The sequence below is a fragment of the Meles meles genome, chromosome 19, assembly GCF_922984935.1.
Source record: "Meles meles chromosome 19, mMelMel3.1 paternal haplotype, whole genome shotgun sequence".
Taxonomy (NCBI): domain Eukaryota; kingdom Metazoa; phylum Chordata; class Mammalia; order Carnivora; family Mustelidae; genus Meles; species Meles meles.
In genome coordinates this window covers 51,307,982-51,430,968 of record NC_060084.1, presented here as the reverse complement: position 1 = coordinate 51,430,968, position 122,987 = coordinate 51,307,982, and the positions used below count along the sequence as shown (strand labels likewise).

Here is a 122,987-nt window from a genome sequence, read left to right as displayed (position 1 = left end):
GAGGTTCAAAAAGTGGCGAGACTAATCTATGCCGAGGGACTGGAAGGGTATGAAAGGGGAAGGACCAAGGACCCCAAGTCAGGTACCTGGGGGGGCCTGAAATGAGCTTTATCTTGATCTAGGTGATGATTAATTGGGTAAACATGATGAAAAATTCATGGAGCTGTACATACGAAATGTGCACTTTACCACATGGAAATTTTATCTCCTTTGAGAAAGAAGAAAAAACCCAAGATTAGAAAATAGACTGGGGTCAGATAATGCAGTCAAATGCTCTACCCCTGAGCTATACCCCCTGGGGTCAGATAATGAACGGTGGAGCATATAAGAGAAGGTATCTAGGTCCTAAGGGTGGGTGGGAGCCATAGCAATAAGATCATAAGAATCCTAATACATCAGCCTACCACCACCACCCGAACACAGCCTGACAACGTCAAGTTTACTGACCCCTGTAATGATAGTGATCACATGAGAGAGAAACCATGGAGCATCTTGACAAAGGAAATGGTAGAGGTACTATAGGACTTGCCAGAAGGGTAGAACTTAGGTGACAAATGATGGGCTCAAGGCAGGGTCAACATCAGGCACAGACTGTGAAGTGGAACGAGGGTCTTCTACCCCCTCGAAACTACAAGGTCAATCCAGATGTGGAGTATTGGGTCCAGAAACCCTTTATGTGATGCTCTGCACCTAGACTGGAAATCTAGGCTGCTACTTTGTTTCAAATGACTACAGGGAGAAGTGGGACGTTTCATTTTTACTGATAAAAATTTCAATACTTTATGGTTTTAGGGAACAAAATCTCTCTGAAAGACAGCATATCCTTGGAGGAAATAGTGTTTTCTATTTGAAGCTAACATTTTATCTGCCTATTAATCCAGCCCAGTAAATTAGCCTTCCCTTTGCCTTAACTACAGAGGGCTTTTAAAGTAGCTACAGACATGAACCATAAGAAACTATGGACTCTGAAAAACAACCTGAGGGTTTTGAAGGGGCGGGGGTGGGAGGTTGGGGGAACCAGGTGGTGGGGAGGGCACGTATTGCATGGAGCACTGGGTGTTGTGCGAAAGCAATGAATACTGTTACGCTGAAAAAAATAAATTAAAAAAAATTAAAGTAGCTACAGACCACTAAACAGTACAGCCATTGAGTAGTGGGGAGAAAACTTCATTGTTTTTGACAACAAAGATGCCACACTGGAACTTTGAAGCCTACCTCCAAGATGGAGCTCGATGATTTTACTCCCTTCATGCCCCGTTTGGTCCCCTCCCACACTGAGTAGGGCTGAGGAACGTGATCAGTATGATATTGTGGAAAGAACAGTGTGACTTTCAAAGTTAGGTCATAAAAGTTACTGCAACTTCTGTTGTGCTCTCCCTCAGATCACTCAATTATTATTATTTTTTAAAGATTTTACCTGACAGAGAGGGAACACAAGCAGGGGGAATGTTAGTGTAAGAATCAGGCTTCCCGTGGAGCAGGGAGCCTGACAGGGGCTCAACCCCAGCACCCTGGGATCATGACCTGAGCTGTAAAAGCAGACGCTCAATGACTGAGCCACTTAGGCACCTTTGGATCACTGGCTTTGGAGGATGCTCAAGCAGTCATCTTCCAGAGAAACACACATGGTGAAGCACCAAGACCTTCAGCCATGTGAGTGGACCACTCTGTAAGCAAAACCTCCAGCTCCACTCAAGCCTTCAGATAACACCACCCCCTGATGTAGGAAAGATGTTAGGGTGGGGCAACAAAGAATTCTTGAAATGCAAAAAAAAAAAAAAGCAAAAAAAAAAAAAAAAGAGAGAGAGAGATTTTATTAAAGCACAGGAGAGTGTCTGGGTGTCTGGGTGGCTCAGTGGGTTAAGGCCTCTGCCATCAGCTCAGGTCATGATCCCAGGGTCCTGGGATTGAGCCCTGCATGGGGCTCTCTGCTCAGCCACGAGCCTGCTTCCCTTCCCGTCTCTCTGCGTACTTGTGATCTCTGTCAAATAAATAAACAAAATCTTTTTAAAAATAAAGCATAGGGACAGGACCCAGTGGACAGAATGAGCTGCACCAGAGTCAGGAGGAGTGGCCTACAAGTTGGGAGGGGAAGGTAGGGAAAAAGGGAAGTTTCAAAAGAACTTTCATATGCTAAAGAGGACCCACAAGATACCAGAGGCCTTTCCACTGTCAAGTTGAGGTTGTGTTTCCCTCTAGCAAGGTATTAACGTTAAAATAGTAGGGAGATTCCCGCATCTCTCGGCATCCGGGAAATACAAATCAAAATCACACTGAGATACCACCTCACAGCAGTCAGAATGGTTAAAATTAACCAGTCAGGAAACGACAAATGTTGGGAAGGATATGGAGAAAGGGGAACCCTCCTACACTGTTGGTGGGAATGCAAGCTGGTGCAGCCACTCTGGAAAACATCATGGAGTTTCCTCAAAAAGCTGAAAATAGAGCTACCCTATGACCCAGCAGTCACACTGCTCAGTATTTACCCTAAAGATACAAATGCAGTGATCCGAAGGGACACGTGAACCCGAATGTTCATAGCAGCAATGTCCACAATAGCCAAACTATGGAAAGAACCTAGATGTCCATCAACAGATGAATGGATAAAGAAGTTGTGGTATATATATACAATGGAATACTATGCAGCCATCAAAAGAAATGAAATCTTGCCATTTGCAACGATGTGGATGGAACTAGAGAGTATTGTGCTGAGCAAAATTAGTCAATCACAGAAAGACAACTATCATATAATCTCTCTGGTAGGAGGAATTTGAGAGGCAGGTGGGTGGCTCTGAGGGTGGGTAAGGAAGGAATAAATGAAACAAGATGGGATCAGGAGAAAGACAAACCATAAGACACTCTTAATCTCACACAAAAAACTGAGGGTTGCTGGGGGGGAGGGAGGGAGGTAGAGGGTGGAGGGGTTATGGACACTGGGGAGGGTATGTGCTATGGTGAGTACTGTGAAGTGTGTAAGCCTGACGATTCACAGACCTGTACCCCTGGGGCAAATAACACATTATATGTTAATTAAAAAAAAAAAAAGAAGAAGAAGAAAGATAGCTGGGAGATTCCTGGAAGAGTGTCACCAGGGGCAGGATGGGATCCCACGGTGCGAACTTCTGCTTTGTCTTTAGCCAGCCTTCTGTTCCCTCATCATTTCCCCCCTGAAAATTTTGATCCTTCAATCTTTAAGGCAGTTGAAGGTGGAAGGTCTCATCTTCTGTAATTTCTTCCTGCTGAATAGGGGCGTAGAGAAGTCCCTCCCGAAGGGTCAGTACTGGTCAGCTGGGGAATGTATGGGGAGCTGCGAAAGGCAGATGCAGCTGAGTCCAGGGGAAACTGCTCAAGGGATCTTCCCAAGTGGAAAGGCTCATCTGTTGAAGTTATGGCAGCAAAGCAGTCAACACCCAGTGGGAAGACATGGGAGAAAATGGCAAAACGTGGTTAGTGAAACAAAAAGAAAAAGATGCTCAAATAAGGGGCGCCTGGGTGGCTCAGTGGGTTAAAGCCTCTGCCTTTGGCTCAGGTCATGATCCCAGGGTCCTGGGATCGAGCCCCGCATTGGGCTCTCTGCTCAGCAGGGAGCCTGCTTCCTCCTCTCTCTCTGCCTGCCTCTCTGCCTACTTGTGATCTCTGCCTGTCAAATAAATAAATAAAATCTTTTAAAAAATTATTTAAAAAAATGTAAAAAGATGCTCAAATAAGAGTTCTTTGGTAGTTGACAAAAATCCTTTCCAGTCCGGGAATTTAAACAATCATTAAAGGAAAGACAGGGATTATTCAAAGTGCCAATTTAGTATTTACATCAGGGAGAAACCCGGAAGTATTTTGTGGTAATCTGGACTGAATACACAGCATTCTGGTTTTTTTTTTTTAAAGATTTTATTTATGTATTTGACAGGCAGAGATCACAAGTAGGCAGAGAGGCAGGCAGAGAGAGAGGAGGAAGCAGGCTCCCTGCTGAACAGAGAGTCCGATGCAGGGCTCGATCCCAGGACCCTGAGACCATGACCTGAGCTGAAGGCAGAGGCTTTAACCCACTGAACCACCCAGGTGCCCCCACAGCATTCTATTTTTATGCTAGCCCAAGTTTCACCTTGTGTAACAGTTGAAACATCTAATGCCATTCTATTTTGCAGAACCAGCTTTTTGTGTCATTTCAGCATTTGGTAGACAAACGCTATCTTGGGGATCATTCAGGGCCTTTCCTGTGTACTTAAGAGCTTCCATGAACCAAGCAACATCTTCAAGTCTCAAAGAGGGAACAAACATGGCTGCTTGGTGGTTACACTAAGGTAATACAAACCACTGTTTTCTATCTGCAAGGTTGGCTGGATTGGTGATGGTTTTAATAATGCGTCTGTGCATCCAGGCAAAACCCAGAGTACAGTGGACTGTCTAGCTTGGGGAAAGCTATGGACACAAATTAGGGTCGCAGAGCCACTGGATCCTGTTAGAAGACAGTCCTGTAGTTCTGGGTTCCTGTAACTACAGTCAAGGTATCTGGGACTGCTGAGTTTTGGAGAGCCATCTCTTGAATGCATAATAAAAGGCAGTCCGCTGTTACTTTGTACGGATGAAGGGAGTCCAAATATAGGACAGTTTTTCTTTGCAGAGTTTCTGTCACCTCTGACGCCTTTTTACCCACATCAGTGGCCTGGTGTAAAACCCTGTCTTCCTTTCCACTGGTTCCTAAGGTCATATCCTTTGATGTCCTTTGCAGTGAATTACAGCTATCTCCTTAGGTAGGTGTGCACAGCCTTAAGAAGAGTAATAATTTCCAGCCCCTATTTGACTGGGGAGTTACAGCTTGACAATAACCTCTCTTTCTTCCAAACTGCTCCACGGACATGCAGGACTGGGAAAGCACATTTGGAGTCAGTATCAAGATTAATTTTTAAGGCTTTGGCAATTGCAAAGCACAAATTGCGGAGCACCACACATACCCAGCTTTTCTTAGTCTCTTTCCCATAAAACTACTGCCATCAGTAAACCAATGGCCATCTGTCTTTTCAACGTGGGCATCTTTAAAATCTGGCTGACTAGCATCAGCAAGATCAATAACCTCTTAACAGTTATGCTCTACAGAAGGACAATGGTCAGGTCCAAGCATGGGTAGCTGGGTTTAAAGTCTGACAGGTCAAGTGTTATTTCAGGGGGATCTATGTAAAGCGTAAGTCTGCCTCCATCATCCGTTGGTGGCCTTTGGTTTCAAAGACACTCTGGGCCTGATGTGAAGTCATTACAGTCAGGGACTGTCCTATAGTGAGCTTTGAGGTTCTTTTTTACTAGGAGGGCTGTTGTATGTACTTGGCTAACGCCTTTGTTTGCAACTGTACATCAAGGGAGGTGGCTTCTAGGATAAATATGACTGTGAGAGATGAAACAATTAAGAAGACCTCTTTGGTGTAAAGGGTTAATATCCTAATTACAAGGAAGCACTGGCAGGTGGAGGAAGACTTACCAAGAGATAAGGGCACTCCCAAGCACATTATGCAATCTGATCATAAAGAAAGTGGGGTCATCCGTTATCTCTGGTAAGTCCACAGTTAACCCCATGGAGTGGGGCATGCTCTAGCTTTTAGGAAAGGGTTTTTGTCATCCCAGCCATGCGGAATTCGTCAAAGTCATAGCTGGGTTGTACAATTGTTGGGGAATCTATCCCATTTTCCAGTTGTTTAAGTAATCGTGTGCCCATGAGGGCCTGTTATTATCCCCACAGAAAAAAAGCAGGAAGATTGTCTAAACGAGCTATTGTGCTCTTTCTGAAGTTTCCCTCAAGCTGTCTAGCTTAGGTAAACAACAAACATTTGAAGACAGTCAAGGTCTAGAATTGAACATCCACAAAGGTGGGTTATTTAATGTAATTTCTTCTCTCTAAAATAACCCTCATTTCCAGAGATAGCCAAATAAGGACGGATCTGTTTGCAAAACAAGTCCAATTTTAACAAACTTGGCCTAATTACTTACATGCGTGCAGCAAGAACAGTGAGCGATCATATAGACCTTTTAGAATCTGCTTTGCTGGAACTTTTTATAAGGGAATCTCTAGACTGAACTTTTAGTAGCCTCTCCAGGCCAGAAGCCAAGCCAAGTGCTTACCACGAGACTTGTTGGCACTTATCTGTAGATTTGGATGAATTCCTCTTCACTAGGTCCCCAAGGTATCCTGAGGGTCCTGAACCTGCCAGAAAGTGACATTCAGGCTGCTGGGAACTCTGTAAGCAAGGTACCAGGCCACCATTTCCAAGAGGCTTTATGGTTCCATCTTTCACAAGGTCATTCTTAGTTCCTTTAAGCTGTCTGGTCCTATCGGAGTCTATGGATGTCCTCCTCAAATACGACATTCCAGTCAAAGTCTTGGTAAAATAACCAATGTTTCCAACAGTGTCCTCTTACAAGGAGAACAGATTCTTACCAAACTTATGCAAATGACTATGACTGTCATGGAAGAAAGAATACTTACTGAGACCTTTTGAGGGTACAGGTAGAGATCTGTTCACAAATGAATACTTTATCACGTTTTTATGAGTCACAGCTATCTTAAGAAAAAGAATTCTTAATCCGGAAGAGTGAACATTAGAAAACCAGCAATGTTTCAGACAAGAGCCACAGAATTATAATCATCTTTTAGTTCGAGTCCCATGTTACTGATTCTTGTTCAGTTTGAATGCAGCTTTTAGTTAGTTCTGGAAATTCTTACTCATTTCAGTTCTGATCTTAAAGATACTGAATGCCTGTATTGTCCTAAAAGTCTTTTATATGAACCTCCTTGAAGATGAAACTCATTTTGCAAGATAGTAAGAACAATTACAAATGACAGAAAAACAAAAACAAAATGAAACAAAACAAAACAAAACAAAAAAACCCAAAATGGACAGTGTTAATGATTCTGATATGAGAGTTCACTATGATACGACTTACAAGGAAACTCAAGTTATTCTGACACTTAACACTTCAGTAACCAGAACCAGAAGGTAACGTATCGCACAAGTAAGCCTCATCACTCAACAAGACTTTGTTCATGATTTAAATCTTGGGGAAGTTTGCTAAAACCTTAGAAACTTTGTGGGGCACCTGGGAGGCCTGGGATCGGGCCCCGCCCGGTGGAGAGCCTCTTTCTCTGCCCCTCTCCTTTGCCCTCGCTCTCTTTCTCTCCGCCTGAAATAAATAAAATCTTTAAACAAAAACCTCAGAAACTTTTACAGCACATGCCTAAACGGGATTCAGGATGTTAAAGATCTGATAAAGGCGAAACATAGAAACTGTGTTTTTCTGGGAGGGCAAAAAGGAAACAGCTATTTACATGTTCTTAATCAAGAGCGGACCAACAATTGGAGAAAAACTCTTTGAACCAAGAGAAAGCAGACTTTTCAGTGTTATGCCAGTGTATTTTTTTAAAAGATTTTATTTCTTTATTTGACAGAGATCACAAGTAGGCAGAGAGAGAGGCGGAGGCAGGCTCCCTGCTGAGCAGAGAGCCGGATGCAGGCAGGGCACGATCCCAGGATCCTGGGCTCATGACCTGAGCCGAAGGCAGAGGCTTAACCCACTGAGCCACCCAGGTGCTCCGAGACATGTCTATCTTAATGAAAACAACCAACTTAACTGAGTTTAAATGCTGCATTATCCTCCCCGTTGTCAGTTTTTAGCCGAGATGTGGGTGGGGAAATCTGGACTAGGCAGTGTGAAGTCCAGGAGGTGCTCTTCTCACTCCTGGACAGTGAAGGTAGGAGGAGGAGCCAACAGTTCTGGAAGCATCGAGGATGGTCGGGAAGTCGGGTTTACAGGCTGCACCCAAGGTGGTACAGAAACGGGGGGAGAAGAGGCAAAGTGCTGGCAGAAGGCAGAGAGAAAGTGTTCCCCATCCTAGAGCTCCTCAGCTCCAACAGAGAAGCAGACGCCATGTTTCCCTGCCAACAAGAGGGGAACAGCCAGTCCATGTCCGGCCGGAGAACACAGGGAATTTCCCAAAACGAAGGGAGTTTCAGCAGCTGCCTGGGAATATTCCTTGAAGTCCCCGTCCCGAGGGAAACTAAACACAGCTGGCTCCAGTTATCGCCATTAACCCGGGAAATGAATGAGGGAGAAGCCCCCACGTCTGTTAGGAGGAGAGTCAGGGTCCCCTTTGCTAGGGAGGGCCTGTGTTTCCCTCCAGCAACCTGGGGACGCCCTGGTGGCTCAGTTGTTAAGCATCTGCCTTCAGCTCGGGTCATGATTCCGGGGCCCTGGGATCGAGCCCCACATTGAGCCCCACATCGGGCTCCTTGCTCAGCGGGGAGCCTGCTCCTCCCTCCCCCACTCTCCCTCCAGCAGCCTGGGTTTATTTGGAGGAGGTTTATTTAGGTAATTATCACCTGGTATGTCAGGAGGGAGTTTACTAGCTGACCCGTTCTGCCCTGTTTCCTACAAAAGAGTCTGAGAGATCCCACTGAGGCTCTGCAGTGTTACAGGAGCTCCGTTCTTTCCTCAGTTTTGCAATCTGAATTGTTTCCAGTGGGTTAAAGACACCCCAAGGGAAGTCCTTGGAAACCAAAGACGCCTACAGAGACCGTGGTTCCAGAAAAGTAGAGACTGTCCATTATTACAGTCCCATCCTCCCCCGACTCCTAGATAGCGTCCCATGCAGGGTTATGTCAGAAGTTGCCGTGTGGGGCGCCTGGGTGGCTCAGTGGGTTAAAGCCTCTGCCTTCAGCTCAGGGTCATGATGTCAGGGTCCTGGGATCGAACCCCGCATCGGGCTCTCTGCTCAGCAGGGAGCCTGCTTCCTCCTCTCTCTCTGCCTGCTTTTCTGCCTACTTGTGATCTCTGTCAAATAAATAAATAAGTCTAAAAAAAAAAAGAAGTAGTTCCCGTGTGTCAAACGTGACCTGAGGGGTCCCTCAAACAAGACTTCACTATTAATCACAATCTGGCCTTCTCATGAAGGTATTCCACCCCTAGAAGGCCCTTGGGGGGATGCCAGTGTCCCAGGCTGCCGATGGGTGCCCGGTGAAGGGACCCAAACACCCGTGCTGTGCTATCGTACGTCCCTGGAGGCTGCGTACTGCCCTGACATTTTAACCCATGGAAAATAGTAGAAAAGTTTTACAAGGAGCAACGACCCAATTTAGTAGTTTTAAGTAGTTAGTAGAGAACGTTGACAGAAAACAGTAAAGATGGAAATCCACCATGGTCCAAGCGACATTTCAACATATGTTGTCCTTTCAGCCAACCTCCCTAGGAAATGGTCCCTGGTTGGGTTTTAATTCTATCCGGTACTGGTTTCAGCAGGATTCCAGTGGCCATTACTCGGCCAGAAGCTGCTGGACCAGGGACACGGAGGGGATCGCATGAGATCAGTCAGGAGGAAACCTCATGTGGGGGTCTTAACACTCGCAGCTGTCCTCATGACTCAGGTGGCTGTCCCGTGCCCAAGACAGACGACTTTGTATTAAGGACAGGAATGAAGAGAGGGCATCAAGTTTCTGGGTCTTATTACCATCCCAGCCAGGGTACTAATTTCCAGCCAAAAGGCACACTTTCTCCTTCCCCATACAGAAGCCACAGGCTAGAGGAGAGCGGCCTGAGCAACCCACAGGGAAACGTTCCGGTAAGACTGTACTCCTTGAGAGGCCCCTGAAATGAGATTGAAGGAAGAGGAGAGAAAGTACTCACCAAGTTTGCACTGAAGCTCAGACTCCAGATGAAAAAAAGGCCCAAAGCCCCTTCATGGTCGCCAGATGTTGTCAGAAAGACCTTAGGGTTAGGGTTCAAGGCCGGTGGCCCAGAAAGAGTTCTTGAGGCATCTTCAGTGCAAAACGGTCACCCAGCAAGGGGAGAAGACCCTGGGGAGAAAGTCCTCCACTAGAGTCAGGAGGAGTGGCCAGGTACAAGTTGGGAGGGGGAGGTAGGAAAAAAAGGAGTTTTCAAAAGAACTTTCATATGCTAAAGAGGACCTACGAGATACCTGAGGCCTTGCCATTGTTGAGTTCAGGTTGTTTTTCCCTCTAACAAGGCGTTAACATTAAGATGGTTGGGAGATTCCTGGAAGAGAGTCACAATTGTCTGGTGGAGGGGGTAGATGGTGCGGGGGTGGTTACAGGGTGTTGGCTTCTGCTTTGCCCTCAGCCAGTGTTCTGTTCCCTTCTCTCCCCTTGCGGGTGTCCTGATTGCGACCTCACTAGAGACTCTGAACCTCAAGCACCCAGTTAAGCCACGTGTGGATTTCCAACCTCCAGGAATTGTGTGAGATAATATTTATTGCTGTTTTAAGCCTGGACGTCTGGGAGCGATTCATTTCACAGCGATAGATGACTAAGTCATCTCGGACAATTAAGGTCTATTTACAGATGAGGAAACTGAGGCCCAGAGAAGGAACCGAACTTTCTAGACTTGCACAGGAGTTCTCGTGGATGCTCTCAGGTGTCCGGCTTGACAGCTGTGTCATTTGGACAAGAGCTTTCTTACTCAGCCCCATTCATAGGTCCCAGCCTCTTCCATGTCCTTCCGGCCTCCAGTCCCTCCCCCCTCGTCCATCCCCGACGCTGACTTAGAAAGGTCTTACTATATCCCAGAGCTGACCGTGGCCTTCCCCTGCTCACAGCCCTCCCATGGCTCCCTGGCAATGAAAAAATCTCTTACATGTTTTTAAAAATATTTCTTTATGTATTTCAGAGAGAGGGGGAGAGAGAAATAGCATGGGCAGAGGGAGGAAGAGGGAGAATCTTCTAGCAGATGCCCCCCTGAGCAGGTAATCCGACACAGGGCTCCATCCCAGAACCCTGATATCATGACCTGAGCTGAAACTGAGAGTTAGCTGCTTCAGGTGCCTCTCTCTTACACGTTATTACAAGACAATGAAGCTGGGGTGCCTGGGTGGTTCAGTTGTTTAAGCATCTGCCTTTGGCTTGGGGTCCTGGGGTCGAACCCTGGGTAGGGGCTCCCTGCTCAGCAGGGTGTCTGTTTCTCCCTCTCCTTCGGCCTCTCCCACCCCTGCTCTCTCTCAAATAAGTTAATAAAACAAAACAAAACAAAAAAGGACAATGAAGCTAATAGAATCTGCTACTTACAGTAGAGCCAAAGAGGAGAGAAACTGGTATTTTAAGACTCTTCTAACAAAGAAAAATACAATGTACAGATATTTTAAAGTTATAGACTTATATTACAAGACGTAAGTGATAGGTGGAATCTGGGTGTGGCTTCCCTGGGGTGCCTGCTTCACATTCTCTCCCAAGGCTATCAAAAGGGGGTCAGCTGGGGTTCTGGTCTCATCCAAAGTTTCAGCTGGGGAAGGATCCATTTCCAACCATGTTTTTTTTTTTTTTTTTTTTTTTTAAAGATTGTATGGACTTACTGGAGAGAGAGAGAGGGAACATGAGCAAGGGGAGTGGGAGAGGGAGAAGAAGAAGTAGACTCCCCTCTGAGCAGGGAGCCTAATGTGGGGCTTGATTCCAGAGTCTCAGGATCATGACCTGAGCCAAAGGCAGATGCCCAACCAATTAAGCCACCCAGGCACCCCCATTTCCAACCATGCTTCCATGGTTATTGGGAAGACTCAGTTCCTGGAGATAGGTTGGACTGAGGGCCTCCGTTCCTTGCTGACTGCTGGCCACAGGCTATCCTTACTTCCTTGTCATGGGACCTCTTCATAGGGAAGCTCACAACATGGCATCACAGTGAACAAACAGATGTGTAAGGAGGGCTGAAGTCCATCTACTATCACTTAGTCTCAGAAGGGACATCCCAACCCCCTGGCCTTTAGCAGATCACTAGATCCAGCACACCCACAGGAGAGGGGAGACACAAGAACATGAAGACCAGGAGGTAGAGGTCACTGAGAGCCAGCCACCATCGAAACCAGCACTGGGAGACAAGGAACCCTTTATGTTGTGCAAAGTTATTCAGGAGCAGTGGGCCCTGGTGGCTGACCTAGGAAGTTTTGCAGGGTAGGGAATACCAGGTAGGATTTGGGGGTTCTGTTTTGCTTCGATGTACTGAAAATGAATCCATCTCTCATGTTCTAAAAGCTGTGCTATCGGGTGTTCTGGTCAGCTACTGCTGCATAACAAATCATCCCAGAGCTTCGCAGCTTCAGACCACAGGAATCATCTTATTGTCTTGCATAGGCTCATGGGTGACAATCAGGAAAGGCTTAGCCGGGCAGTTCCAGCTTGGGGCCGCTCAGTGCTTTTAGTCAGGCAGCAGCTGAGTAGAGTCTGTGGCGGTGGGAACCCACTGGCTGAGCATCTCACTCCTCATGGTATCTCCAGGCTTTCTGCATGGTTTCCGTGTGGGTTAGTTCAGGCTTTGTTGTGGCTTGGTGGCTTCAGGATGGCTGGGCTTCGGGCATTATGGCTGAAGGTTTCAAGAGTATTTCAGCTCACAAGGAAGATGTTGCATGGCCTTTCCTGACAACAGCACAAGTCATGGGGGTTGACCTTCTGCCATGTTGCAGTAACTATGGCTGAGTCATTTGCACACTCAGTTTCAAGGGAAGAGGAATGAGAGGAACTCCAACGAGAGGGGAAGTGAGTGGGACAGGAGAGATCTCTGGCAAATGCAAGGCAGCCCACTAATTCAGCTTTAGGAAAGGCTAATGTGACAGGGACTTAAACATCAATGAAGCTTATTGACCTCTCATGGGAAGTCCAAGAAGATGCCATCCCATGTGACGTGAACATAGGGAGGGAAGTTCCAAGGTCAGGGAGTGTGTGCTTAACTTTCTATGTCAGCTTGGCTGGGCCACAGAGTACCCAGAGATCTGGCATTATATTTTCTGGGTGTTTCTGTGAGGGTATTTTGGGTGACATTAACATTTACATTGGTGACTTAGTAAAGCAAACTATGTTCCTTCCTGTGGGTGAGCCCATCCAATCAGGGGAAGGCCTGACCAGAACCAAAAGGCCGACCCTCCTCAGTGTAAGAAAGAATCCTTTCTGCCTGACTGCCTCTGAACCGGGACACCAGACTTCCTCCTGCCCTCCGGCTCACGCTGAAACATCAGCTCTTCTTGCATCTCAAGTTGCAGGCCTCTTGAGGTGAAATGGACCTGATACTCCAGCCTTTGGACTTGAGACTGGAACTAAACATCAGTTCCCCTGGGTCTCCCGCTCGCCAACTCCCGCTGCAGCCCTCAGGACCTGACCACTTCCATTGTCGTGTCTTTCTTCTAGCTTTCTAGCTTGTGGCTCCACCATCTGCAAACGTGGCTTCTGTCTCATGGTGTAAGACTGACACACCAATGCCCAACAACACACCTCTACTCCAGTATCAGGGAGGGGTTGAAAGGGACACCATCCTTTTTGCTTAAAAAAGGCTGTATGCGGGACGCCTGAGTGGCTCAGTTGGTTAAGCGGCTGCCTTCGGCTCAGGTCATGATCCCAGTGTCCTGGGATCAAGTCCCATATCGGGCTCCTTGCTCGGCAGGGAGCCTGCTTCTCCCTCTGCCTCTGCCTACCTTTCTGCCTACTTGTGATCTCTCTCTGTCTCTCTCTCTCTGACAAATAAATAAATAAAATTAAAAAAAAAAGGCTATATGCAATTCAGAGGCTTCATACATCCCATTGGCCAGCACCTACCCATGTGGCAAGACCTAGTTGCAAGGGATCCTGGGAAATGTAGTCTTTAGCTCCACAGCCATACGTCCAGCGAATACTTTCCCATCATTTAAGTGAATGATTACAGCGACATTACCCATGTTTGCCACACAAAAGATGGAAACCAAGCAAGCAGAGGGCTGAAACCAGTGTAGAGATAGCTGAACAATGTATAAGGGGACTTGGAATAGAAAATAATAGAAAACTCATTTGATTGATGTCTAATCTCTCTTATTTGCTCCAAGTTGGAATTGCTAGTGTAGATCCAATGTACCCATCTCCATCTTCTAGAGCCTGGTAGAGTTGGACTTCCTGGGCCCTCTCTGGCTCGGCAAGGTCGTGTGACTAGCTTTTGCCAACGAATGACCAGAGGTTATGTATGTTGTTTATGTGTTAGGGCATTTAAGGTTTGGTACCAAAGCCTCCAGAACATTCTTTCCTTGGCCACAGTGACTGGCGGGACTCCAGATGCTAGTGGCTCTGTTAGCCTAGATACCAGACGTATATAGACCAGAACCCTCAGCTAATACATAACACCAGTGAGACATACACCTGTTTGCTAAGTTGAGATCTGGGGGTTGTTACTGCAACATCACCGAACTCACACAAACTATTACAGAAAAATAGGAAAGTTAGACCTTGCTTAGAGCACAGAGTTGACCCTAATTGGCTGATCAGCCACCCACACATAGCCCCCCACCAACTGCTTGTAATTTTAGTGGGACAGACATCCTAAACCTGCTACACAGAGGGGCCTATGACCCAGGCTTTGCCAATAAGGCCACTGAAACTGAAGGCAAGGGGCGCCTGGGTGGCTCAGTCGGTTAAGCATCTGTCTTTGGCTCAGGTCATGATCCTGGGGTCCTGGGCTATCAACCCCCATGCTGAGTAGGGAGCCTGCCTCTCCCTCTCCTGCTTCCTCCCTGCTCGGGCTCTCTCGTGTTTTAAAAAAAATAAAAAGAAAGAAATGGAAGGTAGGGCACCTGGGTGGCTCAGTGGGTTAAGCCTCTGCCTTTGGCTCAGGTCATGATCTCAGGGTCCTGGGATCGAGTCCCGCATCGGCTCTCTGCTCACCCCACCCCACCGCACCCCCCGCCCCCCGCCTATTTGTGATCTCTCTCTGTCAAATAAACAAATAAAATCTTAAAAAAAAAAAAGAAATGGAAAGTAAATCCATTCTCTCCCATTAAAATTACTTTTTGTACCATAATGGAGGCCTGGAGCTTCTAGACACTGGTTTGGGAAAAGCCTGACCTCAAAGCGAAGGACCATCAGTTAACATTTGTTGAGAATCTACCCTGACCCTGCCTTCCTCCCCTTCCCCACATCCTTCTACCAATTTATTCTCTAGTGACCCCTCTGGCAACCCCTTTGCTCCAGCTCCCACCAAACCGCCATTGCCAGGATCTCTGTGGGAGCCATGTCTTTTTTATTGGGGGCACACGTCAGCGTTTGTCTTAGGGGAAGGTGAGTCCAATGGCCTTCCTCACTTCTTCAAGGATGTCAGCCAGGAGTTCACTTTCTGCCAGGGGCATCACAGGACTTTCCTTCAGACCTGGGGGAGAGTACAGTTAGGGACCCCTTCTGACTCACGCCTTTAAGATCAAAAGAACTACCATTCCCTGAATCCTGTGAGGCACATACATGGTGCTGGCAGACGGATGCCCCAGGGGATCCTGGGAATTGTAGTTCTAGACAGCTACTTAGAGAGGCCGAGGGTTGGGGAGCAGCCCGCTTTCCCTACCAGGTTTGCCCCTCCACCCTGCCACCCTCTCACCCATCCTTCACATCCTTACCCTTTCGCAAGCACTCCCGGACGTGGTTGGCCTCATACACCATGCCCGCTCCATTTGGAAAATTGAGCTCCTTGCCTGGGGTTGCGGGCAGCGGGAACTCCTTCTGCTCTCCCTTCACCACCAGCTCTGTTGGGCACCAGCAGGGCTCGAGGACCTGGTGGGGAGAGAAGAGGTGGCTACCGTAGGCTCCAGCCTAAGGATATTCGGGGGGCCTCCCTTGGCTTGTCCCCCTCTTCCCCAATGCTGGGGATTTGCTTCTCAGCCACAGAACTGTCACAATAGAAAACTGCCCGTTCATCTCCCCAGGGGCAAACCCCTCTCTAACTGGATGCTTAGGCCTGGAGGACGGCTTATCTCCACATGTGTGTGAATCTCCTTTGCAAGGAGGAGACTTAGACAATCCCTAGAGCCCTGGGAAGCCAACAATATTCCCATTACCAAGTCTAGGCCAAACTGGAGACAGAGATGTGCCCAGGCAAGGTCCAAATTCTTCTGCTAAGAACAGAATTTCTTTCTAGCAACAGAGCCCCAGGAAGCCCAATGAGGCCGATCTTTGGTAATGCCTGGACCCAATCCTGGAAGCAATTCCACAGGCCACATCGGCCCTCTAAGCATGGTTGATAAGAACTGGTTTCTCCTCAGGCTCAAGGATTTTTGACAGACCGGGAAATTCACATTGAGGAAGGAGCCTAGAGGTCCAAACCCATCCCATGGCCTGGTGGTTGGGGATGGATTCCTTAGCAGTGCTGGGGGAAAGGCTGATTCAGACCCTAGCCGAGTCCGGCAACCACAACTGGTCCACTCCTGTTGCGAGGGGCCCCGGTTCCCAGCTCGGCCAGCGGCGCCTCACCTGGGCCACGCCCTTGGTGCCGCTCACGGAGGCCGTATTGGAGAGCGGAGCACAGATACTGCAGGTAAAGCTGGCGTGGAGCCCTCCTGGGTACTGGAGGAGCACGGAGACCGTGTCGTCCACACCTGGGGAAGGCACAGGACAGGAGAAGGCCTGGTCTCAAATCCTGCCTATGGAACACTGGGGTACCTAGGTGGTTCAGTCATTGGGTGTCTGTCTTTTGGCTCAGGTCATGATCCCGGGGTCCTGGGATTGAGCCCCGCATCGGGCTCCCTGCTTGGCGGGAAGTCTGCTTCTCCCTCTCCCACTCCCCCTGCTTATGTTCTCTCTCTCTCGCTGTGTCTCTCTGTCAAATAAATAAAAATCTTTAAAAAAAAGGGGGGGGGGGGCGCCTGAGTGGTTCAGTGGGTTGGGCCGCTCCCTTCAGCTCGGGTTACAATCCCAGGATCCTGGGATCCAGTCCCACATCGGGCTCCTTGCTCGGCGGGGAGCCTGCTTCTCTCTCTGCCTCTCCCTGCCACTCTGCCTGCTTGTGCTCTCTCTCTCTCTCTGACAAATAAATAAATAAAATCTTAAAAAAAAAAAAAAAAGGAGACCTCGTCTCTAACACAGCAGTGAAAAAAGAATGAGGCACTAAAAACACACGTGCTGGGCACCTGGCTCAGCCGGTTGTGTGTCGGACTCTTGGTTTCCGCTCAGGTCGCGATCCCAGGGTCCTGAAATCGAGCCCGAAGTCAGGCTCCCTACTCAGCAGGGAATCGACTTCTCTCCCTCTTCCATTCCCTCTGCTCCTCCCCCCACAACACAGGCTCTCTCCCTCCCCCCCAAAATAAATAAATATTTAAAAATTTCTAAAAACTACAACCACCACAAAAAAAACACATATGCTAAGTGAAAGAAGCAGAACTGAAAGGCTGAGTATTGTCAAATGCCACTTGCGTGAAGTGTCTCGTGTCTGGCAAAGTCCCAGTGGCTGTGGAGGGCTCAGGGGTATGGGAGATGGGAGAATAATTCCAGGCCATGGAATTATACACTTTGAATAAATAAACCATACAGTATGTGAATTATATCTCAGTAAAGCTGTTACCAAAATCAATGTGCTGGAAAAAAAAGGGGGTGCACCTGGGTGGCTCAGTCGGTTAGGCATCTGCCTTCGGCCCAGGTCATGACCCCAGGGTCCTGATATCAGGTCCCTCACTGGGCTCCCTGCTCAGCGGGAAACCTGCTTCTCCCTCTCCCTCCTGCTCTGCTTGCTTGTGATTTCTCCCTTTGTCAAATGAATGAATAAAATCTTAAAAGAAAACAGCCTGCATACTGGGACCTGCTTTTTACTGGACTTGCAACTGAGCCCACCGTGTGAATGAGGCCACACTAGCCAGATGGAAAAAAAAAAAAAAAGAGAGAGACTGACTTCATTAACTTTGTGACAACCTCAGTTCCCCTTTCCTTCTTTGTCTCGCTTTACTCCCAACGTGGGGCTCGAACTTTCAACCCCAAGATCAAGAGCCCACATGCTCTACTGACTGAGCCAGCCCGGTTCCCTTCTGACCACGTTATTATTGACATTTTACCAGTAACGGCTTCAGAGATGTTAAGTGCCTTGGCTAAAACCACACAGCAAATCCCAGGACAAAGCCTGCCCACACTCTCCACTCTGATCCTCTTTGACTTCAGGTCGGAAGTTCCTACAGCTGTCGAACCTGATTCTTAGGGGCTAGGAGACTCATCCCTAGTTCAGTGCCCCCAGTGAGGGAGGATCACCCTTATCGTGCTCATACAGTCCAGGATAGACCGTACCTGTTTCATAGAGCCTGCCCATGGCTGAAATCTTCTTGGGCTTCTGCCTACCAAAGACCATGGAGATGAACTGGACACAGTAGATACCAAGGTCCAACAGGGCACCGCCAGCCTGGGCCTTGTCTATGATCCGGGGTATGCAGGTGAGGTCCTTCCCAATTTCTGCCCGAGCCACCCGGAGATCCCCCAGAGCTCCCTGAGACATGGCTGACCTCAGAGCTTCTATGGCAGGAAAGAAGCGTGTCCAGATGCCCTGCACACCACAGAGGGGAGAAAGCAGGACAATGGAAAAGGCAGGAAAGACGTCAGGACCCATGAGTTAACCAACCGGTTCCTCTCCCTTCTGGAGCCCCAGCGTAAGGGACTCCCTGCTGCTCCCCACTCTCCTCTCAAGAGCCCTCCCTCTCCCTTCCACAGCCCTCATCAGTCCCAGGTTGTGTCCTGTCCCTGAGTCTCTCTGCCTGTCTCCTCTCCTCTCCATTCCCAGGGCCCCGACTCTGGCCTTGTCCTTTCTTAGCTGGACCATTCCCCCAGTCTCCCAATAGTTATGGGCTTAATTGTGTCGCCACCAAATTCAGGGTGAGGTCCTAACCGGCTCCCCTCCGCCCAACCCCAGGACCTCCCAGTGTGGAGATGGAGTCTTTAAAGAGGTAATTAGGTTAAAATGAAGTCACTGTGGCAGGCCCTCGTCCGACAGAAGAGAGGAGGACACCGACACTGAGGAAGGACCACCTGAGACACAGGGAGAAGAGTGCGATCTCCAAGCCAAGGAGGGAGGCCTTAGGAGAAACCAGCACCTTGATCGCGGACTTCTAGCTTCCAGAAGTAGGAGAAAATAAGTCTCTGTTGTTGAAGTCCCCCAGTCTGTGGTGGTACTTTGTTATCGCAGCCCTGGCAACTGAATACACAGGGTCTCCCCACTCCAGACCACCCTCCACGTGGTGCCGGAGGCAGCTTTCCCGCTCCTAGAGTTGGCCCTGTCTCAAATTACTTGCCCCACCCAAGATCACCGAGCTAGGAACCGGTGAGATGGAATCTAGAGTCTCCTCTGACTCTAAAGCCCGTCCAAGGTCAAGTTCACACTAAAGACAGGAAATCTGCCCATTCTTATTTTCTGAACGTCTTAACTCTGCTTTCCCTCTCTGGCCCGTTTACCTGGGCACTGTACTTTTCCTTGATGGCTTGGGTCAGTCCCTACCGCGGGAAACTTCCTTGACTATCCCCCATGCTGGGCCGATGCCTCCGGGTTCTGTCAACTGCCTGGTACTGTACCTACAAAAGTCTGTGCAACTGTGCATCGTGACAGCCCATTTCTGTGACCATAGCAGACCTTGAGCTCATTAAAAACTGAGTCTGTGTCCTAACCCATTACGAATGCACAGTTCCTAGGGTTGGATCTGGAACACAACCGGAGCCAATAAAAACAAGGAAGCAATAAATTCAGCACTTTGGCCCTGCCAAGGCACAGTGAGAACCAGAAGCGCCAAGTAACCAGAGTAATCTGGACCATCTCCTCCTTGTGCATAGAGAACTTTGCTGACTGGGAGCAGTACTGGGCACAGGACAGCTAGCTAGGACATGGGGAAGTAAGAGGCAGCTGTTGCTACTACTGGCAGAACTTATGGCAAGGTAGCATTTAAGAACCAGGATATTCCTTAATGTGAAAATAGCTCCTAAAGGTCATTTGGTAGCCATCTTAACTGCTGGTGCTATCTAGTGCCATTGGGCAACCATTTTAATTACTGGCACTCTGCAAACTGTCAAAGGTCCCATAGAGGTAGCCATGTCTGATAAGGGCAAAAGCAAAGACAGGTTGACCTTGAGAGTTGGTAAGGTAGAGGTGCCCTGGTCCTTCTGATCAATACCCTTGGAAATCCACCCAAACTCAGCCTATTGCTGTTCTGTGCTACTTTTTCTCTAAAAAGCTGACAAAATACCGCTCAGGGGGCCGATGTTTGCTAAGCAAGGGCTCTCACTCCTGACAGATGTTGCTAGTAGAGTTCATGGCCCAGCTCAACTACATTCTGGAAAACACACCAACACCAGTTCCCTTTGCGGTCATCTTTGTTCTTGACAAACCCTTCCGTTGCGTTCCTCCAAAAAGGTCCACTGGTAGCTATGTTTAGTAATGGCAAGGAGCGCTCTGTTGGAGGTTGGAATGTCCCCTTCGCCCTCACCTCCATGAGAAAGACGCCTCGGGATCGGGCTTCGGCAACCATTTCGCGAACTTCCGCAGAGTTCGTGCCCATGGGCTTCTCGCACAGGACGGCCTTGCCCGCTGCCAGGCATAGCAACACTGCGGCCTTGTGCTGGACGTGCGTGGTGCCGATGTAGGCCACCTCTGGATTGAAAGGAAGGAGGGAGGGACATTAGGAGCCCCGCCCACCTCAGACGTCCTGGACCCGCCCCTAACGTCGAGGCCCCGCCCCCAGCAAGCTAGGAACTGGGGTCCCACCAACAAGGATGGTCAGTCCCACCGTAGGGGTCAAGCCTTGTGTCCCATTAGGAAGGGGCTAACCATTCTCTCCTCTAACTCATTTTCTTCAGATTATTTCCAGCCTTCCAAAATGATCATGAAGTCATTTGTCACGACACCACCAAGAGGCAGATACTGTTATTGCGCCTGTTTTACAAATGAGGAAACTGAAAAGGGCAAGCAGAAGAGGAAAATGCCAGTTCCGGCAGCCTAACTTCAGTCAGGTTGCTGTCCAGCTCTAACGTCCTGCCCCTCCTATCCAGGCCACTCCAGAACATAGGAGCCCAGGCCACACAGCTTACTTAAAGCCCGAACAGGGGTGCCTGGGTGGCTGAGTGGGTTAAAGCCTCTGCCTTCAGCTCAGGTCATGATCCCAGCGTCCTGGGATCTGAGCCCCGCATCGAGTTCTCTGCTCAGCGGGGAGTCTGCTTCCCACACCGCCCCCCCCCCCCTGCTTACTTGTAATATCTGTCTGTCAAAGAAATAAAATCTGGGGCGCCTGGGTGGCTCAGTGGGTCAAAGCCTCTGCCTTCTGCTCGGGTCATGATCCCAGGGACCTGGGATTGAGCCCGGCATCATGTTCTCTGCTCGGCGGGGATCCTGCTTCCACCCTCCCCCCTCCCCGTGCCTGCCTCTCTGCCTGCTTGTGATCTCTGTCAAATGAATGAATGAATGAATGAATAAATAAATAAATAAATAAATAAATAAAATCTTATCTTTAAAAAAAAAAATTCTTAAGAGGCTCACAAATTCAGGCCCCTTCCAAATCACGGACACCTTGTTAACAAACGCAATTTCTTGCTAGACTGCTAATCGCAGACCCAACCCGTTCCTACAGTTCTGTCCCCCCAGCCCCAGACCCTTCCAGAAGCACACAGGGTTTGGGCCATCCCACGGAGGCTTGTTTATCCTATGGGGCAGCCTAGAGCCAGCGCCCTGGCGGCTTCGGCTGCATGTGTCACTCACCCACATTCGGGTCTTTGGCCAGCTCCTCATAGGACCCGTAGGCCTTGGGGATGTCATGTTTCCTCGCAAACTCCTCCGCCCGGCTCAAGTCTCGGGCTGCTACCGCCACCACCTGGAAGGACGCTAGGGTCAGACTTGGGAGGCTGCAGCCGGTGGATGGGAGGGAGGTTGATGGAGAAGGGCCCGGGATAAGAAAAATTACGTCCCCCAGGACGCGAAGAGAAGGGGTCCCGGGGGAGGACGTGACGGGGCCTGGACACGGGTCCTGGAAAAGAGAGATCTGGCGCAAGCGATTATTAAATCCCCGAATGCCTAAATTTGTTTTCTTCGCAGTCGTTCAGAACAAACCCCTCCCGACCTTGACGAAAGTCGAGTTCACGGGACAGAAGGATGGAGAGAGGAGTAGGGTACCCTGGCTCCCTCCTCCCTCAGACCCCAGGAGTCCCGGCTCCCAGGCCTGCTCTTCCAGAGGATTCCAGAGAGAGGGTGGACCTGGTGCTCGGAGCGAGGCAGCGTTCGCAGCACGGTCGTGAAGTCGCTGGAGATAAAACCGACTGACACGATGCCCCAGCGCACCGCCATCGCCAAAACCTGGGGTCGCAATGTCTGGCCACCTGCGCCTAGAAATTAAAAACCTGGTGCCCCGCCCATCGAGGGGCGTGGTCATTTCTCCGCCTCTTGCAGCTACGCCACTTCTCACTGGCCACTAGGCCTGCGCACCCCTCCAGTCCGGACGCAAAGGAGAAAGTTATTTAAATCTAGCAGCGCACCATTGGCTCTGCTTTATGAGGGGGTGGGACCAGAAATTCTCCGTTAGTCGCCGCTGGCGACTTCTAACCACGTGACTTTTTTTTTTCCCTTTTGCATGTCTACGGGCAACATTGGGGTTGAAGTCCCCACCGACAACAAGAGTTGCACGCTCTACCCACACGCCAGTCAGGCCCTGCAGGAGTGGGTGGGGAGGCTTCCTCCCTTGTCACCTTCGGAGCTGGCGCCCTTCCTCCTTCCCCTCTTTTGCTCCAAAAGCCAGGCACCTCCAACGCCTGTCGTGGCCAGGTCCCCAGCTCCGTGCTTTACTTTCCTCCTTTCCAATGTCTCACCACAGATCTGAGAACTGGGTTCTGTCGCTCGCTGTTTACAGAGGGAGAAACAATCCCAGAAAGCCATGGTCGTTTTGGGGAGTCTCGCAGCCAGAATGTGAAGACGTGCAAATTGGCTGTTTCCAAAAACCAGTCTGTTCGCTTCTTAAGAGCCCAGGTGCCAGGTTGACTGGTCCCAACCCCTCCTTGCCACCGCCTGGCTGTACTGCTTTGCGCAAAGGGTTTCCCTGTCAGAGCTTCACCTTCCCGTTCGAAAACTGAAGGAAAAAAAAAAAAAAAAGAAAGAAAGAAAGAAAGAAAACTGAAGTCACAATGGCATCTACCTGTTGAAGAGTCTCCGGAAGAGACTCCGGAGTCTCTAATGTAATATACATCAAATGATTATTCTCTAAGTCAATTGGCAAAGGGCTGGCCAACTTCACCCACAGCAAATCTGTGCACTTCTCTTTCCTTGTAGACATTCAATTAAGGTCTGAGTTTCAGGGGCTCCTGTGTGGCTCAGTCGGTTAAGGGACTGCTTATGGCTCAGGTCGTGATCTGAGGGCCGGGCATCGGGCTCCCTGCTCAGCGAGGGAGTCTCCTTCTCCCTCTGCCCCTACCTGCCCCCTAGTTTGTGCTCTCTCTCCAATAAATAAAATCTTTAAAAAGAAAACAAACAAACAAACAGACCAGCTGATTAAATAATGTAGCAATGTCAGTTCCTGGCTTTGACAATGCACTATATTTACCTAAGATATCATCACAGGGTGGGTTGCAGGGTGGGGGAAGCTACCTGTAGGGTACAAGGGGGAGCTCTCTGTACTATTTTTGTAAGTTCTTAAACAGTTTCAGGATGAAGTGTTACGACTTAAAATTGTTGGCAGCGAGTCCGTGTACCCAGAGGGATCATTTTGCAATATCCGGTAAAGGAGAAAAGGAGGGTGCCTCGTGATCCAGCAATTTCCACTGTGGGCAGAAGACACATACCCTTGAGAAACTGTCCGATGTGTGCCTGGGAGGGCATATGTATTATTGCAACATTGGCCGTGATAGCTCAAAATTGGGAAGAGCCATCAGTAGAAAAACCCATGAGCAAACGGTGGCAACTTCTAACAACAGGGTACCACACAGCAAGAAAAATGGGTGAACTAACTCCACACTATGTATACACTGAATCTCAAAAACGTAAACTTTCAGGGGAGTACAGTACAAACACTGAACTGTGACGGCTGTGTTTAATTCGTAATCAAGTTAGGAAGATCACTGTCCTGGAACAAGAATCCTGTGAGTCGAAAGTCTGATAAGGAACTAGGGTTCCTAAGCAGATGATAGCCTCTCTGGGACCTGGAGTGAGAGCCAAGGGATTAACAAAGGGCATAAGACAATGTAGAATTTTGAGGTAGAACATCAGTGAATATATATTCTCTTGATGTCTGCTGGCAAGGGCTGCCTGGCTCTGGGCTCAAGTGGCCACACTGGGGGGTCTGTAACCTGAGAAACACACCCGCTTCCTACCTCTTACTCTCTTTGTGGAGACAAGCAAGACAATGGTGCTGGAAGCAAGGCAAAGCCAGTCTTACCTTGGGCACCAGCACTTCCCAGAACTTGCAGGAAACACTGTGGGCAGACCTTGGAGGATGTTGAAATCATGGCAAAAGGGGAAGACCCTGTGCTAGCCAGCTCCTAGCCAGGAATTCCAGAGAGAGCCTCTGGGGTCATTCCACAGATTGTCCTCCCAGACAGAACACAGATATTTACTGAGCATCTAATTTGTTCTAGGTCCTGAGGACACATCAGAAATGAGACAGATACTTTCTCTGCTCTCATATCTGCTCTCAGTGCTTCATTATGTTCTAAGAACCCAGAACAGGCCAGCATGGTTGGGTCAGTGGGATGGAAGATGGGGCTGGGGAGGGGTCAGCAACGGTTTGGAGAAGACGTGGAAGGGTTTTCAGCAGGAGGAGCAGGGATAACAAAGATCTAACCGGCATGACTCACATGTTCACTGAGCAAGCATTTTTACTTTTTTTTTAATAGTTTTTTTTTTTTTTAAGATTTTATTTATTTATTTGACAGAGATCACAAGTAGGCAGAGAGGCAGGCAGAGAGAGAGAAGAGGAAGCAGGCTCCCCGCCGAGCAGGGAGCCCGATGCGGGGCCCGATTCCAGGACCCTGGGATCATGACCTGAGCCGAAGGCAGAGGCTTTAACCCACTGAGCCACCCAGGTGCCCCAAACATTTTTACTTTTGACTTGGTCGTGGGCGGGGTGATGTCCAGGGGCAACCTCGCTCTGCCGCCCTCTAGTGGGACAAAGAGACCCAACCTGTGGCTGGCACAGTAATCACCCCCTCCCAAAGACGTCCCTGCTGTAATCACCAGAATCTGTGACCAAGCGACCTGACCTAATAAAAGGGACTTTGCAGATATCACTGTGAAGTCTCCTGAGATGGGGAGCTTTTCCCGGATTCTGTGGTGAACTCGTTGCAATTACAGAAGACCTTAGGAGAGGACGCAGGAAACTCAACTGGAGCAGAGGGAGCTCAAAACAGGGCAGGGGATTTGAAAATTCTATGCTGCTGGCTTTGAAGCTGGAGGAAGGGGTCATTAGGCCAGGAATGCAGATGCCAGCAGAAGCTGGAAAAGCAAGGAAACAGATTTTCTGCTTGAACTTCCAGGGTGTTGAGTTCGAGCTCCAAGTTCGGACACAGAGCTTACTTAAAAAAAGAAAAGAAGTCAGAGTCTGGAACCCAGGTTGGGAGTGGGGGGAGAATGTGAAAGATAAACCTAGTGGGATCAACTGGACCACCTGGGCAGGATCGAGGAGCTCCTGTGTGGGCGATAGAGTGTGAAGGTGAAGACAGCAGCGTTTTGATCAATAGAGTCATATCCAAGTGTTAGAAAAACCCTTAGGAAATTAAAGGCCACAACCACAGAATGGAGGAGTGGACAGCGAGCGTGCCAGGCAGGGAGCAGATCATGCATTCATTAGCTGGTTAAAAAAAAAATTTTTTTTTTTTGTTTCACATTAAGCGCTATGCTCTACTTGGGGCTTGGATTCGCGGCCCTGAGATCAAGCATCCCACGCTCTACTGATTCAGCCACCCAGGCGCCCCTGTTAACTCATTCACCAGAAATTTTTCAGCACAGATTCAGTGCCAAAAAGAACTTCGCATGAACTAGGTCCAGCAAGCCAGGGTTCCAATCCCAGCCTGGCCATTTACTAGCTGTGGGCTTTTTGGCAAGTGACTTGGCTTCTCTTATTCACCTCATCTGTAGAATGGGGTTGATGACGGTGATTGCCTTACAGTGTTTATGTGAAGATGAAATGGATTGTTACTGAGATCATATAATGTGCTTGGCAGGGCACTTGCCACGTTCCAAGTGCTACAGAAATGTTCTCTCCTGTGTATTAGTGTCTCGCTGCTGCTGTAAGAAATGACAACCACCAATAGCAGTAACCAAGACATCATTTTCCAAATATACATAAATAGTCAAAATAATCCTGTTGATTTAAGACTAGAACAAAAGGCCAGGCAGGGAGGCAGTGGTGGGGCGGAGGGGTCTTCGGGGCAGAGATGACCTTGTTCTTGACCATGTATGCTGGTCATAGATGCTGCTGTATGGGGCCACGAACTTGACAGACGTGAGCCTCCCTCTCCTGGCTCCTTTGGAACTTAGAGTCTACTGATGGAGAGAGAGTAAGGAAGCCTGACACAAAAGGGTCCTGGGCAGCTGGAATGGGGGACCTCCTTCAATATGGAAGTCACTGACAGGTGTCCGGGGACACTAATTGCATAAATGTGTCCATATGATAACAAATTACTGCTTGCTGATCTCAAATTTCAACCCAGGAGCCATGCTGTTCATGTGTATTATTATCGGATCCTTCAAAGAACTCTACTATTTAATGTCCATTTTCCAGATTGGCTCAGCGAGGCTCAGCTCCCAGTCTTCCAGAAGCCAAGTGGCTGTGGCTCCTGTTTGTGGTCATTGTTGGGGTTCAAGCCAGGGCGCACAGCAGGTCGTGTAACTTCCCACAACCCTCCCTTAGATATTTCAGGGTCTGGGAATTTGCGTTGTTAATGAGCCTCTCAGATAATTTTTTTAAAGTCCCATCAGTTCAGTAACAGTTAAAAAAAAAAAAAAGTCCCCACAATGGCAGTGAAAACCCTTACTTCTGGGGTGTGTTCGGGCTTCTGCAAGTCCGGGATCTTACCAGCAGGCCAGACAAAGGCCTCAGTGGGTTTGTAACCGTCACCCAGCAGCTCTTTGACCCATCTCTCCAGATCAGTCTCCAGCCCCTCAATTTCCTCTTTCTGGGAGGGAGCTGCTCTGGGTCCATGCCTCCCAGCTGTAGCTCCTTGCGCTCATACTTGACCGTGACCTTCTCTTGAGGCCTTACTCCGTGCTGCCAGAGGCCTTACCTGCAGCCCCAGGGGGGGGCCTCTGAAAGTAGAGAAGGGTCCCTGGGCCACAGGCTACCAATACCTGGCCCAGGGTCGTTGTCCATCCCAGCTGCCTGGTGGGGCGGGGAAGGGTGGAGAGTCTGTGCCTCCTCCAGGAGGCCCGCCAGCTGGCTCTAGGCCACTGGCTTGGGCTCTGCCAGAGCCACACAGGACGCCTCCCAACAGATTTGCCCTCCCTTGGTGCCGGGAAGCTTTGTGTCTCCTCAGATAACTTTTATCATCTGAGCCTCCTTTACACTTCTTCCTCTTTGTGGGTGCCAAACCGGACCTCCCTATGCCCAGTGGTGTGTTGGTAAACGGGCGCTGGCATGCAGGGGTAGGAGGAGGCTCTGATTTGTCACTTCTGCCAATTTCCTTCATCAGCTGTTGGTGCAGATGTGACATCTGGAGCAGCTGCAGCCATTCTGGGGCCACAGCAGAACTAGGTTATGGGAGGAAGTGGTTCCCTGGAATCACCCTACCCTGGGATGTCTTGTGTTGGGAGATAATGCTTCTTTTTCTATACTAATAGACCTTTCTATCCTTGTGACTGGGATCCTGCTGAAGCGTGTGTGTGTGTGTGTGTGTGCACGCACACACACACACACACACACACACACACACACACACACACAGTGGACTTATCAGAAGACAGAAAGTTGCCAGGATGAAGCCTCTCAGCTATTACGCTTGAACTGAATTTTACAAAATGAGGAGGACTCTAGCAGGGAAATTGGGGATGAGGTTTCAGAGGGACGGTATATCCAAAGACACAGAGGCATGGAAAGTGTTCCAGAAAGTGTATTTGGATGGAATTGGAGTACAGAGCAGAACTTGGAACCATGTGAGAAAAGGCCAGAAAGTGGGGCAGGGCCTCCCCCATGGGCTGAGGGGCTGGAACCTGATCCTGGGGCTGGGTTGGCCCCAGGACCCCTCTGGGGCTGTGTGGGGAAGGGGCGAGGAGCCAGGCAGCTGGAAGCCAGGGGTCAGGGAGAGTCTGGGTTCCTGGGGTCAGCACTAGTCAGCTATGCTGATGACTCTGCTGCCCCGGCAGCCAGCCATGGGGAAGACACCGTCCTTGAGGCATCAATGGTTCTCTCAAGAGAGACCCCCCCACACACAAAAAAAACCCTCATCAGCCGACAGAAGCCAGGCAGCAGGCAGAATTCCAGCAGCAGTGGGGACGGAGGCAGGATGCCAGGGTAGCCATGATCTGGGCAGCTGAGGCCAAACCATCTTGGAAGGCAGGCACAAGGCCAACCCTTCTCGGGAGGGAGAGGACTTCCCTAAGTTAGGGATGCAGTGAGGGTCCAACTAGACTTGGGGGTCTCGGAAAGAAGGGAGCACAGACTGGGAGGCTGTGGAAGCTGAGGGGCAGATGTAGGGCTCAGGAAGCAACATGTGAAGAGCCACGTGGCCCTCCCCTCCCCCAGGTGGCCACACAAGTCGCTGGCCCCCAGGGAGGTTGATGTCGACTCCACAGCCCCCTCCCACCAGCTGCCTCCGTAGGAACCCAGAGCGTGTGTGTGCGTGTGTTGGGGAGGGTGTCCCAGGAGGATCACAGGTGTTGGGTGTCCGACTGGGGCAGCTGTCGGGGCTGATCGGGAACCTTCTTGTCTGAGGGGTCTCCATCCTTCTGGTCACCCGCTGGAGCTGGGACAGGTGCATCGTCTGGAAAGGCAGGGAGGCAATGGTAGCAGCAGGCACCCCAGCTTCTTCCTCCCTCAGACCCGGAGTGGCCGCCAGCACCCTCCCCGCTCCCAGGGTGCCCAGGGGCCCAGAGCACCTGTGTCCGGGTGGAACTGGAGCTGTCCCTCAGGGCCAGGGGCTGGGCTGTTCTGGCCTTGCTGCTGCTGTTTTCTTTGTTCCATTTGCAGAACCGCCTGCAGCGAGCGAGCGGGGGAGATTATGCAGGCAAAAGGGGATGACACCAAGTCTCCACGGCAACTTGCTAAGTGGTCCTGAACCCATCCCTTCCCTATGGGCCTCGGCATTTTTCTCTCTCTCTGAGAGTTGGGCTTAACAGTAAGAAGACTCAGTTATCCCTCCCCTGTCATGGCTTGGGTCATACCTCGGGACCCGGAAGCCCTTCACTGAACCCTTGCTGAGTCTAGCCTCCCACTCTGTCTTTGGTTTTCCTCCTTCCTACTTTCTTGCTTAGAGCCCCACTGCCCTTATCCAACATGGCAGCCAGAGTGGTCAGGGATGGGGACATCCGCCCTTACTAAAGATGGCGGTCACACCCGAGAGTCTAGTAGTGATGAACACGGTGGCCACGGCCTTCCCACCTCTGAATATACAAGGACAAAGGCCATCGGGGACTTAGAGGATGGGGCCAGCCTCCCTGGCCAGTCACCTGCTGCAGCTCTCTCTTCTGGGCCTCCAGGCGGCCCTGAGAGCGCCCCAGGGCCTCCGTCTCCTGGCTGAGGCGCTGCGCCTTGGCGTTCAGCTCTGCCTCCCGGGCAGCCAGCTCCTCCTCAAAACGCCTTAGTTCGTCCTCCGTGTAGGCAGGGTGCATCTCCACTGTCTGCGAGGTGGGGACAGGGGTCTCAGCGGGGTGCCGTGAGCCTTAGCCCACCCGCGCCCGGGGGGGGGGGGGGGGCGCCACTAACAGAGGTGGCCTGGGTCACGTGTGAGGGCGGAAGAGCTCTGCGTGGAAGCTGAGGGTGATAAAGACCCAGAGAAAGGGGAGAAGAGAGACCCAGAGGGGGACGGAGACCAAACCCAGAGACAGAGGGAGGCAGAGAGCCAGGGTAGGGGGACAGAGACCCAGAGGGTAAAAGAAGTGTCCAGAGACTCTGAAAGAAGGCTTCGGGCTGGGAGGACAGAGGTACTCAGGACTCAGAATCCTCCATGGTCTTACCTCCCAGCCCTCCCCGGTGTCCCCAAACTCCTTCCTCTGGGTGGATGCGAGGAACTCCTCCAGGGTCACGAGGCGGTCCTGGTTGGTGTCCACCTGGGGATCCAGGGTAAGCGACAGAGCTGGGCCTCACTCCACCCTAGCCCCCACCCTCCCCACGACCCCTGTTCCCCATCTCACGTTCTTCATCACGTGCTCCCTCATGCGAAGCCGCTCTTCCTCCATCTCCCGCATGTCATCTTCTTCGTTCTTTGGGTCATACACCTTCTCCAGCTGCAGCAGGGTCAAGGGAGAGGAAGGACATACTGAGGGGTCCAGGGCAACCTCTCGCCTAGGCTACTCCATCTCTTTACACACACAGACCAGGCAACTTCAACTCCCAGAAGTCCTTGGGGGCACCCTGCCGCTCCTGGTAGCCTCTTTCTGTCCCAGAGGCTGTTGGGAGTTGTAGTTTCTCTTGAGTTCCCATCCAGGGGGACCCGAGGGGACATGTGGCCAATGCGGGCATCCTCTGCACTCGTGGTTTCTGAAATGCTCACTCACCTCCTTGGTGAAGAGGGCCTCCAGCTCCTGTTCATCCAGGACCCCATCACTGTTGATATCTGAGGGGGAGACAATAGGGTATCTTGGGGGGACTGAGTACAGGGTGGGTCAAGCCCCTGAGGGACCTGCTAGAGAAAGAATTGGGGGCTGATGTGGGCTCTGTTATGAGAGGACAGGTATCCTTGGGTCTCCAACAATACAATGATAGCCTTCAGGCTTCAGTACCCCATTGGCCTGTTGCTAGGACAGCCAGATCCCTACCAATCAGGGGCCCAAGAAGGGAATAAATGAAGGCGGGCTTTGCCAAGATCACTCTTGGGATGGTCGTCACGCAGGACTACTTGATCCCTAACCCCTGGTGATCTAGGCACAGGATCAAGCCCTTTGCCCAGGAGCCAGGGGTGTCAGAGGCCTCCGTCCCACAAAGACCACAGGAATCTGTCCACCTGCCACCCAGCTTGTATGGCTCCGAGGCTCCAGGTTTCTCAGCCACATGGGCCAGGCTCACTGTCCCTCCGCCCCAACACCTCGCTCGCTCAGATCAGCACCCACATTGGTCCTTCAGAGGAGCCTGGAAATCCTGACCTTGCAAATCCAATATTTAACTTCTTTTTATAAACATTTTCTTTTTAAGCAGCCTCTACAGTGAGTGTGGGCCTCAAACTTAGAACCCCGAGATCCAGAGTTACATGCTCCACTGACCAACCCACCCAGGCGTCCCGCCAATGGTTCATTTTTCACTGGCATTTTACTTGATTTTCTGCCCTTGGCTTCTAGAACATCATTTTCTCCTCCCAAATACCCCTCATTCTCCTTTGTTGGTGCCTTTGGCTCCATCCTCCTCCTGAATGCTACCTATCGGCGGGCCCCAGGGCTCAGGCCATCTAATCCTGGATTCCAACAAGGTAGCCGCCAGCCACACTGGCCATTTAAATTTAAATCCATTAAGATAAAAAATCCCAGGGCGGGCGCCTGGATGGCTCAGTGGGTTAAGCAACCGTTCAACTGTTCGGCTCAGGTCATGATCCTGCGAGGGATCGAGTCCCACATCAGGCCCCCTGCTCTGCAGGGAGTCTGCTTCTCCCTCTGCCCTTCACCCTGCTCCTGCTCTCTCTCTCAAAGAAGTAATAATAAAAAAAAAAAATCCCAGTGTCTCACCCCACTTGTTACCGGTCAAGCATTCAACAGCCACATGTAGCTGGTGGCTGCCATATTGGATGGCACGGAACATTTGGATCATTACAGAAAGACTGTGACTGGCCAGCACCCCTTCAGACGGGTCCCTCCAGCCCCTCATCTACCAGTGCCTCCACACCTGAATATCCAACTGTCAACTCTCCTGGCCAATAAGTGCCTCACAGACACCTGCAGTTTAACACGAACGGACCCAGTTCCCAATCTTCCCTGCCAAATACGGCTGCTCCTACCGAGTACCTCAGAGTCGCCCCTGATCCTTTTTGTTAGCTCATAATCCTCATCCAGTCCATCCACGAGTCCTACCAGCTTGCCCTTTGAGATAAAGCCACAATCCAACCGCTCTTCCCTACTTCCCATGGCAAAGCCACCAGCATGTCCGGCCTTCTCCAGGCTTTGGCCCTCCCGCCATATAGCCTATCCTCCACACAGCTGGATTCTGTCAGCCCTTAAGGCAGACGGAGTCAGTCCCAAACAAGACAAATTCTGTATGAGTCCACTTGTGTGAAATAGCTAGAATTCACAGAGACAGCACCCAGAAGAGAGGTGGCCAGGGGCGGGGCGGGGATGAGTAGCAGGCAGTTGTTGATTGACCAAAGAGTTTTCCTTTGGAAAGGACAAAGAATAATTCTGGACTTCAGCTGAACAACAACATGGGTGTCCTTAGCCTTCTTGAACTGTCCACTTCAAAAGGGCTGAAGATGGGACATTTCATGGTAAGTGTATTTCACCACAGTTACAAATTAAAAAAAAAAATTCATGTCTCAAGTCTAGAGAATTCAGTTCCTTGGTCTGTTTCAAGAGCTTAACAGCCACATGGGGGCTGGTGGGTACAATACACTTTCTGCCCCGAACCCTCCTGTCGTCTTTTCCACGTTACTCATCTCTTAGCACTCCTCGGGGCGCTATTATCGAATCCCCTTCCTTGACTGTCACCCCCCACTTCCACCCCCGAGATCAGGAGGCATCTTGGCATTGGTGGTGTGTTTAATGGGCGGCTTGTGTAAAAATTCTAGAACATCTTACACTCCCTGTTTTTTTTTTAGATTCACTGAAATACAGCGTTATCAGTCTGCGTGATCACTGGCTATGTGAGACGGGGGAGCTCTGTTCCCTTCACAGTGGGATCCATAGAATCTTCATGAAGCCTGGTCTCAGAGGGAGCTGGGGAAATGTCTGCTGAATCAATGAGCCAGGCCCAGCCAAGCTCCGCGGACTGCTGGCAGCTTCTGGGACAAGCACATCTGAGGGGGTCCTGGCAACCCTGGGTTAGGTTCCTTCAGAGGAGAAGAATGAAGGGAGACGTGTGTCTGAATCACCATGGAAAAGGTAGCTTCTCGGTCCCTGGAGGCCTGTTTATTTGGCAACAGGGCTCCTGGGCTGCTGTGGGAGGCGGGCCCAGCCTAGCCAAGCCTGGATGGCTCAGTTAGCAGATATCAGCCAGTCCTGAGAACCAAGGAGTCTGGTGTATCCCTGAAAAGAGGCCTAGCTCTTCACTGGAAGGTTCTAGTGATGCGGAAGGGTGGAGCCTTCTAGATCAACAGGAGGGACAGGCTCAGATCTCTTTGGTGAACGTGATAACCACTACACTACGGAAACAGATCTCTTTGGCCTGCCTAAGCCTCACTGCAATGGGGACACTTCTTAGAATTCAGACCCCAGAAAGGTCAGGGCCTCAGGGTTCAGCCTGGGTCTTGGGGCTCCTCCCCACCTTACCATGCAGTATGAAGAAGGTCTTGGGGTTAAACCTGTTGGGGTCCAATCCATCCAGCTCCTCCCACACCTCCTTCAACTGGGCTTGGCTGCCCTGTGGAGGGGAGAGCCAGGGGCTCATGAGCAAGAAGTCTGGGTCCCTCCCAGCCCTCGAATGTCATGCCCCTCAAGCAAGAAACACTACAACTCCCAGCAGCTCCTGGGGGTGGCTGAGCATATTTAAAGAGCCATCTGGCCTCAGGGTCTGCTGGGAATTGTAGTTCTTTGGCTACTTTCTCATCTTGCGGTGCCTGGAGAGTTGGACTTGGTGTGGGGTAGCCACAAATGGGGGTTCTTACAGGTACATTGACTTTGGGGTGCTCTCGGTGCCGGCGCTGTTGTTCTTCCAGCTTTCTCTCTGCCTCCTTTCGCTGCTCCTCTCCCAGTGACTCCAGATAACGGCGTCTCTCATGTTCCTTCAGCATCTCATAGCGTTTGAACTCTTCATGATGGGCTGCGTCGTACTGGGCGAGGTCCCGGGTGGCCTGGAGAGAGGCAGATGGTCACATCCAGGCCCTAATTTCCACCTCCAAATTCCAGCCCCTCAGCCTTAAACCTGGTCAAGGGCCACACCAATCTCCACCCAGTCCTGGGTTCCATGTCCCGAGCTCATTTTTTTTTTTTTTTTTTCAAAGAGTCCATTCATTTATTTGACAGAGAGAGATCACAAGCAGGCAGAGAGGCAGGCAGAGAGAGAGGAGGAAGCAGGCTCCCTGCCGAGCAGAGAGCCTGATGTGGGACTCGATCCCAGGACCCTGAGATCATGACCTGAGCTGAAGGCAGCGGCCTAACCCACTGAGCCACCCAGGTGCCCATACTTCTTTTTTTTTTAATTAAAGATTTTATTTATTTATTTGACAGAGAGAGACAGAGAGAGAGCACAAGCAGAGGGAGTGGCAGACAGAGGGAGAGGGAGAAGCAGGCTCCCCAGAGAGCAGGGGGAGCCTGATGTGGGGCTTGATTCCTGGACCCCGGAATCATGACCTGAGCCAAACACAGTTGCCTAACCAACTGAGCCACCCAGGCGCCCCGAGCTCACTTCTTGATCTCTATGACCCACTCTTGTCCCGTAATACAGCTTATCTGTTCAAAACATACAGCAACAACTTTTTTTTTTGAAGTTTATTTATTTAAGTAATAGCTACACCCAACATGGGGCTCGAACTCATGACCCTATGAGATCAAGGGCCCCAGGCTCTTCCGACTGAGCCAGCCAAGTGGCCCTACCCAGCAACAACATTAACCCACTTCTTGCAAGTCCTCCACAATCTCAAGATCTTGGAGGAATAGGGGCGCCTGGCTGACTCAGTGGGTGGACATGTGACTCTTGATCGCACAGTTTTGAGTTCAAGCCCTACATTGGGTACAGAGATGACTTAAAAATAAAATAAAATAAAGATCTCAGAGAAATAAGTGATAAGGAACACTTATCACTTATAAGTGATAGGTGATAAAGAACTCTGGGTCCCTAATTACTTTGCCCAGGGTTCTAATCCAGGCTCTGCTGTGTGAACAAATCCCACTAGGCTGTGTGATTTTGGGCAAGTTACTTAGCCTCTCTGTGCCTCAGTTTTCTCCTCTGTAAATTGGAATGAACAATACGACACTGGGTTGAAGAGTATCCCCTCCAAAATTACTGTTCACCCAGAATGCTGAAATGTGAACTTATTTGGAAATAGGATCTTCGTTAAATCCAGATGAATGGTGTCTTTATAAGAAGGCTACAGAGAGGGGCTCCAGAGTGGCTCAGTTGGTTAAGCGTCTGCTTTCAGCTCAGGTCACGATCCTGGGGTCCTGGGATCGAGCCCCGTGTTGGGCTCTCTGCTCAGCGGAGGGTCTGCTTCTCCCTCTGATCCTCCCCCTTCTCATGCTCTCTTTCGCTCTCAAATAAATAAATAAATACATAAATAAATTCTTAAACAAAAAAAGAAAAAGAAGGACAAGGAGAAGATACAGAGAGGCATGGGGAGAATGCCATGGAAGCTGAGGCCGGAATGATAGGTCTACAAGTTGCAGAATGCTGGCAGCCTCCAGGGGCTGGAAGAGGCAAGAAGTGGGTTTTCCCCTATAGCTGCTTCTTTTTTTTGTTTTAAAGATTTTATTTATCTATTTGAGAGAGAGAGAGAGACGAAGCGAGAGAGGGAACAGATGTAGGGAGAATGGGAAAGGGAAAAGCAGGCTTCCCGCTGAGCAGAGAGCCCGATGCGGGGCTCCATCCCAGGACCCTGGGCTCATGACCTGAGCTGCAGGCAGATGCTTTATGACTGAGCCACCGAGGTGCCCCTCCCCTATGGCTTCTAAAGAGAGTACAGCTCTGCCAAAGCTTTGGTTTGGGCTCAGGGATACTGATTTTTGACTTCTGGCCTCCAGAACTGTGAGAGAATACAATTCTGTTTTGTTTTTTTTTTTAATATTTTATTTATTTATTTGACAGAGATCACAAGTTGGCAGAGAAGCAGGCAGAGAGAGAGGAGGAAGCAGGCTCCCTGCTGAGCAGAGAGCCCGTCGTGGGGCTCAAGCCCAGGACCCTGGGATCACGACATTAGCCGAAGGCAGAGGCTTTAACCCACTGAGCCACCTAGGCGCCCCCGTTTTTATTTTTTTAATTCAAAAAAGAATTTTATTTTTTTTTATTTTTTTTTTTAAAGATTTTATTTTTTTATTTATGACAGAGAGAGATCACAAGTAGGCAGAGAGGCAGGCAGAGAGAGTGAGAGGGAAGCAGGCTCCCTGCCGAGCAGAGAGCCGGATGCGGGACTCGATCCCAGGACCCTGAGATCATGACCTGAGCCGAAGGCAGCGGCTTAAACCACTGAGCCACCCAGGCGCCCCAAGAATTTTATTTTTTAAGTAAACTCCACACCCAACATGGGGGTCGAACTCACCACCCTAAGATCAAGAGTCATGCGCTCTACTGACTGAACCTGCCAGGCGCCCCACATTTCTGTTGTGTTAAGCCACTGAGTCGGGGCGCCTGGGTGGCTCAGCGGGTTAAAGCCTCTGCCTTCAGCTCAGGTCATGATCCCAGGGTCCTGGGATCGAGCCCCGCATCGGGCTCTCTGCTTGGCTGGGAGCCTGCTTCCTCCTCTCTCTCTCTCTGCCTGCCTCTCTGCCTACTTGCCTACTTGTGGTCTCTATCTGTCAAATAAATAAATCTTTATAAAAAAAAAAAAAAAGCCACTGAGTCTGTGGTAAGTTGTTGCAGCAGCCACAGCAAACTAACACCCCCAGTGAGACCTTTCTTGGCTTCTGGTCTACACCATATGATAATTTCAAGGTGTCTTAAGCTACCAGGTTTGTGGTAATTTGTTATAGGGCAGCATAAGAAACAAACACAGCTGTTGTGCGGGGAACTGGTTCTCACAACGAGGATAGGTCTACAGGCATCGAGTGGGTAGAGAGCAGGGAAATGCGGCTAAACGTCCTACAATGCACAAACCTCCCCCACAACAAAGAATTATCCAACTCCAAACATCAAGAATGCTAAGTTGAAAAGTCCTCCTGCTGAGCTCGGAAGTCAGAAGCAGGGAGCCCACTGAAGGAGCAGCTATGAGAGATGGTGTGAGTTGAAGCTAGGAGGAGGACGGTGGGGCTGAAGAAAAGCGGACAGTTTCTGGAATGTTCTGGAAGCGACTGGCAAAAACATCCCTCAGGGACTGAGCCCAATGCCAGGAACACTCAATTGACGGCTATTATCTTCACGGCCACTAGATGGAGCTCCAGGAGGCCAGAAACTGGGCACTCCAGGTTTGTCGGGGAGGCGCTGGGGACCCGCAGAAGGAGTGCAAGCAGGGGAGAGGCAGGGTCAAGTCTAGGCACAGCCTTGCACTCCCCAGCCCCGCCGCCCTTGGCCTTCCCCATAAGGCTGGGCTGGAGATCCCACTTCTCAGATAAGGGCTCTATTAGCTCCTATGGCTGCTATAACCGGTTATCACGCACTTGGTGGCTTAAAACAACACACACTCTGGGCGCCTGGGTGGCTCAGTCTGTCAGGCACGTGACTCTTCAACTCAAGGTTGTGAGTTCAAGCCCCACATTGGGTGCGGAGCCTACTTAAAGAAAAAAAGGAAAGAGAGAGAAAAAACAACACCCATTGATCATCTCATAGTATGGAGGCCAGAGATGTGAAAATAGTTTCACAGAGCTCAAATTACAGGGGAGGCCGAGCTGTGCTCCTTCTACAGACTTCTCCTTTCTAGAACTGCCTTCCACGCTGGCGGCTCCTTCCCCTGTCTGCAAAGCCAGCAGCAGAGCACCTTCTGTTTCACACTGGTGCCTCCAAAGATAGTCACGGTAGTCACACCTCCCTCTGTGAGGACACGGAGGGCCCACCTGGATAACCCAGGGTAATCTCACCCGCTAGGGACCCTCCCCTTAATCCCCTTTTGCCAGGTGAGGTCACGCAGCCACAGGTTCTGCTGATTGGGATGTGAAGGGTGTGACATATCTGGGGGTCAGCCGCATGATTCTGCCTCCCACCAGGACGCAGAGGGGACAGCACCCCGCCCCCACCCGAGTCATAGGGGGAAGGACAAAGGATCTGAAATGGTTTGCATGGAGCCCAGCCCATTCTGCCTACACCTCGCTCTCCCAGAGAGAATCTGGGGAGGGCTCGGTGGACTGCCTGGCACTCTGCGGCCACTGACATTGGAGAACACCGGGGTGATGGGGCACACGTCCCAGGCTCCGTTCCCTTCTCCCCCTCCGAGAAGCATCCTTCAGTCCACTGCCCAGAGGCCACCCCCCCCACCACACACACACACACTACCGTCTGGATCAGCAGCTCCAGGTCCCGGGCCTCGAAGGTGTGCTGATTCTGAGGGTCCAGATGTTCAAACTGCTTCAGGAGGCTCAGGTGATCCACCTGTACATCTGGATGAGGGAGAAGTTACTTAAAAAAAAAAAAAAAGTGCACAGAATGTTCCTTCTTTCAAAACCCCTATCCTGGGCTAGATCTGCTCTGAAGGAGGTCACAGCAGGCACTGGGAAAGCCCAGAGGATGTCCTGAATGAAGCTGGGGCAATCAGGGAGGGCTTCCTGGAGGAGGTGACACCACAGCTGACTCTGATGCTTAAAACAATAACCATAATAATAATTAACATGTATTGAGTACTCACTATATGCCAGGCTCTGCTTTAAACACATTAAATATATTTAATGCATTTTTTAAAAGATTTTATTTATTTGACAGACAGAGATCACAAGTAGGCAGAGAAGCAGGCAGAGAGAAAGGGGGGAAGCAGGCTCCCCGCTTAGCAGAGAGCCCGATGTGGGGCTCGATCCCAGGACCCTGAGACCATGACCTGAGCCGAAGGCAGAGGCTTAACCCACTGAGCCACCCAGGCGCCCCTATTTAATGCATTTTTTAAAAAGATTTTATTTATTTATTTGACAGAGAGAGAGAGATCACAAACATCAGGCAGAGAGAGGAAGAAGCAGGCTCCCTGCTGAGTGGAGAGCCTGATGAGGGGCTCAATCCCAGGACCCTGGGATCATGAGCTGAGCTGGAGGCAGAGGCTTAACCCTCTGAGCCACCGAGGCACCCTATTTAATGCATTTTTTTAAAATTGTGTTTGTCAGAAAGAAAGAGAGTGTGCGTGCACGTGTGCACAAGCAGGAGGAACAGCAGGCGGAGGGAGCAGCAGACTCCCTGCTGAGCAAGGAGCCTGATGCAGGGCTCAGTCCTAGAACCCTGGAATCATGACCTGACCTGAAGGCAGAAGCTTTACCGACTGAGCCATCCAGACATCTCTAATGCATTTATTTCTCACAAAAATCTCAAGACAAAGGTTCTACGATAATCCCATTTTACAGATGTGAAAACTGAGGCCCAGCGAGGGTCAGGGACTTGTCTAGGTCACCATCATCTAGGAAGTGGCAGAGAGAATATTAGAACCCATCGCTGGGCTCCAGAGCAAAAGTCCTGTTACGGGCTGAATTATGTGCCCCAAAACCCATTTGTTGGGGTACTAACCCCCAGACCCTCCAAATGTGACCTTATTGGCAGAGAGGGTCTTCCCAGAGGTGACCAAGTTAAAACAAGGTCTTGGGGTGGAACCAAATTCAAGAAGACTTGTTTCCTTCTAAAAGGGAAAAAATTTTGGACGCTGCAGGGAAGACACGAGGCAGAAGCTGGCCATCTTCACGCCAAAGAGAGACCCAGAACTGATTCCCAGCAGAAGAAAGTGATCCTGCCAAAACCTGAGCTGGGACTTCCGGCCTCCCCGGCTGTGAGACAATAGATCTCTGGTGCTAAAGCCAGCCTGTGAGGGGCAGGGGGACATGTGAATCAGACCCAGGCCGACCATCCAGTGGCTACTGTTCTGGGGAGGGAGAGAGCTGTACACACGCGGGAAGGCCAGGACCCTGGGGTCTTGTGTTACCATGGGGCCAGCTCTGCCCAGGCTGAGCCCAGAGGAGGGACAGGCTCTCAGGACACAGACACAGATCAAATTTCATGGTGCATTATTTATGCCACCAACAGAGGCTGAGTCCCAACCCCTGGGCCAGACTCAGTGCCTGGCCCTGGGGCCGCCATGGGAACCAGACAGCAGCAGCGTGGGTTCCCCTTGCCCCCAGCACCCAGCAGGAGACAGAGGACCAACACACGTGACCCCAACGACAGCAACCAACAGAACCTCCCTTGGGCAGCCCCGTCAGGGTAGGAGCTGAGATAGAAGCTCGGCCAACAGTGCAAAGAGCTCTGAGAACATCCCAGGCAGAGAGAAGTGCCAGGGTCAAGGTTCAGAGGTGACAGCCACATGTTGCCTGGCAGCGTTATTAAAAATGCTGACAGGAGAGGGCACCTGTCAAGGGAGGGGTTGGGTAGGCAGAGCAGCCGTAAGGACCGTGGACTTGGACCTGCTGACCCCTGGGGAGCCGGGGTGGGTCCTAAGGAGAGGAGGGACACGATGTGGACCAGATGCTGCAGTGGTCTGCGTCACTGCCCCCAAGACGCCCATGCCCTAAACCCTGAACTATGACTAGGGGACCTCAGGTGGCAAAAGGGCGTTTGCAGGTGATTAAATTAAGAATCTGGAGATGGGGAGGTGATCTCGGATTACCCAGGAGATCCAATGCAACCATAAGGGTCCCTCTAAAAGGGAGGCAGGGGTGCCTGGGTAGCTCAGCAGGTTAAGCCTACGACTCTTGAAATTTCGGCTCAGGTCATGATCTCAGGGTCATGAGATCGAGCCTGGCATTGGGTTCCACGCTCAGCACAGTCTTATTCCTGTCTTGTGCCCCTCCCCACTGCTCACGCTCCCGAGCACGCACGTGCTCTCTCCAATAAATAAACCTTAAAAAAAAAAGAGGGAGGCAGAGGGGGAAGGCCACGTGAGCACTGAACACAAAGGCTACATACTAGCTTTGAGGACGGAGGAAGAGGACACCTGCCAAGGAATGCCACTCCAGCAGCCATAAAAGACAAGGCAACAGGCTGCCCCTAGGGCCACCGGAAGGAGTGCGACCGCGCTGATGCGCTGATTTTTGCTGGGTGAAACCGATTTCCGATTCTGATCTCCCAACTGTAAGGGAATCGGTGTGTGTTGTTTAACCCCTGAATTTGTGGTGATTTGCTGCAGTGGCCACAGGAAACAGCTAGAGGATCCCCCTGGCTGCTGATGCGGGTGGGGGCGGGGGTGGGGACTAGGACCCAAAGCAGGGGAGGCACCAGGGAGCCCAGGGAGGACACGACTGCAGTGATCCAAGCAGGACCCAGGGGACAGCAATGGATGACTGAAGTGGTCAACTCTGGAGCTGTAATAATTAAATCAGCAGACAGCCATGGGTGCCTACGCAGGCCGTCTGGTCACCGTGGAGCTCCAGCACCCGCCTGGTGCCCGGCACACGGCACAACTGGAGACATGGTTCGTCAATGGACCCGTGGAATCAGGTAGTCATGAAAACAGGGTGTCTGACTTTGGCTCAGGTCGTGGTCTCGGGGTCCTGGGATCGAGCCCCGCATTGGGCTCTGTGCTCGGAGCGGAGTCTCCTTCTCCTTCCCTCTGCCCCTCCCCTGCTCATGCTTTCTCTCTTTCAAACAAATAATCTTAAAAAAAAAAAAAAAGAAAAGAAATGAAAACAAAGCCCAGCTCTCCTACTGACCGTCAATGCCATCCACCACGGCTCAGCGCCCCCTTCCATAACATGGGAGCCTCACAGGATGTCCAGAGATAAAAGGAGAGCCATGGGTCCATCTCAAGAAAGGGGGCGTGTCCTTACATGTGGTCATGCCCCATATCAGACTATACCACAGACTCACAGTAAGTGTAACACCATGGAGGGCGCCCGGGTGGCTCAGCCGGTTAAAGCATCTGCCTTCAGCTCAGGTCATGACCTCCAGGTCCTGGGATCGAGCCCCGCATCGGGCTCCCTGCTCAGCGGGGAGTCTGCTTCTCTCCCCCTCTCCCTCTACCCCTCCCCACGGCTCGTTCTCTCTGCCTCTAATAAATAAAATCTTTAATTTTTTTTTTAGAAATTACAAAATATATATAACACCCCAGTCCATAGTAGCCAAAGGGTGCAGACAACCCAGATATCCATCAACCGATGAGTGGATAAACCCAATGGGGTCTATCTGTACACTGGAATAGTACTTGGCCCTAAAAAGGAAGTTGTTGACACATGTTACGTTTTGGATGAACCTGGAAAACATTAGGCAAGGTGAAAGGATTCAGACACAAAAGGTCACAGACGGTAGGGCTCCATTTATCTGGAGTGTCCAAGTTTTTAAAAATAAAAATTTAAAAAATGAAACGGAGAAGCGCCAAAAACAACCCACCAACCAGTCATGTTAGTGGTAGATTGTTCTAGAAAGAAAACTCGGTCAATCTTCTATGCACATCTTAGGTGGTGGACAAGGGTGGGGTGGGGGGGGTGAGTCCTTAGGAGGGCGGCCATCCCATCCCACCCACCCCTGCTTACTGGGCTCCTGCTCCGCGTCCATCTTGGCCTTGAGCAGCATCCGTAGCCGAGACACCTCCTGCCTCTTGAGCTCATCCAGTTTGGTGCGGACATGGTGGCTGACAAAGTCCAGCTCCCGACTCAGCTTTCCACTCTGCCCGGGGGGAGGGGACACTGGTCAGGCTGGGGCCTGGAAGGGGGCGCACAGGGCAGCCTCGTCCTTTCTCTGCCCTCCCTGGAAACTTCTACCAACTTTGTGAAGCCTGGAAAGCTTACAGACCCTTGGCCCACCCACTTCCCAAGCCTCCGAGACCAGGTCCAGCCCTGGTCCAGCTACAGGGCTGGACCTACAGGCGTCTGAGGCCCTGCCCCCCCTGGGAGCCCCGAGTCCCACCATCCATCAAATCACACTTGGTTCCAGCAGCACTAACTGGGCATCAGCCTCCACGCTCAAGGGTCTTTCCCCGCTCCTGGCCTTTACACATGCTGGTTGGTCCCTCTGCCTAGGATTCTCTCCTGCCACTCCCTTTATAAGCCTCAGCAGATCCTCACTGCCCTTAGACAATCAGAGCACACGACATCTCCCTCGGAAAGATCCTCTGGGCAACCCCCCGGCCCCCTCGTCGGGGTGCCTTCCCTGGGCTGCCCCTCCCATCACTTCAGATTCTGTTTGTTGCTCAGAGCTGACCCCACGCCTCTCCTGCTCACAGCCCCCATGGTTCCCCAGGGCCCCCAGGACAGAATCCCTGCGGTCGGTACAGGACCCTGCACACATCCACCTCTCCAGCCCCATCGCCCCTGTCTTTGTGGCAGTGATCAGGAGCCACAGGAGACAGATGACGGTACCAGAATGCTTTGTTTATACACACAGTTCCCGCTGTCTGAAATGCCACGCCTTCACCCCCCTACACACACACACACACCCCGCAACAACTTCTACACCACCGACATCCCCACTCAGACTTCAGATTTCACTTGGGCAAGGGGCACCCTTGCTCCAGAAGTTCTCTCTCACTTGTCATGCTGGACTGCACCCTCCTGAGGCTCCCCCACGGTCCTCTGCTACCTGTCATTGCTCAGGCTGCTTTTTCGGTCACTTGAGACTCATACCGGGGCTCCCCAGCCCACAGGGCCCATGGCCCTTGAGAGGCAACAGGATACGGTGACCATGGAGACAGCCCCATTCACCCCAACCAGTCATGCATCTACTCTGGGCCAAGCCCTGCACTGGACTCCCCGGGTCTGTCCTCTAATCCTGCCCACAGCCCCATTTTACAGATGGGTAAACTGAGGCCCAGCAGAAGCCACTGGATACCAGGTTGGTGTCGCGTCTCCCCACATTCTTTTCCTGCTCAAGCAGACATTACTGCCACCACCAAGGATGACAACTGACATCCACCGTGGCCTCACGATGTGCCAGAGCAAGCCCTGAGGCGGGGATCTTTGCCGACCCACACCTCTCATGTCCCAGAAAGTGTTCCATCAGACCCCCTGGTTTCTAAGAAAGACACCGGGGCCCAGAGTGGGCGGCTGCTCAGCCTGGAGCACATGAGGAGGGGCTGGGATTGTACACTGTACCTGGGCACTGTCGATCTCCACACCCTGCCTGCCTCACTGGCCCTTCTGTTTCCAAGGTCATTTCCCACTGATATGACCTTGAACCCTGGCAGGGTTTGGGGACGGCTGCCCTTGAGGTTATCCCAGGTGGGCAGTGGGAGGGGCTGAGCTCTAGGGTCTCTGGCTCTGCTGGTCCTTCACTGGTGGCCAAGTAGATGACATGAGACATGAGAGCCCCAGAAATGCCTGGAGGCTTTGGGGGAGCAGGGCCACCTGGGTCCTCTCTGGGACCAAGGCATTTAGAGACTCAAGGAGGCCCCTCTAGGTGGGGCACGCCCACACGCACCTGAACAGGGTGGGAGGTCTGTGTGCGGTGGGGCAGGGAGGAGGAAGGGGGGCCAGTCAGCCCCATCTCCTTGTGGAGGGGGAGGCCGCCATCAGCCAGCCCTGCGGGGACACAGAGCCTATACGGATGACAAACACTGCCACGAGGGCCTCCAAGACCCCTTCATAAAATGATGACAATCTCGGCCCCTCTGGAGGCCCAATGTGAGCTAGAGGGGAGGCGAGCCGCAACTGCATCTCCTGTGTCTTGAATTCTTCCTGAGCAGGACACACTAGCCTGGCCCTCAGGGGACCTGCACGTGCACGGCAGGTGCGAGGACCGCCGCCACCCTGTGCGTCTCCGTCCTTGACGCGTCTCACCTCCGGCGATCCTAAGCTGAACCCTGCAAAGCAGACTCGGCTAACGCGCCCGCTTTACAGATGGGGAAACTGAGGCACAGCGTGGGGCGGTCACACAGCATGGAAGGGTAGAGCAACAGGCCGGTCCTACGAGCACGCGCGCCTCGTTCCCCCCCACCTGGCCCGCGCCCAGCCGCACCTTGATGTCCTCGGCATTGGCAGCCTGCAGCTTCTCACGGAAATGCCCGTCCGTCTCCAGCACATTGATGACTTCCTGGAGGTACCGGTGGTAGTACAGGCCGGTGTCCTGAGGGAACAGGGACGAACATAGCGCCCAGCCCCCACCCCCGGTTCTCTCTGCGCCTAAGAGCCAGGGCCCACATCCCTGGGCGCCAGCTGAAGGACCCCGAGGCCCCGTGCCGGGAGCAAGAGGCAGGCCTGCCCTATGGGACAAAGCTTCTAGATCCAGGTGGCCCCGGCTCTGATCCCCAGCTGCTCCGTAAGACCAGGCTGATCCTCTGGGCCTCGGCACTTGTCTCCTCCCAGGCCCTAGGTGGAGACGAAGTAAACATCACACCGGGAGACAGACACCCAGCCCGACGCTGCACGCGGAGCAGGTGCTCAGGGTGGACACACCAGTATTTGCTGGTGAGCAGTGAAACATACCCTCATCCATCATTCATCAGGCAATCCCCGCGCTCCTACCGCGCACTAGGTGCTCTGCTAGGGGACTTGGCAAGTGACCAAGACAGACAAAATCCCTAGGCTCCTGGACCCAGATAGGCGTGTGCAGGTGGGTGGCACGCTCTTCTTCCTGGGCCTCCCTCTTCCCTATTATCAAAGAGGCAAGGGGCACCTGGGTGGCTCAGTGGGTTAAGCCTCTGCCTTTGGCTCAGGTCAAGATCTCAGTGTCCTGGGATCGAGCCCCACATTGGGCTCTCTGCTCAGCAGGGAGCCTGCTTCCTCCTCTCTCTCTGCCTGCCTCTCTGCCTGCTTGTGATCTCTCTCTCTGTCAAATAAAAAAAAACAAAAACAAAACAAAACAAAAAAAACAGGCAATAGGGACGCCTGGGTGGCTCAGCCGGTTAAGCATCTGCCTTCAGCTGGGGTCATGATCCTGGGGTCCTGGGATCGAATCCTGCATCAGGCTCCTTGTTCAGCGGGGAGTCTGCTTCTCCCTCTGCCTGCAGCTCCCCCTGCTAGTGCTCTCTCTCTCTCTTCCTGTGACAAATAAATAAAATCATAAAAAATAAAATAAGGGGCGCCTGGGTGGCTCAATGGGAAAGTCTCTGCCTTCGGCTCAGATCATGATCTCAGGGTCCTGGGATCGAGCCCCACATCGGGCTCTCTGCTCAGTGGGGAGCCTGCTTCCCCCTCTCTCTGCCTGCCTCTCTGCCTACTTGTGATCTCTCTCTTTCAAATAAATAAAATCTTTAGAAAAAAAAGGAAAACTCTATTTCCTTAAAAAAATAATAATAAATAAAATAGGCAATAAATTCCCTGCTTCTCAATGCCATGGTGAGAAGTACACGAGATGAAGGGCCTGGCACGATGCTGGACATAGAAGCTGCTCAATCTATTAATGCCATCATTTTGTAAGTAGCGAGCACACGGCAGGAGCTGGATAACCTGATGGCTCAGCCAGGCCCCTGTGGGTCTGACTTCCCACTGGCTGACAGCAACTCAAATGTATTCCCTTAGCATTCTGAAGGTCAGAATCCCAGAACAGGACAGGGCTGAGTTCATTCTGAAAGCCCTAAGGGAGAATCTGTTTCCTTGCCTTTTCCAGCTGCTAGAGGTTGCCTGTGTTCCTTGCCCCATGACCCTGCGTCACTGTGACCTCTGCTTACGTCATCCTATCACCTCTGACTTTGACCTTCCTGCTTCCCTCTTATAGAGAACACTTGTGTTTACGTTGGGCCCACCTGGATAACACAGGCTAACTTTTCCTTCCATCTCAAGAGCCTTGTCTCAATCACACCTGCAAACACTCTTTTGCCCTGTAAGGTAAGATAGTCACAGGATCTGGGAATTAAGGTGTTGACATTTTTTTAAGTTAATTTATCTGTTTTGTTCTGTTCTATTCTATTCTATTTTTAGTAATCTCTACACCACAGTGTGAGACTCGGATTCAGAACCCCGAGATCAAGAGTCATATGCCCTACAGACTAAGCCAGCCAGGTGCCCCAAGGTGTGGACTTTTTTGTTTAGCCAACAGGCTGGAATCCCAAATCTGCCAATTACTAGCTAGGTGACCTTGTTAGGACAGCTAGAATGCCTAGTTCAATTTAAATTTCAGGTAAACAACAAATGACTTATAAACACACTGCAAGAGTTTACCTACAGGCAAAATTATTCATGCTTGTCTGAAATTCAACTTTAACTGGGCGTCTTGTGTTTTTATTTGCTACACCTGGAAACCTCAGTCCTTGGGCAAGTTACTTAAACCCTCTTGTGCCTCAGCCTCACCTGTGAAGTAAGGTTGGGAGCCCCCACTGAGGCCCCACGTGACCTGTCCCCATCCCCATTCTGCTCCAGTCCCACTGGCCACCTCCATGTCTCTCTACTCACTCTGATCTCCACACCACACCATTTTGGCCCAGGCTGTTCCCCCTGCCTGGAATGCTCTTCCTTGCATTTTGCATTTCAGCTCACAATCCTTCCTCTCTGACCATCACCCTGGTGTCCATTCTCAAGAAATGTGTGGGATGAATGAAGGGAAAGGGGACTTAGAAGTGCCTTCTGCGCCTGTAAAGATGTCACCAAGCACAGGCCTAGCTCACAAGGTGGGACCGCCACACAACAGCATGGAACCATCCCTTCCAGAGACAGTGACGTGCCCGTTACTGATGAAGGCTGTAGGAGGAGTCAGGCCAGAAATCAGCGCCTGGGCCTTGGGGGCTCAAATTCCCTCAGACCAAAGGTTTCATGCATGATAAACACATGTCGGGACTACCTTCATAGCTTTAACAGCTCCCACGAGCTCCATGAAGCCAGGACACTCCAGTTAAGGAACTCCACCTGCCCTAGGTGCTACTGGGAAATGTAGTTCTTTTTTAGGATCCCTTCTTGGGGGCGGCGCTTAAAACATAGAGGGTAATGCAGATTTGTCACTTAAAATCTGACCTCATTTCCCCCACGCCTCAGAGCCAGGGACTTAGAAATATGCACATACACACGTATACTCGCCCCGAGTTTTTCACCACGCCAAAGCCCCGGGGCGGCAAAGAATGGCAGGCAAACTCCGAGCCGTCGCTGTGGGGGAAGGAAGTATCCACCCAGGGGATTGTAGTACCACTTGCAAACACCTGGCTGGAGAGCAGGGCAGGGCCACTCACGGGGCTCTCGGTCGCAGGGCTCTCCTGCTTGGGCGTCCCCCGCTCCAGGGGCAAGGCCGGAACAGCGCGCAGCAGCAGCAGCGGTGGCAACAGGAGAAAGAGGGCTGCGCGGGGCCCAGAGGAAGGCATGGCGGCGTGGCCTGTGAGGGGCAGAGAGGGGGATAATGTCTGTCCCAAGTCAGAGGACTCCCATGGACCCAGGAGTCTGGGCCTCCAGTGCCGCCCCCAACCCCCTGCTAAGAATCAAGACTCAAAGCGTCTCGTTTCCCGGGACACAGGATTCCGTACCTCCAGCTCTTCCTTCCTGAGATCCAGGAGTCCTGGCTCCCAGCACCCAGCCTCTTGGCTCAGACTCAGGAATCCAAGATCTCAACCCCTTTCCCCCAGAACCAAAGGTCCAGGCCCCCAGCCTCCCTCTTCGCCAGGATCTAGAAGTACTGGTGCCCAGTCCATCCCCCGCACCCCGGACCCAGTTTTCCAGCCCTCTGGTCCCCTTCTCCCGCTCCTCCCCAGGACCCAATCTAGGACCCCCTCAAGCCCTCACCTTTCCTCCCGCGCAGAGGGCGTTTTCCCGGGCTAAGACCTCCGGCGCGTTCTGGTGATTTCCCCCCGAGGCCCCGCCCACTTTCCCGCAGAGGACCCGCCCTCAGAGGTCTGATTGGTCCGCGTTGGCTCCAGGTCCCCAGGTCCCTGTCTAGCGGCCCGCCCCTTGCCGAAGTCGCTCGTGTGTTCTCGAAAGCCTCGCCTCCCTTCTCGGAAGCTCTAACTCTTGACGCCGCATTTCCTGCCTTTCAGGCGAAAGGAGAGCGGAGGCTTTCGAAGAGAACTACAATTCCCCGCAGGCAGGGGAAAAAATGAGGCCATTTCCGCGGGCCAGGAGGCGCCTGCCTCCGCCTCCTGGCAGTTGTAGTTTTCCGCATCTATTTTTCCACAAGAAGTGGTTGCAAGTTACAGATCGGTAGCAATTGGTACAGGTCATCTTGTAAATTTCTAACATATAATATATGAGATAGATAGAGATATATATCTAATAATAAGCCATGTACATCTAATATAAGCCACATATATGTATACCCCATATACACACATGTATATACATATACGTGTACATGTATATATGCGTATACATATACGTATGTACACATACGGGTGTGTAATATACACATGCACGTGTTGTATGCACGCACACACACACACGTGTGTGTGTGTGTGTGTGTGTGTATAGTAGAGTGACACAGAGATGCCGGCTCTCTTGGGTCCCTTTAAGGAACACCTTCCATGCCCTTCCATTTCAGAACCCCGGAGCAGGGTTGCCTAGCTGCAGTGGCGGTCAAGGGTCATTGCTTTGTTGGAAGTGGAGTGTGGGGGGCCAGGAGGGAGGGGAAAAGGGCAGGTCCCAGTGGGAATCCCCCCTCCCTCTGAGCCCTCTTTCTTGGCTTGCTTAATTCCCAGAGACCCACAGATTAGGTCCCCAGCTAAAGAGAGGGTTAGGTATATTTAGAAATTGGCCAGAGAGGCAAGGTACCAAAGTGTGAATGTGAAAAGCCTCCGCAGGCAGGAGGAGAGGAGCTGCTGGATCCCAAGCAGGTGGGTGCTGGCCACCTGGGGTTAACAGGGGTGGAGTGTTTGGGCTCCAGAGTCCTAAGTTCCCATGCCTGCATAAAGGAGAGTTAGCTATTTGGAGGGAGAGAGAACTGGATTCCTGGGCCCCTCAAAGTCATGAAAGCTGGAAACAGGCTGCTGGATCCCTGACAGAGGAGGTGCTAGAATTCCGGCTGCCTGTCTCCAGGAGAAAATTTTAAAGCTTAAGATCAGGTGTTGGAAGGTGGAGTCCACTGGGATCTTGGGTCTGTGCCCTGATTCTTCATTCTTGCTTCTCCAGAATGTCTCAGGAGAAAGACACATGGAAGAAAGAGTGAGTGGGGCAACAGGATGGGCGAGGATGGAAATGGGGGTGTGGGAGGGGCTTAAAAATTTGATTATGCCCGTGCTCACTTTATGGCTTTATGACCATGTTTGCAAGTTCAGCACCATCAGCCTCGCAGTATGGGGCTGGGGGCCTGGACTCCTGCATCCTGAATTCTAGACTGGCCAGTGCTGGGGAAAAAGAGTTTCAGAACTGGTGGGGCAGACTGAGGTTCTGCTCCTTCTGTGACCTCACGAGTGCTCAGAACCCGAAGTTGGGCAAGAAGAAAGGGAAGGAGGGACTTTGGGGCAGCCCTGCTTGTTGTCACCATGAGCCTGCACCTCTCTCAGGGTCCTGGGGGATGAGCTCATCGCCATGAGGCTGCAGAAGCTGGAACAGCAGGTACTATGCCAAGGGGTCCTGCCATCCCCCAGCCCCCCCATCCCGCACCCCCACCCTTCGGTCTCCCAAAGCTTCCAGGAGCACCACCCCAGGACTTGTTCTGGGACTCCGGGCCCTCCTTGGCTCTCTCCAAGCCTCAAGTCTGCAACTGGGAAATGAGAAAATAGGAATTGGGGGTCCTAAAGAAGCAGACCTTCGTGATGAGAATGCAAAGTTTCTAAGGAACGAGGGTTCTGGAGGGCAGGACTTCTAGGTCCTGGGGGACCTGACGGGGTGCCAGGACTCCTGGATCCAAGTAAGTAGAAGAGGGACTGAGAGCCTGGCCTCGAGGACTCCCCTCCAGGCATGCCTTCCCTTACGCCAGGCCCTCCTTGCCCAGTCTTCCCGTTCGGTTCCTGACCCCACACCCCCGTTTTCCACTCGGCAGAGGCGGCTCTTTGAGAAGAAGCAGCGGCGGAAGCGTCAAGAGCCCCTCATGGTTCAGGCCAATCCCGACGCTTCCCTGTGGCCCCGGCGACCATGGCGACGGGAGGAGCGCCTCGCGGGTGACAGCAGTGAGGAAAAGTTCTAGTGTCGGGCAGGAGCCTAGGCCCAGAGGGACGGGTCTGCGGGAGTTTGGGACCAGACCCCCAAGGGCCGAGAGGGGAGGGTCCAAGCGGAGCCCTGATGCGACCTGTACCAGGCCCTTGGGCACCGCGGAGCAGGACCCAGGAGAGCTCAAGGGCGGAGCAAGGAGAGCGCGGGGGCGGAGCCCGGTGCAACTAGAGGGTGGGGCGCGAGAGCCCCGGCTGTATCCGGGCGGGGCGTGGGGGGCAGCCCTGAAAAAGGCAGAAAGGCAGGGACTCAATTCCGGAGAGTGAAGGCTGGAATTAACAAAGCCGCGGGGGCGGGTGGGGGCCGAGGCCTGGATCATTTCGAGACAGGTCCTGGAGAGACCGAGAGCTGCGTGTGGGATTGTGCAGGCACGGAGTTAGCCGCAGAGATGTGCTTGCTTGAGCCTTAGGATGGACTTTGCATTCTGCATGGGTCTCCGGGGTTTGGGCGGTCACGCAGGGAGCCACTCAGGGCGGTCTGGGAGTCACTGAGGGAGCGGATCTTCGCAGAGGACTGGAATTTGTACATCGTGTTAATGGGCCTCGCTGCACCTTCTCCCAGGCCTTGGGAACCCTTTCCTCCTGGAAAACGTGCCAGAGGCACACCTGCGCTCTGGTGTCCACAGTGCCCTGGGCATCGTGAGCTGCGGTGGAGATGGCAGCGGTGAGCGTGGCCCACTGGCATCGCCGATAGAAGGAGGTAATCTCGAGTCCTTGGGCCGCCTATACCCTAGAACTACACTGCCACCAGAATCCAGGAGTCTGGAACCTCAATCCTTGCTCTCCAAAGAAGCCAGGAGTCCAGGCCCCCAGGATCCCTGTCATCCCTCACACCAAGGAATCCAGATCCTGAAACTACTCCTTCTCCAACACTCAGGAATCTCAATCTTCAGGCCCCTTTCCCACCTCCCCAACCTCCTGAAATCCTGATCTCTAGTCCCTTTTCTTCTCCTGGCTGCCAGACAGCTCCGATCCAGAGTTGGAGGAAGTTTCCGTGGAGGATGTCCCCGCTTCTCCACCTCCTTATAAAGAGCCTCCAGGGACTCGACGCAGGGGTTGGCCAGCCTGCCAACGACCTGGTAATTTCAGGGACACTGGGTGGAATCCGGTCCTCTGGTCTATGTGGCAAATCCTGCCCCTTTTCTTGTAACAGTTTTGTTTTTTAAAGATTTTATGTATTTGATACAGAGAGAGAGAGGCACACAGCGAGGGAGGGAACACAAGCAGAGGGAGAGGGAGAGGGAGAAGCAGGCTTCCCGCTGAGTAGGGAGCCCAATGCTGGGCTTGATCCTAGGACTCCACGACCATGACCTGAGCTGAAGGCAGCCGGTTAACGACTGAGCCATCCAGGTGCCCCTCTTGCAACAGTTTTATTGAAATATATTTCATATACCATACAATTTACTCATTTAAAGCTTACAATCCATGGTTTCTAGTATATTTACAGAAACGAGCAACCATCACCACAATCAACTTTAGAACATTATCATTATCCCAAAGGAAACCCTGTGCCTTTTAGCAGTGATGCCACCCCCCCCCCCCCACACACACACCCTGCCCTCCACACCTCATTTCTCCCAGCCCTATGCAACCACTCATGTACTGTCCCTTTAGATTTGCCTATTCTGGACACTTCATTTATTACTTTTTTTTAACTTAAGTTCAGGGCCACCTGGGTGGCTCAGTGGGTTAGAGCCTCTGCCTTAGGCTCAGGTCATGATCCCGGGGTCCTGGGATCTAGCCCTGCATCGGGCTCTCTGCTCAGCGGGGAGCCTGCTTACCGCCTCCTCTCTCTCTGCTTACCTCTCTGCATATTTGTGATCTCTGTCTGTCAAATAAATAAATAAATAAAATCTTTTAAAAAATTTAAGTTCAATTGGCCAATATATGGTACATTATTAGTTTCAGGTGTAGAGTTCAGTAATTCATCAGTTGTGTATAACGCCCAGTACTCATCACATCATGTGTCCTCCTTAATGCCCATCACCCAGTTACCCCATCCCCTGCTCAGTTTGGACATTTCTTTGAAATAGAATAACATAGTATATGATCTTTCATGATTGGCTTCTTTTGACTGGCATATTTTTAATGTCCCTCTATGTTGTAGCATCATCAGTACCTTGTTACCGTTGTTCCTTGTATGACAATTCCTTCTATTCTCATGACATGACCAGTGATTCAATAACAGGGCCCTTGATTACCACCCCAAACCCCGTTCCTCCCTCCCATTTTAGTTGCCAATCTCTCGGATGCGCTCTTTGGGACAAGGTAAAGGGAGGACTCTAACCCCACCCCTGTCCTTAGACCCAGGGGAGAGACTTCTCAGCCAGCGTAGACACTGCGCACATGGGGGAGCTGGAGGATCTGGCATGAGTAATATGGAGAGGCCAGGAACCCAGGATATCTGGCCTTTTCCAGCAGCACTGGTGACCTGGTCCTAAGCTCCTGGGACCCAGGTGCCCTGAACTAGTCTTTTTTTTCTGGCTTTTTCCACCCCTTAGGGGCGAGTGCGGAGGAAGAGAGTGAACCCCAGGATGACGGAGATGAATACGAGGCCCCCAGTCCACAACCATACCCGGGTATGGATGCTGACCTGGGACGCGGAGACTTGGCCTCCAACAAGGTAGGAAGTAGCACAGCCAACGTAAGTGGATGTAAGGATGTAAGTGGAGGGCCAGCCTCGGACTCGAGAGAGGGTGGGTCTAAAACTCTGCAGCCCAATCCGGCTTTGCTGGTGGGCGGAACCTGTTGTGATTGGGCTACCAGTGTCTCTGTGTGCACCGTTTATGAAGTCAATCTGGAGGATTTAAATTGATGTAAGTATACATTAAAATCCAGCCCACTGAAAGGCAGCGAGTTTTGGAGGGGGTGAATCAGTGATGGGGAGGGGCCCGTTGGCACTCACTCTGAATGAGTGGTTGATGAAAGTAAGACAGTTTCAGCTGCAGAGATCTGGGCCATCTAATGATGTTATCTAGACCGAAACAACACTGGTTTTAGCGGAACGGACAGTGCTTTCAAAGAGATTCTCCAATCAGTAGATGGGGCAGGCGTGGCTCCAGAGTCGCTCTTAGTGGTGACTAATGAACAGATGACGAAGGCTTGGCTGGGTGGGCCCCTTGAAGGTACTGGCCAATCAGCACGTGGCTAAGACGTTTGACCAATAGGCAGAAAACATGGTTGGGAGAGGGCGTAACCCTGTGCCGGCATGGCCAATCAGCAGTTGGTAAGGCTGCGGTGGAGGCGGGTCTCAACCATGCCTCAATTTTAATTTGGCGCGTGGACTAGGGCGAAGACCTGGGAGAGAAGAAAGAGGAGTTGGAGTCTCCAGTGAGGACTTCCCCACCTGCAGCCGAAGAGGTGTCCGAGACCCCGGAAGGCGAGGTCGGCGCGGGAAGCAGTGATGTGGGGAGCTCGCCCCGCTCGCCTCCCCGCGCGCCGGGCCCTCGGCTGGGAGAGGACATGGAAGCTTACGTGCTGCGGCCGGCGCTGCGCGGCCGCACAATGCAGTGTCGCATCAGCCGCGACAAGCGCGGAGTAGACAAGGGCATGTTCCCTTTCTACTATCTCTACCTGGAGGCGGCCGACGGCCGGAAGGTGCGGTCTGGCCTCCTCTCCAGCAAGCCCCACCTCCCAGGGGCAAGTCCCGCCCCTTTCTGAGGGAGGTCAAGACTTCCACGAATCTAGGTCTTGCTCAATGATGACACTGAGCAAGGACTTTTGAACTCCAACGCCAAACCCTGCCGTTCTCCGAACTAGGCTGCTTTCGCAGTAGCATAGGCCCTAACCAAGCCCGTAACTAAGCCTCGTCCACTCTTGAGATGGGCCCACCTTTCTCAAAGTCAGGCCACGCCGTCTGAGGGTCTAAAACCTTACCCTCTACACACCCTCTTGAAGTGTTGGCCCCATTGTGTTTGTCCAAATTCGGCCTCTCGCTGAACCTTAGCTTCTAATCTATCAGGCCCCTCCCCAATCCTGGGATAAGTCCCACCCCCTAGGAACCAAGCCCCTCCCCTCGCGGATTGGCTAGTCTAGAGCCAAACCACGCCCCTCTCAACTGGCCAGTTCCCCCCTCGGCAGCGGCTTGGCGGCCTCTCCTCCAGGCAGTCTTCCAAAGGGAGGGTTTCCCCCTACTCAGTAGTGCTAGACCTGCTTTTGCCTGATGAAATGCCTACCAAAGCCCGCTGGAGGTTCCTTCCTAGTCTCTAAGGCCACCCAGCCTGCCACAATTAGGCTCAACACTGCCAGAGCTCAGCCCTGACCCAGGACCCAGTGGCGGAAGCAATGAGGGGGATATTAAGATGTGAAGCTCCCCTTCAGGACCCAGCTGATGACTTCCTTCAGTGAGAACCACATCTCCCAGAGCAAGGCTCGGGATACTTTTTGCTCTATTACCCTCTCCTCTGCCCTGGGGACACGGTGTTTCTTCATCTTGGACCCCGAACCCTAGCCAGATACCAGAAACTGATTCTGATGGGCCATTCTTCCTACCCACAGCACTTCCTCCTGGCTGGGCGCAAGAGAAAAAGGAGCAAAACCTCGAATTACCTCATTTCGCTGGACCCCACAGACCTGTCTCGGGATGGGGACAACTTTGTGGGCAAAGTCAGGTGGGCAGAGCCCTGATATGTGTGAGAAACAGGTAGCAGGAGGGCTGGGGGTGGGTGCCGGGAGGGTTGGGGGAGGGGACAATCGGGCCACCGAGCACAAGTTCCACCTGTTCTAGGACCTTTCATCTTACGGATTGATGGGCTGTGTATATCTTAGGCGGTAGCCCCAGGATGGGTGGAAATAAGAAAACTAAGGGCTTTGGAGCAGAGGTTGACGTTTAAGACATTTGACTTGAGTGGCAAGAGGGTGGGACTCCTAATTCCCATAGGGCAGGGCTGTGATGTGTGTATTCTTGTATCTTAGGGGGAAGAAGGCGCCTAAAAGGCAGGGGACTAAAAATCATGGCTCATCAAAGCAACAGAAAGGGCTGGGACTGTAGATGCATGGAACTCGGAACCTAAGTGCCAATTAGAGGGTTAATGGGAAGAGCTGATGACATGACATGGAAAAGCACTTAATGTACAGCAAAACAGTAATTATTTTTACTCTGACCACTCCCCTCCTGGGGCAGATCTAATGTCTTGGGCACCAAGTTCACCATCTTTGACAATGGGGTGAATCCTGAAAGGAAGAATTTCATCCCGGAGACCGCTCGGATCAGAGAGGAGCTGGGGGCTGTGTGTTATGTGAGTGTCTGGGAGACAAGAGAGAATGAAGCAGGACGGTGGGGAGGGAGAAAGAGCCAGGCCAACCGGAGCACAATACCCTCAGGAAACCAACGTTTTGGGATTCCGAGGGCCCCGGAAAATGACTGTGATCATTCCAGAAATCGATGCCCAGAACCAGAGAATCAGTGTCCAACCTCAAAACGTGAGTTGGTTAAGGCTGGGAATTTCTGGGTCAGTCGGGGAGGAAGGCCTGAGAGATCTGCCCTAGGTCCTAAGGGAGAAGGGGGCCCATGGCTTGCAGGTGGTCATATGTGAAGCCAGAGGGAGTTTGTCAGATTTCCGTGTTTCTCAAGGAGGAGAGATTAGGGACGCAAAATCTGCGTCCCAAGGAAAAAAGTTCAGTGGTAGTAGGTTAACCACGCCCCCTACTTTATCTTCTAGGAACAGGAGTCGCTACTGAGTCGCCTCCAACGGGGGGCCAGTCAGGGGCTGGTCCTGCTGCAAAACAAAGCCCCGTCGTGGAGCGACGAGAGCGGCGCCTACGTACTCAATTTTCACGGCCGAGTCACTCGAGCCTCGGTCAAGAACTTCCAGATCGTGCATCCGGATGACTGTGAGCTCCTAGGAACCGGTTTACCTGGGCCAGGGCGGGAAGGGCAAGGGATGAGCGGACGAGAACTACTTCCCCCATCAGCCCTTGAGCGTTTTCCTAGGCAGGGCCGAGTCCGCATTATTGCAAAGCCTCTTGGGAAATGTAGTTTAAACGGCCCTCAGGGTTTCTGGGCTTAGTGGGAGCGTCGCACAGCCTCTGAGAAGTGGTAATCTCGAAGTTCAGAGACCCGCAGAAGGGAGTTGAGGAGTGGGGCTAGGTTTCCTTAGTTCCTGACTTCCTCCTCAGCCGACTACCTGGTGCTCCAGTTCGGCCGCGTGGCCCCAGACACGTTCACCATGGATTTCCGCTTCCCTCTTTGCCCGCTCCAAGCCTTTGCCATCTGCTTGTCCAGTTTCGATGGCAAGCTGGCATGTGAGTAATGCAATGAAATGCCATGCCTCACCAGCTTCTGTGCCTGCTCATTTGGAGGAAGGGCCCCCGCGTGCCTTCTTTTGCACCACCTTACTCATAACCAACACATCCAACTCTGCCTGCGTGTCTAGTCCTGTGCTCTGGGGAGTGGGCTTTTCGGCAGCACCTACTTTCACGGGACTCACAGTCATGGGAGATGGGCCTTAAACAACAACAAAAAATCAAAATGCTCCTTTGCCACAAAGGAGAAACGCGCGTGGAGGCATAAGTCACCTGGGTCACATCAAGGTATCTCTAAAAAAGTGATTTTCACACCACGTCTGAAAAAATCACGAGGAACTTGGGCCAGAGAGGTCAGGGGCAGAAACATCAGAGCGTAGGCACAGCTCATACAAAGGTCGTAAGGTGAAAAGGGGCGTGATCGGTTTGGGAAGATGAAAGGAGACTGGTGTGGCCAGAGCCTGGGGAACCACGGGAGAGGGGCAAGGTATTTGAGCCTTTCAGCTGCTGGACAGATCTCATGGGGTCAGAAAAGACTTCTGAGTTGGAGACGTGAACTTGGATGGGTCATTCAAGACCTGCACGGGTGAGAGAGAATGATTACAATATTAGCTATACTTATCTAACATTTATTATTTGGCGAACATTGTTTTCAATATGAACTTGGGATGCTTGGATGGCTCAGTTGTTGGACAGTGGGAATCTTGATCTCAGGGTTGTGAGTTCAAGCCTCATGCTGGGTGTGGGGATTACTTAAAAATAAAACCTATTAAAACTGCAAGTAGGGGCGCCTGGGCGGCTCAGTGGGTTAAAGCTTCTGCCTTTGGCTCAAGTCATGATCCCAGAGTCCTGGGATCGAGCCTGGCATCAGGCTCTCTGCTCGGCAGGGAGCCTTCCCTTCCCCTCTCTCTGCCTGCCTCTCTGCCTACTTGTGATCTCTGTCAAGTAAATAAATAAAATCTTTTAAAAAATGCAAATAAATAAATATGAACTCCTTTGGGGGTCTTACAGTCCTATAAGGCATATGCTATTGTTAGTCAAGTTGTATAGGTAAGAAGGGTATGGAACAGGGCTTTAAAAAGGTGAAATTGGACCGCTGAAATCCTCAAGCAGCCAGCACTTAAAGGCCAGCGGGAGGATGAGTATATTCAAGGGAGGCACAGAGAACTGGAATTGAACCCTTTTCTACAGAAGAGGGATTCCAGCCCCCAGCCCCCTTGGGGAGATAACTGTCACAAGTTTAATAAAATTTAGGCCGATACCAAAGAAAAAAAAGACCTGGGGCACCTGGGTGGCTCAGTTGGTTAAGCGACTGCCTTCAGCTCAGGTCATGATCCTAGAGTCCTGGGATCGAGTCCCACATCAGACTCCCAGCTCCACAGGGAGTCTGCTTCTCCCTCTGACCTCCCTTCTCATTCATTCTCTTTCTCTCTCTCCCAAATAAATAAATAAAGAACTAAAAAGAAAAAAAGACCCACCAGCCCTTAGTTCAAAAGAAGCTTCGGACAACAAGAGGCAAATTTGAGGGATGATGGGAAATAAGAGTTTGTCCTCTATTGAGGTACAAGCCTTTATCCCCGGGGTAGTGGATTATTGTCGGGTTAGTACACACAGTGACAGTGACATTGCTTGTTACAAATCAAGTTTTATTTCTTATTATAAAACGACACACAAAAATAAATAACTAATAGAAACACAGAACTCCATAATCTTAGCCACGCCTTCCACTGAGGTCCAGGCAAGGAGACAGGGACACAGGAGTTGGGGGAGATGCTCCAGCTTGGCTCAAGGGTGTGGCCTGGATGGAGGACAGTGGTGAGATCTGGGGGGCAGCAGGTGTGGCGGCCAGAAGAGAAGTAGGATTCCCGCAGCGGGCCCAGGCCCTGGCCCGGGCGGCAGGGGTGAGACAGGGGCCCAGCTGCTCCTGGGCCTGGGCAATCCGCCGGGCGAAGCGACTGCGATCCCGGGCGAGCTGCTCCCAGGGTCCCCGGCGGGCGGCCTGGGCCGGTCCTGCCCAGACAGCCAGGAGATGGACAGAGACCTTCTCAGAGAAGCGAACCTGGAGACGGAGCAGCACAGACGCGTGTCCGCAGGGGGCGTGCGGGAGGGGGAGAAAGAGAGAACCCAAACAAAAATGAGTGATGCAAAAATGCTTGCTGTCTGAGTCACTCGCTTGTCAGGGGCCCACGGGATTCTCCATGTGACTCACTGCAGGCGGAAGCTGTTTCCAGGAGCTGACCTGAGCCACAGCTTCTCCCCCTTCCCATGGGTCCCCAGCCTCTTGCAAAGGATTGCATTACAGTGAATGCAGCCCTCCCAACGGAGTTCACACGCAACCCTCTGCAACACACAGGGGACCCAGAAGTTGAGGCATCCAGCCCTCCTGCACCCCCCTTTCCAGGCCCAGGAGTTCCAGCTCCTCCCTAAGACTTGAGAAACTGAGCGCTCAGTACCCACCTTTCGTGACTGTAGGGGCATCTCAGGGTCTGAATGCTGGGTGGGAGTTTCTGTGGGCTTCAGTCGCCTCTGCAGTCGGAAGGGCAGTTGAGGACGAGCCCATGGAGGTGGCAGCTTCTCTCCAGGTAAATAGATGGCCACTCGGAAGGGGCAGGGCTCAGCTTCTCCCCGCTCCTCAGCAACTGCCCCTACCCCCGTGTCGTCCTCTCCAGACCGGTATGTCCAGCCCCTGTGGAGGGTGCTCTGAGCTTGAAGGGAGAGACTTGGCTCAGAGTGAGCTGCTTCTGAATCCTCTTCCTGCTCTGTGTCCTCTCCTGGTCTATATACCCAGGCCCTTGAGAAGGTATCTGTGGCCTCAGCTTCTTCATCCTCCTCAGCTGGTCCTGTATCACTGTCTTCATCTTCCTCCTCTGTGTCCTCTCCCGGTCGATACACCCAGGCCCTCACGAGGGCACTTGTGGATGGGATGGAAGAGGGATCCTCAGCTTTTTCCTCCTCCTCAGCTGGTCCCATATCACTGTCCTCATCTTCTTCCTCTGTGTCCTCTCCTGGTCGATACACCCAGGCCCTCACGAGGGCACTTGTGGATGGGATGGAAGAGGGACCCTCAGCTTCTCCCTCCTCCTCAGCTGGTCCCATATCACTGTCCTCATCTTCTTCCTCTGTGTCCTCTCCTGGTCGATACACCCAGGCCCTCACGAGGGCACTTGTGGATGGGATGGAAGAGGGACCCTCAGCTTCTCCCTCCTCCTCCGCTAGTCCTGTATTGCTGTCCTCATCTTCTTCCTCTGTGTCCTCTCCTGGTCGATACACCCAGGCCCTCACGAGGGCACTTGTGGATGGGATGGAAGAGGGACCCTCAGCTTCGCCCTCCTCCTCAGCTGATCCCGAATCACTGAATTCATCTTCCTCCTCCGTGTCCTCTCCTGAACACCACTCCCAGGCCCGGGAGTGAAAGCCTGAAGATGAGGGGGAAACACAGCTCTTTCTGACTTCTCTATTCTCTGTTCTTTCTTTCTCTGTGGCTTGAGCCCCTTCCTCTCCAGCACAGTACACCTGAGCTTTGGGCCTGGATCCTGGAGATAAAGGGGCAGTAGGTGTTCTGGCAGCTTCTTTGTGTACAGCTTCTCCTTCCTCCTCCCCTGGACCACACTCCCAGAGTGATGGAGGAAAAGAGAAGAATGTGATCATTTCATCTTCAGGAGCTCCTCCTTCCACAGGTGGCTCCCCTCCACGAGGTTCTTGCAGGGTTCTCAGAAGGCCGGGGGACAGGGGAGCAAGCTGGCCATTTACAAATTCACCTCCTTGCTCTTTAGAGACACTGGCTGCTTGGTCCCCACCATACTCTTCATCATCATCATCTTCTGAAAGTTCCCAGGCTTTAAGAGGAGAACGGTTGGCTTTTAGATCATGGCAGGCCTCCCAGAATGCTTCTCCATCCTCCTCAGCTGCTCCACTGTCTCCAGTCTCCCCCTGAAAGTGCCTGACCCAGGGGGCATGGCAGGTGGCCGGAAACGTCTTGGCTTCTCCCCCCAGGCCAGCTTCTCCCTGATCGGCTTCGGTTACTGCTTCCAACAGCCAGGGTTCTGGAGGTCCTGGGCCCCTCAGGTGGCTCCAGGCCCTGCTGAGAAGGCCCATCAGTGGGGACAGGAGGTAAAAGGGGTAAGTTTCCCTCCAGGAGGCAAAATGATGGGGTACTTGGCCTGGGGCCATCTGTCTGGGCTGGAAATAAACAAAAGGAAATAGAGTTTAGAAGCCATGTAGGGGAGAGCATCAAGGGATGACTGTGAGTCATAGCAACGGAAATAGTAACACAAATAGCAACAAGAGATTCCTGTCCCACATTCCTTGCTGATCCCTGCCACTCCCCTCTCCAGCAGAGGCCCAGTGGTACCCACCTCTCTTTTCTCCATACCCAGGAGTCTGAGCTAGCCCCCCAGCCTCTTCTCTCAGACCCTGAAGTCCCAGTCCCCAGAGCTGAGAATACAGGTCCTCTACTTGCTCCCCTTGGGGACAAGGTCCTAGTCCCTGACGCTCTCATCCTCCTGAGGATCGACAGATCAGGCCCTCATTACTCTCCTCCTTCTGAGACTCAAAAGTTGAGACCTCCGCAGGGTTCCATCCATTCCACCGGGGACTCATGAGTCTGTCTTCCAGAACCCTCCTCTCGCCAGGCTCAGACCACCAGGCTCAGGCCTCCAGGCTCCCAATGTCTTCTCCCTGTCCGAGCCCTGGAGTGCGTCCTGGTCCCACCTCGCCCCAGACACAGGAGTCTGGGCTCCCAGGCCCTCGTTCCTCAGGACCCCGGCGTCCCGGCCTCAAACCCTCCTGTCTCGGTACCCAGAAATGCAAACTCCCTCCTCACTGACTAGGAGCCTGATCCCCAGCCCCCAACTGCAGGGGGAGGGGGAGGTGGGCGGTACCAGGCGTTCGGACCCCTCACTCACCGACTCGGGGCTGCACCTCACCCTGGGGGCAGGAGGGCCGGCTCGGGTTGCCACCAACGATCGCAGATCTGGACGGCTCGGGAGACCAGCGCGTTCATCTCGCCCTCCAGTGCCGGGCTCGGGGACTCAGGTTATCACCTGCGGGGTCAAGCACTGTCGCAACGAAAGGATACGAAGCTTCAGTCGTAGGCGGGTGTGATACACAGCGAGGGTGGGAACTGACGCAGCCCGCACGGCTTTTATAGGCTAACGCGGCTGCACGTGATGACGTCACGAGGGGAGGCGGGGTTTCGAAACCAAGGCGTCAGGGCGGGGAGTGGGGCGGGGAAGGGAAAGTGAGGTCGGAATTCTCGCGGAGATTCCCGGGGGTTTTGTGTGACGACACCGCAGCGTTTCCGAACGCGGCCACGCCCCGAAATAAGCGAGCTTGTCAATCAAACGCGGGCACGGCCTCAGCCGCCTGGGCGCTCTCCCAGCTCCTTTCCGGGTGGGAAACCCGCTTCCCGCCCGGATTTAAAAAGCAGGCCGCAGGCTAGAGTCTCCCACCGTCACTACCGGTCCGCTCCCTTCCTGGTGGGGCAGAGCATTGTTTTTTCACATTCCATTTTCACGGATGAGAAACTGAGGCTCGGGAATGTCATGTGCGGGAAGAAGTGGCCACAACAGAGTCTAGATGGATTGCAAAGGAGAACAAGAATGTAAGCACCCTGAAGGCAAGCACTTGGCTTTACTCACTGCTTTTTTTCCCTCAGTGCACAGCACGTAGTAGGTGCTCAACAAATATTGGGTGAGTGCATTGGAAACCAAAAACTCAGACTCCCCTTCCTGGTCTCAAGCACAAGTTTCACGCACTTCAGACGCATACAAAAGCTCATACACAGGGGCGCTTGGGAGGCTCAGTTGGCTGAGCGTCTGCTTTGGCCCACGTCATGATCCCGGGGTCCTGGGATCGAGCCCTGTGTCAGGCTCCCTGCTCAGCAGAGAGCCTGCGTCTCCCTCTCCCTCTGTTGTTCCCCTGCTTGTGCGCGCTCTCTCGCTCTATGTCAAATAAATAAATAAATATCTTTTAAAAAAGAAAAAAATGCAAGCTCATACACAAATTGAAATCGTGGCTGGGCAGAATCCACTGAACCTTACCAGGTCCAGGGACACACTCCCAATTCCCTGGCCCGTCCCCTTTACCATGATTTTGCTCCTCAGATATGCCCAGGACCATGTCTCCCTCCCGACGGGGGCATCCTCAGTCTAGAACACAATTCTCACCTGGATCCCAGGTAGATGTTTGACCATGGCCTCCTGACTCTGCCCTAGCCATAATCCAGGAATCCAGGGTCACTCCCTCTTCCTTGGAAAACCTGGACCCATTGGCTCAAAACCACATTTCCAGATGCCTGGCTCCACTAACCACTCAGGAGTCCTGACTCCAGGCTCACAGCTTGTCAAGGACCCAGAAGTCTGAGCCCCCTTTAGTTCCAGGATCCCAGCTACCTCCCTCCAGGGTGCCAGTGACCCGGACCCCAGAGTTGTCGGGGCCCAGCTCCTCTTCAAACAGGAATCCCAGTCCAGCAGGGACCCAGGAGTCAGGGGGCCCCCGCCCCTCCCCTTGGCGGTGGGGGCAGCTGAACCAGGGGTCAGGCTTGGAAGTTGGGGGGGAGGCCAGGAGGGGCGGGGTCAGTCGGGATTGGAAGGGGAGACCGCAGCGTGGGCGGCTGGCTGGCAGACCAGCAGGGAGGAAAGAGAAACGGAGAGGGGAGGAAGACAGGGAATCTGAGGGAGAGGGGGAAACAGCGTCGGTGGGACAGAGAGAGAGAGAAAGAAGAAGAGCTTGAGGGTGAGGGAGAGAGAGGGAGAGAGAACGAGGTGGAAACCTGAGGAAGAGAGACTCTGAAAGTCCGAGGGAAAAAGATCTGGAACAGAAACAGAAAGACTGGAAGGGAAGGTCCTGGGTGGAGGAGGCGGGGGAGAGAATGAGTGAGAGAGAGACTGGAGGAGACCGATTAGAGACGGAGAGGAAAGGTGAGGCCGGAGACAGAAACGCTCTGAAAGAAGGAAGAGTGACCAGAAGAGAGGAGAGACAAAAAGCAAAAAACGTGTGAGTGAGCAGGTGAGAAGGGAGACAGGTCTGAGAGGTAGCCCCCGCCTCCGCCCCCCACCCAGAAAAGGAGGGACATCGCAGCTGGGGGCCCCAGCACTCACACGGCCTTCTTGCCCCGTCCTTGGGACCCCAGAGCTGGTAAGTTCCCTGGCTGGCCTGGGAGGGACTGCCTGGGTGTACATTCCTGGCAACCCGGAGCTTGGCAGGGAGGGCTGGCAGGGTGCGTGTGGGCGGGCAGGAGACAGGTAGCTGGGGGCCCCTGAGAAGAGGCAGAGAATGGGGGCTCCCTGAGCACAGAGAGGGTCAAATTCCTGGCTAGAGTGCAGGGGGCAAGAATAAAGGAGCCCCTATTCCCCGTCTTGGGCTGCAGACAGCTGCCCCCTCCCGCAGCTGCCAGCACCGCCCACCTCTCTTGGCATCGTGCTCGGTATGCAGTCCCCGGCCTGGGCCTCCCCCAGCCCCCCAGTCCCCAGACAACGGGCTCTTTCTCCTCAGCCTCCTCCGACCTGCGAGGCCCTGACCCCGTCTCTGTCCCCAGCCGGGTCAGCTGCAGAGACAGGCACACAGCCCCTTTCTTTCTCTCCCCAAGCCCTTGATGGAGGAGGGCAGACCTCGGAGCAGTCTCAGCCTGGCCAGCAGCGCTTCCACCATCTCCTCGCTGGGCAGCCTGAGCACCAAGGTTCGAGCTTCTTGGAGGGGCTGGGGAGGAGGGCGGGGCTCTGGGCTGCCCCATCCTCCTGTTTCCCAGCCCCGGGGGTTGGGGTTCCGTGCCAACCCAAGGGCTTCCTGGGGCTAAGGGTAAGGATCCTTAGCGATGGGCTTGGCCACACCCAGTAAGGTCCCAAACTGCCCATCAGCTCCAGCTAGGAATTCAGAGGCACTCCCAGCTGTCCCCACCCCTTGGATTTTCCCAATTCAACCAGAGTAACAGTCCCTGGGGCACTTCAGTTGCTAAGATAGGGCTACTCCCCAGCCACGAGGCTCCCTCCAGGAACTCAGGCTGTGGCTGCCCTTGACTGGGACTGAGAACTCACTCCCTGTCCCACCTCTAACCATCCTAACCACTTGTGAAATCTGATAAGGAAAGACCTTTCTCTGATGATAAGTCTCCAAGACGCCCGAGATACTGGCGTCACAAATTGTCACCCAAAGTTCAGTGACAACACTCATTTCCTTGTCCTCTGCCACCCTCTACTCATTTCCAGTTTCCCCAGTTCAGAATCTGGAGATTCGATCCCAGACTTGGTCAGCACCATCCCCTAGGAAGTCCTGTGGGACTCCGGCTGTGGACGCCTGAGATGCCTGCATGGACAGGACAGGGGCTCCATCTGTTGTGGGGGGTGAGGGGTTGGGAGTCATCTCTCTGCCTTGGACATGGTTGCTAGGGATGTCACTCCCTGGCACAGAGGCATCCTCCCTTCAGCCGACCCATCCATCACTCAGAACGTGGCATGGAAGTCTTTCCTGGTTAGGGGGGAACCTCCCAGTAGTTCCAATTCTTTTTTTTTTTTTTAAGATTTCATATATTTATTTATTTGACAGACAGAGATCACAAGTAGGCAGAGAGGCAGGCAAAGAGAGAGAGAGAGAGGGAAGCAGGCTCCCCGCCGAGCAGAGAGCCTGATGCGGGCTCCATCCCAGGACCCTGAGGTCATGGCCTGAGCGGAAGGCAGAGGCTTAACCCACTGAGCCACCCAGGCGCCCCAATATTTCCAATTCTGATCCCAAAGACTGCACTACACTTCCAGCTCTGGTGGCCAACGGCATCCTCTCCTTGGCAGTAGACCCTTGAATCCCGTCCCTCCCCCACCAGCCAGTAGCTTCTTCCTTTCCCCCAAACACCTCCATCCACCCATTCAGACTAACAGCTCCGTACCATGAATATCCAGTTCTGATCTCAAAACTCAGTTCCCTCCTTGGCTTGGTGTCTAAGGGCAGCAGAGCGAGGGTCTCGGGTTGCCTGCCCCCCCCCAGCACCGCCTCCCCAAGCCCATCCGAGGCCCCGTTCATTTCTGTCCTTCTTTTTTCCTCAGAAGCCTCCCCGGGCTGTCAGCAAGGTGCATGCCTTTGGGAAAAGAGGCAATGCTCTCCGAAGAGATCCCAACCTCCCAGTGCACATCCGAGGCTGGCTTCATAAGCAGGTGGAGTGAGCATGAGAACGGAAGGGACACCGAGTGACGCTAGAGGCCAGGCCCCTGGCTGTCCAGTCTTTCTCTCCTTCCCAGTCTCCAAATGACTTTCATTTTTTCTGATGTGGCTTCTCTCCTTTTTCTGTCCTTGTTCCGTGCACCCATTCATTCCGTGAGCACTTCCTGAATATCCATAATGTGCCAAGACCAGATAAGACAAACTAGTATCTATCTTACGTTCAAGAGGGGGTGGGGCAGGGATGAGTATGACAGTAACCTATTTCGAGTCTAGGAATTGTTGGAATTGCTCTGAAGAAATAACACAGGAGGATACGCACAAAAGTGGCAGAGGGATGAGGGTGCCCTTTGACTCTTGGTCGGGGAAGGTGTCTCCGAGATGATATTTGAGCTGAGAACGAACTAACAAGAAGGAGCCACCATGCGAAGAGCTGGAGGGTGGAGGGAATCTGAGAGTGAAAGGCTTAGCCTAAAGCTTGGTGTTTGGAGCCAGCCAAAGGTCAAGACAGGAGGAATGGCAGGGCAGTGGTTCGCAACGTGTCCCTGCTAGGAACTTGCTGGAAATGCTGACTGTCAGCTCCCACCCACCCTAGATCTCCGGACTCAGGAACTCTGGGGGTAGGACCCGGGAAACTGTATTTTAGCAAGCTCCCCTGGATTCAGCAAAATCCCCTGATTTTTGTGCAGATCCAGGTTTGACACTCCCTGCAAACCAGTAAAAGAGGGGAAGGAATTCGAAATTTATTCTGAGTGTGATGGGAGGCTCTGTTTTGAGCAGGGGACTCCCACCATCTGACATAATAGAAAAAGATCCTACTGACTACGGTGGGAATGGATTGGTGAGAAGAGGGGCACAAGGTTGGAGATGGAGTAGTTTTGGCAGAGGAGATGGGGAGACGCAGGATTCAGATTATGGGTCCCTGTGCCACCTTCCTGGCCTCTGTGTCTCAGACTCCAGAATAATCCAATCAAAAGTCTGAGTATTTAAAGTCCTGGCACACGGGCTGTACAGTTGCTCGTTCCAACCTTCTGGTAACTTCTCAATCCCCAATTGACAGATGAGAAAACACAAGTGTCCTAGCCAGGAAATGACTAGTCTAATGGCATAGTTTGAGGGGGTGGAGCTAGGAGCCCAACTCAGGTCTGTGTCCAGAATCCTTGTGAGCTCGACCAACCCCTGTACACTCTGGTTTCCAGCTCTCTGACTCATTCTGTTGCAGCAAACACGTGTCTGTTCCTCTTCTCTTTCTGGGTTTATCTGTCCCCGGGTGTCACTGTCTTCACTTCCACGTTTCCTCTCCCCACTGCCTCTCTACTCAGACCTCCCCTCCCGCTGTTTCCCCAGGACAGCTCCGGGCTCCGGCTCTGGAAACGCCGCTGGTTCGTCCTCTCCGGCCACTGCCTCTTCTATTACAAGGGTCAGTGTCCCGGCTGGCACAGGGTGGACGGGCCCCCTTCTTTTTCCCTTAGCCTTTTGTGTGTTTCCTGACCCCAGCCCCTCTTTTACAGACAGCCGCGAGGAGAGCGTCCTGGGCAGCGTCCTGCTCCCTAGTTACAGCATCAGGCCGGATGGGCCAGGAGCTCCCCGAGGGCGGCGATTCACCTTCACCGTGAGTCCGTCCATCCCCCGTGGGCACTAAGGCGCTAGGCCATGGGGGCAGCCATGGGAACATCCATTACTGGAGATAAAAAGCCTTGACCAGGGTCCATGGCATCCTCCTTTTTAGAGGGCCCGGGCGCCCAGATCCCCAGTTCTCTCTCTCCCCCCGCAGGCCGAGCACCCAGGCATGAGGACCTATGTTCTGGCCGCGGACACTCTGGAGGACCTGCGGGGCTGGCTGAGGGCGCTGGGCCGGGCCTCGAGAGCGGAGGGGGACGACTTGTGAGTATAGTTCCTGGCCACGCCCCTGACCTGCGCTGCTAATCCGAGTCCATCTAATTAGCCCCAGCCCCTCCCCTTTAGGTCCAGCCTCTTCAACGTCCAATCACACGTCTTCTAGCTAAGGAGCTCCCGCCCTTCAGGTCCCAACTGGAGGGAACTTCTGCAAAAAGTCTTTCTCTTCTAAGCTCCGCCCACCATTTTGACCAGCCCTTCCCTTCATCAATATTCCATACTCTCTGATTGGCTCCTTCAGAAGTCCCATGGGTGTAGTGCTCTTCCCAGTCTTCCCCTCCTACCGGCCCCCCCCCCCCCCCCCCCCCCCCCCCCCCCCCGGGCCTGGGTTGCTCAGTGGGTTAAGCCTCTGCTCAGGTCCTGATCCCAGGCTCCGCACTGCGCTCTCTGCTCAGCATGGAGCCTGCTTCCCCCCAACTCCCTCTGGCTGCTTCTCTGCCTACTTATGATCTCTTGCCCTCTGTCAAATAAATAAATAAAATCTTAAAAAAAAAAAAAGCCTCCACCCCCAATGCTGCTACTTAAGTAACTATCAAATATAAAAAGAAAGGCTTTTTTCAAACTCCATCCTCGCTTCTGAAGTTTCAGACGTTGGGCTCAGTGACAATGTCCCAGTGACTGGGACATTGGGCTCAGTGACCCCAGTGGACCCTGTAGCCCTGCACTAGTCATTTCCACACTTGGGGCCTCAGTTTTCCCATCTGCAAAGAGGGAACAATGATTTATAGTGTACCATTTACCCTTTATTCTCCGTGGGTTCCCGTGTGCTCACCCGCGAAATGGGAATATGGGCTGTTATGAGGTACAAAGGAGTGATGTCTTTTTCTGTGCACACTCGTTAGTGGGCTACCCAGGTCACCCCCACGTCCCCAGCCCGGAGAGGGCCCTGGCGGCCCTGGCGGTCCCCCAGAGGTGAGCAGAGGGGAAGAGAGACACGGCTTAGAGTCACCAGAGGTGGCTCGGCTCTCCAGACTTCGTGGACGACCTGGGCGGCTCACTCCCAGCCCCACAGCCGACCTCCAATCTGGACCTCGGATCCGGAGGACCAGGAGCCCAGAGTGAGTTGAGAGAGTCTGGGACAAGAAGGTTCCACAGGGGGCGCCTGGGTGGCTCAGTGGGTTAAAGCCTCTGCCTTCAGCTCAGGTCATGATCCCAGAGTCCTGGGATCGAGCCCCACATCGGGCTCTCTGCTCTGCAGGGAGACTGCTTCCTCCTCTCTCTCTGCCTGCCTCTCTGCCTAGTTGTGATTTCTCTCTGTCAAATAAATAAAAAAAAAATAAATAAAAAAAAAAAAAAAAAGAAGGTTCCACAGGCCAGAGCGTCAGGGGAAAAGCTCTGTCGGGGGCGTGGTCTAAGAAAAGGGCAGGGACTGTGGCTGATTGGGGTGTGGCTTAGTGCTCTCCCTTGAGTGGATGTGAGTTGCTGGAGTTTTTGTGGGTCAGAATCCATAGGGGGTAGTCGTAAGGAGGAGATGCCTCAAAGGGGGAAATTATTCAGGATCAGGCTAATAGAGAGGGATTCTACTCTAGAGGGACAGTGGGACACTGAAAGGGGATATGTACATGAAGCTGAATGGGTGGGTAGTGGACTGAGGAGGCTCTAGTTCACCCAGTTTCCCTATTCTCTCTGTCCAACAGCCTATTCACACCCCTCTCTCGCCCTCCCTCCCCTCTGAGCCTTCCCCGGCCCCGTTCTGCTCCTGTGCGCAGACCCCCTCCATCCTCTGGTGACATAGCACCTCTTGCCAGACCCCATACCCCTCTGAGTCGCATCGATGTCCGGCCTCCCCTGGATTGGGGCCCTCAGCGCCAGACACTCTCCAGGCCCCCAACTCCCCGGCGAGGACCCTCCTCTGAGACTGGGGGAGGAAGGCCCCCCAGGAGTCCTCAGCACTGGAGTCAGGAGGCCAGAACACAGGTGAGCAGATGGGCGTGGTCTGTCTGTCCAGGCTGGTTTGTTGGCCATGGACCCTTTGGCATCATGGGAATTGTGGTTCAACATAATCACAGCTGGCTTCAGATATGAGGGAAAGGGGACTTCATCTCCCATCAGTTCTCAGGGCGGTCTTTTCAAGCTAGCCTCCGGCCATTGTGCCTTATGTATTATGGGGATTGTAGTCCAGAATACTGTCCTGGACAATGCCGGGAGAGGTAGTGGGGATTGCACCTGTCTGTGTCTCTAGTTTATCTTTCCAAGATGGAATTGTAGGCCCAGAATATCCACAGTTAACCACAAATGTGGGAATGAAAGTAGATTGCAACTTTTATGGACCCTTGGGGCAGTTTTGCCAGGTTTCTCCATTTATTATCACCCCATGTGTCCCCACAGTGGCACAAAGCTGGAGAACAGGTAGTTGAGGAAGTTGCAGGGGTCCTGTTCTGAACCTCAGAGACTCTCCTAAGTCACACCAATTCTGGATGCACCCACTCTAATATCTGTTACTAAAACATGCGAATTTCAAAACTTCTATTTCGTTATTCCTCCCAGGCCCCCTCTGGCTCCTCCACATATCTCCAACTACCCCCGAGAGCTCCCGGGACACGGGCTTCCATGGTTTTATTGGTAGGTGTCCTTGGCGCCTTGAATCTGCCAGAGCCCCCTTCCTTGCTTTCTTGGCTATGGAGAATGTCATCTCCTGGACTAGTGTGCCTAGAGAAGACTGGATATTTTAAAGTCCCTTAACCGACACTTCTGTTAGTTTCCTAGGACTGCCACAAACTGGGTAGCATACATATAGAATATCTCTCCATTCACTGATATCATCTTCTAGGTATTTATTTCAGTTTTAATTTTTTTTCCCATAGAGCTCTTGTATACTCTTAGTTAAGGTAACTCCTAAATTCCTAAATTCCTGATAGTTTTTATAGCTATTTGAATGGCATCTTCTTTTTTTTTTTTTTCCAAATTATATCTTCTAGCTATGGATGGTTTAGAGATAGGCTATTGATGTCTGGAAATTCATCTTTCACCTGGCACCCTTGCCGAATTCTCTTATTCTTTTTTTAAAAGATTTTATTTATTTATTTGACAGATAGATCACAAGCAGGCAGAGAGGCAGGCAGAGAGAGAAAGGGAAGCAGGCACCCCGCTGAGCAGAGAGCCCGATGTGGGGCTCGATCCTAGGATTCTGGGATCATGACCTGAAACAAAGGCAGAGGCTTTAACCCACTGAGCCGCCCAGGCACCCCTATTCTTTTCTTTTTAAGTTTTTTTAAAGTAATTTCTACACCCAGCATGGGTCTTGAACTTAAGACCCCCAAAACAAGAGGCACATGCTTCACTGACTGTGCCAGCCAGGCACCCCGAATTCTCTTACTCTAATCACTCTTCGATTTCGTTGGTTTCTCTGGGTCAATAAGCATATCATTCCCATCCTAACACTTCTATTTGTTTCCTTTTTCTTTTCTTATAGCATAGGTCAAGATCTCTAAAAGTGTTAAACTGTAACAGTAGTAGCAAGCATCCTTATTTTGTTTTCAGTTGTAAAAGAAATGTCTAAATGTTCTCCACCAATTATAACGTTGCTGAAGCTTTTCGGTAACAGAGTCATTGGATCTTCCTAAGGCCAGGAATTTGGCAGGTGGTCTACCGAGGTTTGCTAAAGCTTGGAACAAAGCTAATAAGGGAATGCCTGGGGGACTCAGTCAGTTAAACGTCTGACTCTTGATCTCAGCTTAGGTCTCTATCTCAGGGTCATGAGTTGAAGCCCCAGGTTGAGCCCAGAAGGGGGGGGGAGCTAATAAGGAGAAGGGGGGCAGGGTCTGCCAACAGAAACAGGGCTTGAGAAACAGGGCTTGACTGAACACTGAGCTACAATAAAGACTGTCTATGTGACCCCTGGCTTTTCTCCTTTTCCTCAGCCAGGTCCCCCGCTGGACTCAACTTTTCACCAAAGCTTGGAGACAGATGTAAGTTCTCTGTGGTCTAAACCCTTCCAAGTACTCAGAGCTGGGGCGGGGGGATGCTTTAGATGGGGGTGAGGGGTGACAGGGAGGACAGGGAAGAGCCAGATCTGGTCCATAAGCTGCTCCTGTTCTCCTTTCTCCAGACTCTGTTGACCAAATTGTGTGGGCAGGACCGGCTCCTGAGGATGCTGCGGGAGGAGATAGACCAGAGGCAGGAGGAGAAGGTGTGAGGCTCTGAGATGGGGAGGGACACTTGGCTTCTCCACCTGCCTTTCCCTTCCTGCTCTCCAGCATGCCCAGGGATTTGGGAGGACACCTTTTCTCTCTCGCTGGGGCCAAGTGTGGATTCAGAAGTCTAACCACCTTCCCTCTCGGTGCAGGAGCAGCTGGAAGCAGCCTTGGAGTTGACCAGGCAGCAACTGGGCCAAACAGCCAGAGAAGCTGCGGCTCCAGGGAGGGCATGGGGGCGCCAGCGCCTCCTGCAGGACCGGCTGGTCAGTGTGAGGGCTACTCTCTGTCACCTGACTCAGGTGAGCATCTGGGAAGGGATGTGCGCTCCCAGGAGGACTCTGCCGGGTGTTAGTGAAGGGGACACGCCCACAGAGGCTCATGGGAAGGTTGTTCTTGAGAATTCCACTGCAAGGCTTTCTGGAGAAATCACCTCCAATTTTCTTTTTAGGGAGGTGAGGGGCAGAGGGAGAGGGAGAGAGAGAATCTTAAGCAGGTGCCACACCGATCACGGAACTGGACCCCGGGCTCCATCTCACAACCCTGAGATTGTGACCTGAGCCAATTTCAAGATTAGAGCGCTTCAGGGACCCAACTGCCCACGCGCCCTCCCCTCCCCTGCCCCCGCCCCCTCCCCTCCCTAAGTTTTAAATCAGTCATCTTGACAGTCTTAGAGGGTGAGAGGCAAGCAGCCAAGAAACAGCAGACCTAATTTGGCGGTTTGAGAACGTGAATTTGACTGTCCGAGAGAGTGAATTTGACGTGCGCTTCCTCGCTTCAAATCTCAGCTCCTACTTCCTACTCATGGTAGCTGTGTCACCTTAGAGAAGTTACTTAACCCCTCTGGGCCTTAGATGCCTCTTATGTAAACTTGAAATGATAAATATAGTATTTACTTCATGGAGTCATTGCAAGAATTTCATAAATACGTATATTTATACATAACATAATAAATGAATATTTAACACATATAACACATAAAATATATTTTATGTATTTATCTTATATATAGCATATAAATATATATTTACATATAAATATATGAATACTTAATAGGGTAAGAAATGTCAGCTATAATTATTCCCTGTAAAATGGAGACATTAATAATACTTACCCCGCGTGAATTAAACGAGAGTTGAGAACAGTGTGGCTGGCACGTGGTTAAGCGCCTCATCAGTGTTAGCGGCCACGATGATGATCGCGATGATGGTGAGGCTTCCCAGGGGCACTTGGGGCTTATGATCTTGACTCTTCCAAGAACTTACTGGATCTGTAGAGTCTACCACCCTAGTGTAATCCAGAAGTAAGCAGACAATTTAGGGAAATCTGTTACTTGTCTATACTAGCGGATCATTGGAAAGAGACATTCCATAGGGACTCTGGGAGTCTAACAGTCTGAGCGAAGAGGCTCTTGGGAGTTGTAGTCCATCGACGCCCCAGGGCCCCCCAGGGACCAGGCTTCTCTTCCTCCTCGTCAGTTGGGAAAAAAACAGAGTGGGGAAGGATCTGGTGGGTGGGCGTACTAACCCTGTGTCTCCCCCTCTTTGGGACCCGAGGAGCGGGAGCGCGTTTGGGACACATATAGAAGCTTGGAACAGGAGCTGGGCACTTTGAGGGAGACCCTGGAGTACCTGCTGCACCTTGGTTCCCCCCAGGTTTGTCCCCCGCAAACTCCACCCTCTCCGCCTTCTTCCCCTGGAAACCCTTCAGGGCATTAAAGCTCCTCCTACTTCGTTTGAAGCTCCCACCCCCTGTCCTTCCCTTTCCTTCTAAACCCCTTATTGTACTTCAGATCCTGCCCTTTATTTTAACACCTGCCTCAGGTTCGGAACCACTTTCCCCTCTGGTTCTAAATCTCTCCTCTAATTTTGGAGCCCGGTCCTCCGGTTCAAAGCTCCACCCCTCAGCCCTGTCCCCAACCTGCGTCCTGACTTTTGTTGTTATATTTATCCTCTGGAATTTATAGTTCTAAATCCAATCCCTTGGTTCAAGCTCCACTTCTGAAGTATAAGTCCCCTTGCTTAGCCTCAGGCCCACTTCTTTTATTTATTTATTTATTTATTTATTTTTTAAGATTCTATTTTTAAGTCATCTCAAAACCCATGGTGGGGCCGGAACCCACAACCCAGAGATCAAGAGTCACAAACTCCAAGCGCCTCTCCCCCCCACTTCTTCAATCTAAGATGAATAATTGAGTTTCTGAATCATCTATCTTTAGTTTAAAATGTTGACTTCTTTTTTTCAAAATGAATTTGTTTATTTTAGGGGGGAAGGGCAGAGGGAGAAGGGAAGGGAATCTTAAGCAGACTCTTGGGCTGAGCCCAGAGCCGGATTCGGGGCTCAATCTCATGATGCTGAAATCAGGATCTGAACTAAAACCAAGAGTCAGACGCTTAACCAACAGTGCCACCCAGGTGCCCATTAAATGTTGACTTCTAGGGGTGCCTGGGTGGCTTAGCTGATTAAGTGTCTGACTCTTGATCTCACATCCTGAGAGGTCTTGATCTCTCCCCATGCATACATAATCCATTTATGACTCCATAAATAGAGCCTCGCAGGGACACCTGTGTGGCTTAGTCCGTTAAGCATCTGCCTTTGACTGGGGTCATGATCTCTGGGTCCTGGGATGGAGCCCTGTGTGGGCTCCCTGCTCTGTGGGGAACCTGGTTCTCCTTCTTCCCCTGCCTGCTGCCCCCCACCCCTTGTGCGCGTGCTCTCTTACTCTCTCCAATAAATAAATAACATCTTAAATAAATAAATAAAGCCTCACTGATTTCAGACCCAATTCTAACCCTCCTGGCATTCTCCCACCTTTGAGTAACAGATTCCTTTCCTCACCCCCCCCCCACCCCAGGACAGAGCATCAGCTCAGCAACAGCTATGGATGGTGGAGGACACGCTGGCAGGTCTGGGGGGCCCCCAGAAGCCACCCCCCAACACAGAACCTGACTCCCCATCCCCTGCGCTCCAAGCAGAAGAGTCATCAGAGAGGGAGGTGAGACTCACAAGCCTCTCTCCCCACCCCCAGCTTCCTGTCTCATCTGCCCTGGCCCGACTCCTCACCTATGCCACCTTCTTCTCTCTCCCTTTCTTTCTCTCGGCTAACCAACCACAGGCAAGCATTGTAAGCTCCAGAAGCCTTTGTTTCTTTGCTTGTTAGATTGTGATCATAGTCCAGTGGTGTGCTCCAGCCAGCTCCCAACACCTCCTAAGAGCCATCTGGGTGCATCTCCTCTCAACACCGTGATCAGTGATGTCCTGTTGGTTGCTTGAAATTGACCATGATGGGGGGTATTCGCACCACAGAGATTGGCGATCGCTACAAACTGGGGCTGTTGTCTCCCGGAGAGACATTTACTCAGCATATATGAGACACTGCTGATCATGACCCCCAACTTGTAGGGTTCTGTAAAAAGGAGAGATGATGATGAGAAAGTGTCAGACATGGAGTAGGCCCTAAGGAGGCAAGAACCGCTGTTGTCCGAGCTGGCTTAGAGTGGCGGTGTGCCTTGACCCTCAGATCATGCATCCGAGAGACCCGGGTTCAGATCCCAGCTCTGCCATCTTTGTGCTAGCACTCATCGACTTTGTTCTTGGAGCCTTGGCTTCCCCGTCTATTAAGTAGGGATAATAATGGCCACTTTGTAGGTTTATGGAGGAGATTTAATGAAATAATGCAGGTAAAGGACTTATCACAGCTCCAGCTGCACAATCATTGCAAAACCTGTGCTTACAATGTCTCGCCACGTGTCGGGTACTGTTCTAAGTGCCTTACGTGTATGGACTCAACCTGCATAGCAAAGATGAAATATGGCTGGCCCAGAGAGGTAAAGTAACTGGCCCAGTGTCACACAGCTCAAAATGCCAGAGCTGAGATTTGAAACCAGACCGGTTTTCAGTCGGATTTCTATTCATGCTGTGTCTCCGTTGCTGAGTGCCTGACAACTAGTAAGAATGATGATGATAAGCATTATTCTCCTCTCCTGAACCTCCAGAGCCTGCCTGAGTCCTTGGAACTGAGCTCAACCCGGTCCCCTGAGGCTGACTGGGGGCGGCCCCCAGGGGGCGACAGAGACCTCTCCAGCCCTCGCTCAGGTGAGCGTCGGGGGCTGGATGGGACTTGCTGGGCATTCCCTGGCCTCACCAAGTCCCATTCTGACCTCTCAGGTCTTGGATCACCGAGGGTCTCCCGGGCTTCCAGCCCTGAGAGTCGCCGCCCGGCTTCCCCACAGGCAGGAACCAAGGTAGGGGGGGTCCATCCCCGCATCCTCACGCCCATCTTTCAACCTTTAACCTGACTGCCACCCACTCGGGGGGAACAGGTGCGAGAAAGGAGCTCTGAGATCACACCCCAGGGTAGGGAGAGTGAGATTTGTTGAGTGCTGGGATTGAATTTTGTCTCTACCACTTCTAAGCTGCATGACTTGGGGTCGGTTACGAAACCTCTCCGCCCGCGTGTGCCATCTGCAAAATGGAGCTCCTGGCAGTAACCCCGCCCCCCTACCTCCGCCCACCCCTGCCTAGAACAGATGTGAAGATTCAAACTGGCCTTCAAACTAAGGTTGAAAATAGTGCTTAGGGACGACGCCTGGGTGGCTCAGTCAGTTAAGCAGCTGCCTTGGGCTCAGGTCCTGATCCCAGGTTCCTGGAATCAAGCCCTGCTTCTGACCCTCTCTCTCCCCTGCTCCTGCTTTCTTTCCCTATGTCTCTCTCAAATAAATAAAATCTTAAAAAAAGAAGAAAATAGTGCTTACGTCTGATAAGGACTTCATTCATTCATTCATTTGACAAATATTTATTAAATGTCCTCATGGCTGGGGGTGCCGGGGTGGCTCAGTTGGTTGAGCAACCCACTCTTGGTTTCGGCTCAGGTGGTGATCTCAGGGTCGTGAGATTGAGCCCCGAGTCAGGCTCTGGGCTCAGCTCGGAGTCAGCTTGAGATTCTCTCTCTCTCCTTCTGACCCTCCTGCTCATGCTCTACCTCTCTCTCAAATAAATAAATCAATCATGGTCCCCCCCCTCCCCCCGTGGCCCAGTGGCTATCCTGCTGGACACAGCAGATACAGAACATTGCCACCCTCCAGAAAGTTCTCTTGCATGAAGCTGTCCAGGCGCTGAGGGCAAAAATGTGAACAAAGGAGAAAAAAAAAAATCCTTCCCCCATGAATCCATCGTTCTAGCGGGAAGAGGCAGATAGATAATAATCAATTTTCTATACGTCCTGAGTGTTAAAGAAGTAAAAACAGAACACGAACATGGGGAGGAGGTTTGAGATGGCAGAGGAAGGGGTGCGATTGTAAATGACTTAGTCTGGACCAATGGCGTTTGTGCAGCCCCCTGAAGAAGGTGAGGGAGTGAATCTTGGGTGGAAAGGCAAAGGAACAGCCTTTGAAGAGGTTCTGTGGGAGTAGGGGGTGGGGATGGGGGTGAGCTGGGGGGCAGGGGAGTGGGCCTGCCGTGTTGCAGGAGCCGCTAGAAAGTCAGTGTGGCTAGAACCAAGTACGGGAGCGAGCAGGAGAGGGGTGGAGAGAAGAGGAGAGATGGGTATTGGGTGCTGGGACTTGTGGTTCAAAGTGAGCCCCAAGGAGGGTTCTGAACACCCGCGGGAGCTTGCGCCCTCTGCCGGCCATGCGGGGAACAAGCCGTGGGGCGGGCAGTGAGTGAGGCAGGAGACCTGGTGAGGACAGTCCAGATGGAAAATAACCGTAATTCCCACTAGGTTAGAAGAACTGGATATGTTGAGAGGGAGGTAGATTCTAGTTACACCGCTCTTCAAAATTTATCCAAAACCCCGGGAACCAGATTTAATTTAAAATGCAAAAATTTGCAGATTCTGGGGACACCTGGGTGACTCAGTCCGTTAAGCGTCAGCCTTTGACTCAGGTCATGATCTCAGGGTCCTGGGGTCGAGCCCCAGGTCAGGCTCCTTGCTCATAGGGGAGCCTGCTTCTCCTTCTCCCGCTCCCCCTGCTTGTGCACTCTCTCTCTCAAATAAATAAATAAATAATTATGATTAGGCAAAGGATTTGCTGATTCTGGGCTGGTAATAGGATTCACATACTGTATATTATATAAGATGTCTAGCGGCGTCTGGCACAGAGCCCTTAATCAGACACATTACATTCCTCTAGCTATACATATGATGATTCGTACTTAAATGGAATCCAGTTTATAAATAACATCTCAATTTAAATTTGTGGTTTTTAAAAATAGAGCAATGAACAACTAAATAATCGATTGGGTCAGAGTGGAATAAAAACCCATTATGAATATGCACTTTTTAAAATTTTTTATTTTTTAGATTTTATTTATTTATTTGATAGAGCGAGACACAGGGAAAGAGGGAACACAAGCAGGGGGAGTGGGAGAGGGAAAGCAGGCCTCCCGCCGAGCAGGGAGCCTGATGTGGGACTCGATTCCAGGACCCTGGGTTCGTGACCTGAGCCGAAGGCAGAAGCTTTTTTTTTTTTTTTAATTTATTTGACAGACACCCAGGTGCCCCAGAATTTCCTTCCCTTTTTATTTATTTATTTGGCAGACAGAGACCACAAATAGGCAGAGAGGCAGGAAGAGGGGGGGGGGAAGCAGGCTCCCCACTGAGCAGAGAGCCCGATGCGGGGCTTGATCCCAGGTCCCTGGGATCATGACTTGAGCCAAAGGCAGAGGCTCTAACCCACTGAGCCACCCAGGCGCCCCAACATCTCCTCTTTTAATCACCCTGTGAAGTGCTTTCCTTTCCCCCTGAAGTCCCAGACACCCCCACCCCCTTCTTGGTTCAGAAAGACACACATAACCTCATTTTGCCCGACACCTTTAGAATTTCCAAGTCCGTGTGGATTCCCCATGCGCACGCTATTAAACCGGAATTTCTCCGCTTAATACTATCCTTTGTCAATTCGATGCTTGGTCTGGCTGGAAGGACCCTTGACGGGCACAGAAATTTTTGCTCCCCAACAAATGATCACTCATTTCACCTTTTCTTCCGTGGGGAGTTGCTCCCCTGTGCCCCTAACGTCCTCAACATCATCAAGGGGTCATCCTCTTGAATCTCTGACTGTCAGAGTAATGAATGCCCACCTGGCGGGTCACTAAGTCACTGCCAGGTCCAGCGTGGGCTTCTTATATTCACCTGACCACTGTGGGCAGAAGTAACAAGGCAGGGCATCATCTTCTCACCAGACCCCAGATCTTTGCTTGAGGACTTTGAGACAGGAGGTCCCTTACGTTTCACGTGCAGTTTCATTTTATTTTACTCTTCTAGTTTTTTTTTTTTTAAGATTATTTATTTGGGAGAGAGAGCAATAGAGCAATAGAGAACACGAGTGGGGGCGGATGGGCAGAGGGAGAGGGAGAAGCAGACTCTCCGCTGAGCAGGGAGCCCAATGCGGGGCTCGATCCCAGGACCCTGGGATCATGACCTGAGCGAAAGGCAGACACTCCATGACTGAGCCTCCCAGGCACATCTTGATGGAACGTTTTAAAGCGTGTCTGATGCTTCCTTTATTATCGCAGATACAAAACAGTCCATCCATCGTTTCCGAGGAGGAGAGGAACTGTGTGATTCTCAGAGGGGTGTGTCCAGGAGGAGGACAGTCGGGGCTGCTTTGAATAAGGCTGAACCAGCCATGTGGTTCTGGGGACTGTGGCTGTTTACAGCTCTGGGGTGGTGTCTGTTGTGAGTTCCAAGGATTTCGGAGCTGAACAAGGACAATGATATGACCCGGGAGGTGGAAGAAGGTGGAAGAAGGAACACCCTCGGGCTGTGTTTGGTCCACACTGGGGCAGAGGTCACTGCCCAGAGGCCGCAGCCCAGAAGCTTCGATGGTGGGTCTCCAAGTCAGAGAGCCCCTAAGGGTAGCAGCCACTTGGGGTTTTTTAATAGCTGCGAGTTTATCTTACCTGTGGCTAGCAGACGTAGGACACTGTTTCCTGGAGCCCTCAAAGCAGGCAGACTGTGAATGGCTACAGTTTTCTGCTTACGTGGGCTATGTCTAAAACAAGTCTGTGTGTGAACATTGGAATTTGGTGATGGCCGGCTTGGGGCCATCATTTTTACAGCAGGTGGACCTGTGACTCACGATGGCCTCGATCAGAGCAAACCAGAGTAAACAGCCGCGTTTGGCCCTCCGCTGGGCAGCTGATCCAAGGCAGCTCCCTAGAATCTTCTAGTTAGAGACTGCAGCTAAGGGTTCTCTTCCCTCTGGTTTTGTTTGTTGAAGTCCAAAAGCATGCCCTTTGGGAAGGCACCCAGGAGGGGGTCTGTTCCTAGGCATCTTGGCTAGTGGCAAGAGAACTCCAGGTGGCCCCTGGCATTCTCACTGTATGTGTCTGTGTCCACATGGTCCCCCTTTCCTGAAGGATGACACATCTGTGACCCGAGAGTTCTGTCCGCCTGGTTCTTGCCTGAATGACAGCCTTCCTGCATTTCGTCCCCAGCCTTTCCCCTTCGGTTCAGGCTGGTGGCATTTCCACTGAGCTGATTTCCCAGATCCGCACATCACATGCCCAATCTCTCAGCAAACAGGGTGGCCAGCCACACCCTTGGGATTCTCTCCGGAGTTCTGGTTTCGTTTGAGTGTTTTTTTCCTCCTCCTTCTTCTTTGATTTATCTCTGTCCTCCCGCATTTGAAGTTTTTAAGTCTAGAGGGCCAGGTGTCAGTGAGGCCAGGCTCTCTCTGAAAGGTGCTGGGGAAGCGTCTGTTTCAGGCCTCTGTCCTAGCTTCTGGAAGGTCCTTGGCTTGTGGCCACACCCCTCGACTTACCACATGGCGTTATGGCGCTGTTCCTGTGTGTGTCATCCATCTGGTTTCGGGAGTGAGAGAGAGAGAGAGCTCACAAAGCCCTTTTGAAGGCCAATCCAAAAGGATCCTCCTAACAATTTAGTGGATGTCTGTCATTCCTCCTTCTGTTGGGTCTAAGCTGACTCAGAGTTGTTTTTCATCACCGGGAACTGAGAGTTGACAGCCCGACTCCTGACTACCAGGGCGAGGAAGCTGAGAATGTCCAGGACCTGTGGGTATTTGTTAGGCTGTGGCTTTGGATCCGAGCAGGGCAGCTGCTGAAAATGAGGCTAGAGAGGCAGGGAGGGCCTCAAACCCCTTTGTCCTGAGAGTGCTTGGAGGCCTGGGAGGACGGTCTCAGCTCTGGTTGCCTAAAGATCCCTCTGAGTCTAGGGATGGAACTTACTGGAAAGGGCAGGACTGGAGGCTGAGTGGTTCAGGGAAGAGAGAAAGAGGAGCCCCAAAGTTGGGGCCTCAAAGTGTTTCTCGTCTCCCCAGGCTCCCCTCGCCCGGCCTCGGATGAGCGCTCAGGAGCAGATGGAGAGAATACGCCGAAACCAAGAATTTGGACGACCTCTCCCTCGCCCAGCCTCCCCCCGGCTTCTCACTCTGGGAAGGACGCTGTCCCCTGCCAGACGCCAGCCTGACACAGAACCGAGGGTGAAGGGAACAGAGGGTGCAACGTGGGGCGGTGGAGTGGTAGTGGATCCTCCGTGCCTAGTGCGAGCCTCAGTTTTCCCATCTGTAAAATGGGCATTTCCCCCCCTCTTTTCCCAGAGCTGGGGTTCGAAGTTCACCCCAATGTGTCCCTGTGCTGCTGATGGCTCCCCTGGGGGGTGCAGGTGGGGGAGGCAGAGACCTCTTCACATCACCAATGTTTTTCCTTCAGGACAGGGGTCACAGTTCAGGACTGTGGGTCCCACTTTTTTTTTTTTTTTTTTGGTTATTATGTTATCAAAGGGGAAAACAATGAGCAAGTAAGGGAATGATTATATTCATCCTGTCGCAATGGGGAGAGCATTCCAGATCTGAAGATGAATGTCTCCGCCCATGGTTTCATCTGAGACTTTTCTAGGGAGTAATTAGACAAGTCATAGGTGGGGTGATTTTACAGCTGGGATAATTTTTGGAATCAGGAGACATCTCGGCTGAACACCGAATGTTTATCTCTGTGTCTAGTTAGTTTGGAGGGGACAAGCAGTTCAGCTAATTCTTTTTTTTTTTTTTTTAATTTTATTTATTTATTTGACAGAGAGAGAGATCACAAGTAGGCAGAGAGGCAGACAGAGAGAGAGAGAGAGGGAAGCAGGCTCCCTGCTGAGCAGAGAGCCCGATGCGGGACTCGATCCCAGCACCCTGGGATCATGACCTGAGCCGAAGGCAGCGGCTTAACCCACTGAGCCACCCAGGCACCCCAGCTAATTCTTTATGAGCCCAAAATTGTGAATTTGGAGGGCCCTTTCCTGACCTTGTAGGTAAATTAGGGAGTGGTCATCTGTCAGTCCTGTGGAGGTCATACAAAGGAAGAAAGGTTCTGTGGTGAGCCATTTCCCAGAAGGCAAAGGGATCTGTGTTGGGGGGTGGGGGTTGGATTTTCTTAATGCTTGCTGTTTTCCAGAAATGCATGTAAAGTTAAGCATTGTCTCTGAGGCAATTTCACTCCCTCTCAGAGCCCCCCTCATTTCACCCTCAAAATGAGAACATGGGAACTTCCCGGTGAGGAGGAATTTTAATACCGCAATTCCTTTGCAGCCCGTCCAGGAACACTCAGGAGCCCCCAAATGGCTCAGAAGCTCTGGATCCTGGAGCAGGTAAAGAACCAGAGAGTGGGGCAAGAAGGAGGAAATCAAGTTGCCAAAGGGGAAGCATTATTATTGCTGTCTTTTGAGTACTAAAGTCCGGTCTGCAAAACCTTTTAGAGATGCTTGACTTCCGGGGGGCATCAGAAAGCGCATAGATCCGCATGAGAATTGCAGTTTCTCTGGGTCGGTATCAAACTCCGCTCCTGTGTCAGGAAAGCGGGTGAAATTTAGGGAGGGCTAGACTACAAATCCCACGACACACACATGTTTTTTGAGGGCCACGGCCTGTTCAAAATCTTTTAGGGACACGGGCTAGGGACTACAATTCCCAGAAGGACGCGCGCGGCACAGTGGAACTGGCTCCTTGTAGATGTCCCCCAAATCTTTTTTCTCTAGTCCCAGGAATACCACCCCTTATTTGCCAACAGCCGAAGGGCACCGGGAGAGAGTCCTCAGCCTCTCTCAAGCTCTGGCTACTGAGGCGTCGCATTGGCACAGAATGATGACAGGTGAGGAGAGGCTGGGGACCTTGGATTCCTGGGTTTGGGGGAAGAGGGAGCCAGAGCCTGGAATCCTTGGTTCTGGTCGGGAGGGTTCTGAGAGCTGCTGGGATCCTATGTCCGGATGGGGAGAGCGCCCTAGAGGGTTTGGGAGTTCCAGATCCCAGGCAGGAGGCGACAGGGGTTTGGGACTCCTGAGTCTGGGGGTGGGAGTGGGGCCAGACTTGTGGTCTGAGAGAGGAAGGGACTGGGGGCTCGACTCCCGGGTCTGAGAGGAAAGGCCCTGGAGGTCCGGACTCCTGTGTCCCAAAGTTTGCCATTCTCACTACCCACTCGTGCCGTCCAGGTGGAAACTTGGACTCCCGAGGAGACCCTCTTCCCCCTGCGCCACCGCCTCCGTCAGCCCCCAGCCCCCAGGTGACCTCGCCCCCCAGATCTCCAGTGGCTAATTCCCGCTCGGCCGGGTTGCCCCGCGGAGGTAGTGGGCGCGGCGCAGGCCCCGCCTCCTGGGAGCCCACGTGGGAATCCGGGACCGCCCCTCCCGCCCTGACCCAAGAGGAGGGGACGTGGCCTCTGCGAGTCACGCTGCTGCAGTCCAGCTTCTGACCCGCCGGCGCGCCACAGCCAATCGGAGTGCGAGGGCGTGGCCCGAAGGTACTGCCCCGCGACCTGGAGCCGCTCAGGGCGCCTGGAGGCGTGCCTGGTCCCCACGGTAGCCTGGAGAGGGAGACGTTTCTATGGCCAAAGTTTGGTTTTCCCAACACTTGTCCAAATTCGGATTAAAACTTTGAACTTTTAGTCAATAGCTTTCTCTCTGTGTGTTTGGGGTTGTGACGCGGGGTCTCTTCGGGGCAGAGCTGGAGTCGTGGACTCCTGTGTCCTGAGGGTCTGGGACCTGTAGGTCTGACGTGGAGAGCTGGGGCCTGGATTCCTGGGTCTGAGGGGGGAGGGGGCTGGACGCCGTAGATCCTGACTTTGAGGAAGGAGGGGATGGGGCGGGGAGCCGGACTCCTGGGTCTGAGGGCGGAGGGGGCCGGGGCCAAGCTGCCAGGCTTCTGGCCTTCCTGGCAACGCCCCCCCAGGGCCGGGCTTCGAGGACCAGCCCCTATTTAATGGTTCTGCTCCACGGCCTCACCCGACTTTGGAGGTGGGAAGAAGCACAGAAGAGCGACAGGGAACGACAGACAGAAGCAGAATGGCAACGGGAACGCGCTATGCGGGGAAGGTGGTGGTGGTGACAGGGGGCGGACGCGGCATCGGAGCCGGGATCGTGAGAGCCTTCGGTGAGTAGGGGTCTGGCTGCTCAGCAATAGTGGAGCCCAGCAGACAAGGGACCCTGGGAACTAGTGGGCGTGGGATCTTCAGTACTGGAGCCATGGTTCTTATTAAAACGCAATTTGCGATGCTAATGAAGGGGTAGGCAATATAAGCCTGGGGCCTGAGCTTTTGGCGGGTCTCCCAAAATGGCTATTCCCTTTCTCTGGGTCTCAGTTATTATAACTACAAAGTGGGTGGTTGGGGAATGGCGCTTGCGGGTGTGGGGTTTATTCTGGAACCAGGGATGGGGGGGGGGCTCAGGAACCCCAGCAGCCACCTGGAGTGGCCAGGGAGAATATGTGTCAAGTTTTCTGCCCTTTGCTCTAGAGGATCATCATGAGACTTTGGGGTCACGAGGGGAACGTTCGGGAAGATGGGCCCCCACTCCAGGTGGCCACAAGAGGGCAGCAGAGGCCTTTGCCAGAGTCTGTGCAGGGAGGGCTAACCTTTTCTTCCATTCTCAGTGCAAAGCGGGGCCCAAGTAGTTATCTGTGACAAAGATGGTGAGTGTCCCTCAGTCCTCACCCCCAGCCCCCTCCTCCCTCAGACTCAGAATTCCTGGCCCCCAACCCCCTTCTCCCTCAGACCCAGGAGTCCAGACCCCTAGCCCCTTCCTCCCTCAGACTCAGGAGTCCTGGCCCCCAGCCCCCTCCTCCCTCAGACCCAGGAATCCCAGCAGCCAGCCCCCTCCTCCCTCAGACCCAGGCGTCCAGGCCTCCAGCCCTTTTCTCCCTGCAGAGTCGAGGGGCCGGGCCCTGGAGCAGGAGCTTGCTGGAACTGTCTTTCTCCTCTGTGATGTGACTCGGGAGGAAGATGTGAGGGTGAGCTATTTTCTTCCCCGTCTCGCCCCAAAGGTTTAGGCTCAGCCTCATTTCCGAGCTTTCCCTGCTGGCCAGGTTCTGGGTCTCCTGGGAAAGTTCTTCTTTATCTCTCCCTACTTCAGGCTCTTGTCACACCTGTCACAGAGACTGCAACAAGAAAACTCCTCACAGTGGACCTCCTTCCAGAAGAGTTTTCCTCTCCTGCCTCTGGGTGTCTAACCCTTCCCTTCAATCAATGTCTTTCTGATGTGTGCCCTCCATCCCCCACCCCGACCCGCTGAGCTCTCTGCTGTGTGAATATAACCAGCCCTCTAGTCTCTGGCAACCCTGGCTTCCTGTCTCCTCTTCTCCTGCCATGCTTGGTGATTTGGGGGAGTCCCCTCTCAGCTGTGATCCAGCTTCCCCCTCCCCACTTTGCTTTTGGGAGTCCAGGCTCCTCAAGGTTGGGTGCCCGGCACTGCTCACTTACAAGAAATCTTTGTCCCCAGACCCTCATTTCTGAGACCGTCCGCCGTTTTGGCCGCTTGGATTGTGTGGTCAACAACGCTGGCTACCGTGAGTTGTGAGGCCCACAGGCCATTCTCTGCTGCTGTCAACCCGGCTTCCCATCCTTTCCTCCCCCTTACCACCTCAGTTTCCCCTTCGTCTTCCCCATCCCATTCTCTGTCCCTTTGGATGGGACAGTACAGCTTTGGGATTCCCCAGCTCCTGGGCTTACGTCCTGGCTCTGTTCCATCCCTGCCGGGTGCCTCCAGATCCGTGCCTTCTCCTCTCCATGCTTCAGTTCCTGTATTTCTAGAATGGGAATGATGGTAACGATCATCATCATTGCAGAGTTGTTGTGAGTATTGGATAAGGTGAACTACTCAGCCTCGTAATTACCAGAACCATCTTGGGCAAACAGCTTCCAGAAATCTTGGGGTCTCAATTAGCTTATCCATGCAGTGATGTGGATGGCTCTTCTCGTTGCTGATGACTATGAAGTTATCCTTATGCATGAAAGTTTATGCGTCTTAGTGTGGTGACTTGGAAGGGAGAATGCCATCAGGTTAATGACTACCCTTCCTAGGAATCTCTCCTGCTGGTAAACCAGGGCTCAGAGAGGTGAGTTGTTCATGCTGAGGTCACACAGCAAAGCGGTGATCAAAGAGACACCCTCTTCTATTACCCTCCCCCTGCTTATTGGCTGGGCAACTTTAAGCAAGTGGCTCAACCTCTCTGGGCTGCATTTTCCTCTTTAAATTGCTGTAAAGGTCAAAAAGATGGCGAATACTAGTTCATCCTTTCTCTGTGTGTACATTCAAGAGATATTTACTGAGCGCTTACTATGTCCCGAGTATTTTCCTGGGGATGGGGGAGTAGGCAGTGAATGAAACAGACAAAAACATTCTTGCTTTCTTGGGATTCACACACTCGAGGAAGGAAATAGACAAGAAAGGATACAGTTAAGTTTCCCCATTTGTGGTTTCTGTATTCATGAAATCACCAACTCACACACACAAGTTTTTTTTTGTAACCCCAGCCTCAGTCCTCACTGCTTCCCAGGGATTTGCAGATTTGCGTGGGGAGTGGTGAGAAAAGTCCTAGTTGTCCGAATCACCTGTTCCCAGACCAGGCCTACCCCTGCCTGCTAGTTTCAGAGAACAGAACTGCCCTGGGGCCATCTGGATGGGTTAGCATCCCAACTCTGGCAGCCTCCAGCTAATGGCTTAACACCTCTGATCCTTGTTTCCTTGTTTGCAAAATAAATAAAATAGTGTCCTGTTTGTTTTAAAATAGAGTTGTTTTGAGGATTTAAGGCTCTAATCTGATTTGCAAATATCTATTAAGTTTATGTATATACGGTGGCTGCATACAAACATATATAGCGTGTTTTAGGGGTTCTAGAACGGAAATGCCACAGATGGGGAGGGCTTAAACAACAAAGGTCGATCTCTCACAGCTTTGGAGGCTGGGAAGTCCAAGACTGAGAGGTCAGCAGATTTGGGTCTGGGGAGGGCCTGCTTCTTGCTGTATCCTCACAGGGTGGAAAGGACAAGGGAATCTCTGGGGTTTCTTTTCTAAGGGGGTCCATCCTCGGGCTTGAAAATCCCCCCCCATAGACCTCCCCTCCAAATGCCATCACATTGAAGGTTAGGATTTCAGTATATGAATTTGGGGGGCGCAGGTGACGCGTTTGGTCCATAACATTTACATCTTATTACATAATAGGTCCTATTTCCCTTGGGAGCAGCAGATGAATGATCACTAATTCATTGTCATTGAAATTTTTTTTTTTAAGATTTTATTTATTTATTTGTCAGAGAGAAAGACAGAGAGAGAAAGATCACAAGTAGGCAGAGAGGTAGGCAGAGGCAGAGGGAGAGGCAAGCTCCCTGCCGAGCAAGGAGCCCGATATGGGACTTGATCCCAGGATGCTGGGATCATGACCTGAGCCGAAGGCAGCCGCTTAACCAACTGAGCCACTCAGGTGTCCCTGTCATTGAAATTTTATAGACCATAAGGCCTTGAATAACAGGATCGGCTGTATATATGTCAGGTGGTGATAAAGGCTATGAATGAAAATAAAGTCAGCCTGCCTGGCTGGCTCAGTCTGGGGAGGCTGCGACTCTTGAACTCGGGGTCGTGATTTTGAGCCCCACGTTGGGCGTAGAGCTTACTTCAAAAAAAAAAAAAAAAAAAAAAAGCCGTTTAGGGTCTAGAAAATGGCAGGGGCTGTTTTCAACAGAGGATCCAGGGCGGATTCTCTGAAGATGTTTGAACAGCTCCCTGGAGGAAGCCAGGACACAAGCTCTGGGTCCCTGGGAAAGAACAATCCAAGGTTCCCTCAACTTTCTGGCCGCCATCTTGTTTTCTTTCTCCCCTTGTCTTCTATCTTCCCACCTCCTTTTCTTCTGAACATTGATTTTTCTGTCCCTTTAACCCTAACCCCTCCCCCCAATTCCTCCTATTTATTTTACAAGTATGTTTCGGGACTAAGTGTCAGGCACACATACGGACTCATGAAAAGAAAATCCTTTTAAAATTTTGTTTATTTTTTATCTTTTTAATTTAAATTCAGTTAGCCAACACAGAGAATAAGATTTTATTTTTAAGTAATCTCTCCACCTAACGTGGGGGCTCGAACTCATGACCCCGAGGTCGAGAGCCACTTGTTCCACCGACCCAGACAGCCAGGTGCTCTGACTTGGGAAATTTCCTTTTTTTTTTTTTAAAGTAGACTCCATGCCCAACATAGGGCTTGAACTCACAACTCTGAGATCAAGACCTGAGATCAAGTGCTCTACCCACTGGGTCACTCAGGTGCCCCCAGATTTGGGAAACTTCTAAGCCTAAGAGCAGTGTCATCCTCCTTCTGTAGATAGGGAGGCTGAGGCACAGAGAGGCAAAGTGACTTGCCCAGAGTCACACAGCCAGGAAGTGGCAGGGACTCATATCGGAACCCAGGCCTTCTGGCCTGAGGCAGCCTTTTAGTTCACTGTTATGAAACTTCCCTTCGTTTTCAGGATCCCTGACCCTCTTGTCTGTCCCCTGCCCTCCGCTGGTGCCCCCTCCTCGCCATATCCCTATTTCTTCCCTGTTCTCTGTGTCACTCCCTCATTCTTTCCACCTCTCTGTCCCCCACCTTCAGACCCACCTCCGCAGTGGCCCGAGGAGACCTCTGCCCAGGGCTTCAGGCAGCTGCTGGAGCTGAACCTGCTGGGGACATACACCTTGACCAAGGTGAGGACCGCAGCCCTGGCTGCCAGGCCAGGGGGCCTCCTGATGGTGAGATTCTCAGATGCATTTTTTCTCAGAGCAGTTTTCCTCTGCCTTGGTTTGACCTGACTCCAAAAGGACTCCGTTCTTCATAGCAAGTAGGTGGGGGCAAATCCCTACATCCAGCCAAAGCTTAACTGTGTGGCTACTTGGCCCGGTCCCCTTAGGGACCTTCCAGAACATTCCAGAGTGCTGTGCTGGTAGTGTTGGGGGATGTTAGGAACAGGAGGGAAGGGGTTGAGGCAGGGAGTCTGTGATAGGCATTAACAGCTTTGCCACCCTGTGAAGAGCTCTGGGGAACAAAGAGCTTTTTTGCCTCCCCCATCTTGCCCTCTGAATCCCATAAAGGTCTGCTAAGGGCCTCTCCTTCCCAACCATCCTTGCTTCTGTAGCACCAGTGTGCATGCACGTGCATTTCTGTTCTCTGTAACAGCTTGTTTATTTTCATCGGGGCACATTTTAATTCATTCAACAATTATTTGCTAAGTACCTGCCGTGTGCACCCAGTAGAGGACAAACATCCTTGTTCTTGGGCAGCCGACACGCTAGGTGGGGGGGGGGGGCAGGCATGAACAAGTAAATAGAATATAATGTCAGGGAGTGATAAATGCTGGGCAGAAGAGTGATGGGCAAGTGTAAAGGCTCTTTTAGAAAACTTTTTTTTTAAAGATTTTATTTATTTATTTGACAGAGAGAGATCACAAGTAGGCAGAGAGACAGGCAGAGGGGGTGGGGGAAGCAGGCTCCCCACTGAGCAGAGAGCCCGATGTAGAGAGCCTCCATCCCAGGACCCCGAGATCACGACCTGAGCCGAAGGCAGAGGCTTAACCCACTGAGGCACCCAAGGCGCCCCCTTTTCTTTCTTCTTCTTTTTTTTTTTTTAAGTAAGCTCCTTGCCCCGTGTGGAGCCCAGTGTGGGGCTGGAACTCACAACCCTGAGATCGAGACCTCCCTGAGTTGAGACTGAGTGGGACACTGAACCGACTCAGCCACCCAGGCGCCCCATGAAATTTTTATTTTGACATTTTTTTTTTAATTTGAGAGAGAGAGACAGTGAGAGAGAACATGAGAGGCGAGAAGGTCAGAGGGAGAAGCAGACTCCCAGCGGAGATGGGAGCCCCATGTAGGACTCGATCCCGGGACTCCGGGTTCATGACCTGAGCTGAAGGCAGTTGCTTAACCAACTGAGCCACCCAGGCGCCCCTATTTTGACATTTTTTTAAAGATTTTATTTATTTATTTGACAGAGATCACAAGTAGGCATAGAGGCAGGCAGAGAGAGAGGAGGAAGCAGGCTCCCCACTGAACAGAGAGCCTGATGCGGGGCTCGATCCCAGGACCCTGAGATCATGACCTGAGCCAAAGGCAGATGCTTAACCCACTGAGCCACCCAGGCGCCCCTAATTTTGACATTTTGCAAGCATACCCAAAAGCAGAGAGATTGTGGACCAAATTCCACACACCTATCAGCCAGCAACTGTTAGCAACATTCTGTCATTCTTCCTGTGGACCTCTTACTGTTTTCCTGCTTTACTTTGCTTTCCTTTCCTGTTCTTTTTCTTTCTTGCTGGAGTATTTTATTTTGATTTTTATCATTTTTATTTTTTTTAAAGATTTTATTTATTTATTTGAGAGAGCCTAAGTAGGCAGAGCGGCAGGCAGAGGGAGAGGGAGAAACAGGCTCCTCGCTGAGCAGGGAGGTGCGATGCAGGGCTCAATCCCAGGACTCTGGGATCATGACCTGAGCCAAAGGCAGCCACTTAACTTAATGAGTTAGGGGTAGGTATCCTTGAGTCAAGGGTATGCGTGAGGTTGGGTGGTCCAGCAGAGATCAGCCTGTGCAAAGGCCCTGGGGTGGGACTGCTCCAAGCGGAGGAGGAACAGCGAGAGGCCAGCGCGACTGAGGCAGGGCAAGGGCGAGGGGGGGAGGTGAGAGCAGGAAGGGGACTAAAGGGCCTAGATCCTATCTGGCTTTATCCACCACAAAGTGCCTTGGCACTTGAGCCTAAAGCCCACGGAATGAGCTGCCATTAGTAGGAACGGCGCCCTCTGGCAGCCGCGTGGGGAACAGGCAGGGGCGAGGGCGGAGGCAGTGGCCCCAGGCTGGTCCAGGCAGGAGGTGATTTGAATCCTACCAGGCCGGTGGCTGTAGATTTGTAGGGAAATGTTCCGATTCCCGATCCGTTTTGAAGGTAGAATTGTCGGGATTTCCTTGTAGACTAGACGTGGGGGGTGGACTCGAGAAAGAACGGAGTGGAGGTTTTGGTTTATTGGTCTCCCACCCCTACTGCCAGCAACTGGCCACGGGACTGAGTTGCCATCCGTTGCCACGGGAACGCCCGGGGAGGAGCAGGTGGACTGAAAGAACTTTGGGTGGGGGTGGGGTGCCCAGCCCACGTCACCTTGGGATTCTTGGGTCTGGGGTGAGGGGAGAGGCCTGGAGTCGTCTGTTTCGAGCTCACCAGCCTGAGGCTAGGGTAGATCTGAAAACACTTGATAGACAGAGAAGGGAGGAGCCCCAGGAGTGGGCGGGGCGGGGGGGATGGTCATCAGTGCTCAGGCACTGTTTTTTGTTTTGTTTTGTTTTTTTAATTAGCAATAATCGCGCCTCGGATAAACCTCATTGGCTACGATACTGCCACTGCGCAAAGCTATTGTTTTGTTTTTTTAAGATCTTATTTATTTATTTGACAGATCACAAGTAGGCAGAGAGGCAGGCAGAGGGAGAGGGGGAAGCAGGCTCCCCGCCGAGCAGGGAGCCCGATGCGGGGCTCGATCCCAGGACGCTGGGATCATGACCTGAGTGGCAGGCAGAGGCTTTAACCCACTGAGCCACCCAGGCACCCCTCAGGCACAGTTTTTGAGGTCTCACCAGGTGAAGTGTTTCTGGGCATTTGGGTGCCGTTGTTCAACCCGTGGACCCTCACTCCTAGCTCTCACTTGTGTTCACCTCTATACGGTAAGACATAGACCGCAGCCAACAAAGAGGGTATATATGTAATTATATATTATATATGTAACTATGTATATAATCTTTCAGTGCCCAGTATTTATTTTTTATTTTTCTTAAAAGATTTTATTTATTGGGGCGCCTGGGTTGTAAGTCATTACGTGTCCGCCTTCAGCTCAGGTCATGATCCCAGAGTCCTGGGATTGAGCCCCGTATTGGGTTCTCCGGTCAGCTGGCAGCCTGCTTCTCCCTCTCCCACTCCCCCTGCTTGCTTTCCTTCTCTCACTGTGCCTCTCTCTGTCAAATAAATAAAACCTTTATTTAAAAAAGACATACAAGGGGCGCCTGGGTGACTCAGTGGATTGGGCCACTGCCTTTGGCTCAGGTCATGATCTCAGGGTCCTGGGATTGAGCCCCGCATCGGGCTCTCTGCTCAGCGGTGAGCCTGCTTCCCCCTCTCTCTCTGCCTCCTTGTGATCTCTCTCTCTGTCAAATAAATAAATAAAATCTTTAAAAAAATAAAAAAGACATATGAATTTTAAAAAATGTTTTTAAAGATTTTATTTATTTATTTGACACACCTCGGTTTTCTCCTGTGAAAAATTAAGCTAATCATGGCATCTCATTCACCAGGTTGTTCCTGAGAATTGTGTGAGGGGAAAATACCCACAAATCCCTTAGAACATTCCTGGCACAGTTTACTATCTGCACATTCTTATGGCTTCTTGTGAACTTTGCCCCATTCTGTTTCCGGCAATCTACCTCACTCAGGTCAAGCTCACAGAAATATACATGAGGCAGATGAAACCTGGCAGAAGTAGAAGGGAAAAGGTGAGCTTTAAGCTGAATCCTGAGTGGGAGGAAGGGAAGTGGAGAACTAGGCCATAGCGTGTTTCATTTACAAGAAAAGACTGTGCAAAGGTCCTGGGGACTGTAACCACCCAGATGTGTTTTAAGAATTAGAGATGCTCGGGGCGCCTGGATGGCTCAGTGGGTTAAAGCCTCTGCCTTTGGCTCAGGTCACGATCCCAGGGTCCTGGGATCAAGCCCCACATCGGGCTCTCTGCTCAGCAGCTAGCCTGCTTCCCTTCCTCTCTCTCTCTCTGCCTGACTCTCTGCCTGCTTGTGTTCTCCATCAAATAAATAAAACCTTAAAAAAAAAAGAGATGCTCATCTTCCATCCACACCTCTAGCTTAGCAATTAGAAGCATTTTTATTAAATTGTTTTATCCATTGCCTCCTGCCATCCCCCCCCCCCCGAGACATCCTATAATTTCATCAGTAGGAACTTCAGAAATACTATCAATGGATTTAAATGTTTACTTATAATTACTGACATAGTTTAAGACTCATAAAATCTTGTCGGAATAGTACAGAGAACGCCTGTATACCGAGACTCCTCATTGTAATATTTTACTGTTTGCATTATTTTTCTGCCTCTTGGTTTGACGGTAAATTGCAGGCATCCATTCATGTCTCCTAAGGTGTCTGATGTCCATTCACCCCCCCCCCCCAAAATCTGGGGAATATTTCCTAAAAACGAGAACATTCTCTCATGCAGTCACAGTAAGATTAACATTGACACCGTGGTCTTGGGTAATCCAGAGATCTTCTTATTCATATTATTAGAATTCTTTTTTAAAAAAAGATTTTATTTATTTATTTGGGAGAGAGAGGGAGCAGGGGGAGAGGGAGCCCAATGCAGGACTCGATCCCAGGACCCCAGGATCATGACCTGAGCCCAAAACAGATGCGCAACTGACTGAGCCACCCAGGCGCCCAAGATTTTATTTTTAAGTAATTTCAGGGTGGGCTTCCGAGTGGAAGTGAACAATGAGCAGCATTGACTAGAGAGTGGGGTAAGGTCGTGGGGGGCGGGCTCTCCAGGCTGGGAGAAGTGGGGGAGGAGAGCCAGACGTATAATAGTCCAAGGGGGTCCTTGATGTGGCTACACCTGAGGTACAAGTGTTCCTGGCAGAGGGAACAGCTGATGCGAAGGCCTGGCCTCCAGAGAGCTGGGCACTGTGGAGGGGCTGAGTCGTGCAAGCCAAGGGGCTGGTGCAGGAAGACGTTGGGGGAGCAGATCATATGGAGACCCGAGGGCCACGCTGAAGTGTCCCATCTTTTTCTCAAGTGCAATAGGGAGCCATGGAAGGTATTTGAGCAAGGAAGCGATGTGATGCCATCAGTACTAACAGGTTGTGGGGCACCTGGGTGGCTCAGTTGCTTGAGCTTCTGACTCTTGGTTTGGGCTCCGGTCATGGTCTCACAGGCATGAGGTCGAAGCCCCTGTTGGGCTCTGCACTAGGTGTGGAGTTGGCGTGGGATTCTCTCTGTCCCTCCCCCAACCCGTGCATGCATACCCTCTCTCTTTCGCTCTCTTTCTTTAAAATAAATAAATAAAATCTTAAAAAAAAAATGCTAACAGATCATTCATGTTAAGAGATCACTCAAGGGGCACCTGGCTGTCTCAGTCAGTAGGGCACCCGATTCTTGATCCCAGGGTCGTGAGTTTGAGCCCCATGTCAGGGGTAGAGATTACTTAAAAAAAAAAAAATCACTCTGGCTCTTGTCTGCAGAACAAATCAGAAGACAGAGTGTGGGAGTGCGAAAACCAGTATTAGGAGACTGTGGCATTTGTGCAAGTAAAAAGAGGTGGCCTTCACAGCCTCATATGGTCTGGCCCTGGTTCCTCCTCTGATCCCTCCTCCCACCACTGTGACCTTGTTGTGCGAAGCACCGCAGCTCTGTCCTGCCTCGGGGCTTTGCACATGCTGTTCCTTCTGCCTGGCCCAGGCCCAGGCTTCTTCAAGACCTCCCGACGGTTTATATCTGGGTTTGCAGCTGCACCAGCCCAATACTCCCATTCCCCTCATCTTGCTCTACTTTCCCTGACCACACTCTAGCACATTCCATTACACTCTTTTATTTGTTTATTGCTGCTTCCTCCCCAGATCCTGGGCTCTGCGAGGACAGAAGTTTTGGTCTTGTTTCCCGTGGTATCCCTGTTGATGTACCACAGTACCTGGCACATACGAGGTGCTCCGTTCATGTCTGTCGAATGAATGAGGGGGAGACAACTGTAGAACAGATTCTGGAGGTCCTTAGATCCTTAGAAGGCACAATGGCCAGGGCTTGATGAGGGATCGGATGAGAACTTAGGGGAGAGGGAGGCTCTAGAAGGCTCTCACCTCTCTGGCTTGAGAAGCTGGATGGGAGTGGACTCCAGGTCTGAGGCTGGAAATCAGGAAGAAAGGCAGATTCTTGGAGGAGACAACGGAGTGAGTTTGGCCCTGGAGACTTCAGAGATGGAGGGACCCGAAGGTGGCAGGGGAGCTCCAGAAGGTGGTTCTAAGGGAGACTTAGCATATGCTGATGGGAAACCAGCAAAGCAGGGGCTCCCCTGGCAGAGCTCGGAGAGAAGCAGACCCAGGAACCCCAACATTTAGGAGAAATGGAGTCAGGCCAGAGCAAGGCTGCAGGCTCCCTGGCACAGTCAGGCGTCCCAAGGGAGGGAGAGAAGGGAAGGGCCGGCCAAAAGATTCCAGTGCATCCTTGATGTGGCTACTCCGAGGTGCTAGGTGACCTTGGAGGTGGGGGTTGGGCCATGGGCCAAAGAACATGTGTGGGAGGGTTGAGAAAAGCACCGCAGGGAGTGTGGGACAAATATTTATTCAGGGCTAGCTGTATGCCCAGTGCTAGAAGGGTGGCAAATGACCCATGTCATGCAGCCTCTGCAGTCCTTAGGGACCTCACGGTTGCAGGGTGGGGGTGGGGAGGGAGTTATAAGGCTGGGCAAGGAGAAGGTTTAGGAAAGAAAACGCAGGGGTGCCTGGGTGGCTCAGTTGTTAAGCATCTGCCTTCGACTTGGGTCATGATCCCAGCATGCTGGGATCAAGCCCCGCATCCGGCTCCCTGCTTCTCCCTCTCCCGCTCCCCCTGCTTCTGTTCCCTTTCTCAATGTGTCTCTCTCTGTCAAAAAAATAAATAAAATCTTAAAAAAAAAACAAAAGAGGAAAGAAAAGGCAGGGGCAGTACCTGGGGGAGGGGAGGGGCAAGGCCAGGCTGAGGGAGGAGGGTTCCAAGGCCAATAAGGGAGAGGAGAGAAAGGAATGGGGGGGTGATGGGAGGGAGTCAGGGAGAGGTTGGAGGAGTCAAACCCCCCAGTGCCCACATAATGATGGCACTCGGGCTCATATTACTTCAAAGTTCTTAAGACTTAGATTGTCAGAAATTCTTCTTGTGGTTGTGGGTTTTGGTCTCTGCTCACTGTGGGTGGAAATACCAGCTCTGACAGTTGTCACATGACCCTCAGAGCCTCAGTCACCTGCTCAGTCTCCTCACCTGGAAAAAGGAGCTATGGACAGTCCCTTCTAGGATTGTCCTGAGGATTAAATGAGCTAATCTATGTGAAGAGCTGACAACAGGGCCAGGCACATAATAGATAAAATCAGGGGCACCTGGGTGGCTCAGTCAGTTAAACATGTCTGCCTTCGGCTCAGGTCAGGATCTCAGGGTCCTGGGAGGGAGCCCCGCATCGGACTCTCTGCTCAGCGGGGAGTCTGCTTCTTCCTCAGTGCGCTCTCTCTCTCTCTCAATAAATAAATAAATAATAAATAAATCTTTAAATGAATAAATAGGATGGTCAGGGTTGGCCTCATTGAGAAGGTGACATCTGAATGAGATTTCGAATTGTTGAGGAACTCGGTTTACCCAGGACTGTCCCAGGTGAGCCGTGAAAGTGAACCGAATATCCCATGTCCCCAGAAGCCCTTCAGTCCTGGGCAGACTGGAATGGCTGGTCACTCTACGAGTGAGTCCCATGTGTATCAGAGCAAAAGTACTCCAGAAAGAGGGAACCACAAGTGCAAAGGCCCTGGGGTTGGGACACGCAGGGTATGTTTGAAGACACGGTCCTCAGAAAAGGTGAAGGCTGTTTTGAAGGGAGCAGAGAAAGTTTAAAATTGCTGGTAGGGTGACCCAGAGAGGGAGGGAATTTCGATTCCCACTCTGCGAACCCCCAAGGGAGCCTGCTTGCATTCATTAATGTTTAATGGCAGGAACAGGTCTTGACCAGCCAGCTCAGCTGTCAAAAGAAAGCGAGGGGGTGGGGCACCTGGGTGGCTCAGTAGGTTAAGCTGCTGCCTTCGGCTCAGGTCATGATCTCGGGGGTCCTGGGATCGAGTACCACATCGGGCTCTCTGCTCAGCAGGGAGCCTGCTTCCCTCTCTCTCTCTGCCTGCCTCTCTGCCTACTTGTGATCTCTCTCTCTCTCTCTCTCTCTTGCTGTCAAATAAATAAATAAAAATCTTAAAAAAAAAAAAAGAAAGCGAGGGAAAGGATAGGATTTGAGTTTGTTCAAGGTCATGTGCAGTGAAAGAGCTGAGAGACAGAGGAAGGGAGGAGAGGGAGAAAGAATTAGTTTAGGGACCTCCGGGGAGCCAGAGAGTTGCAGTGGAGAAGCTGGTAAAAATGGATGCATTTCCTGAAGGTCTCCCACATCACGTTCTGACCACAGAGTTCTCCCTAAAGTTCAGAGAGACTATCATCCCCTTACGGATAAAAGAGCTTCCTCCCATTTTTGCAAAATATGCAGCCATCTTGCATTTTCCTGTCTTGATCTGGACATGAGTTCGAGTAACATACAGAGACCTAGAGGGGGGAGACAGAGACCTAGAGAAAAGGGGTCAGGCTGGAGTGGGGTGGGGTGGGGAGGGAGGAGGGGGAGAGGGACAGGGACACAAAGGGGAGGGAGGGAGGGAGAGAGAGAGGGAGGAGAGAAGACATGGAGAAAAATGCTTTCCAGACATGGAGGGACTCCTTAACCAGATCTGGAGACCCTGGGGCAAACCTGTGAAGGCCCTCTCTGGAGTTCTAGAATGCTGTCCCCACAAGGCACTGCAATCCTCTAGTGAGCATACCAGGGCAATGGCCATTGGCCCAGGCATCAGAATGTGTTTCGGTGTGGCTGGTGGCACCAAGGAGCCGGGTGGCTGACATTGCCTTCTGTCTCCCCAGCTTGCCCTCCCCCACTTGCGGAAGAGCCGGGGGAACGTTATCAACATCTCCAGTCTGGTGGGGGCCATTGGCCAGGTCCAGGCGGTTCCGTATGTGGCCACGAAGGTACCCTACCCCTTTCCTTCACTCCCTTCCGGGCCCTCAAGGGACCTCAGCCCCGAGGCATGACTGCCCTGTTCTCATGCCCCAACTTGACACCCGCTGGTTGGAGGAGAGAACAGGAGGAACCTCCTCCTTCCTGGACTGAACTTTCCTTCCAAATCATCTTCCGCAGGGGGCAGTAACAGCTATGACCAAAGCCTTGGCCCTGGATGAGAGTCAATATGGCGTCCGGGTCAACTGGTGAGCAGCTCCAGAGGGGCAGAGAAGGCTGGGAGTGAGCCCGAGAGGCCACGCTGGTGGCACCCGTCCCTGACCCCCTCTTCTCCCTTCCCTCAGCATTTCTCCAGGAAACATCTGGACCCCACTGTGGGAGGAGCTGGCAGCCTTCACACCTGACCCTGCGGCCACAATCCAAGAGGGCACCCTGGCCCAGGTAGGAGTGGGGGCCGGGTCCTGTGGGAGTGGCTTAGGGCAAGGCAGCCAGGCCAGGTGCTTCACGTGTTCTCCTTTGCCTCCGGTCTCTCCCCAGCCCCTGGGCCGCATGGGCCAGCCAGCCGACGTGGCGGCCGCTGCCGTGTTCCTGGCCTCGGAAGCCAACTTCTGCACCGGGATTGAGCTGTTTGTGACTGGGGGTGCAGAGCTGGGGTATGGGCGCAAGGCCATTCCGGGCACCCCCGTGGAGCCCCCCACCATCCCTTCCTGATTTCCCAAATTTCCACGCGGGCCTTCCTGATTAGGACTCCCACCCCAAACTCAGTATCCCAGATTTCAGCTTCTACCATCTACAGACCCCAACGCTAGATATTAACTCCACTTACCAATGTGCCAAACCACCCCGCGAGTTCCCATAAAACCAGTTTGCAGCCAGGAGGAGGAGGGCGTCAAGACAATGTTTTCTACCCTCGAGTTCTGCCACTCAAGGACGGCGTCCGCACTCCCAGTCCCAGGTGTTCCCACGCGTAGCCTCGACCCGAGGGACTACAACTCCCGGCAGGCCTTGCAGCAGGCTCCCGGGGAGGTATTGCGGGTCGGCTTTACCCTAGCTACTACAAAGGCCCGCAGGGGAGAATAAATTAAACCCTATTAGGAGATAATAGTGGAGGTGAAACAAAAGGGCCTCCTCGTTATTGCAGGTCCTTAAGGGAATGGAGTTTTGACCTCGCAGGCTGTGGAATAGGAGGGTGGCGGGCTCCAGAAGTTCTGCGGGAAGCAGCAGCAAGGGTTGAGAGTCCTGGGTCAGAGGGAGGAGGAGCTGGGATCCCGGACTCCTGGGTTTGTGGGAGGAGAAAACATGGGGCGTGGACTCCCCAATTAGGGAAGAGCGTACCCTGGATTCCCTCAGGGGCGCGGAGCCCAGTTTGGGTTGATTCTCCCCGGGGGTGGGGCCGCATGGCTGCTGCGGATTGGCCGCCTCGGAGGGTGTGCGGCAACCGCTGATTGGCTGAGGCGGGGGTGGGTGCGGTCGTGGCTGCCACGCCCCTCGGGCTCTAGGCCGGGTGGTGCGAGAAGGAGACTGGGGCAAAGGAAACCAAACGGGGTGAGACTTTGTGTGGGAAGGCTAGCAATTTGCCGAGGCCTGTGGTGTTAGGGCTGGGTGACAGTGACTCGGGGAAGAATATCCCAGAGTAGAATTGTGCGGGCACAGTGGCCCAGGAATCAGAGTTTGAGGACTCAACAGGAACAAGATTTTGGCTCTTGTAATCAAGATGCAGGAGTTGGGGGAATCCTGACCTCAGGAGGTTTTGGGGCCACAGTGACCGAGGAGTTCGGTATAGGGGGCACTGATACAGGTTTGAATTGCTAGGGATTAGAGGGATCCTGATGAGCTGTAATTAGCTAACTCTGCCCCTGGGGGTTCTGTCATTGGGGAGACACTCACAAGGGGGCATAACTAGCTAAGCCTACCCTAGAGGCTTTACGGGCTGTTCTTAGAGGCTCACTCATGCGTTGGTGTATTAAAATTTTTCGGGTCTCAATGATGGGACTAGAACCATGTGTGTTGTATCTTTTCTAAAAAATGATATTTATTTATTTATTTATTTTGGGGGGGCAAGAGGGGAGGGAGAGGGAGAGAGAGAAGCGGACTCTGCGCTGAGCAAAGAGCCAGCGACGGGCTCTATCTCTTGATCCTGAGAGCATGACCTGAGCTGAAATCAAGAGCCGGAGCCTTAACCGATTGAGCCACCCAGGCATCCTTATTTATTTCAGATATTTATTCATTCTTGAAAGAATGAATATGTGAGCGTGGAGGAGGAGCAGAGGGGGAGGGAGAGGGAAAGGCAGAGAATCACAAGCTGACTCTGCGCTGTGTGGGACTCGGTCTCAGGACCTTGAGATCATGACCTGATTGGAAACTAAGAGTCTGACGCCTCACGAACTGAGGCACCCAGCTGCCCCATGTGTGTTGGATCTCTTAAAAAGTTATAAAGAATACACATACATTTTCTCCTTGGAAGGAAAAACTATATTCCAACGGGAGGGGGGGTTGACTGCGACCCCTTCATCCATCCCTACCTGCCACCCTTTTCAGAGGCCTTTTTCCAGGGTCCTTCTCCTTTTCATTTGCATGCTGTATGTGCCCACCACGACACTTACAGCAAAGCACTCTCTGCCTTATCACCAAGGGATGGAGACACGCAGAGTTTCCAGTTCTTGGCCTTTCAGCTCCTACCTCAGGCTGCTTCTCTTCGTTAGGGTTCCGTGACAGTACCTATTAAAATGCATTAAAACACACACACACACACACACACACACACACACACACACACACCCAAAATTTCATGCACTGTCTTACACAGCGATTGTGTGGCGGGAACAGAATCTGGGTGGGCATTGATATACTCCTCTAGCCCCGCTGATTCCAGCGCATGCGCCCTCTGGCAGGGCCCAGCTCCCCACCCGTGCCCTATAATTGGGGCGGCCCGACCCGCCTGCCGCGTAGGGCAAGCAGCCCTCCAAGCGGGAGGGGGCGTGAGCGGGGCGGGGCCGGAACGTCTTTCTCCCGGGCCGCGCCCCGGGCGGGCACAGTTACCCGCCGCACCGACCATGGCCGCAGCCGCGCTGGGACAGGTGGGTTCGCGGCCCCGGACCGGGGAAACGGGGGGTGGGGAGGCGTGGGAGGCCCACTTCCGGGTGGACCACTAGCTCCAGGCCCCGTCCGGCTTCGCGCCCCGGCGCTCGGGTTCCGCTGCGGAGCGCCGAGAAGGAGGGGGTCTTTTGGAGAGGAGCACGAGGCTTTAAGGGCGAGGGAGGTGGAGGGAGGAAGGGAGGTGGTGGGACGGGGTCGCCAGCGGGAGGTGCGGGGGAAACACGGAAGAGGGTACAGTAATGGGACAGGCCCCGGGCTGGGGCGGGTGGGGGTTAAGGAGGGGGCGCCAGCCTGTGGGGGCGCCGGGATAGGACGCCCCGAGCTTCTAGGGGTGCGCATAGGATGAAGGCGCGGATCTCAGGTCTGGACTGGGAGTTGGACCCACGGCCCGTTCTCTTGGACGAGAAGTTAAGATGTGTGCGGACTGTCCCTGCAAGGTTGCAGAGCTGCGCATCAGCCTTCCAGCTTCCCGCCGTCCCAGAGACGGGTCCTCCCGGTCCCTTCTCACCAGAAGAGGTCGACCCGCAGAGTGTTGGAGAGTGGGGTTTTACAGCACAGTTTCTCCGCGAGGAAGGAAACCTAACAGCTCACAGAAGGGATCTTTACAGCCGTGCCCGGCGGCACCATCACACTAGGAAAAGTGGTGTTCGCGTCCTGTTCTGCCCCTGCCCCTGCCCCTGCCCCGCCCCGGGACTCCTGCCCCAGCTTGATCGAGAGCAGGGCCCATTGTTACTGTTCTGAGTTTTGGGGTGACTGACGCTGGACTACCCCTGGGACCATCTGGGCTCTGATGATGCCACTCCTGGGCTGTGGTGGGAGAGTCCGGGGCAGTGTGGTGGAGTCCTGAGCTGCTGTGAGGCAGTCTTGGTCTGGTATGGGAGAGTCCTGGGCTATCATGGGACAGATCTACACGTGATGGGATCGGTCCTGGGCCACGACGAGGACGGTTTGGGGCTTTGACTGGGACCGTTTGGGGCTATGATAGGGACAGTCCCCGGCTGAGACAAAGGATAGCACTGCATTACCAGGGGAACCCTTCCCGGGCTGTGATGGGGGCGCAGTCCTGAAGCATGAAGGGCAGTGCTGAGCTATGCAAAGACAGTGCTGGGCTCTGATGGTCACCATCCCTGCTGAGAAGACACCCCTGGATTGTGCTGGGGACAGTCCTAGGCTGTAATGAGACCCCGGGGAGGCTCCATCACGTTGCAGAGCCCTACTTTGTGCCCCTCCCCCTCCCCTTCCTTGTTTTTTAATTCAGCCCAATCTTTTCACACTCTTTGTCCCATAGCCCGTCTACCATCCCCTGGGCCCAATCCCCATGAATGGGGTGTCAGATGGTAGAGCCCTTTCCCTGAGCTGAGGTAAGACAACCCCCCCCCCCCCCGCCCCTACAGAAATGTCCTGGAGGGATAAAGTCAGCTTCTTCCAGGACAAGAGGGTCTTGATGGCCAGAGGAACCTCCCAAGTGCGTGGTGGCCATTGCTGATTGTCAACCTGGGCACTGCCTGGCTCCTTCTTTCTGCCCGTGGGTGTGTTTTTCTGCCTCTCCCTTCTCTGTCTCCTGGATATACTCTGTCTGTAGCATCCCTGAGTCAGTTTCTTTCCAGGTGTTGGCATTGCTCTGTCTCTTTGTCTTTCCTCCTTTCTCTGGGTCTCCTTTCACTTTGTGCTGTCGCCTGAAGGCTGGTCTTTGTCTATTTACTTTCTCCTCCCTCAGCCTCTCTGTATCTCACCCTTGGCATTTGTCTAGATTTCTCCAGACTTGACTTTACCTGAGTTTGTTTCCCAATCTGCCTCTTGTATCAGTCTCTCTTTAAGATCATATCTGCTTTGGCATCTTGTGTTCTTGATTTCTGTTATCAGTTTTGTTTCCTTTTTTTTTTTTTTTTTTTTTTTAGATTTTATTTTTAAGTAATCACTCCATCCAACCCGGGGCTCAAACTCAGAACCCTGAGATCAGGAGTCACCTGCCCTTCCGACTGAGCCAGCTAGGCACCCGCCTCGGTTGTGTTTTCTATTTCTATGTCTATTTGTTTTCTCATTCTTGCTTTTCCCTCCCTTTTATTTATTTTATTTTTTTCCATTCTGGCTTCTCCTGAGCGTTGCTCTCCTGCCCAGATACTGGCTGTCTCTGCCCTGGGTGTCTATCCTTTCTCTGCTCTGGGTCTCACCGCAGAGTTGCATGTGCTACACGGCGCCACCTAGAGGCCATGCTGCGGACCCACACTCTCATCCGCCCAGAAGCCGTTGGGCCCTGCGCGATGGGGAACCACACCTCAGACTTCACGCTCCACAGACCGCATAGGCCCATGACTCACCTACTGACCGGTGACCGCTGCCATTCATGTTGGTTCTCACTGACTGGTGTCCGCTCACCCAGCTCACAGGGCAGGAAATGGCTAGGCTGTTCTGTCTGCACCAGCCTCAGGACCCAGCTGCTTTCCTGCCGGGCTGGGAAAGAGGCGTTGTGAGGTCAAAGAATACTGGGGAGAGGCCACCCTCATGGACAGACAGACTGGCTCTCCCTTGTTTGTCTCAGGCAGGCCACAGATGTTTGTCTAGCAGGGTCTTTGTTGATGACTAGGATCACACCCCAGGTCCATGGGGCTGCCTCTCAGCCCTGGGATCTGAAGGGAATTGGAGTCACTGGTGTCCAAGGTATGGGGCTGGGAGCTTAGGTAATCTGAGCCCAGTTGGTCTAATATCCTTAAAGAATAAGGACTTGATCTCCTGGATCTGAGACAGAAGGGTCTGGGGGCTTGGACTCCTGAGTCTGAGGGAGAAGGAGGCCAGAGGTCTGGACAGCAGGGTCTGAGGGAGGAGGGGGCTGGGGGCCAGACTCCTGGGTCTGAGAAAGGTGGGACCGGGGTCTGATCTCCTGGGTCTGAGGGAAGAGGGCCTGGGAGCCTGGGCTTCTGAGTCTGAGGGAGGAGGAGGCCAGAGGTCTGGACTCCTAGGTCTGAGGGAGGAGGGGGACAGGGGGACAGGGGCCCAGGTTCTGGGTTCTGGGGAAATATGGCCTCTACATTCCTCACTTTTCTAATGCTTATCAGGATTTGGGTGCCCCGGGGAGCCTTCACTTACCTGTGCACTGTGCCTCGCTGTCTTGTGTCTGAGCTGATCTCAGGGCTGGGGCCAAAGTTCCCAGGGGTGGGAGGTGCCTGTGTTTGACTTTGCCCTGGCTGGGAGGCGATGGGAGCTGATTCAGCCCTTGCTAGGGATTGTCCTTGGAGGACAGGGAGGTGGCTTGGCCTCTTTCAGGACTTCCTCCACTCTGACAGGGGAGTGGACTTGTCCAGGAACACATGGTCCATCTAGAATGCACTGGGCCTTGGACAGACCAGGGCAGAGGGGCCTCCCAAGTGCACGGTGGCAAAGCAGGCACCAGGGTCCCCTGCTTTCTCTACCTTTCCTGGCCTCACTGCTTTTCTTACTTCTGTCCCCATCCCCAGATTTGGGCCCGAAAACTCCTCCCTGCCTCTTGGCTTCTGTGTGGCCCCAGAAGATATGCCTCATCCAACTTCAAGGTGAATGGAGGGGAATGTACTTTTGGATCTCAAGGTGGGACTGGGACCAGGACTGCTGGGCCTGAGGCGGGGAGGGGGTGGGGAGCCAGGATTTTTAGGTTTGAGGAAGGGGTGGGCAGCTGGATTTGGGCATCTCCAAAAGGGTCCAGGGCCCAACGGTGAAGGTGTTTGGCAATGGGGTCCTACTAGTCCGCTGTAAGGCTGTGGGAGAGATGTGATAGAGTATGTCCCAGAAGCCTCTGGGGCTACAGGTCTTTTCCGTCTTTGGATCTTAGCCCCAGAGGTTCATGGGAGTTGTAGTTTTTTCACTTTGAAGTTGCATCGGGATTTCAGGATACTTGGGTCCCCCTCTTTTCTCAGGCTGCAGACCTGCAGCTGGAAATGACGCAGGAGCCTCATCAGAAGCCTGACCCCAGCAAGCCCCTGGTGTTTGGGAAGATATTCACTGACCACATGCTGGTGGTAGAATGGAAGGAGGAGAAGGGCTGGGGCCAGCCCCGTATCCAGCCCTTCCAGAACCTCCTGCTGCACCCCGCCTGCTCCGGCCTCCACTACTCCATGCAGGCATGGCCCCAACCTCCCTCCAGTCTCTCTGCATCTCCCCCCTTGCCGTGTCTCTCGCTGGGTCCATTTTTCCCTGGGCGTGCCCACTTCGTGTGTTTCTTCTTGCTCAAGATGTGTTCCCTGAGGTCTCTCGTGTTCCAGGCCCCCTGCAGTGTGATGCCGGGGTCCCCAAGAAGAGCAGAGCCAGTTCTTCCCCTCAAAAACCCCATGTTCGGGTTACAGCCCCAGGCAGTTGTGCCCTGAGGGAGGCCACTGAGGCATCCTGGGAGCCAGAACAGGCACCGATCCCACCTCTAACTTGAAAGGAAGTAGGGTCTCTTTCGGCTTGGCAACGAAAGCGTAGGGTGTCAGCGGGAGAGGGAGCCACCAGTACAAAGACACAGTACAAAGGAGAGCCCGGTGCTTTGGGGGAATTGGGGGATTGAATGCGATAGAGGAGGCTGAGGATGTCATCAAGGGCCTCAGAGGGGCTGAGGGCTGGCACCTCGTCGAGGGCACTGGGAGCCATGGAGGGCTCTGAGAAGGCATGGAGCAGGTCAGCTCTGGCTGTAGTGAGATCCCTCAGGCTGATTGGAGGACGGGCTGGAGGGGAGAGCTGGAGGCCAGGAAGCCGGAGCAGGGGCCAGAGTGGGGGGAGGGACGGAAGGAAGGGTCGGGCAGGCTGGACAAGAGCAGGGAATGGAGGGCAGAGCATGGCGCCCAGAGGTGTGGCCAAGGTGACCAGCTAGGCCATGGGGCTGTCCCCTGTGGTGACTCCTCTGGAGATCGACTTTGCCGGACTTGCTGAGGGGCCTTTGAGGGAAGATATCTAGGAGGCATTCAGGTGATGATTTAAAGCTGTGGCTGAAAGCAGAGTCTTCCTGAGGCAGCTTCCGTACTGACAAGAATTTGGATAAGCATGTTTCAGCCCTAGAAACCGGTTTGCAGTGTCAGCTCAGGAGGCTGAGATAAGAGGGGCCAGATCCTGTGAGGCCTCCAAGGCCAAGGTCAACAACAGGCTGGGGGTGCGGATCAACTTTGTGGGGTTTGTTGTTGTTGTTTTACTTTTACAAATGTTTTGGGGCGCCTGGCTGGCTCAGGCAGTGGAGAATGTGACTCTTGATCTCGGGAGTCATCAGTTGGAGCCCCACATAGGGTGTAGAGATGACTTAAAAATTTTTTTTTAAAGTTTTTATTATGGGAAATTTCAAACATAAAAACAGAATGATATATAAGCCCCCCCTTCCTCAGCGAGCGCCTGTGGGTCCCCATCTGGAGTCCCATCTTCGTGCCCCCCTTTCTCTAAGATTTTGAAGTAAACCCAGGACTTTTCAGTATTTCACCCATAGCAAGTTCAGTGCTTCTCGAGAACACAAGGAATCTTTAATTTTTTATTTTAAAGATTTTTATTTATTTGTCAGCAAGAAAGAGAGCACAAGCAGGGGGAGCAGCAGGCAGAGAGAGAAGCAGGCTCTCCATTGAGCCAAGGAGCCAGAGGTAGGGCTTGCTCCCAGGACCCTGGGATCATGACCTGAGTCGAAGGCAGACGCCTAACCGGCTAAGCCACCCAGGTGCCCCAGGTTTCTTGCAGGGGCACCTGCGTGGCTCAGTGGGTTAAAGCCTCTGCCTTCGGCTCAGGTCATGATCCCAGAGTCCTGGAATCGAGCCCGGCATCTGGCTCTCTGCTCCACAGGGAGCCTGCTTCCCGCCGCCCCCTCTCTGCCTGCCTCTTTGCCTACTTGTGATTTCTGTCAAATAAAGAAAATATTTTTAAAAAATAAATAAAAGTATTTAAAAGGAAAAAAACACCGAAAAAACCAGAACTTGCATGCCCTCGCTGTTCCGGAGGAATTGGACCAGTAACACGGAAGGGATTTAAGCAGGATGATCCCTCAGCACCTCTGGGGGTGTGTCTCCTGTCTTCTGGTCTCTCTCTGTCCGCCTGTCTGTCTCTGCCTGCTCCTCTTCCTCTCTGAGCTCAGAGGGTTGATCTCTCCTCCGGTCTGTCTCTGCATTTGTGTCTGAGTCCTTGCGTATCAGGCGTTGTTTCGGGATCTCTCCTTGTGGCTCGGGCTTCCCTGAGGTGGGGTTTGAGCTCGGTCCCCCACCCGCCCGCCCCCGCAGCTCTTCGAGGGCATGAAGGCGTTCAAAGGCAGCGACAAGCGCGTGCGCCTCTTCCGCCCCTGGCTCAACATGGACCGGATGCTGCGCTCGGCCCTGCGCCTCTGCCTGCCGGTGAGGGTCCCTGGTTGGCCCCAGGGGAGCAGATTGGGGGGGGGGGGGTAAGGGCAGGGGAAGGGGCTGACTCGTGGGGACCCTGCCCAGAGTTTTGATAAGGTCGAGTTGCTCGAGTGTATCCGCCGGCTGGTGGAAGTGGACAAGGACTGGGTCCCTGAGGGCAAGGATACCAGCCTCTACATCCGGCCTGTGCTCATCGGAAATGAGGTGGGCTGGACTTCCTCATGGGGGGTAGGGGGGAGGGTTGGGGGCCTGGACTCCTGATGCCACCTTTCGCCCGCCCCAGCCCTCGCTAGGCGTCACCCGCTCCTCGCAAGCGCTCCTGTTTGTCATTCTCTGCCCCGTGGGCGCATACTTCCCCGGAGACGCCGTGGATCCCGTCTCCCTCCTGGCCGACCCAACCTTCATCCGGGCCTGGACGGGTGGGGTGGGTGACTACAAGCTGGGGGGGTAAGTAGTCCCTGCAGCAGTCCCTTCCCCAACCCTCCATATCCCTCTACGTGTCCGGGATCCTGGACATCCGAGACACTGGCTGTCGTGCTTCGGGTGTGGATCTGTGTCTTTGGATGTCAGTTGCCCTTCCTGTCTTGTTTCACATGGCTGGGGACAGCTCTGCTTGCCCTTGGGCATGGGATGCTGTTGGCACTGTGGCGGGGGTACCAGGGGAAGCTGTGCTAAGCGCTATGGACACATCGGCTCCGAATTTGGCGGGGGGAGGGTAAAAGTCAGTGGAGAAACCCTGATTGGCCTCTGGGAAGCCTCCAGAAATGAAGTTTCTCCTTAGCTCATGGGTGTCTCCCCTGAGCACCGAGGCTCTGCCAGCGCCGCACCTTCCCCACCCCCAAGCGCAGGTCTCCTAGTCCCCTGGGCCGCCAGGGACCTCGGCTCAGCAAAACAGGGAGGGGTACCCCCCCCAGGTGATCCAGGCAGGAGGTGGGGTGACGGTGTGTTGGGGATACTGAATGTGGCCCCAGCTGGGAGCTTCATACGGGTCCTTTCCACACACTTCCCTTGTGAGGTCTCCCAGGGCCAGACCCTGTGCCCAGCGAAGCTGGGGACGCAGATGAATCAGGTGCGGGCCCTGCCTTCCGGGGGCTCCCAGGCTAGGGTGCCCCAGTACCCAGAGCAGCCGGGGCTGTGATGGAAATGGCTGGGGCACTGCTCACCGGTGTGGTGGGGGTGGGGGTGGGGAATTAGCCCTCAAGTGTGTCCGAGGGAGGAGCCCTTTCCTGGTCAACCACGCTGCTCTCTGCCAGGAATTACGGGCCCACCGTGTTGGTGCAGCAGGAGGCGAAAAAGAGGGGCTGTGAACAGGTGCTCTGGCTCTATGGGTCTGACCACCAGCTCACCGAGGTGGGCACCATGAACATCTTCATCTACTGGACCCACGAGGATGGGGGTGAGCCCTTCCGTGACATCCCCCTCCCCCCCCCGGAAGTGGGTCTATCATAACTCCTAGCCGGCTGTGGGGGATCGGGGGTGGGGTGGTGGGTGGGTTTGGGTGGCCTCTAAGAAGATGGATGGGTGTGCCTGAGGGCATGAGGTAACCCTCCAGCCCTTGAACTTGCCCTAGTGCTGGAACTGGTGACCCCCCCGCTGGACGGCGTCATCCTGCCCGGAGTCGTCAGACAGAGTCTGCTGGACCTGGCTAGGACCTGGGTGAGGGCGCCGTGTCCGTGGGTGGCCGGAATGATGGACTACTGCCGGGGGTGGGGGGTGGGGGGGGGTGGCGCAGAACTTCAGGAGGCTCCAGAGGGGGCTGTGACACCCCATCAGCACGTCTCTGCTTCCGCTTCTCTCTGGGTGTCTGTCTCCTCGGGTGTCTTTGTCCCCGTGCCCTGGGAGGACAAGGCAGGGCTCTGCGGCGGGGGCCCGTCCTGGGCTCACAGGTATCGTCCGGCAGGGTGAGTTCCGGGTCGCAGAGCGGAAGATCACCATGAAGGAGTTGGTGCGGGCGCTGGAGGAGAGGCGGGTCCGGGAAGTCTTTGGCTCTGGCACCGCTTGCCAAGTCTGCCCTGTGCACCAAATCCTGTACCAAGGCAAGGTGAGGCGGGGCTGCCTTTGGAAGCGGGAGGGAGGAAAAGGGGTTTCCTGGTCCTCACTGCACGGTCTTCTCCAGCACTTGCACATTCCCACCATGAAAAACGGGCCTGAGCTTATCCTCCGCTTCCTGAAGGAGCTGAAGGCGATCCAGGTGAGATGCACCGGCTAGGACGTGGGCTGGATGTTTGCTCCCCAGGAAGTTGCCTCCCAGGAGCCTTTGGACTGGGAGCCCTCCTGCCCCGCAGTCCCAAGAGCCAACAAAGGCCCCTGCCATGGGCCTCTGGGCCCCAGACCGAGTCACTCTTCCTTTTCTGGGAGCCTCTAAATGGTGACTCGAGGAATCCCCTTCCCTCCGCCTCTGTGGCAGATGCGTGTCCTTGCGGTGGGGACCCCTTCCCAGGGACCCGTGGGAGTTCGGGCTGGAAGCCCCGCGGGGAGCCAGTGGAGCCCTGGGCTTTCCCTTTGGCCTGAGAAATTTCCTTCCGCAAGTCCCTGGACCCTCGCCCCGCTCTGTGGCCCAGGAGTATTACCTCTCCTAAGCCTCTGGAGGTGTTTCCATTCATCTCGGCTGAGTTTTCTTTCGCGAGAACCTGTGTGCTCCCTTCCCGGCACTCGACCTAGAACTGCCTTTCCTGTGAGGTTCTCTAATGTCCTGCGCATCGGGACCTAGAACAACACCTCTCCTCACTCTCCGGGACATCTCTGCCGAAAACGACTCCTTTTCCAACGAAAGCCTTTCAGGCCTTCCAGTAACTCTTTGCCGAACTCCATCTCCCTTAAGCCTCTGCGCCCACACGGCCACAGTTCCGCTTCCCGACGGCTGTAGGCCGGCTTGCGGGAAGTGGACTACATTTCCCATGAGGTCCCGGGGCGGACATCCGCAACCATTTAGCCTGGGACGCCGCCGGGCTTGCTGGGAGTTGCAGTGTGACTTTCCTCTCACATTGCTTCTGTTGTCCCGCAGTACGGAGCAGTAGCCCACGACTGGATGCTGCCAGTGTGACGCTAGAGACTCAGCCCTACCTCTCCCCGGATCCACCCCCCACCCACGCGCCATTAGTCCTCCACGGACCCTCCCCTCCCTACCAATGACTCACCTGAAGTGCAATATGAAATAAAAGGCCGGGGGCTGCCGGGACGCCTGGGTCTCCCGCGCCCCCCAATGGTCTTGACACTCCCAAAGCCATAAGGGCCGGACCCAGGCGTCTAGGCCCCTAGCCCCGCCTCTCAGATCTTGGGGGATTTGGGCTCCCCGCTGCTCCGTGTTGTGGGGTCAAGGATACACTTTGACCCGACTCGACTTCGCATCTCTCCGTTCTCAGACCGGATCTCCCGGTGCTGCTGTTGATTTTTTTTTTTTCCTTTTGCTGCAATTTTGAAATAAATGCCAAAGAACAAGCCATTAGCTGTTTTCTCCAATGATGCAACTCAGACGCGCGAGGGTTTTCGCCGGCAATCCTTGTCCTGGGCCTTCTTTTTTTTGAAGACCCGGCAATCCGGGCAATTCGCACCTCCTCACACCCTGAGAATAGCCTCTTGCCCCCACCAACCCACGCCTCCCTACTTTCCCATCTTTGGGAAAGCCCCACTGAACATCCAGTCACTAGGCCAGATCCCTCCTAGCTGTACCCCTTTCTCCCCAAAGTCCATCAGACTCAAGTCCTGTCCTCTTGGGGCGCCTGGGTGGTTCAGTCGTTAAGCTTCTGCCTTTGGCTCAGGTCATGATCCTGGGGTCCTGGGATCCATCCCGTGCCAGCTCCCTGCTTGGTGGGAAGCCTGCTTCGCCCTCTCCCACTCCCCCGGTTTGTGTTCCCACTCGCTGTATCTCTGTCTTTCAAATAAATAAAATCTAAAAACAAAAACAAACAAAAAAACCCGGTCCTCCTGTCCCCCGCTCTGCCCTGTCTCCTCTGTGTCCTCCCAGCCCTGCTTCAACCCAGTTCTTGTCTTCTCCTGCCCGGACCCTTGCCCTACCTAGCCTGCTCCCTGCAGCCAGTCAGGCCCCCAAAGGGTCCTTATCCACCCAAAGCTGCCTCTGCTCACCCTCTTCCCAGGGCTTCCCAGCACTGACGGCCAATACTGCAGATAGTGGGCCCTGGTGGGTGAGGAGTGGGGCAGGATGCTTTACCCTTGGCTGGGGGTGAACATCAGAAGTCTGTAAAACCTAGTGCTCCCCGTTCCCTCCCTGTGGCATGCCTTGTGTCCCAACCTTGGCTCTTTCACACACATACTTTATTTTTTTTTAAAGATTTTATTTATTTATTTGACAGATAGAGATCACAAGTAGACAGAAAGGCAGGCAGAGACAGAGGAGGAGGCAGGCTCCCCACTGAGCAGAGAGCCCCATGTGGGGCTCAATCCCAGGACGCTGGGATCATGACCTGAGCCGAAGGCAGAGGCTCTAACCCACTGAGCCACCCAGGCGCCCCCACACACATACTTTAATAATGGTCATGTGTAGCTATAGAAAGGAGCCAGACCTTAGGACTGGGCTAATGTAGGAAAATGTTGGGGTTCAGAGCCGACGACCAAGGAAGAATTCTGGAGATATCTTTGGTGCAAAAAGCTGATTTTATTTCAGCACGGGGATAGGATCTGTGGGCAGAAAGCTGTACTGGGGTCATGAGGAGTGGCCTGTTATATGCTTCCAAGTCGGGAGGGGGTTGGGGATAATGTAAGTCTCTAAGAAATTTTGGAAGCAAGGTTTCCAAGCCCCTGAGGGGGCTAACTACAGTTAGAAGAAGGTCATTTAGGGGCGCCTGGGTGGCTCAGTGGGTTAAAGCCTCTGCCTTTGGCTCAGGTCATGAACCCAGGGTCCTGGGATCAAGCCCCGCATCACATCCGGCTGTCTGCTCAGCAGGGAGCCTGCTTCCCTTCCTCTCTCTGCCTGCCTCTCTGCCTACTTGTGATCTCTGTCTGTCAAATAAATAAATAAAATCTTTTAAAAAAGTCAAAATTAAACAAAAACTGGTTTAAACCACTTTTGTCAGGTTGTGATTTGCTTTTGGGTTTTTTGGATTTTGTAGGGTTTTTGTTTTGTTTTGCTTTGTGACCTGCAGTCAAAGATTCTTTGCTTCTTTGCTACCTGTCCCAATGGCCAGAGCTGATTATACCCAAGGAGAATCCCTGACTCTGGTAGCCAGTTGAATTCCTGGGCAGTAACTGGGCCCCAAGAGGGTAGGCCAGATTTTTATTTTTTAAAATATTTTATTTATTTATTTGACAGACAGAGATCACAAGCAGGCAGAGAGAGAGGGGGAAGCAGGCTCCCCACCGAGCAGAGAGTGGGGCTCAATCCCAGGACCCTGGGATCATGACCTGAGCTGAAGGCAGAGGCTTAACCCACTGAGCCACCCAGGTGCCCCTGTAAGCCAGATTTTATCACAGATTTGCATTTTTATCACAGATTTGCATTTTTATCCCAGGATTACAGCGTAAATAGCCATTATTGTGAGGTTAACAAAACCAGAAGCCCTCCAATAGAGACTGAGTCCCTGCGAAGTAAACATAACTTATCATTAGTTAAGTATTGTTATTTTTAAAATGAATTAATGAATACCTATTTGGCTAATCGTTGCGATTTCTAATTCTGTAAATATGGGTAGATGTGACCCACATTAAGGCCCCTTGGTTGAGGCGGGGGTCGGGGTGGTCCTCATGGCTTTTGAGGAAGGTCAAGAGGTCTCCTGAGAACCAAAAAGTTCATGAGCGATGCTTGGCACTTAGCAAGCTCATGCGAGACATTTTAAATGTTACAATGTTAACTGTTAACATGTAAAATGTTAAATGTTAACATTTTAAATGTTAAAATAAGCAACAGATCTGCTCCTGTTGCAGCTTCTCTCTTACAGGACTTATTTTGGGGAGATGGGTACCTGGGGAGGCCTTGGAAGTGCCTCGTCCTTCCCTAGGCCTGGTCCTCTGCGTCTCATCATCTGCCCATTCCTGGGTTATATCCTGTTACAACCAACCCGTGATCTAGATCCAATCTGAGAGCCCACATTTCCGTTCTCGACCTGGCTGCTTACCCTCTTCCTAGGTGGGGAAGATCCTATGTCTTTTCTTTCTAAAAAAGATTTATTTATTTTGGAGAGAGAGCACGGGAGAGCAGTGGGGGAGCGGGGAGGGAGAGAGAATTTCTGAGCAGACTCCTCCTTGAGCCTGGAGCCCCACACGGGGCTCGATCCCACAACCCTGAGATCAGGACCCCAGCGGAAATCAGGAGTCTGGTGCTTAACACACTGAACCCCACCCACGCACCCACGCACCCCTGCAGCACCTTTTCTGATCTTTCATGACCTGAATAGTCCTGAAGAATAACAGTAAAGAGAAGGAGGCAAGAACATAGGTCCCGGCTCTGTTAAATCAGCGCTCAACCATCCAGGGATGTTGGTCAGTTTCTTGGCAATGCCCTTGCCTTTCTGGGGGCAATTCAACACCGAGATTCCCAAGACGTACGTCCCACACCTCAGTGACCAGAATGGACCCCACCCTCAAAGCCGAAAAGGAGACTGGCAGCGTCCGTGGACACAAGGCTCGGCCCAGGTGTCACTGCCAGAAGGAGTCCAGCCGCCTTGATGTTGCACACTGCACCTATGGCTACTGGCTCACGCTAGGGCTGGTAGCTGGAGAGAGCTGTCCCTAGACTGTTAAGAACCAAACACGAAACTGTTTGAAAAGAGACACGAGGTCCAACAGAGAGTAACTAGTGCAAAGGCCAGCCCCACGTCACCAGGGACTTGATAGCCAACCTAGGTAAGGGTTCAGCCCCTTCCAGGAATGGCATCTTAAACCATTTGCAAATTCCCTCATCAGCCCTTCTGAGGCACCCTGCTGTCCCCTAAAGGAAGGGGTCTTGCCACAACCAATCCTCTTTTTTTTTTCTTAATATTTTATGCATTTATTTGAAAGAGAGGGGGAGACAGAGCATGACCAGTGGGGAGGAGACAGCGGGCAGAGGGGGAAGCAGGCTCCCCGCTGAGCAGGGAGCCGGAAGTGGGGCTAGATCCCAGGACTCTGGGTTCGCCGCTGGAGCCGAAGGCAGATGTTTAACCGACTGAGCCACCCAGGCACCCCAATTTTTTTTATTTTTTAAAAGATTGTATCTATTTATTCAATTATTCATTTATTTATTTTAGAGAGAGAAAGAGCGCGCCGGAGCACAAGGTGAAGGGAGCGGGGAGGGGCAGAGGGAGGAGAGCCTACTCCCTGCTGAGGGAGCCTGATTGGGGGACCGATTCCATGACCCTGAGAGCAGGACCCCGGGGGAAATCAAGTGTCAGGGCCCTTAACCGACTGAACCACCCAGGTTCCTTCGAGTTCTTGGAGTTCGTTTCAGACATCTTCACCCCTCCCCCCTTCACTTTGTGTCTTCCAACAATGAAGCCGTTTTTTCTCTACTACAAATCACTTGGCCACGCAGAATAATATTAACAACGATTCCCGAGGCACCTGCGTGACTCAGTGGGTTAAGCTTCTGCCTTTGGCTCAGGTCATGATCTTGGGGTCCTGGGATCAAGCCCCGCATCGGGCGGGCTCTCTGCTCAGCAGGGAGCCTGCTTCCCCCCTCTCTCTGCCTGCCTTTCTGCCTACTTGTGATCTCTGTCTGTCAAATAAATAAATAAAAATCTTAAAAAAAAAACCAAAAAAAAAAAACCGATTCCCTAATGTCATTTAATTGCCCGTGGCAGGTGGAAGTGGAGCAGCCCGCTGAAGCAGGTGAGGGATGAGCCACGTGGGTGTCCGGGGAAAGAGCATTGGGTGCAGAGAAAACAGCAGTACAAGGGCCCTGAGACTAGAAAGTGCCATTAGTGTTCCAGGAGCTGTGAGGCAGGTGTGGCCAGCACAGAGTCAGCGAGCCAAGGGCAGACAGTGGGGTGTGAGGGCAGACAGAGAAGGGGCCACCTACTTCTAAGCCCGTTGGTCCTGAGGCTTTTCTAGGAATGAGCCTGGAGCTGCGTAAAGGTTTCCAGCAGGAAAGGAACTTGACCTTCCGTAGGTGGGAACGGGCGCCCTCTGGCGGCCGTCTGGAGAACAGACTGAGGGAAGAGAGGATGGATGCGGGGAGCTTTCAGTTGGGAGGACTCAGGGCAGTTCCCCTGGGCGGGGGCGGGGTGGGGGGAGGTTGCAAGACCAAGGAGGTTACTGTGGCAGAAGCAAAGAGTCATGGGATTCTGGTGCATTTTGACGGTCAGAACAACGGGTTAGACGGTGTGCATGAGATCACACCCCTACCAGCCAGGTATGAGAGGAGAAAGAAATAAAACAGGACTTCTTTCCCTTAACGCTGTCCTACTGGGTAAGGGTTGGGTCCTGCAAGCCTGCTGGTTGGCCCTCTACTTCAGATCCCAGTTCCAATTGCAGCTTCTGACCCCGGAGCTACAGATCAAGGCTTCCCACAATCCCTTCCTTGGGTTGGATTGATTTGCTAGCGTGGTTCACAGAACCCAGAGAAACGTCCCTTACTAGATGACTGGTTGATTATAAAAGGATATAACCCAGGATCGGCCAGATGAGGCCTGGGGAAAGGGCACGCAGCTGCCGCGTTCTCTCCAGCAGGTCCACTGTCCCCAAATTTCCAGCAGCTCATCCACCTGGGAGCTCCCTGAATCCCACCGTGTTGGGTTTTACGGCCACTTCACTGCACAGACACGACTGATTAAATCACGGGCCATTGGTGCTGAACTCAACCTCCAATTGCTTTCCCCTTCCCTGTGGTCTGGGGGGTGGGGGTGGGACTGAAACTTTTAACCCTCTAGCCACAGGGTTGGTTAGACAACCAGCCCCCACACTTAGGTGCTTTCCAAAGTCAGCGTTTAAACTCAAATGTGGTTGAAAGGGGCTTGTTAGGAACACCAGGAGGCTTGGTTGCTTAAGTGTCTGCGTTTAGTTCAGGTCATGATTCCAGGGTATTGGGATCGAGTCCTGCATCGGGCTCCTTGCTCAGCGGGGACCTTGCTTCTCCCTCTCTCTCTGCTGCTCCCTGTGCTTGTGCTCTCTCTCGCTCTCTGACAAATAAATAAATAAGATCCTTAAAAAATAAAAAAGGAGGGGCGCCTGGGTGGCTCAGTGGATTAAGCCGCTGCCTTCGGCTCAGGTCATGATCTCAGGGTCCTGGGATCGAGCCCCGCATCGGGCTCTCTGCTCCGCAGGGAGCCTGCTTCCTCCTCCCTCTCTGCCTGCCTCTCTGCCTACTTGTGGTGTCTCTCTCTGTCAAATAAATAAATAAAATCTTTAAAAAAATAAAAAATAAATAAAAATAAAAAAGGAATATCAAGAGACCTTGATCACCCTAAAGCACTTAGGAAAGTCAAACGCTTAGGAAGGAATGAAGACCAACTTATATATTTCTTACTATAAATCCCAGGATTACAGGGTAAGCTCCAGTTTGGAGCTTTTATGAAAAAAGCTGATGAAATTACTGATCGGACCACCCATTCTGTGCTGGTTGTATTAATTCACAGCCCTGAAGGGCACCTGGCTGGCTCAGTTGGTGCAGCCTGAGACTCGTGATCTCAGAGTGTGAGTTCGGTCCCCAGGACGATCCCTGGCCACTCTGTGTACTCACTTTACCTGAATGAGAAATAAAACTCAGTTGTTTCATCCGTGGATATTTCAGGATTTATCTGCCTCAGTGGGTAACATTGTTTTACCTCCTACAGGGACCAGGGCTCCTGGGTGGCTCAGGAAGTTAAGCACTGGACTCTTGATTTTGGCTCTGGTCATGGTCTCAGGGTCATGGGCTCGAGCCCCGTGTCAGGCTCCCTGTTCCTGCTTCTCCCTCTCCTCCCTGTTCGTGCTCTCTCTGGCTACCTCTGTCGTCTCTCTCTCAAATAAGTAAATAAAATATTTTTTTTTAAAAAAGGAACAAAGAAAACCCTATCAACCCAATAGAAGGAAGGAATGGAAACAATAATTCACTGAATAGACTCCAAATGACTCAAAGATTTCAATGTTAAACACTCAACCATGAAAGAAAGGGAAGCGAATGTTGGAAAGTTCCTTTCTAACCTGAGTATGAAGAAAGCCTTTACACTGTGACTCATAATCCTGAATTATGAAGCCATAAAAGAAAACTGATGCATTTAAACACGGGGAGTGGAATCAAACAGCTTCTTTCTTCTTTTCTTTTTGAACAAATAGTTCTAAGGCCCTTGGGTGGAGTGGACACGGTCAGTTTATGTGGGAACAATGGCCCAGAATGAGGTGTCTTAACCTTGGTGGGTTGGGGAGGGCTCAGCACAGTGGGGAGCACCCAAGGGGTTTTTGCTGGGAGCCGGGGTGGCCGGCTGGTTTGGAAGCAGAAGCCCAAGGTAGGTGGCAAGAGCTTGAGTGGGGGCAGAGGATGGGAGAGGTAACAGACAAGGGAAATGATCAAAGAAGTCTATTTCTTTTTTTAAGATTTTGCGATTTTGCTTTTTTTTAAAAAGATTTTATTTATTTATTTGACAGAGAGACAGAGATCACAGGCAGGCAGAGAGAGAGGGGGAAGCAGGCTCCCCGCTGAGCAGAGAGCCTGATGCAGGGCTTGATCCCAGGACGCTGAGATCATGACCTGAGCCGAAGGCAGAGGTTTAACCCACTGAACCACCCAGGTGCCCCTAAGATTTTGCCTTTTTTAAGTGATGTCTGCACCCAGTATGGGGCTCAAACCTACAACCCTGAGATCGAGAGTTGCCTGATCCCCGGACTGAGCCAGTCAGACACTGTGATCAAAGAAGTCTACTAAGGAAAATAGATATGTCTTGCGGGGCAAGGAGGGACTGGTCAAGAAAGAATTCTCCAGGGGCACCTGACAGGCTCAGTTCGTGGAGCGTGGGACTCTTGATTTTGGGGTCGTGAGTTCCAGCCCCACGTTGCATGCGGAGATTACTTAAATAAAAATTGAAAGAAAAAAAACCTAGTAAATTAAAGTTAAAAATAAAGGAAAAGAATTCTTGAGATGTTTTTGGTGCAAAAAAAAAGATGTTTTTATTAAAGCACGGGAACAGGACCCGAGGGCAGAAAGAGCTGCATGGGGGTCATGAGGGGTGACAGATTATATACTTTTTAGTTAGTACCTTACACTCAGAAAGTTCTGGAAAATAACTCTTGCTTGTACTGTACTTCCAGAATTTCTATACATTTGTGATTGTTTCAAAATTAAGAAAAATTATTATTCTTAAGATTTCATTTTAAATAGTATCTACATATATATATCACATCATATACTAAGGACATATATATATATCATAGCTTTATGTCTATATTTATATATGAGCATGTCTATAGTTTTTTTTAAGTAGTATTGTTCTTTATTTTTTTATTAACATTTAACGTATTATTTGTTTCAGGGGTACAGGTCTGTGATTCATCAGTATTACACAATTCACAGCACTCACCATAGCACACACCCTCCCCAATGTCCATCACCCAACCTTCCCTCCTATCAGGAAACAAACTGAGGGTTGCTGGTGTGGTGGTTGCTGGTGGGAGGGATGGGGTTTGTTTCCCTCAGTTTGTTTCCTGAGATTAAGAGTTTCTTATGACTTATCTCCCTCTCTGGTTTCATCCCATTTCATTTTTTCCTCCCTTCCCCTACGAACCTCTGCCTTGTTTCTCAAATTCCTCATATCAGCAAGATCATATGATAATTGCCTTTCTCTGATTGACTTGTTTCATTTAGTGTAATATCCTCTAGTTCTATCCATGTCATTGCAAATGGCAAGATTTCATTTTTTGATGGCTGCATAATATTCCGTTGTGTATATATATATATATATATATAATAATTATGTATATATATATTATATATATATATATACACCACATCTTCCTTATCCATTCATCTGGGTTTTTTAAAAGATTTTATTTATTTATTTGACAGACAGAGATCACAGGTACGCAGGCAGGCAGAGAGAGGAGGAAGCAGGCTCCCCACTGAGCAGAGAGCCCGATGCGGGGCTCGATCCCAGGACCCTGAGATCATGACCCAAGCCGAAGGCAGAGACTTTAACCCACTGAGCCACCCAGGCGCCCCTTCATTCATCTGTTGATGGGACATCTAGGTTCTTTCCATAGTTTGGCTGTTGTGGACATTGCTGCTATGAACACTGGGGGGCATGTGCCCCTTCGGATCCCTACTTTTGTACCTTTAGGGTAAATACCCAGTAGTGCGATTGCTGGGTCGTAAGGTAGCTCTATTTTCAACCTTTTGAGGAACCTCCATACTGTTTTCCGGAGTGGCTGTACCAGCTTGCATTCCCAACAACAGTGTAGGGATTCCCCTTTCTCCGCATCCTCGCCAGCATCTGTCATTTCCTAACTTGTTAATTTTAGCCATTCTGACTGGTGTGAGGTGGGATCTCATTGTGGTTTTGATTTGTATCTCCCTGATGCTGAGTGATGTGGAGCACTTTTTCATGTGTCTGTTGGCTATCTGGATGTCATCTTTGCAGAAATGTCTGTTCATGTCTTCTGCCCATTTCTTGATTGGATTATTTGCTCTTTGGGTGTTGAGTTTGATAAGTTCTTTATAGATTTTGGATACTAACCCTTTATCTGATATGTCATTTGCAAATATCTTCTCCCATTCTGTCAGTTGTCTTTTGGTTTTGTTGACTGTTTCCTTTGCTGTGCAAAAGTTTTTTATCTTTTTTTTTTTTAAAGATTTTATTTATTTATTTATTTGACAGAAAGAAATCACAAGTAGGCAGAGAGGTAGACAGAGAGGAGGAAGTAGGCTCCCTGCCAAGCAGAAAGCCCGATGTGGGGCTTGATCCCAGAACCCTGAGATCATGACCTGAGCTGAAGGCGGAGGCTTTAACCCACTGAGCCACCCAGGCGCCCCCTTTTTTTTGTTTTTGTTTCTGTTTTGAGAGAGAGAGACCCTTCATGAATGGGGGGTGGGGTGGGAATCATGTGCATTCTAGGCAGAGAGAGAAGCCTAAGCAGCCTCTATGCCCAGCTTGGAGCCTGATGTCGGGGCCAGATCCCAGGACCCTGAGATCAAGACCTGAACCGAAATCAAGAGTGGGATGTTCAACCAGACTGAGCGCCCCAGACGCCCCAGGGCTGTCTCCTTATTCATGAAGGTGACTTTTGGACCTCAGCCAAAGACGCAGCTGGTTACCAGGAGGACCGGCCTTGTGAACGAGGGGGTGGAGCTCTCATCCCCATCCCCACCTCCACTTCCCCCAAGGGCTGGCGAGGCTGAATCAGCCAATCCCAATGACTTAGTCCATCGTGACACTGCAATCAAGTCTCCGTAAGAACCCGAAAGGCCTGGGGTCTGGAGAGTTCTGGGCTGGTGAGCCCGTGGAGGTCTGGGAGAGCGGGGCGGACTTGCAGCGAGCACAGAGGCTTCCCTGTTTTTTCCCAGACCTCACCCTGTGTATCTCTGCATCTGGCTGTTGATTCACTTTCTTTATCATATCCTTTCATAAGCGGCAAAACACAAGTAAGTGTTTCCCTGAGCCTCCCCAGCCAATTAAAAGCATCACAGAGACGGTCATTGGAACCACCCATCTACGGCGGGTGGATCAGACGCACAGCCTGAGGTTTAGGCAGACTGATGTCTGGAGAGGGGGTGGAGGGCCGTCTGAACTTGTGGAATCTGAGGCTGCCTCTGGGTAGAGTGTCGCAATGGAGTTGAGTTCATGGACACCAGCAGGGACTGCTTGGTGTTGTGTGTGTGTTGGGGGGGAGTACACCCCCCCCCCCACACCACCGTGCTGGGATTTGGAGACACCTCTGGAAGAACTGGTGTCAGCAGACTCCCCTCACACTATCCTTTTCCTCTGGAGCTTCAAATCTTTTGTTTTCTGATAAAGCTGTATTGAGTTACATCTTTTTTTTTTTTAGATTTTATTTTTCAGCCATCTCCACGTGGACCCAAGGTGGGGTTCAAACTCACAACCTTGAGATCAAGAGTCACATGCCTGGGGTGCCTGGATGGCTCAGTGGGTTAAAGTCTCTACCTTTAGCTCAGGTCATGATCCCAGGGTCCTGGGATGGAGCCCCGCATCGGGCTCTCTGCTCAGCGGGGAGCCTGCCTCCTCCTCTCTCTCTGCCTGCTTCTCTGCCTACTTGTGATCTCCTTCTGTCAAATAAATAAATAAAATCTTAAAAAAAAAAGTCACATGCTCAACCGACTGAGCCAGCCAGGTGCCCCCATCTTTTAATTATAGCAGCCAAGTATGAGCCATATGTGCCTCAGTCTCCTAATCTGTGAAATGGGGATACAATGTTGCTTTTTATCTTTCAGGGATTTTCTGGCAACTTAATAAAATAATACTTTTTTTTTAAAAAAGATTTTACTCATTTGCTTGACAGAGAAAGAAAGAGAGAGCACAAGCAGGGGGAGCGGCAGGCAGAGGGAGAGGGAGAAGCAGACTCCCCACTGAGCAGGGAGCCTGATGCAGGGCTCTATCACAGGACCCTGAGATCATGTCCAAGCAGAAGGCAGACACTCATCCTACTGAGCCGTGCAGGTGCCCCTGTTAAGTCACACACATACACACAAATTTACTTAATTGAGAGAGAGAGAACCTGGGCCGGGGAGGGGAGCGGAGAGGGAGAGAGCCTCAAGTAGACCGCCCGCTGAGCGTGAAGCCTGACTCTGTGCTCCATTTCATGACCTTGAGATCGTGACCTGAGACCCTGAGATCATGACCCAGACCGAAACCAAGAGTCAACCAGGCGCCCCCCAAAATCAATTTCTTCATCCGTGTGATGGTGACAAAGACTAACTGGGATGGAATCGAGTGTGGTGGGAATTACCTTGGAAGGTAGCCAGCTCATGTCCTAGGACTGAATCTTCAACCCTCAAACTGTTAACTTCAGCTCCTGGGTGAGTGAAGCCTACCTCTAAGGTAGGAAAAAATCACAAGTAGGAAGTATCAAGACAGTGAAGTCAAAATCCTGATCAGAATAGAGGTATTGAAGAAACAGATTTATATCCAGGACACTGGCACCCTTGTAACCAGTTGAATGTAAAGAAATTGATTTGCTCGGGCACCTGGGTGGCTCAGTTGTTAAGCGTCTGCCGTCAGCTCAGGTCATGGTCCCAGGATCCTGGGATGGAGTCCAACATTGGGCGACCTGTTCAGCTGGGAAGCTTGCTTCTCCCTCTCCCAGTCCCTTGGCTTCTGTTCCTTCTCTTGCTGTCTTTCTCTGTGTCAAATAAATAAATAAAATCTTAAAAAAGAAAGAACTTGATATGCTGATCACTATACTCCTGTCTGTCCTTGAGATATTTAAGGCATTTAGAAAAATCTTGTATATTTGACTTGCAAAAAATACGATCAAGCTCATATCACTGTTCGTCTTCTCTTCAAGGCACTTCACTCGCTTAAGGGAATCTGAGATGAAGTTCATTGAT

General features: G+C 52.2%; 7 protein-coding genes, 1 long non-coding RNA gene and 1 pseudogene across 14 annotated transcripts; 4 read left to right on the top strand and 5 right to left on the bottom strand.

The window, feature by feature from the left end:
* Positions 1 to 14,988: 14,988 nt before the first annotated feature.
* On the bottom strand, positions 14,989 to 22,103 carry DHDH (dihydrodiol dehydrogenase). The gene is made up of 7 exons (XM_045989156.1): positions 21,958 to 22,103; positions 21,466 to 21,577; positions 20,201 to 20,364; positions 18,024 to 18,276; positions 16,227 to 16,351; positions 15,377 to 15,530; positions 14,989 to 15,135 (listed from the first exon to the last, which is right to left on the bottom strand). The coding sequence occupies exons 1-7, from the start codon at positions 22,045 to 22,047 to the stop codon at positions 15,038 to 15,040; spliced, it is 996 nt and encodes a 331-aa protein (XP_045845112.1). The 5' UTR covers positions 22,048 to 22,103; the 3' UTR covers positions 14,989 to 15,037.
* Positions 22,104 to 27,775: 5,672 nt separating this feature from the next.
* Positions 27,776 to 48,473, bottom strand: NUCB1 (nucleobindin 1). 3 transcript variants are annotated; one of them, XM_045988562.1, is made up of 13 exons: positions 48,367 to 48,473; positions 47,793 to 47,962; positions 44,684 to 44,791; positions 42,265 to 42,397; positions 38,108 to 38,211; positions 33,639 to 33,824; positions 33,304 to 33,394; positions 30,394 to 30,452; positions 30,031 to 30,123; positions 29,854 to 29,946; positions 29,347 to 29,517; positions 28,777 to 28,873; positions 27,776 to 28,661 (listed from the first exon to the last, which is right to left on the bottom strand). In XM_045988562.1, exons 2-13 carry the CDS (start codon positions 47,949 to 47,951, stop codon positions 28,549 to 28,551), a joined length of 1,407 nt encoding a protein of 468 aa, XP_045844518.1. In that variant the 5' UTR covers positions 47,952 to 47,962; positions 48,367 to 48,473; the 3' UTR covers positions 27,776 to 28,548. The 3 variants fall into 3 exon arrangements, with proteins under 3 accessions (XP_045844518.1, XP_045844517.1, XP_045844519.1); XM_045988561.1 differs by having other exon boundaries at positions 47,793 to 47,972; positions 48,367 to 48,461; XM_045988563.1 differs by having other exon boundaries at positions 47,823 to 47,972; positions 48,367 to 48,461.
* A 1,232-nt stretch (positions 48,474 to 49,705) lies between these two features.
* TULP2 (TUB like protein 2) lies at positions 49,706 to 57,755 on the top strand. The gene is made up of 12 exons (XM_045988401.1): positions 49,706 to 49,737; positions 50,079 to 50,130; positions 50,558 to 50,684; positions 51,286 to 51,423; positions 51,686 to 51,802; positions 53,225 to 53,346; positions 54,012 to 54,320; positions 55,221 to 55,333; positions 55,846 to 55,960; positions 56,046 to 56,144; positions 56,384 to 56,555; positions 56,841 to 57,755. The coding sequence occupies exons 1-12, from the start codon at positions 49,706 to 49,708 to the stop codon at positions 56,972 to 56,974; spliced, it is 1,530 nt and encodes a 509-aa protein (XP_045844357.1). The 3' UTR covers positions 56,975 to 57,755.
* An 836-nt stretch (positions 57,756 to 58,591) lies between these two features.
* Positions 58,592 to 62,077, bottom strand: PPP1R15A (protein phosphatase 1 regulatory subunit 15A). 2 transcript variants are annotated; one of them, XM_045986702.1, is made up of 3 exons: positions 61,871 to 62,077; positions 59,424 to 61,145; positions 58,592 to 59,025 (listed from the first exon to the last, which is right to left on the bottom strand). In XM_045986702.1, the coding sequence occupies exons 2-3, from the start codon at positions 61,134 to 61,136 to the stop codon at positions 58,678 to 58,680; spliced, it is 2,061 nt and encodes a 686-aa protein (XP_045842658.1). In that variant the 5' UTR covers positions 61,137 to 61,145; positions 61,871 to 62,077; the 3' UTR covers positions 58,592 to 58,677. The 2 variants fall into 2 exon arrangements, with proteins under 2 accessions (XP_045842658.1, XP_045842659.1); XM_045986703.1 differs by having other exon boundaries at positions 61,892 to 62,077.
* A 1,578-nt stretch (positions 62,078 to 63,655) lies between these two features.
* Positions 63,656 to 83,828, top strand: PLEKHA4 (pleckstrin homology domain containing A4). Of its 2 annotated transcripts, XM_045986850.1 has the most exons (21): positions 63,656 to 63,974; positions 64,099 to 64,103; positions 64,555 to 64,644; positions 65,999 to 66,106; positions 67,458 to 67,530; positions 67,622 to 67,722; positions 67,885 to 67,994; positions 68,849 to 69,064; positions 69,644 to 69,923; positions 70,494 to 70,568; positions 71,867 to 71,914; positions 72,055 to 72,135; positions 72,292 to 72,441; positions 73,696 to 73,794; positions 74,994 to 75,134; positions 76,135 to 76,234; positions 76,307 to 76,383; positions 81,418 to 81,579; positions 82,672 to 82,730; positions 83,118 to 83,230; positions 83,568 to 83,828. In XM_045986850.1, the coding sequence occupies exons 3-21, from the start codon at positions 64,561 to 64,563 to the stop codon at positions 83,825 to 83,827; spliced, it is 2,337 nt and encodes a 778-aa protein (XP_045842806.1). In that variant the 5' UTR covers positions 63,656 to 63,974; positions 64,099 to 64,103; positions 64,555 to 64,560; the 3' UTR covers position 83,828. The 2 variants fall into 2 exon arrangements, with proteins under 2 accessions (XP_045842806.1, XP_045842807.1); XM_045986851.1 differs by lacking the exons at positions 63,656 to 63,974; positions 64,099 to 64,103; positions 64,555 to 64,644; positions 65,999 to 66,106 and having other exon boundaries at positions 67,299 to 67,492.
* On the bottom strand, positions 82,724 to 104,403 carry LOC123930665. Its single transcript, XR_006816122.1, has 4 exons — positions 104,361 to 104,403; positions 103,595 to 103,727; positions 86,078 to 86,154; positions 82,724 to 82,924 (listed from the first exon to the last, which is right to left on the bottom strand). It is a non-coding gene; the product is annotated as an uncharacterized LOC123930665 (long non-coding RNA).
* On the top strand, positions 84,378 to 100,164 carry HSD17B14 (hydroxysteroid 17-beta dehydrogenase 14). Of its 2 annotated transcripts, XM_045986855.1 has the most exons (9): positions 84,378 to 84,504; positions 85,003 to 85,041; positions 85,277 to 85,359; positions 85,848 to 85,914; positions 88,991 to 89,082; positions 98,087 to 98,191; positions 98,361 to 98,428; positions 98,525 to 98,621; positions 98,718 to 100,164. In XM_045986855.1, exons 1-9 carry the CDS (start codon positions 84,417 to 84,419, stop codon positions 98,889 to 98,891), a joined length of 813 nt encoding a protein of 270 aa, XP_045842811.1. In that variant the 5' UTR covers positions 84,378 to 84,416; the 3' UTR covers positions 98,892 to 100,164. The 2 variants fall into 2 exon arrangements, with proteins under 2 accessions (XP_045842811.1, XP_045842810.1); XM_045986854.1 differs by having other exon boundaries at positions 98,525 to 100,164.
* Positions 91,688 to 91,771, bottom strand: LOC123931977 (annotated as a pseudogene).
* Positions 100,269 to 111,027, top strand: BCAT2 (branched chain amino acid transaminase 2). 2 transcript variants are annotated; one of them, XM_045986853.1, is made up of 11 exons: positions 100,269 to 101,257; positions 104,729 to 104,803; positions 105,164 to 105,367; positions 107,471 to 107,581; positions 107,672 to 107,791; positions 107,871 to 108,034; positions 108,841 to 108,983; positions 109,158 to 109,243; positions 109,488 to 109,628; positions 109,704 to 109,778; positions 110,592 to 111,027. In XM_045986853.1, exons 1-11 carry the CDS (start codon positions 101,234 to 101,236, stop codon positions 110,628 to 110,630), a joined length of 1,182 nt encoding a protein of 393 aa, XP_045842809.1. In that variant the 5' UTR covers positions 100,269 to 101,233; the 3' UTR covers positions 110,631 to 111,027. The 2 variants fall into 2 exon arrangements, with proteins under 2 accessions (XP_045842809.1, XP_045842808.1); XM_045986852.1 differs by lacking the exon at positions 100,269 to 101,257 and having other exon boundaries at positions 104,429 to 104,803.
* The last annotated feature ends 11,960 nt before the right edge of the window (positions 111,028 to 122,987 follow it).

Excerpts from the sequence above, each read along its gene's own strand:
- DHDH (XM_045989156.1), bottom strand. The coding sequence starts at position 22,047 with ATGGCGGTGCGCTGGGGCATCGTGTCAGTCGGTTTTATCTCCAGCGAC. Across the intron at positions 18,277-20,200 it reads GAGGCGTCTTTCTCATGGAG|GGCATCTGGACACGCTTCTT; the intron begins GTGAGGGCGAAG and ends TGTGGTGTGCAG. Across the intron at positions 16,352-18,023 it reads GGGCAGGCTCTATGAAACAG|GTGTGGACGACACGGTCTCC; the intron begins GTACGGTCTATC and ends TGCCTTCCCCAG.
- NUCB1 (XM_045988562.1), bottom strand. The coding sequence starts at position 47,951 with ATGCCTTCCTCTGGGCCCCGCGCAGCCCTCTTTCTCCTGTTGCCACCG. Across the intron at positions 29,947-30,030 it reads GGGAGCACGTGATGAAGAAC|GTGGACACCAACCAGGACCG; the intron begins GTGAGATGGGGA and ends CTGGATCCCCAG. Across the intron at positions 29,518-29,853 it reads ACACCGGGGAGGGCTGGGAG|ACAGTGGAGATGCACCCTGC; the intron begins GTAAGACCATGG and ends CCCACCTCGCAG.
- TULP2 (XM_045988401.1), top strand. The coding sequence starts at position 49,706 with ATGTCTCAGGAGAAAGACACATGGAAGAAAGA. Across the intron at positions 55,334-55,845 it reads AACTTTGTGGGCAAAGTCAG|ATCTAATGTCTTGGGCACCA; the intron begins GTGGGCAGAGCC and ends CTCCTGGGGCAG. Across the intron at positions 56,145-56,383 it reads TCAGTGTCCAACCTCAAAAC|GAACAGGAGTCGCTACTGAG; the intron begins GTGAGTTGGTTA and ends TTTATCTTCTAG.
- PPP1R15A (XM_045986702.1), bottom strand. The coding sequence starts at position 61,136 with ATGGCCCCAGGCCAAGTACCCCATCATTTTGCCTCCTGGAGGGAAACT. Across the intron at positions 59,026-59,423 it reads TGCCCCTACAGTCACGAAAG|GTTCGCTTCTCTGAGAAGGT; the intron begins GTGGGTACTGAG and ends CTCCGTCTCCAG.
- PLEKHA4 (XM_045986850.1), top strand. The coding sequence starts at position 64,561 with ATGGAGGAGGGCAGACCTCGGAGCAGTCTCAGCCTGGCCAGCAGCGCT. Across the intron at positions 66,107-67,457 it reads GAGGCTGGCTTCATAAGCAG|GACAGCTCCGGGCTCCGGCT; the intron begins GTGGAGTGAGCA and ends CTGTTTCCCCAG. Across the intron at positions 73,795-74,993 it reads TGCACCTTGGTTCCCCCCAG|GACAGAGCATCAGCTCAGCA; the intron begins GTTTGTCCCCCG and ends CCCCCACCCCAG.
- HSD17B14 (XM_045986854.1), top strand. The coding sequence starts at position 84,417 with ATGGCAACGGGAACGCGCTATGCGGGGAAGGTGGTGGTGGTGACAGGG. Across the intron at positions 85,042-85,276 it reads AGTTATCTGTGACAAAGATG|AGTCGAGGGGCCGGGCCCTG; the intron begins GTGAGTGTCCCT and ends TTCTCCCTGCAG. Across the intron at positions 85,360-85,847 it reads CTCGGGAGGAAGATGTGAGG|ACCCTCATTTCTGAGACCGT; the intron begins GTGAGCTATTTT and ends CTTTGTCCCCAG.
- BCAT2 (XM_045986852.1), top strand. The coding sequence starts at position 104,582 with ATGGTCCATCTAGAATGCACTGGGCCTTGGACAGACCAGGGCAGAGGG. Across the intron at positions 105,368-107,470 it reads GCCTCCACTACTCCATGCAG|CTCTTCGAGGGCATGAAGGC; the intron begins GCATGGCCCCAA and ends CCGCCCCCGCAG. Across the intron at positions 107,792-107,870 it reads CTGTGCTCATCGGAAATGAG|CCCTCGCTAGGCGTCACCCG; the intron begins GTGGGCTGGACT and ends CGCCCGCCCCAG.